The sequence below is a fragment of the Quercus robur genome, chromosome 1, assembly GCF_932294415.1.
Source record: "Quercus robur chromosome 1, dhQueRobu3.1, whole genome shotgun sequence".
Taxonomy (NCBI): domain Eukaryota; kingdom Viridiplantae; phylum Streptophyta; class Magnoliopsida; order Fagales; family Fagaceae; genus Quercus; species Quercus robur.
The window spans coordinates 941,974-1,064,093 of record NC_065534.1 but is presented as its reverse complement, the minus strand read 5'-3'; the positions used below and the strand labels follow the sequence as shown (position 1 = coordinate 1,064,093).

The following is a 122,120-nucleotide window of genomic DNA, read 5'->3' as shown; positions in this document are numbered from 1 at the left end:
ATTAAGTTCTTATTATCCAATTTTTCTTTAGATGTAAAAATAGTGAAATAGTAGATTGATAAACAAATCTGATTAAATAATTTGCGTATTTAATGCTTTGATTTCTCATATTTTTATAGTTGCTCCCAGTTTTAAACTACATATCATTTTATGATCATGTTTTTCATGTTTCAGTCAATAGTTAACTAATTAGCTTTTTAGAATGGGTAAACAATATTAAGATAGATGCTATAGTTTTTCCTTTGCCCCGAGAGGGGTGGCCTGGTGGTTGGGATCTGTGAATCAGCCTTGAGGTCCCTCATTCGAGCTTGGGCAAGTATCTGGGGCGGAATGTGGGTATTCTCTATTGAGAAGCCCTTGATTACTAGCTCTCTTTGCCCTTATGGTCACACTCAGGGGGGTGAGTCACAATGGTTGCCCCCGCCCTACCTTTTTTCTCATAAAAAAAAGAAGAAAATAGATGTTATAGTCATGATTTCCTTAAACTTTTAAATGGTTCACTTTCACATATATAAAACATTTTTTCATTAGCTATGATATCATTCTATGTTCATGTCTCTTTATTAACATTTAAATGGTTCATAAGCATCTCTATTCTCTAACAAGAATCATCATATTTAATTTCATGCAAGTCTAGAACAAGATCGCACACTACTTAATTAAGTAGACTTTTAATGGCCAAGGGTCCCTTATCATACACAAAGTACTTGGGGTTCTAGGGGAATAGGGTTCGACAACATTTTCTACAATATGATATATACAACTTATAAAAATAAATAAAATTCCTAACCTTTTATAAATAAAAAAAGTTTAATATAACCAACAAAAATTACAGATATCCACCAAATTTTTTTTAACTATCATCTATATTGCATGGATATGCAACTAGTTATAATTACTCAAATGGCCAAAGCAACACATGTAAGAAAGTATCAATTTATTTATTTATTTATTTTTTGAGCGAAGTAAGAAAGTATCAAGTTAACATCACACTGTGGCAACATATTTAAAATGTATTAACAAGTTAACGGTATCATATTCCAACATACATTGGACAGTGAGTACAGATCATTGCGGTTATTAAAATTCAAACAGGCGGTTAATGCCTAATGTTGATTCAATGACAAAGTGTTGAATGAAGGTCTTTATTGTCCAATTTGCAAGCTTGATCAAGATGACACCCTCCATGCACTTTGGTCCTGCCAAGAAAATTTCGAATGCCTTGTCACTGCTTCAGGGAATTATGCTTGCTTCCTAGATGTCTTTCAAGTTTCAACTCGCCCTTCATGACAAATCTTTTGTTGATTTCTTTGCTACGACAGTCTCTTTGATATGGATGAAAAGAAATAAAGTCGGGGTGGGGAAGACATTATATTACACCACTGAGAAAGCTCAGCTCCATGGCTTGGATTGCAACTCCGTCCCATCCACACAAAGATACCTTAACAACCAGATCAGTTTGATGGTGACCACCTCCAGTTGGTTGGGCAAAGGTTAACTTTGATGGTGTGCACTTTTCTTATAGGAGAACACTGCTGGACTCGCATTATAGGCCGTAGTGATCATGGATTAGTTATGGATACTCTTATCACAACAAATTCCACAGTTTGCTTGGATAGAGATGGTGGAGATGTTAGTAGCACGCCGAGCATTCGGATTTGCTCAGGAACTGGGTTTTAAAAGTGTGATTGTGGAAGGAGATTCAGAAATTATTTTCAACTCTATCAATGGTGACGATATGCTTTCCTCTAACTTTGGACATATCATTCAGAACATTAGGTTATGCTAGGTTCTTTTTTACATGTTCTTTTTTGCCATGTTAGAAGGCAAGGAAATAGTGTTGCTCATAGGCTTGCTAGAAGAGTTATTAGTGATATGTTCCTTATTTGGATAGAGACTATTACTCCTAATATATATCCTTGATGTTTACAATAAGAATCTTATTGTGATTGATTAATATTTCTCAAAAAAAAAAAAGTCTTTATTTTAGGACTTGCTGTAAAGTGTTAATGTAAGGGAGTAGTTGTAGTTTTCTTTATTATGTCTTGTAGTTGTTTTTACTTTTCCGTTGATGCAATAATATTGTTAGTTTGAATTTCATGGATCCATAACCTAAATGACTCCCAAATTTTGGAAAAAAAAAAAAACTTATATATGAGAAATAACTTTTAACAATTTTACTTAATAAAATTACACTTGGCTTCCCTAACAACATCACTTTCTTGCTCAAGCAAAAAGAAAACACCCATAAAAAAATTAGTTGATCTAAAATCCAACAAAAACAAATTAGCAAGCCCAAAAAAACTTAGCCCAATCACAAAATCACAGATAAAAAGCTAAAGAAAATTTACTAGGCCGTTATAATACCACAAGCCTTATTGGCCTTGGAGTTGGGCCTATATCTGTAACATGTCTGCCTTTGTTGATTTTATTCCAGATCTTCTATTTCTAACTGACCTTACATGCTATCCATTATTTGTCATTGCGTACAGAGTTTAACGTTTCTACATTTATTTTATTTTGCACATGGTATAGATTCTTGTTAGAGTCAATGTTTATGTATGATAGAGACCTTAAACCTCTTACTTGTGCGCTTATTCCTATCTGACATCATTCTTTTTTAGTTGTAATATATATACTTCTTTAATTACAATGCAAGTAGCATGATGATCGGGTCACCCAAAGGAAAGTGATACTAACTTTATTTGATGATAATATTAAGAAAATCTAAGCAAAAGTGTGTTTGATCTTCCTATACTACTAATCTTTTCAAAACCATGTCGATTGATTACTGAATCTCACAAGCAAATTTTTTTTTTTTTAAAGCCCCCAGATCCTTCGCTTGTTTGTTAATTTAAAGAGTGTGTGTATATATATATATATATAGTGTTGGAAAATATGGCTAAATAAACAAGTTTTGATTCAACAATACAAACCCTAAAAAATTAGCAATGACAAAAATAAATAGATAGAGTTAAAAAGATCTCACAAACTATAAAATCACGCAAATGCGTTGTCTTTAAAGGTTGATTCGTGCCACCTTGAGTAGAACTTGGTGTGAATGGCTTTCTTGGCCGAACAACCCCCAAGATTAAACTATAGTAATTTCTTCAAGTTGATCACACACTCAAACAAGAAGAACTAGGAACAACCTTAATTTGCCTTTCCTTAAAACTAAAAATTGATGCTGAAATTTTTAGTGGAGATGAGCAAAAAAACAAAGGGAGAAGGTGGCTACTGTAGCTGAAAAACTTAAGAGCTATAGAGGGGAATATATGGTTTTATATACTAACTCATGTGAGGGCTGAAGGGCTACAGTAACAATCACTGTGCAAGCCAACGGGCTACACATTAAATGCCCCAACGGGCTGCTCATTTAATGCCCAACGGGCTGAACTAAGATGGGCTGAAAGCAAAAGAAAAGGAAATGGAATGAGGCTCAAGAGAGACAAGCTTAAGTCCAACCCAAGCTCAACTCCAACCCTTAACCCATTGTCTTACAAGCTATCACTTAAGAGGTGCAAAGGTTTATAAACATATATGCAAACTCATCTCTAACCAATGTGGGACACAAGCATAGTTTAAGAGTTTGAAACACACATACTCCAACATATAGTCCTATAAATTATTTGATATATTTCATCTTGATATGTAAAACTGTACTTTCAATTGGATTTGTTGGCCAACGTTAACGCTTTGCATATATAGTAATCAAAGTCTTTATTGTTTTTTTATTTTTTATTTTTTACCTTAGTAAATAAAGTACTGGGTATCCAAATGGTTAGAATTTTTTGAACACCTAATTATTTTCCATAATTTTTGTAGTCTCCCGTTTTATACACATCAAGTAATTACAAGAATAAATCTTTAGAGTTTATACAAGATTCTAGTTAAAAGTTTTGAACTTAGGACCTCATGAGACATTGAGAATCACTAAATACAACCTCTTGAGATAAATCAAATCTTTTTGTTTGTATGCACTATGCAATACTCTACATGAATATTAAAAACAAGAATAAGTACATTGCATATTTCATCATTACTATTATATGAATCCAAATTGTTTCATACTTTCTTTTTGTGACCTGTGTTAGGGTTTTAGTACATGTAACTCCAATTTTAAACATTCTTTTTGGAGAGTGTGTACAAGCATATGTGATGTGACAAGTATTAGAGAAGAAAATTAGCTAGTATTATCTAATTTATGAGTTTTGTTGAATAAAATATGAGAGAGAGAGAGAGAGAGATTCAAATTTAAAATCTCTTGTTGTAACATCTCTATAATCTATATCTCATTTCAAAATTCTACAAATAGGGGTAAAAAATTGTAGCACCTACCACATGCAGTTTTCCTAATGAACAACTCAACATTAATATTTAGGATGCAGAATATAAAGTTGTTGAACTAAAGTGCAAAAATAATCATAATGACCAGATTTTGCTGACGTAAATTGTGATTTGTGTCCTGCATAGTGTTGACTATATAACAAGTTATATCAAATTATTGTAACAGAATGGAAGAACTAAATTGTTAATCTATAAGAAGATACAAGCTTGGTGGAGCTGATCAAATTATTTTTTGAACAAAAACAAAAAGATAGACACACACACACCAAAATAAAAACAAACTCTTCACGAAAGCACCTAGAAGCTCACAGGGGGTCCATATTCTTCGTTCATATATGCGCACAGCTAGCTTTGCATTATTATGAGTTCTTTAATTCTCCTGATCTAGAGCGTCTCATGATAGTGCAAAAAGTGAAGGACTCTTATTTCAAAAATTGATATATATTGTACTTTGAAAACGATAAGGTTTATCTCCACTGAAACCAGTTGTCTCTCAACTAATTAAGCAACAAAAAAAAACACTATCTTGTGTCAAGAATGATCTCCTTAGACTTAAGAGGCGCGCTAGCTCTTGCTTCAGGTATGCAGGGCCCTACTTCTATTTATGACAGAAAAACCCATCAAAAACTAAAAGAAACTAAGAATAAAGTTTCCTAACTAATTGATTTAAATGGCATTTAATTTGTTTATGTCAAGGCTTAAATTTGTAGAACTAATAATGAAAGTTAGAATCATATCCAATGTTCTCTAGCTTACTGATGGCATAGACTTCCAATAAATCCTGTTCTGCAATTATGTTATACCATGCATTTGCATGTATTACATTACACGTATAATATTGAGAGAGGAGAGGGTGGAGGAAGTAAGTGGTGTTACTAAAAAATAAGGGCAACTTTTCGGTGCTAATAATGGTTCAATTATTGGGTATTCGTGCATATCTTATGTACTCCCAACTCCAATTTTCTATTATGTATGTGACTTTCCCACTTAGTATTCTTTTCTCTTTTTCTATCCTGTCATTTTCGATTGGTCTTGTCGTATTTCTGAGCATTAGCACAGTTGAAAAGCTAGCCTCCATTTCTTAATCTACTCCCCCACGACCTCAGATATTTTTTTCTTTACATGCAATGTCTACGTTTAATTATATTTAAAGGGACAAGAAGTAGGATTAGTGGAGACATGCATAAATATTCATTTATATTTTCATGATTTTCTTGTGGTACCTTTGGGACTGTCAAATATTAGCATTGATACACCATGTTGAATATGCTAGTATGGATGCGGAAGCGAAAGCATAAAGTATAAAACATAGTAACACATGAGAGTTACGTGGTTCAGCCGAACGGCCTACATCCACGGAGGAAACCCTAAAGGGCTACATCAATAATATATTAGAGTGTAATACAAATCCTGTGTTACAATGAATCATAACATGTGTATATATAGTAGACTAAACCCTAGACTAATAGACTTCTAGTACAAGTAGGAGACTTGACTTGCACACAAAGTAGAATTAGGCTTGGGCCTATGCTAATGGGCTAATATATCTCTAACACCCCCTCTCAAACTCAAGACGGAAGCTTGATGAAATCTTGAGATTTGATAAGGTTGAGAAGATCCCTTGAATGAAGTTTGGCTCTGTGACGGTAGTTTGAGGAAGGCAATGGTCTTGCAGTGTTGATGCGACTTCTAACGGTGGCTTGACTATACCGGAGAGTTTTGACGGCAGCAGTAGGAAGCCAAAGAAGATGAACGCAGCGAAAAATAACACCGAGGAAGACAAAGATTGCTCTTAAATATACCATAAGGACAGAAAACCATGGCCACAAGAAGGTGGCTCTGATACCATGTCAAATATTAGCATTGATACACCATGTTGAATATGCTAGTATGGATGCGGAAGCGAAAGCATAAAGTATAAAACATAGTAACACATGAGAGTTACGTGGTTCAGCCGAACGGCCTACATCCACGGAGGAAACCCTAAAGGGCTACATCAATAATATATTAGAGTGTAATACAAATCCTGTGTTACAATGAATCATAACATGTGTATATATAGTAGACTATACCCTAGACTAATAGACTTCTAGTACAAGTAGGAGACTTGACTTGCACACAAAGTAGAATTAGGCTTGGGCCTATGCTAATAGGCTAATATATCTCTAACAGGGACATATCTGAAGAGAGCTCACCATTCTAGCATTTGTAACATGGCAGTACATGGGTGATTGATCTTAACCATTTCATCAATCAGTCTTTTGTTTCAATGAGTCTTATGTAAAGATTGAACATATATATATATATATATTGAATTGGATCATCAAATTCATCAAGTGCTTTTAGGAATTCTATGATAGAGTTATATATTACTCTACTCTCTTAGAATTCTAAAAGATTCTAATCCCAGTTCATTTATGATCAGATGCTAGATATCTCCTATAAGCCTTGATTAACTTTTATACAAATCTTAGTCAGCTAATATTATTGTACTAGCGTGGTGCCAAAAGAATGAGCTCAGCCACCATTACGAGTTAAAACATCAGATTACAGGCAATATTTGCTTTTAAACTACCAATCCACTCACTAAGGGAGAAAAAGGCTGTCCAATCTTTGCAATTTTTTTTTTCTAGTTTATATTAGTATTATCTGTTACGTACCAAGCACGATGGAACTCGTGCTTCAATTACAAAAGATGAATAACTTTCTCTCATCCTCTGAAATGAGCCGCCCACATAAAATTAATAAAGAGTGAACTAGCTGGTCATTGCATTAATAATATTTTAATTATAAGTCTCTGATGTTTATTTATTCTTGCAGAGGTAAAACATAAAAACCCTGGACACACTTGTAGAAGAGAACCCAAAACCAGAAAAATGAAATAAAGTCTCATAGAAAAAAAAAAAAAAAAAAAATCATTTTTACTGCTTTTGACTTGAGGCCCCTAGAAATTCATTGTAATATTTAGGGAGATAAGGGGATTTTTTAAATTAATTCAATGATAATGTAGAATAAATTTGAAATTGACGCTAGTGAAAAGATGCCAAAATTAGAGCATATATGTTTGCTTCAAGAAAATAATTTAATAATCCTAGAATCAAGAAGCAGGAGAATTCCTAGAATTCACAAGAAAGAAAAAAAAAAACACTCTTTCAAATTTTATTAATGTAATCCTGAATTTCTCAGAAGGCTACAACTACAATATAGATACTAAAGAAGTTGTAGGGTGGTTAAGAAACCCTAGAAAACCTTAATTCATGTTAAACACGAAATTAGGCTAGAAGATATGAAAAGTCACTAAAAAATGACAAAATTGAGAAAATTGCATAATTAAATTGTATGGACTCTAGAAAATGTCCTAGAAAAAACGGTACCATATTTTGAATTTTAATTCGAAACTTATAACATAAAATAAAATTACTATAAATAGAAAAATTGAATAAATGGGAGCATAAATGAATGAATTTGATTATTTTGAACTTTAATTTAAATATTATAACATAACAGAAAATGACTATAAATAGAAAAATTGACTAAATGGGAGCCTAAAAAAATGAATTTGCTCGAAAAATGACATAACTCTATTAGCGTAATTAAGGTTTTTGAGATTTGGGATTTTTCTACACTATCAAACAATGTTGTTGTGCCTTCAATATGAAGCTGGTGATGGTCTTATTAAACGACGACTAACTTTGTAGCTCAGGGAAAAATAAAGAAGAACAAGGGTCCAGTTCTTCATATTTTGTAGTTAACTTCAACCCAGAAATTAATGGACCATAACCTTGTGGCTTGATGGTATATTTTTGGTTATCCAATGGAAGAGAATGGGTTCAAATCCCCACTCCACTTGTGGTAATCTGGCAAGTGCTTAGGTTGAATTCTTTAAACATAAAAGAAGGGGGGTAGGGTTTGACTTCAACCCTTTGATCTCTCTCTCTCTCTCTCTCTCTCTCTCTCAGAGTCAGAGCTTATTGCATTTCCAATTGAGAATGGGCATTATTGTGCTTATTGTGCTATGGAAAAGCGAATGGGCTAGTCCATGTAGTGCAATTATTATGTATGCTTGCTGCATGCATATATATATATATATATATGATGTCGTGGAACCATCTTGCATTAATAGTGCAACTTTATTAATTCATACTCATGCTCATGCATGTTCTTAATTTGCCCCACTGCCTCTCTGCGTGCAGCATCATATCACATCACGCGTGCAAGAGACTACTTAACAACGACACCTACATGATCAATTGTTTGTTTGGATCAATATGTATTCCTACACAAAATTTTCCCATTCATATATATGTGTTAAAATTAATTAAATTAATTAGATACGATCGCCCACCAACATTTCCCAATAACTACTGGATCTTTGTCAGTGGAATATTTGAGGCCAATAGGGCCTGTACGTTAATGATGTATTTAATTTATTCTGGTTCCACCTTTGCATACTCTTTCTCTTTTGTCCAAACTCTGAGCATGGTCCCAATCCCATTTTAATATTATCTTTTTTTTTTTTTTTTTTTTTTTTTTTTTTATGAACAATCCCAATTTATGATGATCACACCTTTGTAATGAAGTTATAAAATGAATATTAATTTGACTAAGGTCCGTTTAAAACTTTTTTTTTTTAAAAGAAAAAATATTTTTTAAAACCATTTTTTTCAGCTACAATATTTTCAATTACCTAAATTTTTGAAAAAAGAAAAAACAAGCTATACTATAACAGCCCTACAATTACAATATGAAGTTGTGAACCATGTATCCAGTCTGTCGAATTGAATGAAAACCAAGTATCATACACACACACACAAGTCATTTAGTGGTTTGATCTCTTGCACTTGGCTCAGAGCTTGATTTATGGTCCCCAACTAAGTGACTGCATGTAAGACAGTAATATTCATTTGTTACATCTGGCATCATTCTCTGTTTAAAGATTCATGACTGGTGTATTCTGTGACACTGTTTCTCTGTAGAAAGTTATATATATATATATATATATTCATTCCTGAAGACGACCTCGATCAATGGACATAGAGAGGTGTAACTAATTACAGCGTAATAATTTCATGATTGATTGGCGTTGGTGATACTGATAAGAGGTAACTTTAACATGGGAACAAATTTTTTTTTCCATTACAGAAACACATGCATATATGTGTACCACCTTTTCTGAATAAATTAACAAGTTATAACTTTGTAAAAAAGGCTATGAAGGTTATTCTATTGTCCATGTAAAAAGATGGTTCTTTGGGTTTGTATATATTAAATGAAAGAAAACAGGATTACTTTTGCTAACATCACAAGGTTAATATATTAATTATTGTTATTTTTTTCTGTACCTAAAGCTTTTCAAGGTTTTATTTTCGAAAGGCTAATACATAAAGTTCACCAATATATATATTTCAAATATAATTCAGTCTCTCTCACTTTTGAAGCTCCACTCAACTCAAGAAGCTAATTAGCTATATACATATATGTGGCGAGTCTTTGTCTTGAGTGTTTGCCATTCTCTCAGAATAAATTACATTTTTTTTTGGTTTCCCAGAATAAATTACATTTGTTTATTGGAAATGATTCAATGCCCAAACGAAGCATAGAAGCTCCTTCCTGCAAGACTAATAGAAGGATCCAACAATCATCTCCTGCCAAACCTTTGCAAGTATAATAAAGCGATGTGATAGATAGATACCGTGTATCATAAAATGCTCTTTATCTAGATTGAAAATTTTTCCTACATAGAGAGAAAAAGGTAATGTCACTAATAATGCACTGAAAAAAAGGAGTAATGTCACTAAGCTTAATAATTTGTAATTGTGGCCTATATATGCTCCACCAAAGAACCAATATGTATCCTATATAAAAAAAAAAGAACCAATATGTACGTAATTCCAAAAATGACTTAACCTACGGAAATGATGGTGAGAAACTATAATATCCCATAGGATGCTTATTAATTGATGTTTGTTGGGGGAAGTTAATTTGGTTTTCCCCATAATTAATATCCCAAAGTATGCTTTGTGGTCTGGCTGGTTATTCACTTAAGCTAACCATGCATAGTGAAGCGAGATAAAAGATCACTTACTAATTTAAAAGCTTCAATGGTTAGAAAATAATAAATTTAGACACAAGCTAGTTGTTATAATTTCATGATAGATTATCATTGTTAATATAAGTATATAACTCAAAAGGTTAAATTGGTAGGAAACAATGAATTTAATGATTGTCTTGAAAGTTGAGGTTTTCAAGGTGACATATTAACCTTGTTCTTGTAAAAATAGACTTCAAACTAGGGATGATATCTATTTTTATTGTTCTTTTTATCTAAGAGGATTTGGTGGAATCTGCTTGTGTCTAAATAAGGTCTGTTTGTGATTGGAGTTTTGAGTTTGATTAGGCTATTAAAATTTTGACAAATGAAGGTTTTTAGACTCTTAATTATCATTTGTGGTTAAATTGAAATGTCAAATTGGACAATAGAAGAAAAAGATACGAGGATGCAATTTTCAAACTATTAATTTTGCAAAAAGTTTAGGCACGCATTTTGACATGTCAAGTGGTGATTGAACCTTTTTATTTTATCAAGAATCAATGGTGATCTTATGTATAAATGATGTATTAATCCAACCACAAGTAACATATTTATAAATTTTAACAAAGTATGTGTCAGAATGGTTGTTTTTTAGCGTGAGAGTAGGGGTAGCTAGATTGCATTGATATAAGAATACATGTCATTCCAGTCTTAACAAAGCTTCGTGATGTACGCGGAAGATTCCTTTTTTAGTTTTTAGTCAAGAGTTGGGCTTGCTTTACTGTCCCTCTTTGGTCTTTTATATTTTTTGTTTTTTGGTGTTTTAGCTAGCTTTCTGGTGTTTTGTTTTAGTTTTGATAAAATATCTCATTCATAAAAAATAAAAAAGGAATAAAATAGAAAAGAAAAGAATATATTTTTGACGGCTTTTTTTCTTCCTTTCTTTGGAACATGGAAATCTTCTTTGGATCCAAGAAGCATAAGAACTTTTTATCGACATAAAATGATTGTGGACTGGAGGAGTTTCATGTTGCACTTGAACACACGAGTCAATTTTCATCATTCATACCATGTTGTGAATGCAATTCATTAATAGTCAATGTCATGTTTACACTCATTACCAGCTTTAATCAGGGCTTTTTGTGTATTGTTGACTCATGTTGAGAACATCGAAGGTCATACTTCATGTTTAGCTACTTAATAAATAAAAGAGGTTTCATCTTGCTTTTCTCAAGTAGGCCTAGGTTGAGATCAATTCCGATGTTTCTACACATGTTATGAGCAAGTTTGACTTCCTGTTATGCAAGAGCTCAATCAACGTTTACTCAGGAAACCAGTCGTAGCTCCTTCACAAGGGATCCAATGGTCACATTCTGAAGTCACATGATGGTTTCACACAACCAAGCATAAGTAAAGTAGTTAGCATAATTATAATCAACCCCACCACCTTTTTCATTCAGGACGACCGGCCCGGCCCGGCCCTTCTCTCCAAATAATTTCCTTCTTAATTTCAAATAGTAATATGGAAGATCAGTTTATGTATAAAATATAACAGATGATTTAAAAGGACATCACATCCAAAATTATATTGAATCGTCATACCACCATGCTTGGCATTAAAATAGGAGAAAGAGACAAAAGATGGCCTATAGATAAAAGTTAATTGTCCTTTGCCAGCTGCATTTATGATTTTTATTTTTTTTTGTTGATGTGATCTGCATTTATGATTAATACATACAAATGGGTCTCCTTCACCTTGAATTTCCTTTCCTAAAATCCTATCTTTATGTGCCAGCAAGTTGTATTAATTCCATGCACCCTATGGTCAAGATATCCTTACTCTGAAAAGGGAGAAAAAAGATATACTACAATTAAAGTAGGAGAAGCACGAGACATTTCCCTCTCAAATTCTCAATCAATCCAAAAACTAGAATACAAAACCAAACAGAAACACCCCATATATCACTCAATTATTCCACACAGCCACACCTGCCTTTTTTTTCCTCTCCACAATCCCAAAGCCCAAACCAAATAAATCCCCAGATCCCACTCCCACTCCCACACCACTCTACCCAACCAAAACTTTAAGTCCAAGTGCGAGCAGCAAAAAGCCTTTCCCACAGCCAAAAACCATGGTACCCGTACGGGTTCTACTCATGGTGTTGGTGTTGGTGTTGTTGAACCTCCTAACTAGTATCACCGCCACAACTAACTCAAACTCCACCCACACCACTTCCTCATCAAGCCATGCAAACGCAATATCCTACCCTGATTTTCAACACCTGAATATAAAAGAAACCATAGCCGAGACTAAAATCAAGCCTATAATAAATTCCCAAAACCATCAACCCCTTGATACCCACGATGATGATGATGATACCAAGTCCAAGAGTACCGAGAAAAAGTCATGGAAGCTGAAGCTAGTTCACAGAGATGGGATATCCAAAGACAACTCCCACGATCATTATCGCCACCGCTTTCTTCAGCGCATGAAACGCGACAGTAGAAGGGTCACTAGCCTTATACGCCGCCTAAGTGTCGGCGGAGTGAGTCATAAGGTGGAGGATTTTGGGTCAGAGGTGGTTTCTGGAATGGAACAAGGAAGTGGAGAATATTTCATAAGGATAGGGGTTGGTAGCCCTCCAAGGAGTCAGTATGTGGTTATTGATTCCGGTAGTGATATTGTATGGGTCCAATGTCAACCTTGTAACCAGTGCTACCACCAATCCGACCCGGTATTTGACCCGGCTGATTCAGCCTCCTATACTGGGGTGTCTTGTAACTCTGCTGTTTGTGACCGAGTGGAGAACCGGGGGTGTCATGCCGGTCGATGTCGGTACGAGGTCGCATATGGTGATGGGTCGTACACCAAGGGCACGCTTGCACTCGAAACGCTGACGTTTGGGCAAACCGCAATTCGAAACGTCGCCATAGGATGCGGCCACATCAACAAAGGCATGTTTGTTGGAGCAGCTGGGTTATTGGGTCTTGGAAGTGGGTCCATGTCATTTGTGGGTCAGCTTGGCGGTCAGGCTGGTGGTGCATTTAGTTACTGTTTGGTGAGTCGGGGTACTGGGTCATCGGGGTCACTAGAATTCGGGCGTGGAGCAATGCCTGTGGGTGCTGCATGGGTCCCCTTGATTCGAAACCCACAAGCCCCAAGTTTTTACTACGTTGGGCTATCAGGTCTTGGAGTCGGAGGCATGCAAATACCTGTTTCTGAAGATGTTTTTCGTCTAACTGATATGGGTAAAGGAGGTGTGGTTATGGATACGGGCACGGCCGTAACTAGGTTCCCGACATTGGCTTATGAAGCGTTTCGAGATGCTTTTATCTCGCAAACCTCAAACCTCCCTCGAGCCTCTGGAGTATCCATCTTCGACACTTGTTATAACTTACTTGGGTTTGTATCGGTTCGGGTACCAACTGTGTCATTTTATTTCTCGGATGGGCCAATCCTAACCCTTCCAGCAAGGAATTTTCTTATTCCGGTGGATGATGTGGGAACTTTCTGTTTTGCATTTGCTCCATCCCCTTCTTCTGGACCTTCTATTATTGGGAACATTCAACAAGAGGGGATCCAGATTTCCTTTGATGGGGCTAATGGATTTGTGGGATTTGGCCCAAACGTGTGCTAAGTGAAGGCTATATGAATTTTGCTAGTCAAAGTTATATTCGTATTAGAAGTATGTATAGAAGAATCATTTAAGGCATTAATATTAATAATGTAATGTGGGTTTTGTAGAATGTAATTATAGAATGTGATTTCCTTTTCACCTAGTGAGAAAGTAACGTATAAAAACAATCTAATTTATAATGTTTCTTTAGCGAAAGGTAGTTTGATTAAACAAAGGGAAAATATAATAGAGTCAAACATTCCCAAGGGAAAATCTACAATACAGTCAAAAGAATCGCAAAAAATATTATTTACTTGGGTATAGAGCACCCTTTATGTGCCATGAGATGATCCAATAGATCCCTTTTACCCCATGTATAGTAGAACCAAAGCAATCTTTTACTGATGGGTACATGACCCTGACACAAAACAAAGCCATTGCCTTTTGCCCCCACCTTTTTTTTTTCTTATCATCCAAACAGTGAGATTCCTATCTCTCTCTCTCTCTCTCTCAAGGCCGCTATAGTGTTTGAATCATGAGACAAGGGAGCCACCACCACGGTGGACATGTGAAGCCATCACTAGGGTTTTTGCGTTTTGGTCGACCTTTGGTGTGACCCAAGTTGAAGTGCAATCAAGCAATGACTTTCACAAAAGCAATTTTTTGCTTTTGCCTCTTTTGAAAGATTTAAGAAATATTACTTTTTTAGATTGAGAAGACTAGGAAAAAAAACATAACTGACGCATCCCATTCAGATCTCTCAAATAGTAAGGTAAATATAGCTCTTTTCTTTTGTTCATCAAAAAAAAAAAATATAGCTCTTTTCTTTTAATGGTGAAAGGCTGTTATACTCAATTTACCTCCCTAGGGTTGAGTAATCACTTTAGACTTTAGAGGCCCACAAAAGTCGGAATTTGTTGGTGAAATCAGTGAAAGTAAGGGAATCAATAAAAGAAATGTTAGCTTTGGTCAGAAATAAGCATCACTTGGGATATACTTTCAAATTTCTTACAAGACTCGAATTATACCCACAACTATTGTTCTCAACATTACTTTTCAAAGATTCTCAAAAAAAAAAAAAAAAAAAAAAAATCTTTTCATACCACCTGGACAAAATTAATTATTATCACTCAGACACTTTTTTCTCAAGCCCTTTGAGCTAGAGTGCTATTGTCCTAGAGCACCATCTCAATTATTTCCAATTAAGAGAGTAAAATGAGAATAATAATTAAATAGAATACTAGGATAAATATCATCTCAGAATTATCTGATTGTTTATGTCTATATAGCATGACCACTTGATGAAAATTGAATGTACGCATAACAAAAGGCTAGCTTCAAAGAGAAAATAACGTGATTACTCACATCTCATTTGATGGTCAAAGGCAAATTGACAATTGAAGACTAAGAAATTGTAATTTTAAAGAAAAAATCATGCATATTATCATCAATAAATTTGTGATAATAAATACTAAAACAAAGCACATCCAGCCAGGTTTACAGCAATCTCCTATATCTTTAAACAGTAGTTTGTTAGCTTAATAATTCATAATGACTTTAAGATGGCTTTATTACTGATACCCTCGTGACAAAAAGAAAATATGATATAGAATGACTAGGAAAAAACAAAAGAAAACAAACAAACAAAAAGCATTCCAGAATATTTTTCACAGTTGGACAGGATAGGCACCAAATTTCGGGATAGGTGTTGAAATCTTTAACCGTATTGTCCTTGCACCCAGAGTCAATGTCCAGTATTTATATACAAGACTGGTTCAATGATATCTGGGCCAAGTTCAACATGCTAGTCCATTGGGAGAAAACAAATTGTTTTTTTTCTGGGCCTTCAGCTGGTGGCTTTGAATAAAAACCACATGTCCTAGGCTGGGTTGGGTTGATAAAAATACCCCATGACCCTTCTTCATAAAATGTCCAAAAAGCCCAAAGCCCAGAAATAAGACAAAACGAAGATGCAATTACTAAGCCCGCTCCAAAGACAAGAAGAGGAGTTATCAGATCTCCCCTTTTTGGGCCTTTCGGCGCAGCAAACGACAGATCTCTAAATCGTTTTTGTGAGTTTGCGGTTTATAATGTTTCTTGTCCTGTTAAGGTTGTGAACTTGTGATTTTGCATTTTTCTATAACCATAGGAAATTATTTGCTTATCAAACACTAGAAGTTAGAACCAGAAGAGTTTCTTTATGGAGTGGAGTACACTGTGAAACAGACTAAGATAGAGATAGGATAAAATTGGGTCATCACCAGCTTGGTTGTTTTCTTCTTTACCCAATCCAACTTGGCCCAAGAATATCACTTAAGTTTGTCTTCAACTTCTCTCTCTTTAATGTTGTGTAATCAATTTTTGGCTATTCTAATAAATATGGTCATTTGGGTTTTGAACACTTGTTTCTTAATTTGTTATAAATTTATCTTTTACATTTTTTGTGATCACTAAGAACCCAATGGATTTTGATTCAATAGTTACACTGCTCATGACAGAGATTCTGCATATGTTCTACCAGGCATTTTATAACTTATATTTAATAATTTAAATTATTAAATATAATTTTGTTAGAATTGTAAAATTTTGAAATTCTAAATTGTGTAACATAACTTATATTTAAAATTCTAGAACATAGCTTATATCATCAACTTATATGTTCTAACATATTATGTTCTAACATTTTATAACATGACATGTTATAAAATGATAACAAATTCTAAATTGCATTATGTTCTAACATTCTAACAAAATTATAAATATGGTCTAAAATACTAACATATGCATTTTAAATATATAGCCAAAAATTGTTAGAATTTTGTTACACTGCTCTTCATTCTAACAAAGAACAATTTTGTTAGAATTGCTTGGTTATTATCATCAACTCTTCTTTTTCCTTTTTCCAGCTTGGTTACACTGAGAAGCAGCACAAATTGTTGAAAATCTCAAAACCCCCACGGGTATATGCACTGTCAAGAAGGTGTCCCCCTACCCAATTGTAAGTTGTTTTTTACTCATTCCAACGTTTTCCTTGTCGATCATTTTTCTATTAGCTTTCTAGGGGCCCTTCAAGTAAGTGTCACCTAACATGTGTTTTAATTCATATTTCTAGTTTGGCTTAATGTGTCTGTTTGGAATGAATTAATTTTGCTAATTTATTTTACTATTCAGCTTATTTTTGCTACTATTTATGGGTTCCACTGCATTTTTTACTACTATTATTGGATCTCACTGTACTATTTCAACTAACTTTTATCTTTATCTACGGTACTTTCAGTAAAAAGTTTTTAATTTTAGCAAAATAAATAGATTCCAAATGGACACTTACTGAAAGATAACTTATAATTGTACAAATTTTTGCCTCTAGTAGATTACTAATTGTTTTCCTTTTCTTTTTATTATGCAAGTGATATGGCGATTCAAGTTCTTTTTCTTCTACTGGCTTGTATCACCATCACCACCACCACCACTACCAACTTCACCTCCTCCCATACCTCCACCTCCACCATTGCCTTTAATGCTAAAATAGGACTAGTTGAGACACAAACCAATCCTGCTAATGAGAGAAAATCATGGAAGTTAGAAGTGGTACATAGAGATAGGATTCACCCTAGTAGCTTTCAACAGTGTATGAAACGCAATGCCAAAAGGGTGGCAAATCTTATTCACCAATTAGATGAAGATGGAGTTTACTATCCTAAGGTGAAACGTTTTAAGAAAGATGTGGGTTCAGACTTAGGGAGTGGAGAGTATTTCATTCCAATAGGGCTTGGTACACCTCCAACGCCTCAATATTTAGTTATAGACACTAGAAGTGACATTGGTGGGGTACAATGTCAACCATGTGTCCTATGTCCCCAGCTTTCCCAACATTTATTTGACCTAACTCATTCTTCATCGTTTTTGGAGATACCCTGCAACTCTTATGTCTGCAACTTGCTTTAGAAGAAGAATTGCCAAGCAAGTCATTGTATATTTGATGTTATTTATGGTGATAGAAGCTATAGTCAGGGAAACCTTGCTTTCGAAAACATGGTATTTGGGGAAGTTCTTATAAAAAATTTTGCAATAAAAGTTTTAATACATTACTGCACTAGAGAAATTTGTTGCAAAAACTTAAAATGAAGAAATCGTTATAATAACTTGATATTAATTATTTTTGCAATCTATTGCAACGAAAATTTTGAAATAATAGCTTATTGCAACGAATATATTATTGCAATAACTTGATATGAATTATTTTTAAATCTATTGCAATGACAAATATTAACATACTATAGCAATAACTTGATATAAATTATTTTACAATTTATTGCAATGAAAATTATTGAGATAGTATTGCAATAATCTGATATCAATTATTTTACAATTTATTGCAACAACAAATATTAAGATAGCATTGCAATAACATAATATCAATTATTTTACAATCTATTGCAATGAAAAATATGAAATAATTATCTATTACAACTTCTTGTCTTTTCCCTTTATCTATATAGTCATTTTTAGTCCAGTGTTAAAGTAATAAATATTGTATTAATATTATAGTATCATCATAATACCAAATAAAATAGAACTCCACACTTGTACATATGCATATTGAAAGAGTAAAAATTTCTTGTCCAATTTATCTCTTACTACCAAATAAATGAAATTTAATCAAGACAATTTTAAAATTCAATCGCACCAGAGATATGTTCATAATCCTCAACAAAAAAAATTTTCTCTTAATTATTATTTTAATATAAAAAATAGAATTGTATTAAGAATTAAAATAAATGTATAAATTGAGGGCTCGAAGGAGAAATTCTTCTTGAAGAATCTCAATGGTGGTGAGTCCGGTTATTTGGAATTGGGTTAGATCTTGAACTTCATCATATTCAGCATCGCTCAAGATATGACAATGAGTGAAGTTGGGGTGTTGAAGAAAGACAAAAGTGGATGGGTTATTGCGTGAAAGCCTTTCATGGGTTAATCCCACGTCCCACGTAGTAACATTATCTAGAACAACCATGGCCATGGTTCCCTACACTACACTGTCACTGCAATAAGAAAAAGAGAGAGAGAGTCTTATAATTTTGCAAGGGCTATATCTACAGAGTTCTTGACTCTAACAATTAAATAAACTAGTAAAAGTTAAAACCACCTATATATTAAAGTTGATAGCCCTTGGTAAAGCATTAAAGGAAAATTTTTTATTGAAAATTTTCCAATATCTTGTTTATTAAAATGAATACAGTAAACACAATTAAATTTACCAATCCTTAAATTAAAAAAGAAAAAGAAAAAGTTAAGCAAAAATGTATAACAAGAAAGAGAGATGGGACATTAGATAGGAGCGAAAGACTATGCAATGTGTTAATCACAGATTATCATCTGAACTATGCGTGTTAATCATCACATGACCCATATAAGATACATGAAAAAAAAAAAAAAAAACCAATAAAAAAAAGGCATACCTCAGAAGGAAGGAAGTAGGTAAATGTAATCACAATTGCATGGTTTGTTTGGACCTGGAGAAACTTAGAGCATTGACATTATGCATTATGTGGTCAAATGATAAATTCAAGCAAGTGAGAGATTTCGAGTGGGATGGTAGACCACTAGTGAAATTTTAGTAGAATGGTAGAATACTAGATAAAAGTGATAGTAAGAACCATGTAATTTCTCTAGAGTCTAAAGCCTTTATTTTCCAAATTTAAACTCACATCCTTAAAAGCATAATAAATTATCTCTCACTCGCTCTTCTTTTTACACACTCTTTTAGGAAAGTTCAACAAACAAAACCATCATAAGCCCCATTAGACATATCATAATCAACCTCGACATGTGCAAGTTCATCTGCGGTTGATCCCACTGCATTGCCTGAAGGGGAATTAGAAGTCATTGGATGAAGCCATGTCCCAAATATCCTCCACCATTATAATTTCCACTAAAAATTTCACCATTATTAATCACAAAAATATAATATACATATACAACCGGGACATGTTTGAATAATTTGTCATGGATATTAAGTTTTTGTAATAACTTAAAATGAAGAAATCATTGTAATAAATTGATATAAATTATTTTTGCAATCTATTGCAATGAAGATTTCGAACTAATAGATTATTGCAACGAAATTATCATTGCAATAATTTGATATTATTCTTTTGCAATCTATTGCAATAACAAACACGAAACTGCAATGAATATATCATTGCAATAATATGGTTTCAATTATTTCATAATCTACTGTAATGACAAAATGAAATAATTAGCAAGCACGCCACGACATTACTTTATCATACAACTCACCTGGTTAGAGACTATGATCAAGAAAATCAGCAAGTTTCATTTCAAAAAAACTAACATTAGAGACTTAATAGTTAATACCTATTATAAACTTTTTATAATTATCAGCAATAATTAGTCACAAAGTTATCTAGGGCTCTAATCAAGCTCAGTGATTAAACAAGCCCAACCCTTACTAACAAAGCATAAATATGTGCTTTTCTAAATTTTACTAAGTTGCTAAAATACCCTTTATTGACTAAAAATAGAAAACTAAATTTCTAAATCTCAGAATTATCGATAACTAATTACATCCTCCTTGTTGCACCTATATCAAACCCATTATTTGAAGTGCTTCCCATGATAGGATGTCATTAAAATTTATCCAACTAGCTTGTACTTAATTTAGTTGATGAAAGCATCCCGATATAAAAACAAAAGAGTAATTGCAAAAGTACAACTTTTGGCCCTTAAAATTTAGGGTGGTTTTCATATTGGTCCTTCAAATTTCAAAATTTTCATCCTTCATGTTGGCCTTTTAAGTTTCCAAATTTTCATTTTGGCCTTGATGATTCATCCAATTCTCTGCTTTGGCCCTTTACGTTTCAAAATTTTCATTTCCATGAAATGCTAAAATGAAGGGTCAAAATAAATGTCAAGAGCCAAATAGAAAACCAAGTCAAAAAGGCCAAAATGAAAGCTATCCCAAACTTAAAAGGCAAAAAGTGTATTTTAGTCAATACAAATTTAGAGCACCCTCATATATCTAATTATTTATATGCTCTCGGAAGTAAACTTGTACAAACCATATCAATTGTGACAACATTTAGACTGTGTTTCCTATGTAAAGAGTTATATCAACAAGCTCTTACAAGCTGCATTCCAAAATTGCAGGAAACCGGGGAAAAAAACAAAGTATCCTATTTTAAGAAAACTCACATTACATACACGACAGATGGCAAAGGAAGTTTCCAAGCAATTCAATAAATTAATCAGCATATCCCAAGGTAGTCTCTTAGCCATTTCAATAGAAACTTTTCCAATAGAGTCAAAATTATAATCTAACAAGGAATGGGCGGTCACAAGCCTGATGGAGGTGCAAAAATATCAATAGAAGATTTGCATATTTTTGATTCACTGTCCTAGGCGCATAGCAGCTGCATATGCCTGCAAATACAAACTCATAATTCCAAGCTACATGCAAATTCGACATACAGTATCACATAAACGACAATTTAGTCTTTACACAATCATATGCAACCATTAGGCCTTGAACCCACAAGCATCGATTGTTTCAATTTAGTTCTTGAAGTTTTAAAAACACCATAATGTCAATGTCACCCTTACTCACAACCAAAAATGTTTGCAATTGCTTTCTATAAAAATAAAATAAAAAAGTAAAAGTAACTAATTCACACATATGTTAATATTTTACCTTATTAGTTATACTAGTTCTGTTTATGGTGCCTGGTAGTGAAGAGTTCCCTCCAACCTTACTTTGCAACTTCTTTTATTATGACCTAATTTACCACAGGCCTTACACTGCTTAAAAATACGAGGTTTATAACTTTTTGGTTCATTAGGTTCCCTTGCTCTCTTCTTCTTAGACCTACCATGTGGTCTTCTTTTGATGAGAGACTATACAAGTTGGACACCATTGGGTCTCCACATATTTTGCCCATTAATAGGTACTATGATTAGCTCATAGCAGGCCTTATATGTAGAGACCTGGAAACACTTATTAACACACTGCTCAGTATCTTGTTTATTGAAAAATATGCATGCAATTGCATGGGAACAGGGTATGCCAGTTATATCCCACATCCTACAACTGTAGTGTGATACAGCTAAGTACATATTGAAGCTTTATAGACCATTTTTTACTTCAAACTTTGTTTATCCTGCCCAACAAGGAAGCCATCTATTGCATGCCATCTTTTCTTTATGCAACCTTTTCATAACTTTGGGTCATATCTTTGATTCAACTTTCATAATCTTCTCTCTATTTTCTTGAAACCTAGTCATTAGATATAACTTGATGCATTCAAGCTCCAATTACATACAAATACAATCAAATAATGAATTGAATTCACCTAAACAATTGAATCTAACTAAATGTAGGTAAATAAAAAGATTCATACCATGCTAATTATAAGCTTAGATCTGAATTTCAATATTCTATGCATACCTCAGAAGGAAGGAAGTAGGTAAATGTAATCACAATTGCATGGTTTGTTTGGACCTGGAGAAACTTAGAGCATTGACGTTATGCATTACGTGGTCAAATGATAAATTCAAGCAAGTGAGAGATTTTGAGTGGGATGGTGGACCACTAGTGAAATTTTAGTGGAATGGTAGAATAGTAGATAAAAGTGATAGTAAGAACCATGTAATTTCTCTAGAGTCTAAAGTCTTTATTTTCCAAATTTAAACTCACATCCTTAAAAGCATAATAAATTATCTCTCACTCGCTCTTCTTTTTACACACTCTTTTTGGAAAGTTCAACAAACAAAACCATCATAAGCCCCATAAGACATATCATAATCAACCTCGACATGTGCAAGTTCATCTGCGGCTGATCCCACTGCATTGCCTGAAGGGGAATTAGAAGTCAATACATGAAGCCCATTTCCCAAATATCCTCCACCACTATAATTTCCACTAAAAATTTCACCATTATTAATCACAGAAATATAATATACATATACAATCGGGACATGTTTGAATAAGTTGTCATGGATATTAAGTTTTTGTAATAAATTAAAATGAAGAAATCGTTGCAATAAATTGATATAAATTATTTTTGCAATCTATTGCAATGTAGATATCGAACTAATAGATTATTGCAACGAAGTTATCATTGCAATAATTTGATATTATTCTTTTGCAATCTATTACAATAACAAACACGAACCTACAACGAATATATCATTGCAATAACATGGTTTCAATTATTTCATAATCTACTGTAATGACAAAATGAAATAATTAGCAAGCACGCCACGACATTACTTTATCATACAACTCACCCTCCCTATCCCATTCAAACTTGATCCTAAAGTCACCGTTTGTTCAATTCTTCTTTCCTATTGGTCCTTTTGATTCGCCTCTGGGTTCCCACCCCCACACCCCTCTCTGAAAAAAACTAAAAAAGAATCCTGTTGCAACCACATGCCCCAAATGTTAATAAACTAATATTTCATTCCTTACATATTATATTAGCTCAATTATGTCTTTCCCATTAAAATACAAAATTGTGTGAAAGACGTTGTCATTATCCTAACAACTAAATCTTCCTTTTTTTTAATAGTAATGTTAGTGTGTCAATCATAGACATATATAATTATCATTCACAACTTGGAATGGGTGACGATTTCTGATGGAGTAACTTCATTTTCCTATATATTTGCTAGTTACACAGCATTTTTGGGGGGGGGGGGGGGGGGTGTGGACTTAGGGCCAAAAAGACTACCGAAATAAGAACTCAGTCCAAATCCCAACATCAAAAAGCCCAAGCCCATGAGATGATGCTGATCTAGATTGGCTACCAAAGTAATCCAAGGAACACCCAACCGAGAAGAGATCAATGGATCTATTAAGGATGCAACTTCGGTCCCCATTCCCAACGAACACAAAGAAAACGACGCAGAGCCCAAAGTAACAATCATTTTCGCATTAATTAGGTATTCCTACTTAATGTTTACCCCATTAAATGATGAATGACTGGCCTGAATAGTAAAGACAAACCAAAAGTCTTATTTCATGATCAAAAGACCGCAAGAAAGGTCTCTAATGGGACAAGCATCTCCTATCATTCAGCCGAGAAATGCACAGCTAGAAAGGTGGAAGGAGGGGGATAAAAGGAAGAGTTAGCCCACAAGGTGAGGGATCTAGAAAAATTGAGAAAGAAGAGCAAGAAAGACTAGAGAGAGAAAAGAGAGAGAGAGAGCTAAAATTTGTATCCATTTGTTTACACTTTGTACCTCAGGATGTAGTTTCTCTCAATCAAAGAGTCTTATTCCACCATCTTTGTTCTTCAATTGTTTCTCTAATCTTCCCATTATGGACTTTTTCACCCTTTCTTATAAATTAATTGTATTGATCAAAGGCTTATTCTATGATTTGAGTTTTTTGACCCCCATTATAACTTTCCACAATAACTTTTATATATATATATATATATATATATATAAGTTGTGTATGTAGCAAATATATATATGAAAAGATTTGAACTCTTGACATCATGATAATTATTACATCAATATATATATATATATATATATATATATATATTAAAAAAAAAAACCAACCCTAGCTAATTTCATTCCTAATGTTATTGTTCTCTTGAAATTTAATTAATTAACCTTTGTCGGGGACGTTTTGTGACAAGGGCAAAAAAATGCAAGAATTGCCCAAATCAACCCTTTGGTTCTTAATTTAGAAGTGATTATTTCTAGAGAGTATCAAGTCCAAAATTCCAATATTTAGTGAATAGAGGCTAATAGTGCTTTAACAAGAGAGAAATCAAAATGCCAAAAACAAAAATGTAAAGAAATACATAAAAACACAACCGGTTTGAAACTCTGACCCACAGTTACCAATAAGAGAAAATTGAGAAAGGTTGTAAAGAAAAGATGGAAGGTTTCCCTATTACCCATATTTCCACCCCCCTCCCCCACTCCCCCCCCCCCCCCCCCCCCCCCCGCCCTCCAAGTTTCGGAATTGTCAAAATGTTTGCTGGTTGAATGAGTTTTTGCTTTAAAGTTTCAGATTAATGGGTAAAACGTGGCTAGTCTATTGTTTTTAACTACTTCTTTCTCATAGGTAAGTATCTTTTAGTGATTTGTGATCATGCAGTTATGATATTTTATATTTGGATGCAATGTTCGCCACTAGTTGATCCCAAAAAGGTTTGTTGTTGTCATTTGCCATGTTGCCCCTTGCAAAACAATGTGCTTTTGTGGAGCCAATGCATTGAGACAATAACAGGTGCAAACATTTTGACATGGTCGCATTTGGTGAGTCTTCTTATCTTGGTTCTAGATCTTATTTATTTATGGTCTATTTTTTCAAACTTTATATATATATATATATATATGTATGTATGTATGTATGTATCCTGTAATACAATCCCAATATTAGTGTTGCAAGAGGCTTGCAGTTAGAATCCATGTGCTGAAGTGACAAAAAGATTGAAAGTCATATGAAATACTTGAACTCTTTCAAAAGCAATATGGTCACTAAAGTTTGTTGTAGTGCATATAATATAGACATGCACAAAGGTAGATAAACACGTAAAGGTACATAAAGATGTCTTCATAGAATCACTATCAAGTTTACTTCACATATGCAAGCAAGAGAGAAGAAAATCATAGTCTACAAGGCTTTGGTTAGAGACTATAATCAAGAAAATCAGCAAGTTTCATTTCAAAAAAACTAACATTAGAGACTTAATAGTTAATATCTATTATAAAATTTTTATAATTATCAGCAATAATCAGTCATAAAATTATCTAAGGCTCTGATCAAGCCCAGTGATTAAACAAGCCCAACCCTTGTTGCTAAACAAAGCATAAATATGTGCTTTTCTAAATTTTACTAGGTTGCTAAAATACCCTTTACTGACTAAAAATAGAAAACTAAATTTCTAAATCTCAGAATTATCGATAACTAATTACATCCTCCTTGTTGCACCTATATCAAACCCATTACTTGAAGTGCTTCCCATGATAGGATGTCATTAAAAGTTATCCAACTAACTCGTACTTAGTTTAGTTGATGAAAGCATCCCGATATAAAAACAAAAGAGTAATTGCAAAAGTACAACTTTTGGCCCTTAAAGTTTAGGGTTGTTTTCATATTGGTCCTTCAAATTTCAAAATTTTCATCCTTCATGTTGGCCTTTTAAGTTTCCAAATTTTCATTTTGGCCTTGATGATTCATCTAGTTCTCTGCTTTGGCCCTGTACGTTTCAAAATTTTCATTTCCATGAAATGCTAAAATGAAGGGTCAAAATAAATGTCAAGGGCCAAATAGAAAACCAAGTCAAAAGGGCCAAAATGAAAACTATCCCAAACTTAAAGGACAAAAAGTGTATTTTAGTCAATACAAATTTCGAGCACCCTCATATATCTAATTATTTATATGCTCTTGGAAGTAAACTTGTACAAACCATATCAATAATGACAACATTTAGACTATGTTTCCCGTGTAAAGAGTTACATCAACAAGCTCTTACAAGCTGCATTCCAAAATTGCAGGAAATCGGGGAAAAAAACAAAGTATCCTATTTTAAGAAAACTCACATTACATACACGACAGATGGCAAAGGAAGTTTCCAAGCAATTCAATAAATTAATCAGCATATCCCAAGGTAGTCTCTTAGCCATTTCAATAGAAACTCTTCCAATAGAGTCAGAATTATAATCTGACAAGGAATGGGTGGTCACAAGCCTGATGGAGGCGTAAAAACATCAATAGAAGATTTGCATATTTCTGATTCACTGCCCTAGGCTCCTAGCAATTGCATATGCTTGCAAATACAAACTCATAATTCCAAGCTACATGCAAATTCGACATACAGTATCACATAAACGATAATTTAGTCTTTACACAATTAGATGCAACCATTAGGCCGTAAACCCATAGGCATCGATTGTTTCAATTTAGTTCTTGAAGTTTTAAAAACACCACAAAAATGTTTGCAATTGCTTTCTATAAAAATAAAATAAAAAAGTAAATGCAACTAATTCACACATATGTTAATATTTTACCTTATTAGTTATACTAGTTCTGTTTATGGTGCTTGGTAGTGAAGAATTCCCTTCAACCTTACTTTGCAACTTCTTTTATTATGACCTAATTTACCACAAGCCTTGCACTGCTTGGAAATACCAGGTTTACAACTTTTTGGTTCATTAGGTTCCCTTGCTCTCTTTTTCTTAGACCTACCATGTGGTCTTTTTTTGATGGGAGGCTATACAAGTTGGACACTGAAGATGATAAAATATAAAGCTTGATGGGCCTATCTTAGTGGGCCTGACGGATCGGAACTGGTGGGCCTGTATAAAGATGATCCCCTGCGCTTCGAAGGCCCATTGCTGACAGACATAGTAAGGGCCCATGATCCGAAGTCCATATCGCCTAGAAAAGCCTTAAGATCTAAAAATGGAAATCCTTGCTCACCACGCTCAGAGGAATTTGTATTAGAGTCCCATATGGGAAAGATTTGGAAACCAAGAAGAAAAGTCAACCCTTTGTCACTATAAAAAGGCCTACCACCCTCAGAAATCGAAGTACGCTTTAATTGACCCTCTCTAACGCTCTAAGTAAAACAGAAGAATTCTAACTTGACCGTCGGAGAGCTTTTGGCCGGCACCACACCGGTGCTCTCTGAAGGACTTCTTTTGATTGCTTCTGTCGTGCATGTTCGTTTCGAGTTGCGAGTACGGTGTGACCCATTGGTGACAATTTTCGACGTCATCAGTTGGCGCCATCTGTGGGAAAGGATCGTCGTAGCACATTATCACTTCCTAGACAAAAGAGTTACATGGTACTCACACGCTCGATGGCAACCACTAACGACGCTCAAGAAGAGGAAGCCCCTACGACTGCCCTTGAGAGACAGGTCAGGACGCTCGCCGCAGCCGTGGAGCGCCTCACCAAACAAAACCACGACCTAGAAGAGCAGCTGAACCAAAAGAGTGCGGCGGTCAATAACCAAGGAGCGGATCAAGAAGGAACCAGCGCTGAAAGGAGGAATCATGACGGACCACAGGAGAGTAACGCCCCGAGCAAACAAGTGCGACGGGACGCTAGCATCCCTTCAGTGACGGATACCGCTCCACAACCCATCATCGCGGAGATGCAGGCGATGAAGGAACAGATGGAAGTACTGATGAACGCTCTCAAGGGGCGAGTGTCCAATGATCTTGACGACCTTGTCAACCGGACTGACTCGCCATTTACGGCAACCGTCAATTCCTTCCCCCTGCCAAGTAAATTCCGCATGCCAAGTATGGATAGTTATGACGGAATCAAGGACCCCCTCGATCACCTAGAGACCTTCAAGACCCTGATGCACCTTCAGGGAGTGGCAGACGCGATTATGTGCAGGGCGTTCCCTACAACCCTAAAGGGCGCAACAAGGATTTGGTTCAGCCGGTTAGCACCAAACTCCATCGGCACCTTCAAGGAGCTGAGCGCTCAATTCACTACGCACTTCATCGGAGGACATCGGTATAAGAAATCCACGGCTTGTTTAATGAATATCAAGCAGAGAGAGGAGGAGACGTTACGGGCCTACATATCACGCTTCAATAAAGAAGCGCTCTCGATCGACGAAGCCGACGACAAGATACTAGTGGCAGCGTTCACGAACAGGCTGAAGGGGGGTAAGTTTTTGTTCTCCATATACAAAAACGACCCAAAGACCATGTCGGAGGTGCTTTACAGGGCCACCAAGTATATGAACGCTGAAGACGCACTATTAGCCCGAGAAGATAGACCCAGGAAAAGAGACAGACAAGAGGATCCCCGACAGGACCAAGGGCGGAAAAAAGGAAGGATGGGAGATCGAAGGGAGGAGAGACGTCCAAAACCCATGGGCGCAAGGTTCACAAGTTTCACCCCGTTGACCGCTCCGATAGACCAAGTCCTAATGCAGATTAAGGACGAAGGATCCCTGACGTTTCCGGGAAAGCTGAAGAGTGATCCCAACAAAAGGTCCAGAGACAAATATTGCCGCTTCCATCGCGACCATGGTCACGACACGGCCGATTGCTACGACTTGAAGCAACAAATCGAAGCCCTTATCCGACAAGGGAAACTGAAGAAGTTCATCAGCAAGGAGAGAACGGATCAACCCACACAAGAACAACACCCCCGTCGAGAAAACGAGCGACCAAGACCCCCATTAGGGGACATAAGGATGATAATTGGAGGAACATCCGCGGCCGGATCGTCGAAAAAGGCTCGCAAAACATACCTTCGGATGGTACAGAATGTCCAGTTGGCAGGTACAGTGCCAAAGATGGCAAGAAGGGAAGGCCCCATTATCGGGTTCTCGGAAGAGGATGCAAGACGCCTACACCATCCACACGACGATGCCCTCGTCGTCAGCTTGTGGGCAGGCGACTACAATATGCACCGAGTGTTGGTCGACAACGGTAGTTCAGCCGACATCTTGTACTATCCGGCGTTCCAACAAATGAGGATTGACAGGGAGCAGCTAATACCGACAAACGCCCCGCTCGTTGGTTTCGGAGGGAGTAGAATATTCCCTTTGGGCGCCGTCACGTTATCGGTGACAGTAGGAGATTACCCCCAACAAGTCACCAAGGACGTAACATTCTTGGTGGTCGATTGCTCGTCAGCCTACAATGCTATTATTGGACGACCCACGCTCAACTCGTGGAAAGCGGCAACATCAACTTACCACCTAATGATTAAGTTCCCAACGGAGTACGGGGTAGGAGAGCTACGCGGAAATCAAATTGCCGCACGAGAATGCTACGTAGCTATGATGGAGGTGGAAGACCAGATCCAGGCCTTGAACATAGAAGAACACCGAACGACGGCAGAACCTACAGAGAAGCTAGAGGAGATAACTCTCGACAGTTCCAATCCAGACCGAACCACCAAGATCGGAACGCTTGCCAAACCCGCAATCCGTCAAGAGCTCGTAGCTTTCTTGAGAAGCAATAAGGATGTGTTCGCCTGGAGCCATGACGATATGCCAGGAATCGATCCCTCGGTCATGGTACATAAGTTGAATGTGTTGCCCTCGTTTCCACCCGTCCGACAAAAGAAGAGAGTATTCGCCCCGGAACGAGACCAAGCAATAGCGGAAGAGGTCCGCAAACTCCAAGAGGCAAGCTTCATCAGGGAAGTCTACTACCCCGATTGGCTGGCGAATGTGGTAATGGTGAAGAAAACGAGCGGCAAATGGCGGATGTGCGTGGACTTCACCGATCTTAACAAAGCATGCCCCAAAGATAGCTATCCCCTTCCAAGGGTCGACATCCTAGTAGACTCGACGGCTTAACACCAATTGCTAAGCTTCATGGATGCTTTCTCGGGTTATAACCAGATCCGCATGCACGAGGACGATCAGGAGAAGACTTCGTTTGTAACCAGTCAAGGACTCTTCTGTTATAAAGTAATGCCATTCGGCCTGAAGAATGCAGGGGCAACATACCAGAGACTAATGAACAAGATGTTCGCACAGCAAATCGGGAGGAATGTCCAAGTCTATGTCGACGACATGCTGGTGAAGAGCTGGAAGGAGGAAGACCACTTGGAAGATCTCAAGGAAACATTCGGCACACTTCGATCCTACAACATGAAACTCAATCCGGGAAAGTGCGCATTCGGTGTAACAGCAGGCAAATTCCTAGGATTCATGGTATCTCAAAGGGGGATTGAAGCTAACCCGGACAAAATCCGAGCCATAATGGAGATGGCCCCCCCGAGAAACGTGAAGGAAGTACAGAGCCTTAACGGCAAGGTAGCGGCATTGAATAGATTTGTGTCGAGAGCGACGGACAAGTGTTTACCCTTCTTTCGAACATTGAAAAAGTCATTCGAGTGGACGGACAAGTGTCAGCGAGCCTTCGAGGAGTTAAAAACCTATCTATCTTCACCACCTCTACTGAGCCCCTCGCAACCAGGTGAAGAACTCTTCCTCTATTTGGCTGTCTCCCTGGTGGCCGTCAGCGCGGCCTTAATCAGAGAGGAGGACAGGGCACAGAAGCCCGTGTACTACGCCAGCCGGGCGCTCCGCGGTGCCAAGGAAAGATACCAACCTATGGAGAAACTCGCTTTTGCGTTGGTCACGGTGGCTCACAAGCTCAAGCCCTACTTTCAAGCCCATACCGTGAACGTAATGACCGACAAGCCCTTGCGCAGGGCACTGAGTAATCCTGAAGCCGCGGGTCGACTGACGCTGTGGGCTATAGAATTGAGTGAGTTTGACATCAAGTACCGTCCACGTGTGGCCATTAAAGGACAAGCTGTAGCCGACTTCATAGCAGAGTTTACGCGTGACGAGGACAAGGGGGCAGAAGAACCCCCCCAGTGGAACATCTACACCGACGGATCATCCAATAAGCGAGTTGGAGGAGCCGGCATAGTATTGCTGTCACCTGAAGGAGACAAGATTGAATGTATGGTCCGTCTCGACTTCCCCATTACCAACAATGAAGCAGAATACGAAGCGGTGGCAGCAGGACTCGACCTAGCCAAAGCCGCCGGAGCTGAAAGTGTGGTCGTGTATTGCGACTCTCAGGTCGTGACCAATCAAGTAAACGGAGATTATGAATGCAAAGGGGAAAGGTTGAAGAGATATCTTGATCAAGTAAGGGCGAGAGTCGACGGGCTAAAAGCAATGTTCGTCCAGATCCCCAGGGGAGAAAATGAGCTCGCCGATCGGCTAGCCAAAGCCGCTTCAGCAGAACATATGATGACACCGGGTAATGTACTTTCCTTTGCTCAAATCTTTTCACTAATAGACCCCGACAACGTGCAGGAGATACGCTCCGAAAGAAACTGGACTACGCAGATAACTTCGTACTTAAAGGACGGGATATTGCCAGAAGAGAAGGAGGCAGCGAGAAAGCTAAAAGTCCAAGCGGCAAGGTTCGTCTTGATAAAAGGCATTCTTTATAAGAGAGGTTTCTCCCGTCCTTATCTAAGATGTCTCGGGGTTGAAGAGGCAGACTACGTAATGAGGGAAGTACACGAAGGAATATGCAGGAACCATTCCGGATCGCGCTCGTTAGTGCACAAACTAGTACGAGCTGGGTATTACTGGCCAACCATGCAGAAGGATGCCGAGTCTTACGTTAAAAGCTGCGACAAATGCCAAAAGTTCAGCAATTTCATCGGACAACCAGCTGAGGAGCTAACCCCTATAACGGCTCCATGGCCGTTCGCTCAGTGGGGACTAGATATCATGGGACCTTTCCCAACGGCGGTAAGGCAGCTGAAGTTCTTGGTAGTGGGTATTGACTACTTCACAAAATGGGTAGAGGTGGAAGCCTTGGCCACCATTACAGAAAAAAACATTAGAAGTTTTGTCTGGCGGTGCATCGTATGCAGGTTCGGTATTCCAAGAGTTCTTGTCTCAGATAACGGGAGGCAATTCGACAACGGCCACTTCCGGGATTTCTGCACTCAGCTAGGAATAAAAAACCACTATTTATCACCCGCCCATCCTCAGGCTAATGGCCAGGTTGAAGTCACGAACCGATCCCTGTTAAAGATTATCAAGACTCGGCTCGAGGGGGCAAAGGGCATATGGCCCGAAGAATTGCCGAGCATACTATGGGCATACAGGACAACGGCGAGGACTCCGACAGGAGAGACGCCATTTCGACTGACATACGGGAGCAAGGCGGTCATCCCAGCAGAAATTGGACTCACAAGTTACAGGGTTCAATCCATGACGAATGCAGGAATGACGAATCCCTGAGGCTACAGCTGGACCTGATAGATGAGGTTAGGTCGGTGGCGGAGCAAAGGATCGCTAGGTACAAGGATCGCATGTCCAGACATTACAACACCCGGGTCCGACACAGAAACTTCCAAGTTGGGAGACCTCGTACTCAGGAAGGTCATGGGTGCAACTAAAGACCCTGCACAGGGAAAACTCGGCCCCAACTGGGAAGGACCTTATAGAGTTACATCATGGAAAAGGAATGGAACGTACCACCTGGAGACAACAGATGGAGAGAAGCTGCCACATCCATGGAATGCCGAGCATTTGAGGAAATACTACCAGTAGTAGTGACACGGCAACCAGTTTTTGTTTGAGCTTTTTATAAGTTTCTCTTTTAACTGTCCTTTTGCTACAATTTTGTTGTGCCCTTTTTAAGCCCAAAGGGGGCAGGCACTTTTTCCTTTACGCATTTCTATAATCAGATATTACTTTGATCTTCTACTTGGATGTCATTATAATTGTCTACAAAATTAACGGAAAATAAAATAAAGTCCATAAGATGGACGGATACAAATGCAGTCCACAAGATGGACGGATCATTCTACGGGGATGATAAGATACTACAGGAGTAATCGTTCAAGTCCACAAGATGGACGGATATAAATGCAGTCCACAAGATGGACGGATCGCCCTACAAGGACGATCGCCCTCAATCCACAAAATTGACGGACACAAAATTTCCACAAGATGGACGGATCACCCTAAAAGGACGATCACTGTCAGTCCATAAAATGGACAGACCCAAAATAAAGTCCACAAGATGGACGGATCATCCTATAAGGATAGTAGCCAAAGTCCACAAGATGGACGGACCATCCCACAGGGATGATGACTCAAGTCCACAAGGTGGACGGATACAATCGAAAGTCCACAAGACGGACGGATCGTCCCACAAGGACGATCACTGTGAGTCCTTAAATGGACGGACATAAAATAAAGTCCACAAGGACGACGGGCCATCCCACAGGGATGATGACGTCCTACAGGGATGATAACTCAAGTCCACAAGGTGGACGGAAATAATGGAAGAACATGCCAGCGAAGTGGACGGACCACTGACTACGTTAAAATGTTTTACAAGTCCATTAAATAGGCATTACATTTAAAAAGTGATGTACAACGCCACAAAGTGGACGGGTCCTCATAATGAACCTCTAAAAATAAACGGAGAAGGAAAATCCTCACGGATGTAAATTCTCAATCAACACAAGATAACAAGTCTGCAATGTGGACGGAGTATCACAGATAAACAAATATTCTCACAAAAATCCTTCCTCAAAAAGGAGGACGGACCTTTAAACAAAGTACCAAACAATGATAGAAAGCATATATGAACATTAAGCCAAAAGCCCCAAAGGCAAGTGTTTAATACAATTAAAGAGGACGGATTGTTCTGAAATGTAAATAAAAAAAAAAAAAAAAAAGGACGGATTGTTCTCAAAATAAATTACATAGACATTAATCTTTCTTTTGTTCAGCAACTTGGACATCCTTCGACGGGACAGACTCTCCGTCTCCTTGAGCAGCGTCTTCGCCAAAGAGGTCCTCCGTATTTTCGGAGGCGACGGGGAGGGCAGAAGTCTGGGCTTGGTCCTCAAGTTTGACCATTGACAAATCCAGCTCTGGATAGGCCTTCTTGACCTGACGGAGAGAATCATCGAAGCCTTGAAGGAAAGAATCTGACAGCTCGCCCAAGCATGACTCTGAGCTTCGGTACTCCTCGACGGCTACCTCTTTCACATGACGGATCTCTTCCTTGAGTTCTTTGATCTCCGCCTCCTTTTTCTCTATGACCGTCAACGCAGGGACCCTCTTCTCCTCCAGCTCCTTCCTTGCCTTCTCAGAAAGCTCCAGCTTCTTCTCCATCTTGGACCTCCATTTATGGAGTTGTCCGAGCTCTTCCTCCGTCTGCTCCGCCTTCGCGTGCACCCGGTCCAAGGTACTCTCACAGTTGAGACACCGGTCCAGTAGTCCCTTCATCATGACCAAGGACTGCGAATAGAAAAGAGCCCGTCACATAATGTAAATGACAACGAAAAAGAAAAACAAACTTATTTGACGGACATAACCAACCTGAGCAACGGCAAAGAGGCCCGTCTCCCCCATGGCTTCCGTTGAGTGGTTTCCAAGATCTTCATAGTCTTCCGCCGTGATGATGGACGACAGCTTCTCCAATGCATACTTGGAGTCGTCGCGGAGAAGGGAAGGAGGTCTCTCTTGCTTACCGTCTGGGGCCGTCATCAATCCTTTACCCGTCCCCTGCTTAGCTGGGGTGACGGTCTTGTTACCCTCAGCCATTAAACCGACCACAGGTTCAAGAGAGACCTTTGGTTGCTTAAATGGACGGTCGGATTTTGATGTCGGTTTCCTCTTAGGGGCTGAAGCCGACACCTTAGGTACCACCTCGCCGGATTCCCTCTTCTTGACGGCTTGGGATTTGATCAAAGCTCTCCTTTTTGCGTCTTCCATCTCTGCAAATTACGACGGATGTAATTAAAACTAAGTGAATTCAGTTAAATGGCAAAGTAAAGTTGACGGGCTTACGTCTGTGAACTCGCTCGTCGTATCTAATCGCCTCTTGGGTGGGCTCAGGACCGTCGCAGTACCAATGTATGGTCCTCGGGTTCATTAACTTAGCCCAAGTCCTTTCCTCCGGCGTAGTTTTTCTGCAAATCTTTTCAAGGAAACTAAATTCCTCAAGGCTGACTTGTGGGCGCCGTCGACCTGCAGAGAAAGACGATCAAGATATACACATAAAGATGGACGGATACGAAAAGCATTACAAAATTAAGACGGATGCATACACGATTGATTTATCACTGCCCAGGTTGTGTCGACGGGCATGTACTCCGTCTCCCCTGGACGGCTCATCCATCTGTCACCCTCTAGGAAGAAATAGCGACTCTTCCAGTCTCTATTTGAGTCTGGGGTCTCAAAGATCACCTTCAACAAGGGGCTCCGACTAGCAAAACTATACATCCCCCTTGATCCAGAAATCTCGTCTGGACGGTAACAGTGAAGAAATTCACGGACCATCAGTTTCCTTTCTCCATCCGACATTGCACCGTAAAGAATCTCCATGGCTATGAAGACCCTCCAGGCGTTAGAGGATATCTGGGTGACGGACAACCCCAGATATTGCAAAAGTTCCCTATGAAGTGTAGAAAGCGGGAATCGAAGTCCAGCCTTCAATGCCTGCTCGTACACTCCGACACCGTCTACCCCTTCATAGTAACACTTCTCCGACGCATATGGCAGACGGATAGAAACGTAATCCGGGATTTGGAAGTTGGTTCTGAAAGTGCTGAAATGTTTCTCCCGGATGACGGATGTAAACCTATGCACCGTCCACTCTGGCAACATGATGAACTGCCTTAGTCCATCAGCACCTACAACGGACTCCAGTGCTTGATCCCCGTCGTCCTTAGAACCCTCTATTTCAACTATCTCCACATCCTCATTTGTTGAGGAGGAAGAAGAGGCAGACGGACTCCTATCTTCGCCGGGGCTCTCTTGGTCTTTATGACCGGACGGGTATACATCCTCGTATTCCGTCCCATCACGAACCACCGACTGGTTACTTGACGCACTAGACATTTCCTACAATTGACGGTAAAACCTAAGACCGACGGGTTTGAAAGTATTGACGGGTATGGAAAGCCTAACAACAATGCATGGACGGAAATGTAACTTAATTATAGTATATTAGAAGTACTTACCACACTTAGCAGAGGAGAGGTGACAGTTGGGTTAATCAGTAGATGCTCTTCCTCGACGGATTGCTCTGACAAGGTTGACGGCTTCGCTCTGACAAACGATTTCTGATTGAAAATTGAAAAATGAGAGAGTGAGGCGCCTTATATATATAGGAGATGCACGGAAGACGAAGCGACGCTTCGATCCTATACAACGGCCATTCAGAGTGTGACACGTGGCATGCTTAATAAATGCTGACAACCTGTCAGTACGCACCAACAGATTTGTACCCATCATGTAACCGTCAACTTGATGAATCTTCCTCTGACGGGTTGATCCATCTGGAGCCGTCATCCTATCTTGCATGAATCCGTTATAAGATGCCCGTCATACCCATACGTAAGGATCGTCACCCCATTGATCCTTTGACCTAAAAGGTGACGGACCATTGGGGTGAAGGGGGCAACTGAAGATGATAAAATATAAAACTTGATGGGCCTATCTTAGTGGGCCTGACGGATCGGAACTGGTGGGCCTGTATAAAGATGATCCCCTGCGCTTCGAAGGCCCATTGCTGACAGACATAGTAAGGGCCCATGATCCGAAGTCCATATCGCCTAGAAAAGCCTTAAGATCTAAAAATGGAAATCCTTGCTCACCACGCTCAGAGGAATTTGTATTAGAGTCCCATATGGGAAAGATTTGGAAACCAAGAAGAAAAGTCAACCCTTTGTCACTATAAAAAGGCCTACCACCCTCAGAAATCGAAGTACGCTTTAATTGACCCTCTCTAACGCTCTAAGTAAAACAGAAGAATTCTAACTTGACCGTCGGAGAGCTTTTGGCCGGCACCACACCGGTGCTCTCTGAAGGACTTCTTTCGATTGCTTCTGTCGTGCAGGTTCGTTTCGAGTCGCGAGTACGATGTGACCCATTGGTGACAATTTTCGACGTCATCAGACACCATTGGGTTTCCACGTATTTTGCCCGATAATAGGTGCTATGATTAGCTCATAGCAGGCCTTGTATGTAGAGACCTGGAAACACTTATTAACACACTGCTCAGGATCTTGTTTATTGAAAATATGCATGCAATTGCATGGAAACAGGGTGTGCTAGCTATATCGCACATCCTACAACTGTAGTGTGATACAGCTAAGTACATAGTGAAGCTTTATAGACCATTTTTTACTTCAAACTTTGCTTATCCTTCTCAATAAGGAAGTCACCTACTGCATGCCATCTTTTCTTTATGCAACCTTTTCATAACTTTGGGTCGTATCTCTGATTCAACTTTCATAATCTTCCCTCTATTTTCTTAAACTTATTTATTAGATATAACTTGATGCACTCAAGCTCCAATTACATACAAATACAATCAAATAATGAATTGAATTCACCTAAACAATTGAATCTAACTAAATGTAGGTAAATAAAAAGATTCATACCATGCTAATTATAAGCTTAGATCTGCCAATTATCAATGAAAGTTTGCACCAACCCCTATCAATATTAGTCAAATATGTAAAGTTAGTAACTGACCGTCCAATATGTAAATGTACTTTAAAATATGATAATGCAACTACATACCTTCTGCTAGTCTAATATAAATGCCCATCTTGTATTCTAACCTATGTTTGCAACCAACAAATTTATAAACTAAATCCAAGATTCTTTGGTTTCAACCTCTACTACTGCATATGCAAGAGGGAAATATTCTTCATTAGAATCTCTAGCAACTGCAGTAATTAACTGGCCACCTAACTTAGCCTTCAAATGGCAAGCATCCAAACCAATGATTAGCCTACATCCAACCAGAAACCCTATCTTGCAACTCTCCACGCATATATATAACCTCTCAAAATAAGGCACCCCACAAATAACAACTTAAATAAGCCTTGTTTTCAAATAGAACTTTAGGTTTGAACCTTTACGGGCTTAATTAGCAGCTCTACTTAACAAAAAAAGAAAAGGGTTGTTCATTTACATGGCCCAAATAGTGCCCGATGGTTGGTACATAGCTAAAATTTGTAATGAAACAATTTATTATTATTATTGGTAATTACATATGCCTTCAGTGAACCTTGAATTTATGACCTCACCATTCACCTTGCAAAGGAAAGAGGTGCCATTTGAGCTAGAGCTCATTGGCGAAATATGTAATGAAACCATGTTGAGTATTCACGATTGGAATGTAGTTTGAAGACAAAATATTCCATGATGCTAATGATTAGATGATACGTGCACTCTATCTACTTAATGGTCCTTCAAAGAACCGTTTCTTTTTCTTTGTTAATTAATTTTAATATGCATCAAAATTTTGAGAATAATAAATGGATGCTGTTTAGTTATGGTTGCTTGAACAAGACAATAAACAGATTGTGCACAAGGCTCCTGCTTTTGTGGAGAATTAGGAGAGAGAATAGTTTGGCATCCTTACTTATTGATTTTGGAGAGGCTTAACATATGACTTAAAAAAATAGCAACATACCAGAAAATGTTTATTGTAGATTTCATCATATCTTTACCATGCACAAGTTTGGTGATATTACAGTGTGAAGTCACTTTCTCTACTTCTAAAGACTTGGCTTACTTCATAAATGTTGATATGGCGGTTGGCTCTTCTAGGTTCTATATACTTGAACATGCATTCTGGGGTTTCATGCATATAACAAGGTAAATTAAGAGGTTTAGCCTTCTATATTAGCTTAGATTCTTAAATTTGTAATGGTTAATCTTACAAATTCTAAATGGTCAAGCTCACTTTGCTTGACTTGAAAAATAATTTGAAATAATTAGCATTTCATGTTTAATGTAATCTAACTGTGCTATTTGAACTCGTTTAAGTAAATTTCCCTCTATTATCAATAGTAGTTTTTGTTCCAATCTTCCCTATTGACCTAGGAAGTTTGGTCTCTGACGAGTGACCTGGTAAGAAATTCTGTTTTTGGGTTAAATTGGGCATGACTTATAGCAATAAATAATTGAATAAAATGGGCTAAAATAGAATGGTGTATATATAAATTCACTAGAAAACAAAATTCAACTATGATCTAGCATGATCTCCAAATGTTCACTTGTCTAAAGTTTTGTTTCATCGACTAAGATGTTTTCCACTCTAGATTTTATTTGACATTATTTTTGGTTGCTTGCCACTGTTATCACTCTTGAAATCCCTTTCTCGGTTTCTCCCATATTCAGTGTGTATGCACATTTCCTTGTGTTTAATCTTTGAATCTTAGAACAACTTTTAATTTGGATACAATTGCAAGTAGGAAGTGGGGGGTATGGCTTTATAAATGGATTTTTTGTCCATTATACTGCTCTCTTAAATTTCAGATGTTTGCATCCTCAGGTGGGCAACATAAGCCGGTCTATGAACAAAGACCTTTGCTTCATCTTATCTAATGTTAAAACTTAAAAGATGTTCTAAAAATGCAAGTAAGCTCCTTCTACTCTTCTTCCAGTAGTAGTGAAAGTGAAAGTTGTCTCTCTCTCTCCAAATTCTAAAACCCTTTCCTTTCTCTCCTCCCTCTTCTCTTAGAAGAAGCCAGAAATGCTGCTCGATAATACTAGCTCCTTACCCCGCCAAATGACAATCGGTGAGTCTTCCTTCTTTTCATTTCCATTCTATTCTATTCTTTATTACATTCAATTAAGTCACCTGGCTTCAGATGATGAGCCCAATGTTCCAATCCAAAGCAAGCGAAAGTAGAGCAAGAGTAAAATTACCACTATAAATGTTTTTTTTTTTTTTGAAAGAATTACCACTATAAATGTTAGTAACCATTTATCTTTTTTTTTTTTTTAAAAAAAATTTTGTGAATACGGTAGTAATTTGTTGCTAATGCTGTGTCAAAAGCAAATTAACTTGTAATTGTTGCTAAGAATGAGTAATTCTTTGTCCAGTTGGTAAATATACTTAACAATGTTTATGTATGTTAGAGTTTGTTAGATGTGATGGCAAATTCTAGTGTCAAAACATAACTAATTTGGATTGTAATGAAATTATGAAACTAGTTTTGTAACTTGTAAGGGTTGATCATTTTTTGTTTTCTTTGTTTTTGTCAGATTTAATTTCAGTGTCCTGAAGTATATACTTTGTGGCTACTTTGGATAATAGTAGAATCAACTATTTAGAAGATTCAATGTGCAGATCTCTGACCATCTCTACTTCCAAGGGTCGCAATCGTTGGAAGACCAAACTTTGGTAAATCAGCAATGTTTGATAGTCTTGCGGGGTATTTTATCAATAATTCTGGCTTTAGATCTCTGATTAGTATTGATTTTTCCCTATACTGTGGGAATAAAAATTGAAAGTTCCACGTGTGTTTTCACATAGTGAAAGTTGACTATTTTATGCAATGGTTTGAGGATTTTAAGTAACTCATGGTGTACGTTTGAATGTGATGAGAAGAAATGAATCATAGAAGAGCATATTGAATGACATTGTGGATTTTTTGGAAAGCTGAAAAATCGAAGTAATAGGGTGATGTTACCCACTTAATTTAAAGGTCATTAGCAAATTTTCCATGATTCTCTCATGAATATTTGGGTATTATTGTAGTGGTAGAACCGTCAATTCATTGTAATTGTCTACGTCTAGGCATAGAGCAGAGTTCACATGAATATAACTGGGTGAGTTATTAACTAAAAGTGATATTATTATCCTTTGTTCACAAACTTAGATCTCGAATGGATCTCTTGGAAGTTTTTGGGGGTAATTTGTTGATTTAGGTCTCAAATTGTGCTCTTGCTATTGGCCAATGAGCTCTAATTCATATGGCATCTCCTACCCACATAAAAATGCAATGGGAGTGTGAGTTTATGAAGATGACCAGATAAATAACGACTAAAAAGAGAGAGAAAGAGGCTGTAGGCTTGCAACTGTATTTTGTTGACTACAAGCCTTGGCAACATGAACATATATATATGGCTATATTTTTTGGGGGAAGGGCAGGGGTTTGAGTGGAAACGACAGATTTTATTAAGCATGAAATGGATTGAACACACGGGGAGAGAACCAAGGCTTGGAGATGGAAGTGGAGGATCAGGGCCCTAATAGTCTCACATAGCACCTGCATGATCACAAATCACCACACCCATCACGCTAACACTGTGCACCAGCCGTATTGTCACCAGATTGACTCCCTCTGGACCTTAACTCTCTCAAGCACAATCTGGGTATTGCTTTTGTATAGAGGTGAAATTTGATCACTCACGGATGCACGGGCACAAGTGACCCCAACCGAGCTCACCTAGCATTCAAAAGAAACACCAATTAAGTCTCTGATACAATGTAAATTTTCCATAGGTATTAGTAGTATCAACGAGTGTCTTTGCAACAACTGACTTGAGTTTTTGGCAGTGTTTGAGTGGCTTTGCAACAACTGACTTGATTAGTAATGGAAAATTAATAAATAAATTTTTTTTTACTTCGCCCCCCTTCGATTGAACTTCTGGCTCCATCCCTGTACTCAAGAACCATAAAAACACTCAAAACAGTCATAAGAATTCTAAATTTTAGGGTATTTACACCGTTATAAGTCAGTAGACGATTCTTGTATTTGCAAAATTTGAGAAGTTTACCAAGCCAGTTAAAGCAAACATCACACCATGAAAGGGATGTGAACTTTCATATTTTAAAACCAAGGATTCATTGTCAACAACTTCACAATCTCCCTGAGCCATAAATAGGCATTGCTAAGGGAAATTTCTAAAACCGGCTATAGCAAATATGTGTCAATAACTTCATTGTCTTACAGCCTGTAAGTTACAGGGTACATTATAAAAATAATTTCAACATCAAAACGAACACCAACTTTTGTAATAATGTCTTCTTCTTTTTTTTTTTAATGATAATGCATAACTAATGTAGAAGCCTAATGTTTCGGCTGGAACGTTCAAGTTGCAAAACAATTAAATAAATAAAAGAAGAATCTTGGTAAGGAGCATCAGCTATAAATAGCAAAAGGTCTTACAAGTCCTGCTGCTTCAACAATGGCCTTCATTCGATCTGTTGGAGTAGTGGGTGAAGTGAGCAGTACCTTAACCACACCATGCAGACATATCAGACCAACAAGATCCATTTACCAGCTATCAACAACATAAATTTTAAAGAAGGAATTGCATAGCACATCTGAAGGGAAAAAGGTTTAACAATTTTGTATATAAGGTTAATGAAAATTAATGACTTGGCAATTTGAGCAAAGTGTTTGTTCAGTCCACATCTGCCTTGACAAATATTTATCTTTAGAAAGGAAAGCAACAAGCCTTTTAAAAAATTGTTTAACGTAATTTTTAAAGATTAGCCTCTTTTTTTTTTCTTTTTTTTTTTCCTTTTTTAATGACATGGACCATCACCAAGGCATGGCCCTTTAAACCCATCCTTTGGGAGTAAACCACAAATACACAATCAACCTACCAAAACCGTGTATAAGGTAATCTAGGATAACTCCTAATAAGGATCGAACCTAGAATGTCTAGGTCTACATCTCATCTCAAGCTTTCAACCACTAGGTTAAACCCTGACAGATATCCATCTTCAACTATTTAAAAAGTAGTAATTTTTATAAAAACAAAAAATTCATACCATTATTTAAATTAGTGTGTAACTCTGTGCATATACACATATACAATTAAAAACAATCACAATTATATGATTCAAATTATAACTTTTTTTGAAAAGAGGTTCAAATTATATATAGTATTAATTCACATTTTCTTTAAACCATATATTTGAGAGTTGAGGTGTTGCATCTAGACAACTGTCTAGATGCAACCCCTCAACTCTCAAATAAAAAAGAGTTCAAGAACTTGGAGTTGCAACTCCAAGTTCTTAAACTCTTTTCTACATTTGTTTGAATTCAAAATTTGCTGTTTGTTCTAAATAAGTGTGACCAAAAGATGTTGTACATTTTTTAGTGAATTTGGAGAAATAAAGCACACGATTAGCACATAAGTCTTAATAAAGATATATCTACGTTGTTCTCAAACCCTAAATTCGACAATGGACGAGTTCACATGGTGCAGAAGATGATATGTGATCAATGATTCTCTCCTATATGAAAGTCATGATCATGACAAATGACCACCCTTTTATCTTTTTAAAAATACTGGAAGATTGTATTGTATTTCATGAATAAAAGAATATACATCACTGCCTTTATATAGGAGGCATATGTGTGCAGTACAAGTAGAATGTAGTACAAGTACAAGTGTACTATACAAGTAACCTAATTGGGCCTAAAGCCCATAATATACATCAACAGCCCCCCTCAAACTCAAGGTGGATGTGAGACCAACTTGAGGTTGTCAACCAAATCACGAGTGCGTCCCTTAGGAACTGACTTGGTGAAGATATCTGCAAGTTGATCTTTGGAGGAGACGGAGAAAAGCTTAAGAGCACCATGGACAAGATGATAACGGATAAAATGACAATCAATCTCGATGTGTTTAGTCCGTTCATGAAAGACATCATTATGAGCAATATGAATGGCACTCTGGTTGTCACAATAGAGGGGAGTAGCAGAGGAGGTGGACACACCCAAATCCTTAAGGAGCCATCGTAACCAAAGGAGCTCAGATGTGGTGTCAGCAAGAGCACGATACTCTGCTTCAGTACTGGAGCGGGCCACAAAAGTTTGTTTCTTACTTCGCCAAGAAATCAAAGAAGAACCAAGGAGAAAACAGTAACCTGTAGTAGACCTGCGATCAGTAGGATCTCCTGCCCAATCTGCATCAGAGAATGCACGGAGTACAAGAGGAGACTGAGCTGAGTAGAAAAGGCTATGAAAGAGGGTGCCCTTCAAGTATCGAAGAATGCGCAGAACAGCAGCATAGTGAGTTGATCGTGGAGCAGACAGATACTGGCTCACCTGATGAACAGCATAGGAGATGTCTGGACGAGTAACTGTGAGATAAACTAGGCTGCCAACCAATCGTCTGTAAAGAGAGGGATTAGACAATGGTTTCCCCCCTGAGGGAGTCAGATGCGCATTAAGCTCAACTGGAGTGTCAACAGTCTTACTATCAGTGAGTCCAGCTTGAGACAAGAGTTCAGAAGCATATTTAGCTTGAGTAAGATAAAGTCCATCAGTAGAATGAGTGATTTCAAGACCCAAGAAGTAGCTGAGATGTCCAAGATCTTTCATCTCAAATTGCTGACTGAGAAAATTCTTGAGTTCTTGAATGCCACTGAGGTCATCACCAGTTATGATCATATCATCCACATACAGGAGAAGTAAAATAGTGCCTTTGTCAGTGCGACGAAGAAATAAGGCAGAATCATAATGACTGGCCATGTAACCCAAATGAGAGATGGTGGAGCTGAATTTGGCAAACCAAGCTCGTGGAGCTTGTTTAAGGCCATAAAGTGCACGTCGAAGGTAACAAACCTTATTTGAGTCAACAGAGAGACCAGGAGGAGGTTGCATATAAACTTCTTCATGTAAATCCCCATTAAGGAATGCATTTTTGACATCCATCTGAAAAAGATCCCATTTACGGGCAGCAGCAACAGCTAAGAGAGCACGGACAGATGAGATACGAGCAACCGGAGCAAAGGTCTCTTCATAATCAATCCCATACTCCTGTGTAAAACCTTTTGCAACAAGACGAGCTTTGTAGCGCTCAATGGACCCATTAGAGCGAGTCTTAATCTTGTAGATCCACTTACAACCAACCACAGATTTCCCGGGAGGGAGTGTCACCAAATCCCAAGTATGGTTTTTAGATAATGCATCAAGTTCCTCTTTCATTGCAATCTGCCATAAAGGGTCAGTGGAAGCCTCACGATAGGTGTGAGGCTCATGTAATGTAGCAAGAGCAGTGTAACAATGATAGTCAAGTAAATGTGTAGGAATAGATCTTACTCGAGTTGAGTGACGAGGTGGAATGTCTTGTGCAAGATCTTCAGGCGGAGCAGGAGCAGGGGACCCAAGCTCAGGGTTGGGGTTGGGTAGCTCGTCTTCAACCTGTTCATCTTCCACCTGTTCATTAAAGGGTGAACTAGGAAAGGGATCAGTGATATCTGGTGGTTGGACAGAGAAGTCTACAAGAGAATCAGGAGCAACTACAAGAGGATCAGGAGCAGCTACAGAAGGAATATGTGCCTCATCTGGAAAAAGATCTAAAACAGAGGAGGAAGATAGGGAGGCACGAAAGTGAGAGAGCTCGACAAAGAGGCGATGTTCCCAAAAGACAACATTGCGGGAAACACGAAGACGATGAGAGACAGGGTCATAACACCGATACCCCTTTTGAGTTTCGCCATAGCCAAGAAAACAACAAAGCCTTGACCGAGGCTCAAGTTTGTTATGCTCATGTGGCTGAAGAAGAACGAAACAAGCAGAACCAAAGGAGCGAAGGTGGTGATAGTCTGGAGATGACCCAAAAAGGCGCTCATATGGAGTTTGATTTTGGATAACCGGACTCAGAATGCGATTAATAGTATGAACAGCATGAAGAGCAGCTTCGCCCCAAAAAGGGGCAGGAACTTTGGCAGAGAGAAGAAGAGCACGAACAGTGTCAAGAATATGACGAAGTTTCCGTTCGGCTCTACCATTTTGCTGAGAGGTACCTGGACAAGTTAGTTGATGAACAGTGCCATAGGAATGCAAAACAGCTTGGAAAGCATATTGAGTATATTCAAGAGCATTATCAGATCGAAAAATTTTGATGCGTTTGGAAAATTGAGTTTCAACCATTTTTGCAAAATTAGAATATACTTGCAATAATTCAGAACGATGTTTCATATTAAAAATCCAGCTATAGCGAGAGTAATCATCAACAAAGACAACAAAATATCGAGACCCACCAATACTAGAGACAGAAGAAGGGCCCCAAACATCAGAATGAATAAGGTCAAAGATATCAGTGGATATTGATTCACTAGTATTGAAGGGCAAAGCTGGTTGTTTTCCTAATTGGCACGAAACACAATCAAAATTTTTTGTAGACACTGAACCTAACAAACCTCTAGAAGCTAATTGTTGTACCCGAGAGGAGGATGCATGACCAAGTCGAGCATGCCAAAGTGCAAGGGAAGGAATTGAAGAAGCTGTAGCAGCTGCAGCAACAGAAACAGGAGCAACAAGTGGAAGACGAAGGTTGTCCACGGGAAACATACGCCCAACTCTGGGACCAGTCCCAAGCTCCTGTCCCGTCCTCGGATCCTGCACAATACACCCAGAATAATCAAAGATAATGCGATAACCCAACTCAGCTAATTGTCCAACAGAAAATAAATTATAAGAAAGGTCAGGAATATTAAAGACTCCAGGAACCGAGAGATTGGAGGTCATAACGGAACCTATATTATGACCAGACATTGTGGAACCATTTGCTGTGCGAATATTAAGAGGGTGCGGTGCAGGTTTAAGCTCAGAAAATAAGGACGAGTGAGGTGTCATGTGATTGCAACAAGCAGAATCCATAAGCCAAGAGGTAGGAGACATACCAGATAAAGCTGAGAGAGAAGAGGAATAAGATGCATTACCAACCGTACGAATGACATTGGCGATGATATTTATAAGGTCATCTCTGGAAATGGTGAAAGTGGATCCAGAAGACTGAGACTTTGCAGAGACGGGAGCCATAGGTTGGACACTCTCAGTGTTAGCAACAGTAGCAGCAGAAATGGAAACAGCTGATTTGTTGCGTTGATAGCAAGTCTCAATATTATGGCCAAAACGTTTGCAAAAATTGCAAAAACGTTTGTTGGATTGTCGGCGACGATTGTTGCAAGAGGTAGAAGACTTGTCCTTATTCTTCATTTTGAAGCAAAATATGCAAAAATGGAGCGCAAAAATGAAATCTACGCGAAAAACTGGGTAAGGAGAACCTGGACTGAAAAAGTCAACCCTGGAAAAGTCAACGGTCAACGGTCAACGGCCAGTCAAAGTCAACAGTCAACCTGAAGTCAACGGTCAAATCCAGATTCAGAAGGTGACGTCAGCGGATGACGCAAGCAGTGACGTCAGCAAGCTGTTAGGGCTGACGTCAGCGATGACGTCAGCGAGGCTGTTGTGGCGCGTGGAGGCGCGTGACGGCGCGTGGAGGCGCGTGAAAAGAAGCTGTGGCGCGTGGTGGCGCGTGATCGGCGGAACAGCAACTTTGAACGGCGCGTGGGGGCGCGTGCAGTCTCCGATGGCGACGAGGCTTCCACGAATGTGTAGATCGGCGCTGGACGATCTCAGTGGTACCTTCAAAATCGTAATCGGAGCAATAATTGCAGCGGAGCAGTGGTCTGTGCAGTGTGAAACTCCTTAACGACGGCGGCTGCAGGTCCGGAACCCAAGGACGACGGCTGGATGACGTCGGAAGTTCAACGGCGAGAGGCTGCGGCGGCAGTGTGATGGCGGAAGCGTTGTTAAAAGGAAGCCACACTAATGAAGACAAGACTGCTAAGAAAAGGTCAGAGCAGTGGCTCTGATACCATGTTAAAAATACTGGAAGATTGTATTGTATTTCATGAATAAAAGAATATACATCACTGCCTTTATATAGGAGGCATATGTGTGCAGTACAAGTAGAATGTAGTACAAGTACAAGTGTACTATACAAGTAACCTAATTGGGCCTAAAGCCCATAATATACATCAACAAACACCAACTCAGGAGGGCATATGGACCTTAATTTGAACCGATGGTGTCTATTGCTTTTCTAGAGACCCCACCGACCGTTGTGAATTTGAATGAGTCCGGAAACCACAATATATATTGTACCACAACCACAAAGTTGGATTCTTCTGGGCTTTGAATTTTGAAAACAAAAATATATAGCTAAATAATCGATCCATAAAAAGTGCAACATCAGCAACAATTAAAACAAAAAGCATAGTCTCAGTTCCTAAAATTTTACTTTTATTTATATATATATATATATATATATATATATATATATATAGTTATTTTGGTGATGACATGACAAAAAAGACGTCTTTAAATCAGGTCACCGATTAGCTCAACTGTAATCTCAAAGTCTAATAGTAAAAAAATAACTAAGACGAACTTCACGCTGAAGAAAGCAGGAGTAATATATGTGTTTTGGTGGTTGATATTTTAAGTGCCGAAACCAAGTTATTAATTAGTTGGTTGGTTTCTGTAATTGTTGAAACATTTTGTTGCGAGTACTAAATAGCAATAGTGACCGCAAATTTTACAAGATATAATCTTATAAACTCATGTGTCAACTTTTAAAATACAAAACATAAAAGTAACTTAAAATTTATTTATTATGTTGTTAATCACATTCATTCTTATGTGAGACTTATGTAAAAAAATTGGTAATATAGTTTTAATATTTTCTTTTTGTTACTATAAATAATGGAGATATGCTTAAATGCTCCCCCATGAGATTCTTAGAATTGGGTTTGATAACCCTACAATAAATACTTTTTTAGGTTTTCGGCCTAGGTGACCCAAGGCTTAAGGTCCCTATCACAAAAATATTTAACCCTTAGGGTTCGTTTGGTTAGAGGAGTGGAAAAATGGGAGGATGGAAAATTAGTGAGAGGATAGAAAATATTTAGTTTCCCTTCGTGTGTGTTTGGTTAGAGGGATGAAAAAGTGGGAAGGTGGAAAACTCTTTTGTTTGGTTGAAAAGAAAAGTGAGAGGATAGAAAATGTAGTTTATATAAATTGACTATTATACCCTTGTTACATAATAGGTAAGAAATAGATTTATTTGTACTCATTAAATAATATAAAATTTACCAACAATTATATTTTTCAATAAGAAATGTTACGTGCACAACATTTTTCATAATACTTTCACAATAAATTATATGTGGTAAGTCATTATTGATTTTAATTTGAACACATCACTTAAATATTTCTTTTCATCCGTATTAGTTAGTAACAACCCACCACTTAAGAATTATTGTAAAAATATTGTAGTGGCATTTCTCAATTTCTTATCCGTTATTTTATTTTTCCCTTATCTCTTTCTCTTTATTTTATTTTTCCTCTTATCTTCACTTTTCTTTTTTCTTTTCTTCTCTTGCACTACGTCTACTCCAGAGCATTCAAGAAGCACCACTGCATATCCTCTTCCCACTAAGGCTCAGATGGGTCAGTTTTTCTCTTTTTTTTTTTTTTTTTTTTGTTCTAATGTGATTAGTTTTAAAATTTTGATTTGAGTTTGTATTTTAATTTAATCAAAATACAAACTTAAATCAAAATTTTAAAACTAATCAAATTAGAACCAAAAAAAAAAAAAAAAAAAGGAGCAAAACTGACCCATCTGAGCCTCAGTGGGAAGAGGACATGCAGTGATGCTTCTTGAATACTCTGGAGTAGACGTAGTGCTAGAGAAGAAAAGGAAAAAGAAAAGTGAAGATTGAAGATACAGCTCTAGACGAAGAGCTAGAGAAGAAAAGAAAAATGAAAAGTGAAGATAAGAGGAAAAGCTCCAGACAAGTGAAGATAAAAAGAAAAAAAGAAAAGTAAAGATAGAGACAAGGGAAAGGTGTGGAGGAGAAAAAAAGAGGAAAAAAAAAAAAGAGATAAGGGAAAAATAAAATAAAAGATAAGAAATTGAGAAATGCTACTACAATATTTTTACAATAATTCTTAAGTGGTGGGTTGTTACTAACTAATACGGATGCAAAGAAATATTTAAGTAATGTGTTCAAATTAAAATTAGTAATAACTTACCACATATAATTTATTGTGAAAGTATTATGAAAAATGTTGTGGACGGAACATTTCTCATTGAAAAATATAGTTGTTGGTAAATTTTATATTATTTAATGAGTACAAATAAATCTATTTCTTACCTATTATGTAAGAAGAGTATAATAGTCAATTTATGTAAACTACGTTTTCTATCCTTTCACTTTTCTTTTCAACCAAACAAAAGAGTTTTCCACCCTCCCACTTTTCCATTCCTCCAACCAAACACACACGAGGGAAAACTAAATATTTTCTATCCTCCCACTAATTTTCCATCCTCCCACTTTTCCACTCCTCCAACCAAACGGACCCTTAATCAAAATACAAACTCAAATCAAAATTTTAAAACTAATCAAATTAGAACAAAAAAAAAAAGAGCAAAACTGACCCATCTGAGCCTCAGTGGGAAGAGGACATGCAGTGGTGCTTCTTGAATGCTCTGGAGTAGACATAGTGCTAGAAAATAAAAGGAAAAAGAAAAGTGAAGATGGAAAATACAGCTCTAGACGAAGTGCTAGAGAAGAAAAGAAAAAAGAAAAGTGAAGATAAGAGGAAAAGTTCCAGACAAGTGAAGATAAAAAGATAAAAAGAAAAGTGAAGATAGAGACAAGGAAAAGGTGTGGAGGAGAAAAAAAGAGGAAAAAAAAAAAAAGGCACTTGCGGATGAAAAAAAAAAAAAAAAAAGATAAGGGAAAAATAAAATAAAGGATAAGAAATTGAGAAATGCTACTACAATATTTTTACAATAATTCTTAAGTGGTGGGTTGTTACTAACTAATATGGATGAAAATAAATATTTAAGTGAAGTGTTCAAATTAAAATCAGTAATAACTTACCACATATAATTTATTGTGAAAGTATTATGAAAAATGTTGTGGACGTAACATTTCTCGTTGAAAAATAATTGTTGGTAAATTTTATATTATTTAATGAATACAAATAAATCTATTTCTTATCTATTATGTAACAACAGTATAATAGTCAATTTATATAAACTACATTTTCTATCTTCTCACTTTTCTTTTCAACCAAACAAAAGAGTTTTCCACCCTCCCACTTTTCCATCCCTCCAACCAAACACACACGAGAGAAAACTAAATATTTTCCATCCTTCCACTAATTTTCCATCCTTCCACTTTTTCACTCCTCCAACCAAACAGACCCTTATAGATTCCGTAGAGCATTGCAAATAATTCTTGAAGAAAAAGGTTTGTAACATGCTTTCTCTTGCTGAAAGGCCAAATGTTGTTCAAAGGCTCAAGAGAAATGTTAAGAACACTAATTTTGACAAAATTTTGTGCCACAACTCGCTACACGGCTTGTTGTGATTGGTAAAGGTGTGTCCCTATATGGCCTACTAACACATCTTTACCGATTACAACTCGCCATGTGACAAGTTATGATACAAATTATGTCAAAATTGTCACATGGCAAGTTGTAACACAAATTATGTCAAAATTGGTGTCCTTAGCATTTCTCAATGCTCAATATTAAACTGCATTCTTTGTTGTAGATGGGACATTAATTCTGACTTGCTATGCGTGGGTTCCAGCCTGAGGTCCACCCGTCATGTGAGAAAAGTAGCATTATTCCTGGAGCATATGAAAATTACCCTAAGGCCCAACTCTTTGTCGTAGATGTAGTTAGCTTTCCATAAATGGATAATGTATAGAGTACGTGTTGAGCTTGAACTTCTGAAATGTTTTACCTGTATCAGAATGAAAGAGATGCCTTGCGTGCTTATCAAAAAAAAAGAGATGCCTCGCGTCAAGAAAAACCCACTAGATTATAAAAAGCAACATCGCATGGGTAAAACTTTAATCAACCCACTAGAAAACCCAACCCATTTGTGTGTGTTTTTTAATCAACTCACGCCTGGGACTTCAAGTTGTCAACATAAAACCAAGGTATTAGAAGGTGTGTGAAGAGAGAGAGAGAGAGAGAATAGAATAGAAATAGAAATAGAAATAGAATAGAAGTTTGTTTTCGTTATCCTGGGATCTCCAAAGCTTTGGAAATGGTGAGAGCGTGAATTGGGTTCTCCTAGAATAGTCATTTTAGCCTTGGATGGATTTGCTGGGAGGTGTGTCTTCATGGAGAAAATCTAGGAGTAAATGGCATCATTTTGAACACAGAAGAAGACAACACCAATGTGCACAAACACAAAAGGAAATTGCAAAAGGAACGACAGCACGAGGAAATTTCTCAAACATGGCATCTAGTTGGTGTAGGATCTCCCCAATCATTCCCATTTTTGTTTGGTTTCTTCTTGTTTTTTCTTTGGTTTGTCCGGTTCATTTATTTGAAACCATTGAAGGCCGTGCATCCAGCCAAACTTTCCGGCCAAACGAAGAGTTGAAAAAGCCCAAAATAATAGCTTCTCGTCTCAGCAAGATCAACAAGCGAAGACAATTCAGGCATGTATTTTACACTTCTCTATTAATGCTGTTTTTTTTTTTTTTTTTTTTTTTTTTTTTTTTTTTTTTTTTTTATGTAGGACTAAACCTTCACTTCCTCTGTTTTTTCTTGCACTTGTTTTGGACTTAATGTTCTTGTTTTTTGTTGCTGCAGAGCCATGATGATGATATAAAAGATTGCGCTGTGTCTCATCTACAACCAGCTTTTGATCACACTCAACTCAAAGGTCAAAAACCATTGGTAAGTTTAACATCACTTTCGGCAATTTATTTGAAGGTTTTCATAACTCATATTTTGGAGCCAAGCTAGTGATTTCAAAGTAATCAGAGTGTGAATTTCTTTGCTTAAATTTATAGGATCCGACGGATAGACCAAAGGCCATAGCCCATCAGGCATTTTAGAAGAAAACGTTCAGTTATGGAGTCTTTCTGGGGAGTCATGTCCAGAAGGAACAGTTCCAATCAGAAGAACTACAGAAGAAGATATGTTAAGAGCTAGTTCTGTCAGAAGATTTGGAAGGAAACCAAGAAGACATGTTAGAAGAGACTCCAGCAGCAATGTATTAAGAAACATGATCAAAAGAATAAGAATGGAGCAGTGATGAAGAAAGTCAGCAAGGCTCGTGTAAAGAAGACTAAAGAATAGAAGAAAGTTATAAGACTAAACGACAATAGTATTGGTGTTTTGCTAAGAAAGCTACTCGTAGTATTAAAAGGATAAGTGGAGCACGTGACATGCATGTGGGAGAGTTGGCTGAGTCATTAGACAGATGGCTAATGATTATTGGTAGCTTGTAAATAGGAAAATCTGTTAGGAATCTGTTAGAGGCGGTTAGTGATCTTCCCGCTCTTTCTTCTTCTGGTAGAGCAGTAGTCGTAGTATAAATATAAAGCAGTGCATTGTAATTCATTCACTTCTTGTAATACAGAAATTAAGCAATAAGAATTTTCTCTCTTACTCAGAAAATTCTCTCTCTGATTCTTGAAGTCTCTCGCACTTTCTTCAATTTCTTTTGCTTGATTTTGAATACTCTGTTTTAGTTTCTGATTTTAACATGGTATCAGAGCACTAAACAAATCAGATCAGAAAGTTTTTCTTTGATTTCCGATTCGAATTTCCAAAATTCATCTTGTTTTCTCCAAGATTCTAAGCTCCGTTAATGGCGTCCACAGAAGAAGCATCCAATAATCAAACTTCTTCTAACAATCAATCTTCTTCTACTGTGAATGAAGATTCAGTCAATCCATTTCTTCTTAGCAGCAGTGACAGTAACACAGTCCATCTTGTTTCTGAAAAATTGGTTGGTGGAAGGAACTATTTTCCATGGGCTAGATCGATGATCATTTCCCTCACTGTGAGACATAAAATTGGATTTATCGATGGTACAATACCAATTCCAGATCCAGAATCTCCACAATTCATTTTGTGGACTCGATGCAACATGGCTGTTTTGAGTTGGATCATCAACTCAGTTTCACCTGGAATTGGTTCTAGTATCATGTACACAGATAATGCTAGAGCAATCTGGCTTGATTTGCGCCACAGATTTTCTCAGAAAAGTGGACCAAGAATCTTTGAGCTTCAAAAGGAGTCTGCCTATCTTGTGCAAGGCCAATTCTCAGTGGAGGATTATTATACAAAGTTCAAAGCCTTAGTTGATGAGTTGGCCAATTATCAAACCATTCCTCTTTGCAAGTGTCTCTGTACTTGTGGATCTCAAAGGATTGGTTCAGATCTCAGTGAACGTGATCAGGTGATGAGATTCTTAATGGGATTAAATGATTCCTATTCAGCAATTAGAGGCCAAATTTTGCTTTATGAGCCCTTACCAGACATCAACAAAGTTCTTTCCTTAATCTTGCAAGAAGAAAAACAAAGAAGCTTCAAGAATGGTGATTTCTCAGGAGCAGTCACAACTCATCCAATTGAAGCCACAGCATTCTATTCTGATGCAAGATCTGGTCCAAAACACAATGGCAGAGGAAATTTCAAGAAGGAAGGACCAATCTGCACTCATTGTGGGAAATCAGGGCATACTGTGGAGAAGTGCTATAGGCTACACGGGTTTCCACCAGGATTTAAATTCAGAAATAAGTCTATGGCAAATCAAGTTACTCATAATCAAGTACCAGGATTTGGGAATCAGGTGCCAACTTTTGGGAATGTCACTCATGCTCAAACCAGTGAAGGTTTAAGCTCTTCATTTCCACAGTTTCCAATCTCCAAGTCACAATGTGAGCAGCTCTTGGCTTTCTTGAATTCACAGTCTGTTGGTGATACTCAGCATTCAACCTCTCAGCAGTCAGCTAGCTTACCTTCTGGAGGAGCAGGCACTTCACAGCAGCCATTGGCATTAAGTGCCTCTACCTCAAACTATCTGAATAACTTTTCAGGTAAAGTCTTTTGTCCTTCAACCATTCCCATACCAAATTCCACTGTTTTTAATGCCAAGCTAGTTAATAGATCAGCTTTTCACAATAGCAGTTGGATCATTGACACAGGAGCCACTGATCATATGGTGCACTCCATATCAGTTTTTAGCTCTGTCACTTGTGTCTCTAACTCTTTTGTTCACTTACCTAATGGTGAAAAGGCTTTAGTAACTCACATTGGAACTGTACATCTCACAGAAACTCTAATCCTCACTGATGTGTTGTGTGTTCCTTCTTTCACTTTCAATTTAATTTCAGTCAGTCAATTGAACAAAACACAAGCTTACTGCCTTATTTTTCTTGGTTCATTTTGCTTCATTCAGGATCTTGCTCCTTGGAGCACGATTGGTCTGGGTAGAGAGCAAAATGGATTGTACCTGCTGGATACCAAATTCACTAACAAGGATTTGACTCATGTTCCAGCTTTGCCTTTCTGTCATTCTGTTTGTACTCAGCTTGATCTTTGGCATTTCAGGCTAGGGCACCCTTCAAGTGGTAAACTTGAGCTTTTAAATAAAATTGTGCCTTTTGTACAGCGTAATAAGAATGCTCATTGTGATGTATGTCCAATAGCAAAACAGAAAAGATTGCCCTTTCCTTCTAGCAATAATATTTCTATTTTTCCATTTGATCTTGTTCATTGTGATTTGTGGGGTCCTTTCTCTATTCCCACCGTAGATGGTTACAAATATTTCCTTACAATAGTTGATGATTTCTCTAGATGCACTTGGATATATTTGTTGAAGTCTAAGTCAGAAACACAAGTCCTATTACCACATTTCTATGTTTTTGTTGAAACTCAATTCAATAGAAAGATTAAGTGCATTAGGACAGATAATGGTACAGAGTTTCTGTTGAAAGATTTTTTCAAGTCCAAAGGCATACTTCATCATTTAAGTTGTGTTGAAACCCCTCAACAAAACTCCATTGTAGAAAGGAAACATCAACATATTCTCAATGTAGCTAGAGCACTTAAATTTCAATCAAATGTGCCTTTAGCATATTGGGGAGAATGTGTACTCACTGCTGTATACCTCATAAACAGACTCCCCTCTTCTGTCCTTGAGAACAAAACACCTTATGAGGTTTTATTTGGTCAAGTTCCATCCTTTTCCCATCTCAAAGTCTTTGGTTGCCTTTGTTATGCTTCCACACTTGCACATCACAGGCACAAATTCTCACCAAGGGCAGTAAAGTGTGTGTTTTTGGGTTACCCCCTTGGAATTAAAGGATATAAAGTGATGGACCTTGCTACACATTCAGTTTTTGTTTCAAGAGATGTACATTTCCATGAGACTATTTTTCCTTTTCAATCAGATTTATTTTCTCAGCACATTGATCCTTTTCACTCAATTTCTCCACTTGTCATACCTATTCCTACTCCCACAGATTCAATTCCCTTACCAAATGAACCTAGTCCTTTTCAATCTAGACAACTTGGCACATGTGTTACAGATGTTGTCTCTGCCCAACCTGCTGCATCCTTAGACCCTATTCCTACTCCTGTTTTGGACTCCCAAATTCCTGATACTTCATCTATTCAACTTAGAAAATCTACTAGGCCACATAGACTTCCATCTTATTTGCAAGATTACTCCTGCAACTCCATTTCTCACAAGCCCCCTTCAGGAAGTCCATATGATATTGCTGACCATCTTTCTTATGCTAACATTGGACTCTCCCATCATTCCTTTGCCCTTGCTGTACATGCTGAGGTTGAACCTGAGTTTTTCCATCAAGCTGTGAAGTCTAAGGCCTGGCAAGCTACAATGGACAAGGAGATTTCAGCATTGGAGATGAATCACACTTGGGACATTGTACCTTTGCCTTTTGGTAAATGTCCAATTGGTTGTAAGTGGGTTTATAGAATCAAATACAATCCTGATGGTTCAGTGGAGAGATACAAGGCTCGGTTGGTGGCAAAGGGCTATACTCAACAGGAAGGCTTGGATTATTCTGAGACTTTTTCTCCTGTTGCTAAATCAGTCTCTGTCAGGGTCTTGTTGAGCATTGCTGCTGTCAAAGGGTGGCCTTTACATCAATTAGATGTAAATAATGCTTTCTTACATGGGGATTTAGATGAGGAAGTGTACATGTCTTTGCCCCAGGGATTTCACAGCAAGGGGGACTATTCTGTTAATGGTTCAGTTGCTGGTTCAGTTGCTGGTTCAGATGCTTTAGTTGCTGGTTCTGGTTGTAGACCCCTTGTGTGTAAGTTGAGAAAGTCCCTTTATGGTTTGAAGCAAGCAAGCAGACAATGGCATGCAAAATTATCAGCCACAATTAGTGAACTTGGTTTTGTACAATCCAAGTCAGATTATGCTCTTTTTGTGCACTTAAAGGGTTCAAGTTTCACAGCCCTTTTGGTATATGTAGATGACATTTTGATCACTGGTAATGATGCCCAATGTGTGACAAACCTGAAAAATATCTTGGATACTAAGTTTGGTATAAAAGATCTAGGTGGTTTGAAATATTTCTTGGGGTTAGAAGTGGCTAGAAATGAGAAAGGGATAAGCCTTAACCAACGAAAATATGCTTTAGAGGTGCTGACTGATGCAGGAATGCTTGGTTGCAAGCCTATGAAAACCCCTATGGAGCAACATGTTAAGTTGTCCAAGGGTGAAGGCAGCTTGATTGATGATCCATCCCAATATAGAAGGCTGATTGGTAGATTGATGTATCTAACCTTGACTAGACCTGACATATGCTTTGCTGTAAATAGGCTAAGTCAGTTCTTAAGTGCACCAAGGCAGCCCCATTTACTAGCAGCATACAGGGTTCTACAGTATGTTAAAGGTACTCCAGGGCAGGGCATCTTCTTCTCAGCTCAATCAGATTTCCAGTTGAAAGCATTCTGTGATTCAGATTGGGCAGGTTGCCCAGATACAAGAAAGTCAGTTACAGGATATTGTGTATTTCTTGGAGACAATTTGATTTCATGGAGATCCAAGAAGCAAAGTGTTGTTTCAAGATCCTCAGCTGAGGCTGAGTACAGATCCATGGCATCAACTTGCTGTGAAATCACTTGGCTTTTCTTTTTACTTGAGGATTTCAGAATTCAACATTCAAAAGCTGCATTTTTATATTGTGACAATAAGGCTGCCTTACACATAGCTGCGAACCCCGTGTTTCATGAGAGAACAAAGCACATTGAAGTTGACTGTCATTTGATAAGGGAGAAGATTCAATCAGGCATGATCAAGACTTTCCATGTCAAGACAGATATGCAGTTAGCAGATGTGTTTACAAAGGCTTTAGGTGTATCAGCTTTCATGAATTTGATAAGTAGATTGGGTTTGCTGAACATATTCAGTAATTGTATCATTTATCCAAAGCCTTTCCAAGACACAGTAGCTGTTTCCACTTCAGAGGCAGCTCTGGTCTTGAGGGGGACTATTAAGAAACATGATCAAAAGAATAAGAATGGAGCAGTGATGAAGAAAGTCAGCAAGGCTCGTGTAAAGAAGACTAAAGAACAGAAGAAAGTTATAAGACTAAACGACAGTAGTATTGGTGTTTTGCTAAGAAAGCTACTCGTAGTATTAAAAGGATAAGTGGAGCACGTGACATGCATGTGGGAGAGTTGGCTGAGTTATTAGACAGATGGCTAATGATTATTGGTAGCTTGTAAATAGGAAAATCTGTTAGGAATCTGTTAGAGGCGGTTAGTGATCTTCCCGCTCTTTCTTCTTCTGGTAGAGCAGTAGTCGTAGTATAAATATAAAGCAGTGCATTGTAATTCATTCACTTCTTGTAATACAGAAATTAAGCAATAAGAATTTTCTCTCTTACTCAGAAAATTCTCTCTCTGATTCTTGAAGTCTCTCGCACTTTCTTCAATTTCTTTTGCTTGATTTTGAATACTCTGTTTTAGTTTCTGATTTTAACACAATGGCCATGAGGTAAAGTGCAATTTTTAGCAATTACACAAATTGATAAGAGGGAAGTATCACAAAATTATGATCAAACTGGAACAAATATTCTTCATATTGCAACTTTATTTTTCTTTTTTTCTCTTTTTCTTATCCTTGTTCTTAAAGATACAGCTTTATTAAAAAACTAGTTGAACAAAGAATAAAGTGGGACAAAAATCTGCTTTTTTGTTTTTTTAATTTGTTCTTTTTTATATGAAATTGAAGTCACTGATAAACCTATTTTATTCCCTCTGTTCTCTTTACAACAAATTCGTCCGGAGAATTTTGAACAAACATAATCCAGATCATGACAATAATGTGTCTGATCACTGATAAGATGCTTTTCTATGTAAGCAGAATAAACCAAAAAATATATATATGTGATAGTGGGGCTTCCTTCATTTCACTCATCAAACATAAATGGGGTTTGGATTTTCTTTTTTCCGTATCTTATTAGCTTATTTGCTTAAATACGATTATTTTAGAGTCTCACTTTTTAAGTTATAATCTTGAATTTATTAACTTGCAACAAATAATTGAGAAATAAATTTGTGTATGAAGATTAAATATTGAATTTATTCGAACAGAATAAGAATTTTTTCTTTCAAAAAAGGGTTAAAAGAAGACGTATGCACTGTACCATCAAGAATAAGTCAACAAACTTAAAGGTTTCAGAAACCATGAAAATGAAGCAACATAAAGTAATAAATTGGTTTTAAAATTATGGCATTAAGTGGCGACTCCAGAAAATTTTTTTAGGGTGTTTCTTAGACAATTTAATAAAAAAAAAAAAAGAAATTCATATATTAACACCAACAACAACCAAAAAACACAAATTCATATTTGAATGAAGATTTTCTAAGTTAATACAAATCCGCTTAGAAGATGAAGATGAATCTTTCACAAAAAATAAATCTTAGGTACATGGTTTTTTTATCAAATATTTGTCAATAATAACTAGCAAAATAATAAACAATAAATTATAAATCCATTTGAAATATTAATAAAATTATTAATTATTTTTATTTAATTGTTTAATTATTTTTCTTCACTAACCACTAGCAATCTAGCACACACCTCACTATTTAATTGATTTTGCACAATGTAAAGAATACAAATACACTGCATCATCCTCCTAATTCAACCCACCGTCTAACATAGTTCATTTTTTATTTTTTTATTTTTGTCTTTTAATAATGTGTTGTATTGGGTGTTGCTTTTAAGTGGACCAGGACCACTACCTCAATCCAATGCCACGGCCCCACTCCCATCCCCCACACAAGAGACAATACCCAATCAATAGTTAACAGAAATGCACAATTACATATTTAAATATATACACTTACACAAAAAGCCAATTTAGCCAAAAGAGAACTAGAGGAAAGCGTAAGTCTAGGTCAGAGCAAAGAAAAAGAGAGATTTCAAAAGGCAAAAAAAGAGTCACAAGGACAAGGCAGAGCAGAGATGAGATAAAAGAACAAGAGAGAGAGAACACCGCTCTCAGTGAGGCTCAGAGCAGAGATGAGATAAAGAAAAAGAGAGAGAGCTGAAATACCTTGATGTTGCCTGAGGTTCTTATCCCGATCTCGCCGTCACGGTGTCGCCAATCTCCGATCTGGGCAAGGGAATCTCTGATCTCGCTGTCGACTGCTCTGGGTGTGGCTGTTGCAGCGTTGCTAAGTCGCTTTTGCAGAGGACCTGAGGTTTCCGTTGCCGTTGGTTGTTGTCGTTGAGCTGTTCTGGTTTTGCTTTTTCTTTTTTTTTATTTTTGATAAATGGTTTTGCTTTACTTGATGAATCTGTTGCTCATGCTCTGGTTTCTTTAGAACAAATGATTTTTTTCTTTCTTTCTGAGGGTATTCCTAATTTTTTATTTAAGGGTAAACAAATAAAAAAAATTTAATTATTATATATAAATTTTTTTTTTCAGGTCAGGGTGTTCGCCTAAACGTGGCGTCGCCACTGGCATTGTTACTGTCCCTTTCTCATTTAAACTTGTGGGTTTCAGCATGCCGCATGCGGTTGGGTATGTGAGTGGAGATCAATATTATGAAGCAAAAGCTAGCATAAATGTGTGGGCACCTCGTGTGGCTAATCAATATGAATTCAGTTTGTCTCAAATGTGGGTCATCTCTGGTTCATTTGGCGATGACCTTAACACCATTGAAGCTGGTTGGCAGGTATGTATATATGCTTCTATTTCCTCATATCATCTTCTTTCGGAGAAGTTTAATTCCTAACCATTAATAGACAAATGTTACCCATTTTACTATACTTGTCTTAGCTGGATGCTACTCACACGTCACAATCACAATAGAATGGATATTTTGTAAGGTTTGACTAATAAATAAATTAAAAAAAAAAAAAAAAAACTGCTTATTTTTAGTCATTGAAGTATAATATAAAGTTTGCTGATTGGAAAACCTCTTATGAGGTGTGTGTGTATATTCAATCCTACTAGTAGAACTTGTTTTGAAACTTTTTAATAGATAAGGAAAATGCTAAAATTATTATCAGTTTTACTACCGTAGAATATTTACAAATAAATACGATAATAAATGTAACAGCAATCATATAAAAAATAAAATTTTAAATTAATTTACTGTGTTGTATTTAAAAGCTAATACATCAATTTTTAAAAAGTTATTAAATAAAATTAGTAATATCTCTATCATATTAATATCTATAGTCATATCAAAAAATATATATCTATAGATTTTTTTTTTTTTTTTTTTTTTTGAGAATGAATTAATATCTATAGATTTGTTAGTAGAAGGCATCATATATTTAATTCAAAAGGCTACACTCAGACAAGCAATATTATTATTATTATTATTTTGAGAAACCAGACAAGCAATATCATGTTTGCAAAAAATTTCAACATATTAAATACCAATATTTGCTTTCACATTATTGTGGTTATCACTGCTCAACTACCTATCATTTTCTTAATTCATTTAATTTTGTGCAGTTTAGCCCAGAGCTGTACGGGGACAACTATCCTAGGTTCTTTACTTATTGGACTGTAAGTAATAAAATTTCCTTCAATCAAGAAAAAAATTGCAATATATATCTGATGCTTTGCAATAATAATAGGATTTTACTAATATATGTCCTTAATTTCTATTTTTGGAAAAAAATTTCTCGAAAATTGAAAAAGTAATGACAGTTTTTCAATTTCTGAGAAAATATTTCTAAAAATAGAAAACTTAATGTGTGCCCTGAGGGCACACATTAACCGAACCCATAACAATAAGGTACTTATTAATTTATCAATTTACAGACTGATGATTATCAAGCAACGGGGTGTTACAATTTATTATGCTCCGGCTTTGTTCAGACTAACAATAGAATTGCAATTGGGGCTGCAATCTGTCCCATTTCCTCATACAATGGTGGATAATTTGATATTAGCTTATTGGTTTGGAAGGTAAATTAAACTTCACCGCAAAATATATATATATATATATATATATATATATATAAACCTAGATTTGGTTGCCAAAATCAATTTTTTATTTCTTTGTTTCAGCGCTTTTTTTTTTTTTTTTTTTGCTCATGAGAAAACAATCAAACACAAAAGGAATGGCATGAATAGGTTGTACGTTAGTTTTAAAATAAAAATAGGATAAATAAAATGGAAATAGATATAGCAACTTTTGTTTTTAATTTTATGTTTTTCATAGTTGAGGTCATGGCCGGTTTGGCCATTATTTGTTTTAAGGTAAAACTTGCAATGATATGGCCTACATACGACAAATCAAGAAGAGTCTAAAGAGAATTTGGTGTGTAGAATGACAAAGCATCCACGGCCTTGGATCTCTAGGCCCCACCAAAATATAAAAATATTTAATGATAGATTTGCGTTGGACCATTTGATCTAAGTACTTTCCTAGCCCAAAAAAGTCCTTAGGTTTGATAGTCAATCACCTCTAGTACAGATTTTTGCCTCTAATAGATTACGAATTGTTTTCCTTTTCTTTTTATTATTCAAGTGAAATGGCAATTCGAGTTCTTTTTCTTCAACTGGCTTGCGTCACCATCACCACCACCACCACTACCAACTTCACCTCCTCCCATACCTCCACCTCCACCATTGCCTTCAATGCTAAAATAGGACTAGTTGAGACATAAACCAACCATGCTGATGAGAGAAAATCATGGAAGTTAGAAGTGGTACATAGAGATAGGATTCACCCTAGTAGTTTTTAACAGCGTATGAAACGCAATGTCAAAAGGGTGGCAAATCTTATCCACCAATTAGATGAACATGGAGTTTACTATCCTGAGGTGGAACATTTTAAGGAAGTTGTAAGTTCAGACTTGGGGAGTGGAGAGTCTTTCATTCCAATAGGGCTTGGTACACCTCCAACGCCTCAATATTTAGTTATAAACACTGGAACTGACATTGTATAAACACTGGAACTGACATTGTACCCAACCAATGTCACTTCCCGTGTCTATAACTAAATATTGAGGCGTTGGAGGTGTACCAAACCCTACTGGAATGAAATACTCTCCACTCCCCAAGTCTGAACTTACATCTTCCTTAAAACGCTCCACCTCAGGATTGTAAATACCTTCTTCATCTAGTTGGTGGATAAGATTTGCCACCCTTTTGGCATTGCGTTTCATATGCTGTTGAAAGCTACTAGGGTGAATCCTATCTCTATGTATCACTTCTAACTTCGATGATTTTCTCTCATCAGTAGGGTTGGTTTATGTCTCAACTAGTGGGATATTTGGCTCATTGATACTTGGGAGTGAAGGAATTCCTAAACATGCTGCATAGGCCTCCTTGCTTAGCAACAAACGAGCCCCTAGTTTTTATTACATCAAGTTAGTGGGTCTTAGAGCAGAAAGTATTCAGCTACAAATTCGTGAAGATGTTTTTCAAATACCAAAATCTGGTCATGGAGGGGTGATTATGGATACGAGCACCACCGTGAGTAGCTTCCCGTAGGTGGCTTACGAAGCATTACGTGACGCTTTTGTTGTGAAAACCACGAATATCCCTCGGCTACCTAGAGTAGAAATGTTCGACACGTTATAATTTGTCTGGGTTTGTATATCGTATACCGATCATATCGTTCTATTTCTCAAGTGGGACAGTCGTGAACATCCCACCAAATAACTTTTTAATTGTTCTAGATGGGGGAATTTATTGTCTTGCATTTACTTCATCCTCTTTTGATTTATCTATTTTTGGAAACGTCCAGCAAGAACAAATACAGATTACAATTGATATGGCTTCTATCTCAGCGGGATTTGGTCCCAACAATTGCTGAATTTATTCTTAGCTTTTGCCAATTTTTGTATTTAGTATAGCCTGTTAAATATGTAGTATCAAAACCATGGTACTGTAATTTATAACAAAAGAAGAAGAGGACGGTACCACTGTTTTAATACTACATATTCAACAGGCTATACTAAATACAAAAACCGACAGAAGTTAAGAATAAATTCAGCAATTGTTGGGACCAAATCCTGCAGAGACAGAAGCCGTATCAATTGTAATCTGTATTTGTTTTTGTTGGACGTTTCCAATAATAGATAAATCAGAAAAGGATGAAGCAAATGCAAGACAAGAAATTCCCCCATCTGCAACAATTAAAAAGTTATTTGGTGGGATGTTCACAACTGTCCCACTTGAGAAATAGAACAATATGATCGGTATACGATATACAAACCCAGACAAATTATAACATGTGTCGAACATTTCTACTCCAGGTAGCCGAGGGACATTCGTGGTTTTCGCAACAAAAGCGTCACGTAACGCTTCATAAGCCACCTTCCGAAAGCTACTCATGGTGCCCGTATCCATAATCACCCCTCTATGACCAGATTTTGGTATTTGAAAAACATCTTCATGAATTGGCAGCTGAATACTTTCTGCTCCAAGACCCACTAACTTGATGTAATAAAAACTAGAGGCTCGTTTGTTGCTAAGCAAGGAGGCCTATGCAGCACGTGTAGGAATTCCTTCACTCCCAAGTATCAATAAGCCAAATGTCCCACTAGTTGTGACATAAACCAACCCTACTGATGAGAGAAAATCATGGAAGTTAAAAGTGGTACATAAAGATAGGATTCACCCTAGTAGCTTTCAACAACGTATGAAACGTAGTGCCAAAAGGGTGGCAAATCTTATCCACCAATTAGGTGAAGATGGAGTTTACTATCCTGAGGTGGAGCGTTTTAAGGAAGATGTAAGTTCAGACTTGGGGAGTGGAGAGTCCTTCATTCCAGTAGGGCTTGGTACACCTCCACCACCTCAATATTTAGTTATAGACACTGGAAGTGACATTGTACCCAACCAATATCACTTCCAGTGTCTATAACTAAATATTGAGGCATTGGAGGTGTACCAAGCCCTACTGGAATGAAATACTCTCCACTCCTCAAATATGAACTTACATCTTCCTTAAAACGCTCCACCTCTGGATAGTAAACTCCATCTTCATCTAGTTGGTGGATAAGATTTGCCACCCTTTTGGCATTGCGTTTCATATGCTGTTGAAAGCTACTAGGGTGAATCCTATCTCTATGTACCACTACTAACTTCCATGATTTTCTCTCATTAGTAGGGTTGGTTTATGTCTCAACTAGTGGGACATTTGGCTCATTGATACTTGGGAGTGAAGGAATTCCTACACGTGCTGCATAGGCCTCCTTGCTTAGTAACAAACGAGCCCCTAGTTTTTATTACATCAAGTTAGTGGGTCTTGGAGCAGAAAGTATTCAGCTACCAATTCGTGAAGATGTTTTTCAAATACCAAAATCTGGTCATGGAGGGGTGATTATGGATACGGGCACCACCGCGAGTAGCTTCCCGAAGGTGGCTTATGAAGCGTTACGTGACGCTTTTGTTGTGAAAACCACGAATGTCCCTCGGCTAGCTAGAGTAGAAATGTTCTAAACTTGTTATAATTTGTCTGGGTTTGTATATCGTATACCAATCATATCATTCTATTTCTCAAGTGGGACAGTCGTGAACATCCCACCAAATTACTTTTTAATTGTTCTAGATGGGGGAATTTCTTGTCTTGCATTTACTTCATCCTCTTCTGATTTATCTATTATTGGAAACGTCCAGCAAGAACAAATACATATTACAATTGATATGGCTTCTATCTCTACAGGATTTGGTCCCAACAATTGCTGAATTTATTCTTAGCTTCTATCGGTTTTTGTATTTAGTATAGTCTGTTGAATATGTAGTATCAAAACAGTGGTACCGTCCTCTTCTTCTTTTGTTATAAATTATAGTACCATGGTTTTGATACTACATATTCAACAGGCTATACTAAATACAAAAACTGGCAAAAGCTGAGAATAAATTCAGCAATTGTTGGGACCAAATCCTGTAGAGATAGAAGCCATATCAATTGTAATATGTATTTGTTCTTGCTGGACGTTTCCAATAATAGATAAATCAGAAGAGGATGAAGTAAATGCAAGACAAGAAATTCCCCCATCTAGAACAATTAAAAAGTAATTTGGTGGGATGTTCACGACTGTCCCACTTGAGAAATAGAATGATATGATTGGTATACGATATACAAACCCAGACAAATTATAACAAGTGTAGAACATTTCTACTCTAGCTAGCCGAGGGACATTTGTGGTTTTCACAACAAAAGCGTCACGTAACGCTTCATAAGCCACCTTCGGGAAGCTACTCGCGGTGGTGCCCGTATCCATAATCACCCCTCCATGACCAGATTTTGGTATTTGAAAAACATCTTCACGAATTCGTAGCTGAATACTTTCTGCTCCAACACCCACTAACTTGATGTAATAAAAACTAGGGGCTCATTTGTTGCTAAGCAAGGAGGCCCATGCAGCACGTGTAGGAATTCCTTCACGCCCAAGTACCAATGAGCCAAATGTCCCACTAGTTGACACATAAACCTACCCTACTAATGAGAAGAAATCATGGAAGTTATAAGTGGTACATAAGGATAGGATTCACCCTAGTAGCTTTCAATAGTGTATGAAACGCAATGCCAAAAGGGTGGCAAATCTTATCAACCAATTAGATGAAGATGGAGTTTACTATCCTGAGGTGGAGCGTTTTAAGGAAGATGTAAGTTTTGATTTGGGGAATGGATAGTATTTCCTTCGAGTAGGGCTTGGTACACCTCCAACGCCTCAATATTTAGTTATAAACACTGGAAGTGACATTGGTTGGGTACAATGTCACTTCCAGTGTCTATAACTAAATATTGAGGCGTTGGAGGTGTACCTAGCCCTATTGGAATGAAAGACTCTCCACTCAACAAGTCTGAACTTACATCTTCCTTAAAACATTTCACCTCAGGATTTTAAGCTCCATCTTCATCTAGTTGGTGGATAAGATTTGCCACCCTTTTGGCATTGTGTTTCATACGCTGTTAAAAACTACTAGGGTGAATCCTATCTCTATGTAGCACTTCTAACTTTCCTGATTTTCTCTCATCATCAGGGTTGGTTTATGTCTCAACTAGTCCTATTTTAGCATTGAAGGCAATGGTGGTGGTGGAGGTATGGGAGGAGGTGAAGTTGGTGGTGGTGGTGATGGTGACACAAGCCAGTAGAAGAAAAAGAACTCGAATTGCCATATCACTTGAATAATAAAAAGAAAAGGAAAACAATTTGTAATCGACTAGAGGCAAAAGTCTGTACAATTATAAGTTATCTTTCAATAAGAATATCCACACTAAACGAGCAAAACTAATTCATATAACATGTAAAATATATCCATTACTCGTAATCCACCACTCAATTTTGCAGTAAAATTGATGTATTCCTAGATTTCTTCTTCTTGTAAGTTTATGTATGAAATTAACCTTGGTCCCTTGCACTATCTTCATCGGACAAGTTGGGATGTCGAAAGTTCTAGAGGTGATTGACCATCAAATCTAAGGACTTTTTTGGGCTAGGAAAGTACTTGGATCAAATGGTCCAACGCAAATCTATCATTAAATATTTTTATATTTTGGTGGGGCCAAGAGATCCAACGCCGTGGATGCTTTGTCATCCTACACACCAAATTCTCTTTAGACTCTTCTTGGTTTGTCGTATGTAGGTCATATGATTGCAAGTTTTACCCTAAAACAAATAACGGCCAAACCGGCCATGACCTCAACTATGAAAAACATACAATTAAAAAAAAAAAGTTGCTATATCTATTTCCATTTTATTTATCCTATTTTTATTTTAAAACTAATGTACAACCTATTCATGCCATTCCTTTTGTGTTTGATTGATTTCTCATGAGCAAAAAAAAAAAGCTAAAACAAAGAAATAAAAAATTGATTTTGGCAACCAAATCTAGGTTTATATATATATATATATATATATATATATATATTTTTTTTTTTTTTTTTTTTTTTGTGGTGAAGTTTAATTTACCTTCCAAACCAATAGGCTAATATCGAATTGTCCACCATTGTATGAGGAAATGGGAGAGATTGCAGCCCAAATTGCAATTCTATTGTTAGTCTGAACAAAGCCGGAGCATAATAAATTGTAACACCCAGTTGCTTGATAAACATCAGTCTGTAAATTGATAAATTAATATGTACCTTATTATTATTGCAAAGCATTAGATATATATTGCAATTTTTTTCTTGATTGAAGGAAATTTTATTACTTACAGTCCAATACGTAAAGAACCTAGGATAGTTGTCCCCATACATCTCTGGGCTAACCTGCACAAAATTAAATGAATTAAAGAAAATGATAGGCGGTTGAGCAGTGATAACCACTATAATGTGAAAGCAAATATCGGTATTTAATATGTTGAAATTCTTTGCAAACATGATATTGCTTGTCTGAGTGTAGCCTTTTGAATTAAATATATGATGCCTTCTAATAACAAATCTATAGATATTAATTCATTCTAAAAAAAAAAAAAAATCTATAGTTATATATTTTTTGATATGACTATAGATATTAATATGATAGAGATATTACTAATTTTATTTAATGACTTTTTAAAAATTGATGTATTAGCTTTTAAATACAACACAGTAAATTAATTTAAAATTTTATTTTTTATATGATTGCTGTTACATTTATTATCGTATTTATTTGTAAATATTCTACTGTAGTAAAACTGATAATAATTTTAGCATTTTCCTTATCTATTAAAAGGTTTCAAAACAAGTTCTACTAGTAGGATTGAATATGCACACCTCATAAGAGATTTTCCAATCAGCAAACTTTATATTATACTTCAATGACTAAAAATAAGCAGTTTTTTTTTTTTTAATTTATTTATTAGTCAAACCTTACAAAATATCCATTCTATTGTGATTGTGACGTGTGAGCAACATCCAGCTAAGACAAGTATAGTAAAGAGGGTAACATTTGTCTATTAATGGTTAGGAATTAAACTTCTCTGAGAGAAGATGATATGAGGAAATAGAAGCATATATATATATATATATATATATACCTGCCAACCAGCTTCAATGGTGTTAACTGTTAAGGTCATCGCCAAATGAACCAGAGATGACCCACATTTGAGACAAACTGAATTCATATTGATTAGCCACACGAGGTGCCCACACATTTATGCTAGCTTTTGCTCCATAATATTGATCTCCACTCACATACCCAACCGCATGCTGAAACCCGCAAGTTTTAATGAGAAAGGGACAGTAACAATGCCATAATTTTAAAACCAATTTATTACTTTATGTTGCTTCATTTTCATGGTTTCTGAAAATGAGACTCTAAAAAAATCGTATTTAAGCAAATAAGCTAATAAGATACGGAAAAAAGATAATCCAAACCCCATTTATGTTTGAGAACACATCTTTACCGATCACAACTCACCATGTGGCGAGTTGTGACACAAAATTGTGTCAAAATTGATGTCCTTAACATTTCTCTTGAGCCTTTGAACAACATTTGGCCTTCCAGCAAGGGAAAGCATGTTTACAAACCTTTTTCTTCAAGAATTATTTGCAATGCTCTACGGAATCTATAAACATATAACACAAACCCATTGGCCACTAAACTCACGTACCCACTAAAGCTTCAGTTCAAAACCTACTGCTCGACAGATATCACAAACCTTGAAAACCCCATAAAAATACTCATAATCATTCAGAAACTCACAGCCAAAAAAAAAAAACCAAAAAATACCGTAAGAACCCATAGAGCTTTCATAGAAATTTACCCAAAAAACACTACAACAGAACCCAACAAACCTTAACAGAAAAATTAAGTCCTTTTTGGTCATTTTATCACTAAAAAAAGACTAATTTTAGGTCAATTATCCAAAAACTCAATTGACAGTAACAATACCTTTAAAAAGTTTTACCAAATACTTAATTGTGATCTTAACAATAAAATTTTCAAAAACACACTTTTACAAATAGCTAACTCCTAAAACCCTAAATAAAACAATCTATAGTTGGTTTCACAAATTTTTCCTTCTACAATTTATATTGCAAGGGTTCATAATAATTACAATATTTTTTAACAAGAATTTTTTTTTTTTAGAGGAATTTTAACAAGAATTTATTAGAGGGTGTTAACATATGCCAAAAGAGATGGTAGAATTTGACTGAAGTTTATACCATCTCTGGTTTACTCGATGTGTGATGGGTCTCGTTCTTGGCCAAAATATCTCTGCCGTAAGCTAGGCTATGAGATACCCCTAGAGCTAGGACTTTTGCACATGCACTACTTCCCAATTTACACTTCTTTTTTTTTTTTTTTTTTGGTGAAAGGAAGACTTCATTAAAACAAACTAACCAGGAACAGGGCAACGCCTGTTGAAATACAGCCCAGATTTATCTTGCTTAACAAGGTCAGAAATGTCCATCGACGGACTTTCAAAGGATCTAAAATCTAAAACTTGGTCAGCCCCTACTCTAGCAAGAGCATCCGCACAACGATTTGATTGCCGAAACACATGATTGACTTGAATCTGCTGGAAATTGTTGATAAGCATTCTGCGGTCATCCAAAATAGGAGAAATCACTTCATTAACATAGCCATTTCTGCAGAAAATATCCACTATGGATTTAGCATCCATTTCGACTATAAGAGCAGGAATGTTCAAATTGCTGCACAACATTAACCCATACCTTAAACCCCATAACTCAGCCACAAAGCTGTTAGTGATCCCTATGTGCCTTGAAAACCCAGCGACCCAATCCCCATGGCTATCTCGCACTACACCACCACAACCAGCAAGCCCCGGACTACCAGCAACGCACCTATCAGAATTTAGCTTCATCCAGCCCTCTGGACGCTTCTCCCAACGGCACTCAAGAACCACTATAGGCACGAGACACCTCGGAGAGCTAACACAATACATGAATTCAGTTACATGATTCTCAATTTTAGCCAAATGATTCAAGTTCTGAGCTTTACCCGTAAAGACCACCTGGTTCCTACTTTTCCATAACATCCAAATGGCAAAGGAGAATAACATGTTCCACTGGGATTTACCGTGCATGGTCCTACTACCCAGACTCCCATTCGAAGCAAACCACTCTTGAAGCTCGCTCCTCCAAAAGTCTTGGTTCATATTCCTAACTCCCAGCTGCAACCAAATCGCCCTAGCCCAGGGACAATCACGAAGAGCATGTAACACCGTTTCCTTTTCTTCTTGGCAAATTGGGCAAAACTCATCTGTCCCAACTCCCCTCCTAACCAAGCAGCCCTTCACCCCAATACTATCATGGACACATCTTCAAATAAACGTTTTAATCCTACAAAGCGTATTAATTTTCCAGATCCACCCCACCGGCAAGGGGGGCATTTTGTTTGAATCTATAGCTACCATGTACGCACTTTTGACATCAAACCCGCCTCTAGCACTGCCTGCCCAAACTAATCTATCAGCCTTCTATTAGTGAGCGGCACCGGAGTGGCTAGAATCAAATCTTTAATATCTGTAGGCAGAACAAAAGGAATACAACTCCAATCCCAACCCATATCAGTCAACACATCCTTCACCATTAATTGATCAGCTTTGTGGGGACAATTTTTGCCTAGACCAAGTGTTGCACTTGTAGTCATTTTTGGCTTTGGAGAGTCCCACATTAGAAGGAAAGCCTTCCTCTTCATGCCATATAAGGGATGACCAATGGTGATAGAGTACCACTAGTTTGGTTAACCATACTAGTGGTACTCTATCACCATTGGTCATCCCTTATATGGCATGAAGAGGAAGGCTTTCCTTCCAATGTGGGACTCTCCAAAGCCAAAAATGACTACAAGTGCAACACTTGGTCTAGGTAAAAATTGTCCCCACAAGCTTCACGAGTCAAAGGCCCCTAAATCAAGTGACAAATGGGCCCCCCTTTGATCTAATTCCTAAACCAAAAATTCTGAGTACTGTCCCTGCCTACCAGCCACATACTACCTTTATTGAAGACCTCCCTACCTCTCTTCATAGCAAACCAAACCTGAGAACACGGAAGCCGATTTGCATTTATAGCATTAGCTCTCCTCCCAGAGCAATATTTCTGCTTTAAAACCTTGGCCCAAAGGGAATCCTTCTCAGAGTGAAATCTCCAGTTCAATTTGGCCAGGGGAACAGTGTTTCTTCCTTTAGCCGTTTGAAGGCCCAGGCCTCCTTCCTCCTTCGTCTTAGTCACTTTTTGCCACTCAACCCAGTGCAACTTCCTCTGATTTTCCGTAGTACCCCACAGAAAATTACGGTTGACCTGATCTATACCATCTAACACTCTACCCGAAAGAGAAGCACACTGCATTACATAGGAAGGAATTACTGCTGAGGAAGCTTGGATGAGAACCGCACGCCCTGCCAGAGAGAGCAAATTTGCTTTCCAACCTGCTAACTTCTGTTTCTCTCTATCAAGAATGAAGTTGTACTCACGAGAAGACCTACCCGACTGCCTAATGGGAATACCCAAGTATTTTCCTAAGCATGGCGTGGAGGAAAATCCAAGGATATCACAAAAGGCTTCCCTATCATCCATATCAACATTGGGAGAGAAGAACACCCTTGACTTAGATTCACTAACTGTTTGCCCTGACATTTTGCAAAACTCATCCAACACATCTCTAATGGCACAACAATTAATATTATCTGCTTTGGCAAAGAGAACCAAATCATCCGCGAACATCAAATGGGAAACTGAGGGCCCACTTTGGGAGACCTTAATCGGCTTCCAAAGATTAACACTACATTTTTCCTCAATAAGCTGACCAAGGAAATCAATGCAAAGGATGAAGAGGTAGGGAGAAAGAGGGTCCCCTTGCCTTAACCCTCTTGATGGAAAAATCGGATCCAGAGCTTCCCCATTAAAAACAATTGACGTGGAGACCGTCATTACACAACTTATAATAGTTTCAATCAGATCAGTAGGCAAATTGATCCTAATAAGCATATCTCAGATGAAACTCCACTCCAATTTATCATACGCCTTCTCAAGATCAATCTTCAAAGCCATGTAACCCACTTTCCCCTTCTTTTTGCTAAGGGAATGGATAACCTCCTGCGCTATAATAGCATTATCAATACCCTTTCTACCTAGCACGAAGGCTGATTGACAAGGAGAGATAAGCTTATCCAAATACGGTCTCAATCTAGTGACAATAATCTTCGACACTCACTGTATTACACAAGCTGATAGGTCTATAATTACTGAACGTCTCCAGACCTTGGATCTTCAGAATAAGAGCAATAAGAGTTGTGTTGAGATACTCCGGGACTCTCCTCTCAGCAAAAACTTTTTTAACTTCGGAGAGGCTAGGTTGTCGGAGGAGGAAAACTGTAGTATTAGTGGGGAGGTGTTGGAGGAGGAAATAAAAGCCGCATTATGGTCTCTGAAAGCTTTTAAGGCTCCCGGCCTGGATGGCCTGCCAGGAAGTAATACGAGGATGAAGAAAGGAATCATAGCAGAAAGAAGTAGTATAAATATCCCTATGCCCATTCATCACAAAATCTTTGACCCCCTCCTCCTTATATAACCACTCACCCACTGTGTTTTTGATAGCCAAAATCTTATTCCTCTTCCTTCTCACCAAGGTAGACACATGATAGAAAGCCGTATTCCTATCCCCTTGAATCATCCAATTAACTCTCGATTTTAATGCCCACAGCTCCTCTTCCTGGTTCAACACAGAATCAAGATCCTTTAGAAGTTCATTTTCAAGGTTAAGGAGAAAAGCTGAAGGATTAACTGATGTTGTGTAATTTTAAAATACTCGCAAGTGTACGAACCGTACCGAAGTATAGTTGGACAAGAACGAGATCGAACCCACAGGGACTTGTATGAATGTAGGAAAATTAATTAAACCTTAACCAAATTAATCCTAATCTAGTTTAAATAAAAATTGGTTGGTTGCAATAAAATAAACTAAGCAAATAATAAAATTAAGCAAATAGTTAAACTAAGCAAAGATATAAAGCAATAAAAAGATATAAACAATTAAGAGAAAGGAATTAAGGTTTTGAAATCCGCCTTGTAAGTCATATCAGCATATATTTATGATCATTAATTTTTCCCAACTCACTACATGATAATCTAGAAGTCAATCGTGCTATCATGGAAAATATCATCATTAAAACTTATGTTTAAAAATCTAAAGCATGTTCTTCTTCGCTTCCTAAGTATAAAACCAAATCATCAATTGTATCTGTAGCCAAACAAATCACAAGATATATCCAATTCTAAAAATCAAATCATAAATTGTATCCATTGACAGACAAATCACAAAAGATATCTAATTTTATAATCAAGAATTAATAAACCAAGCATTCAATTAATTAAGACAAATCCTAAATCATGAGAAAAACATGATTGAACTCATATCTAGAATTTCATCTTAGTCAATTGATATGAAGCAAGAACAATTTAAATCATTAAAGAACAACTATTGTGGGAAAAATCAAATCACATAAATATTATTGATAATCGTTAACAAGGTTTCATCCTCAATCCTAATTATAAATTTAGCTACTCATAGTAATTGAAAGAAAACTCAAAAATAAAGTACTAAACATTAAATTTGACAAATAAAATAAAACTAACTGTCATAGAAGAAAACCAAAGAAGTAGCCGCACTCTCTATACATTCAGCCCTCAGCCCTAGCACTAGCCTTCGCCTCCGCCTCCGCCTCCCTGAATTTTGCCCTAAAAAGCCCTTAAATAGTTCAAGGAATCCTATTACAAGTTGAATTCTCGTTTGGAGAAAATCCCAGATTTTTAGGCTTCACTTAACCGACTATTTTGGACCATTTAAAGTCAGAATTTGGACTTTTGGTAAACTACAAAGTTGTAGCCCTTTAAGTTATCGTTCCAGCCCAACTTGAATCATCTCGATTGGACATCTGAACCGAAAGTTATGCCAAAAATACTAACTGATGTGCAGTCTGAAATCCTAATCCGAATTGGACTTGGATTTGGTGCAAATTTCCTTTGATTCCTTGCTCCAATCGGACTTAAATTCAATTGGGTTGGTCTTTTCTTGAATTCATGCCTGGCTGAATGTAAGTTGGCTTGATTCGATTGGCCTAGCCCCACTTTGCATGTAAAGCCCTTGTTACCTACAACACAAAGATATTATATAATCAGTCACAAAATAACACAAAAATAAGGCTAAATATGTAGATATGTGAGTACTTTATTATATATATTTCATGCACATCAACTGACATAGCTCTCTGAATACCATTTAACCTTGCCAAAATTGTCTTTTTCCTAAAGAAGATATTACCGAAATGCTCCTTATTCCACCTGATAGCCTCATTAGTGAAAAGCTCAATAGCCAGTGCTAGACCCAGGCTATGACTCCAGGCCTGAGTAACAATGGAAGGAAAGTTGGAATTAGACAACCAACATGTTTGAAACTTAAATAATTTCCTCATATTCTCCTGACTTCTCGGTTGCAGTTCCAACAAAACGGGACAATGATCGGAATGGCACCTAGTGAGATGGGCCACATGGGCCTCCGGGTACATCAGACACCATTGGGAATTGACAAAGAATCTATCTATCCTCTCCTGAATAAGAGCTTGAATATCCCTCCTATTAGTCCAGGTAAACTGTGGACCCGAAAAACCTATATCAATCATACTATAAGCATCTAGACATTCCTTGAACTGGAGAGTTCTATTAACACTCACCCCCCTTCCTCCAAATTTATCACCCTCTGTCAGTGGCTCATTAAAGTCGCCCGCCATTACCTATGGCAAATCATGAAGGTCCACCATTATTTTAAGATTACTCCATAACACCTGCCTTTCAGCACACCTTGGGCTAGCATAGATTGCAAATAATAACCAGTTAAGGTTAGAAGAGAGTACCTTAACAGCCACATGAATTTCTTGTTCAGTAATTGCTAATTGGTTGATCTCCACTCTATCTCCATTCCACAGCAGCCATAACCCACCCGCATAGTCCATGGTATTGGTGTGGATAGCTCCATCAAACGGCAAATCATCCGTAATCGCCTTCGCCCTATCTCCACCAACACGAGTCTCCATCACTATTAAAATAGCTGGATCATGGATGCAAACTAATTCTCTAACATGACTTCTAAACACGGCTTTCCGTGCACCTCTACAATTCCAAGCAATAATATTCATGGGAAAAATTTTAGGCAGGGACACAAATCAACATGAGGTAGCGGCTTTACCTCCACCCTTAATATCCATTCCAGCCGCTTCAAGGCTACCCTCGGCATCACATAAATTTTCGGTATGGCTGACCACACTAGGTGCCGAACCTCCTTCAGCCTCCACAGCTCTGATAGCCACTCCCCCTACAGTAAAATCACACCCATCCACAGAAGGATCAACACACTTATAGCGATTCTTGGATAGATCATCATCCATGCTCTCCGCTTCCCGTTGACTAACCAGCCCCAAATCTGAATCAAACCTACCCAATCTCTGGTGATCTCTATCTCCAATCGCAACAGCACCGTTTCTTCTACCGTGCTTGCCCATAACATCCCCTTCATTGTTGGTTTCGCAATCTTTGAAGATGACTTCCAGCTCAAAGCTTCCAATGGCAGTAGCACAGTAAGGAGATGTGAAAAGGAAAGGTTCAGTGGCGGCTTGGTGATTAGAGGAACTCACCCTATTACCCTTTTCATTAGTCAAAACCTTAGACCGGGCTAGAGCTTTCTTCCCCTTAATAGAAGCATGCGGACTGGGCTTAGAACCCGATTTGGCCAAATTCAACTTTGAATCCATTGCAGACATTCTTGGGCTTAAGCCCGCAAGCCTTAGGCCTTTCAACTCCTTAAAACTGTCTAAGCCCATATTTCTGCCTTCCCCCAAAGCTTCATCTGTCACCTTAGTTGGGACCATTTTCCTTTTTGTCTCTCTCAAGGGCCCAGCGACTTGCTCATCCCATGTAGACCCTACACTAGCCCACTTATCCTTCACAAAATTACTACGAGTGCTCCTACTCCTACTCTGATCATTCTCCTGCCCAGGTGGTCCCCTGTTACTCCTTTGGCTTCTTGCTCCACTCACCTTGCGTGAGACCATAATCCACGGACCATACGTACTATCATGTACATTCTCACCCACATTTTGTTGTCCATTCTCAGGCACGATCTCGCTAGACCCCACACTTCCCTTGTCAACACATGCCTCATGGGAATTGCATGACCTTGTGCATTCCTTTCCCGACTCCATGGCCGCTGTCTCCGTCAACATTGCCTCTTTCCGGATAGAATATGGACAATTTTCTTGCCTATGTCCCATTCGACGACAATCAAAACACAGTGACTGTATACCTTCATAGCTCACAGGTTGCTCATTTTTCCCAATCAAAATAGTTGTTACAAAAGGCTTAGTAACGTCTACTTGAATACACATCCTAGCGAACCTACCTCTAGCCTCTACCGTAGTATGGGAATCCACCCTTAAAACATTTCCGATGGCTTTCCCAATCAAGTAGAGAGTTTCAGCATTGTAGTACTCTATCGGCAACTCATTAAGTCTAATCCATACCACAATCGATGACACATTTGCCAACGCCGGTTCGAAATCCGGTTCCCATGGACGTATGGAAAGGAAGTGGCCACCTATAAACCATGGCCCCCTCTTCAACACAGTCTCAAAATCCTCTTTGAGAGACAGCCGCATAAGGAAGAATCCGTGGCCTAAATCCACATAGTCAAGTCTGCCTGCTGGTTTCCATAAAGACAAAAGCCTACTTTGGAGGAAGCTTAAACCAACTAACCTCCCATACACCTTAACTATCAAGGCCCTTGCCCAAGGATTCCTAATTTTCTGCTTGAGATCATTCGAGAACTTAACAGCAACGAGTCCTTCCCTAAGAGCCTCCACATCATCATCCGACTTTGCGTCATCCTCCATGAGATCTCCAAAATTGAATGCTTGAGTAAAGGCACCAGGAATCTCACCCGCTACCTTATCTTTAAACGAAACTTCTCGACTCCACAGGCCCTGAGGCTGACTTGGAGATGGTGGTCTTGAGTCACTGCTCTCACTAAATCCTGCATGATTCACATTCTTAACCTTCTTGTTACTACGAGCTAGCTCCGCCTATCCTTCCTGCGAAAGGGAAAGAGAGAGAGAGTCATATCTTGGTTTGTTTATTGGCCTTTCCAATTTACACTTTACTTACTGGTTTAACCGCCCAAAAAAAGTAAACTATAAAAGGCAAGAACTTAAGAAATACGTCTCATGAACTAGAGCCTATTAATTTAAAGGATTTTACTAATGTGTGCCCTTAGGGCACACACTAATTTCCATTTTTGGAAAAAAATTTCTCGAGAATTGAAAAAGTAATGACAGCTTTTTCAATTCCCGAGAAAATGTTTCCAAAAAAAAAAAAACCTTAATGTATGCCCTAAGAGCACACACTAACCAGACCCTAATTTAAATTTCACAAAAAAAAAAAAATTTCCTAAGATTTAAATTTACACAACTTATATATATATATAAATAAATATATATATATATATATATATATATATTTTTTTTTTTTTTTTTTTTTAAGCCCTTGACGTCATGATGATTACATAAGAAAATCTTAAAATTTGAAAAGAAAAAAAGAAGACAACCCTAGCTAATTTCATTCATAAGTTCTTGTTCTCTTGAAATTTACTTAATTAAAATTTAAATAGATGAAGAAATCTTAATACAAGTAATTGCATTCATGAACATACTAAAGTAACTAAACCAACTCTATCCATCCACCTAAGGAAAATAAGAACGCCAAGAAATATGTATATATCTGGAACAAATCAAATAATTCCAGAGATGACTAGTGCATCACTGACTTTTTCAAATGGGAAGTTAATAAAGCATCACAATAATCAAAGCCAGAACACTAGATCATATTATCACTTTAAATCACAAAGACTTCACTAAAGGCCACTCCATTGACAAAAAGAGCTATACAAGAATATATTACTTGACAATCTGCCGCAACAACGGCCACCAACAACCATTACCGCAACAACACCGATAGCCACTACTGGCACAAACCCACATCCACCAACACCACTTTATATATATATATATATATAATAAAAAATAAAAATCCACAACAACCCAAAAAATAACTCCACCACCACCCATAATGGCAACGGTCTAGGCGGAGAAAAAAAAAGAAAGAGAGAGAGAATGACCAAAAAAAAAAAAAAAGACAGAGAGGCGCAGAGAAAGTGAAGGAAAAAAAAAGTGAAGCTTCTGGAGAAGGAAGAAGAAAAGAGGAAAAGGGAGTGACAGAGATGAAGGAGTGGCGGAGAAAGAAAAAGAAAAAGAAAGACAGAGAAGCACGCAAGGCATCTCTTTTTTTTAAAAAAGCACACAAGGCATCTCTTTCATTCTGATACAGGTAAAACATTTCATAAGTTCAAGCCCAACATGTACTCTATACATTATCCATTTATGGAAAGCTAACTACATCTACATCAAAGAGTTGGGCCTTAGGGTAATTTTTATATGCTCCGGGAATAATGCCACTTTTCTCACATAATGGGTGTACCTCATGGTGGGACCCACGCATAGCAAGTCAGAATTAATGTCCCATCTATGACAAAGAACGCAGTTTAAGATTGAGCATTGACCAATCACAACTCATCATGTGGCGAGTTGTGGCACAAAATTGTGTCAAAATTGTGTCAAAATTGGTGTCCTTAATATTTATCTTGAGCCTTTGAACAACATTTGGCCTTCCAGCAAGAGAAAGCATGTTAGAGCATTTGCAACAGTATAGCTATATTGCTATATTTTAGCTACACTAATACTAAAATGATGCCCCAGCAGTGGAGCTAAATCTATTTTTTTTAGCTCCACTACTACAGTGCACATCTATAGATAGATGTGCACTGTTCATGAGAGCTAAAAAAAACTATTATTTTATTCCACCAGGTTTATTAAAATAATTCCACTACACCTTTTTTTTTCATTCTTTTTTTTCTCATTCACTCTCATCTCATCTAACTCTGAAGCTCATCTCTCTCGGACCGACGTCGTCCCAGCCGCTCATCTCTCTCAGACCAACACCGTCCCAACTGCCCATCTCTCTCAATTCACTCTCTCAACTCTGATCTCTCAACTCCCACCGAACCTCGACCCACCAGCCGTCCCAGCAGCCTATCTCTCTCAAACCGACGCCGTCCCAGCTGCCCATCTCTCTCAATTCATTCTCTCAACTCCAGTCTCTCAACTCCCACCGAAGCTCAACCCACCAGCCGTCCCAGCCCCCGATCGCTTCAGACCCATGCCGTCCCAGCCACCCATCGCTCTCAAACCGACGCCATCCCAACCGCCCATCTCTCTCAATTCATTCTCTCAACTCCAGTCTCTCAACTCCCACTGAAGCTCGACCCACCAGACGTCCCAGCCGCCGATCGCCTTAGACCCACACTGTCCCAGCCGATCCACTTTAGATAAGTTGTCTCTGTCATTTTGTAATGGATGCTTATGATTTTTGATTTGGGTATAACATCAAAGAATGGGTATATGATCAAAGAATGTGGGATTTTTATTTGGGTATAATATCAAAAAATGTGTTCAATGATTTCTTTTTCTTGTTCTTTCAGTTTATTATTTTAGATGCAATAATTTTTTTGCTATTCTTGCTTAATGAAAAGTTCTGTCATTTGATCTCAGAGCATCCATTCATTTTGATTTAGAGCTTCCATGAATGGACAGAATGTATTTGTATTGGAATGTATTGAGAATTTTCTATTTGCAGGAATTTGTTGTGTGGTTTTCTTGCAATAGAAGTTCTTGTGGTCTCTGTAATTTGTGCAAGGAAGTTTACATTTTTTGTTGTCTTTGTAATTTGTTGTGTTGCACAAAACCATAAACAGAAGCACACAAAAAGGATTTCTTGTGGTCATTTTAATGAGATTAAGCTACATGTCAAATTAAGTATTTATGCATAATCATGTACTATTGTTATAATTCTAAGTGTTTTAAGTTTTGATATAAATGTTAGTTTGGGAATTTTCTGTGTACAAGGAAGTTTATATATTTTTTTTCTAATTTTATGGAGTCACATAAAGACACAGAGTTATGTAGACACCTAACATATTTCACAGGTATCATAAATGGGGATAGAGAAATTGACTCACAATTTTTGGGAACATCTCAAAATACTTCTGCGCCAGTTTCTGATTCTCCACCTCCACCTCCACCTCAAGTTGAAAATGCCTCTTCTTCAAAAGGAAAATAGGGCTCTAACTTTAGTGTAGAGGAAGATAAACTCCTAGTGGCAGCATGACTCAATACTAGTGTTAATGCCATAAACAGTAATGAACAAACACAAAATACCTTTCTTCAAAAAGTTTGGGAATACTTCATGCAATACAATACATCCGATACCACACATACTGTTATCTCCTTGCTAAGTCGTTAGGGAGCAATTAGTGAGAAGACAAATAAGTTTGCCGGATGTATGGCTCAAACTAACGCACATCATCAAAGTGGTATAATCGAAGAAGATAAGGTATAAATTATATTGCAATAGTGTTAACATGTCCATTCACCAATAGTTTGAAGATATTAATCATGTTATATTTCTTTTAATTTTTTTTAGATTACCAATGCAAAGGCTTTGTATTTAGAGAAGCACAAGAAACCTTTTCTTCTTGACCATTGCTAGGTCATGTTAAAGGACCAACCAAAGTTTGTCGATCCTAACAATGCTAAATCGAGATCATTCGTGCCTCCAACTCCGGAGTCAATATCTATTGGCGAAGGGGATTATAGGTCCAGACTTGGTGACACTTCCAATTTTAAGAGACCTATTGGTAGGAATGCCGAAAAGGCCATCCGGAAGAACAAAGCCACCGGAAAAGACGTAAGAAAAAATGTTTATTAAGAGGGAAAAACTTGCGATTGAGAAGGAAAGAAGTGACAAAATTCTTAAGATTGTGAAGGAAAGAATCATGATTGAGAAGAAAAAATTTGAGAAGACAGAAAGGTTAGAGGAGGAGAGAATCATGATGATAGATACAAGCGGCTTGACCGGAGCACAAAAAGTTTTTTATGAACTACTCCAAGAGGAAATCATGGCAAGACGAAGTTCACGTAATTAATGGGTTTGATTGTATTTTGGATGTAGCTTAGGCTTTTATGTATTTTGCAGTGGCTTATGTAGGCCTTTATGTATTTTTGTAGTAACTTATGTATTTTGTAGTGGCTTATGTCACTTGACTTTAATCTTAAACTAAATGTGTTATGACTTGAAGTGCAATCTAACAAAGACATTGAAGTGCAATCTTTTTTTATCTTTTGTTAAGTTCCATTCGGTCTTGTGACAGGCATTGATATAATTCTTTGATCTAATGAAACTATTATTTGATCCACTATGAGTGTGTGAGAGTGCCCTTTTCGTGACACTCAGGCCCAAGGATCCCGAGCCTAAATGAAAATGAGGATTTGGTGGACTGGGCCTTGACTCACCGCAGCTAACGAGCTGTTTAAGAATCAAGTGAAATGCAGAGAATACTCCTGACAATATAAAGAAAATGACAAACAAGGATATCGAAGAGTGCCAAAAATTAACAAGGTAAATTCAGAAGGAAAGAAACAGGATTAGCAAAGCGATAAAAATTAGTGCTGTGGGGATCCTGGGAAATATGAAGCAATGTTCCATTAATACATTATCTGTTTGATTACAAAAAGCTCACTAGGACGTGATATAAGGTTCAATCAAGCTCAAAAATTGCAGTCTTGAATGACTATTTCAGCCTTCAAAACTTGCAAAGTTTGATTCTCGTTGAATCCGAGTATGTGCAATAGTGGCTTTTACAGGATACCGGGAAGCAATATTCATTTTTCCCTTAATATTTTCTCTTCACTCTCGATTTTTCTGATAGTTTTTCTAGAGAATTTCTTCTTTCTTATGTTTCTCACTTTTTCGCTGCCCTCTTCTTCACAACCCATCCCCTCCTTTTATAATGGAGTTTTCTGGGCTTCCCGGGGAACCATTGGTTCCCCTGTTTTGCTCTTTTGCAAACAGAGCATGTCCTGTCCCCATCGTCTCAATAAGTCCCTTTTCCGTTTCTTCTCATTCTTTCCTTCTCTCAATTCTGATTCTTTTGAAAGCTTCCGGTTGGCCATCTTCTTTGGGACGTGCTGAGGTATGCCCTTCTCCGCATCCCCATTTCTGGCGTCTTCCACTTTTCCTTTTCTTTCCTATTTGGGCGGAATCCTGTTCTGCCATTTTTGAAAGTCGTTTGTTATCATTCTTCTTCCCTGTCTTGGTTCCCCGAGGCCTTTTTTGTCTGTGCCATGAGAGGTCGCTCGCGTTTTGCTTTTTATTTCTTGTTTTCTTCTTCTGTCTTCTTTCTATCGATCTGTCCCATTCTTCCTTTTTCTTTGTGCCTGAAGGGATCCGTGCTTATTGATGGTTCCTGAGGATCCTTGCTTCTTATACTTTGCCGTGGTCCTCTTTTTTTTTTTTTTCTGGATGCTTCTTTTTTCTGGGCTTCGGGATCCTCTGGGCCTTTCTTTTATTCCCTCATGGGTTTCCCGTATCTATTTCTTTGGGCTCAGCTTGAATTTTCCTTTTGGGCTGGACTTGTTCTTTTTTGGGCTTATTTCACTATGACCCCTTTTTTTTAGACCTCAACAGAGTGTTACAACCACTATGAGTTATAGCCACTATGAGTGTCTATTATATATCTTGCTGTTACAGTCACTATGAGTGTCTTTGATCCAATTATTTCTATTCATTGAACATTCTTTGATCCAATTATTTCTATTCGAACATTCCTGGTATCATATGCTTGGTTTTGAGATGACAGGTCTTAGAATAAATCTATGAACAATGAGCATTCATACTATTTCCAAGTTTTTTTTTTTTTTTTTTTTTTTAGATGTATGTGTTTGTGTTGTGACTTGTGCATGAATTGGTTATATTCATTTTGTTGTGGCTTATGTCACTTTACTTTAATCTTGCATCTATAGTAATAATTGCTTTCCAATTGTTTTGAAGGTTGCATCTATGAATCACTATTTGTTTCGCAAGTTCCTTCTTGATGACTCAGATGAAGTTGAGATAATCAAAAAACTTGTTATGGAAACATCACAACCTAAATGTCGTCGTTCTATCCGACGTAATCATTTGGTTGGCCATGAGAGGTTTTTTCTTGATTATTTTACTTTCACACCAATATATCTACCCGCTTTATTTTGTAGGAGATTTTGGATGAAGCATTCTATTTTTCTCCGTATTCAATCTAAGGTAGAAGCTCATGACTCTTACTTTATCCAAAAAATAAATAGTGCCAAAAAACTTGGTTTATCTTCATTACAAAAGATAACTGCTGCACTTAGAATGCTTGCGTATGGAATATCGGGTGATTTGATAGATGAATATGTGCAGATTAGAAAAACTACTGCATTAGAAAGTTTGAAAAAAATTTGTTACTGTGGTAATTGGTGTTTTCTCCGAGGAATACTTGAAAAAGCCAAACAATGAAGACATTGCTAGACTGTTAGCTCATGGCGAACGCCGAGATTTTCCAGGTATGTTAGGTTCAATTGATTGAATGCATTGGAAGTGGAAAAATTATTCATCTGCATGAAAATGTCAATATTGTGGTCATATTCGTGAGCCTACTATTATTTTGGAGGCAGTAGCATCATTGGAAGTGATAAAACCCAAACTCAACCCAGACCAGACCCGCTTCGGGTTTTTTTTTTTCTTTTAAAAAAAAAAAACTCATATCAGACCCTATTCCTAATCAAACCGGGTAAAACATGACCCATTAAAGTCGGGCCAGACTAGGTACCCGCAGGTCGGGCAAAAATTGTCATCCTTAGTTATATTATATATTGAGCAATTTGATTCTCAGCTTTCAGCCCTTCAAAAATTTTTGGTAATGTGGAGTCATTCTCATGTAATCCCCATATATTTATTAAACATTTACTATATAACTTACAACTGAGGTGTCTTAACTTTTGAACCAAAAAAAACCTGATTAAAGTAATTCATTTTTAATGTGATACCAATTGTGTTCATAATCACGTGAGTTTGTAATAAAATTGAAAATAAAATATGGCATTTTTCATGATATTAGGTGCATCCACGTGAATCACCGCACCCTCCAAGGAGAGAAATATGACATACAAAGTATTGAAACTGTAACATACTCCACGACGAGACAGTGAGAATACACTAGGGCTAAATCTGAACTTTAACCTGAGGAGTAATTACATTACACTTGGATTAAAAAATGTATAGACATGCAATGCTGTGAGTACCATGAATTCGATGCATACATTACAACGTCAAGAAGATAATGTACTATTAACATTAATAAACAGAAAAAGGTCAACTACAAATTCTAGATCTTTGGCATCCAAATAAAGTAATTAGAATATTTACATATGACTTCGGCTCTCTAAGTTTGCCATTGATGAGAACAAAAAATGCCTTTCATGGGCCTCAAAACTCCTATATAAGTTACCTCGAGATGCACTAACTCAATAGGCCAGTTGAGCAAAAGGGTCAGCAGGCACCGTAAGTGCGACCACATAAAATCTTGCTGTCACATTCACTTAAATTCAAAATTGACCCTCTTGATATATATTTTTTTTTCTAGACAATATCAAGAGAGCAGAGTTACCAAAATCTGAAAGAACAAGTGAACTGGAACATGATGTTTAGACCATAAAAAGATATCTAAGATCTTCCACCGTCAAGCGAGTTGCAGTTCCCCCACCTTGGTCTTCACCAAAAGCAGATGCAACCATTTTTCTCTTCTCTTCCTGCAAAAATGGTCATATACAAACACAACTTAAGAGAATAATCATTTCATCTCCGTGCTGTGCTTGTATTGCTGCAAATGTTTAACCTTCTAACACCTACAAACTTTGCCTCTGACCTCAACACTTGGGGGAAGGAAGAAAACCAGTATAATGCGAAGAAAAAAAAAATTACCTGGAGTGCTAATATCCTGTCTTCCACTGTGTCCTTGATGGTGATTCGTGTTACAGTAACTGGACGAGTCTGCCCGATCCTATGTGCTCGATCAACCGCCTGGTCTTCAGTGGTTGGATTCCACCAAAGATCCAAAAGAATAACATGGCATGCAGCAACCATGTTTAACCCAAGGTTTCCTGCTTTTAAAGACATCAGCATGACAGTTACCTGCAACAAATTTTAGTCATTCAAATACTGGAAACAAACACGTCACTACAAAATAGTTTTCACAGATCCACAGGGTAGGCAGCAAACCTCAGGATCAGCGTTAAAATCTTTAACAGCCCTGTCCCTCGCACTCAGAGTCATTGTGCCATCAAGCCTCCTGTATTGTATACAAGAGTCATTCAATGACGTCTCAACCAAGTCCAACATGCTAGTCCATTGGGAGAAAATAATTGTTTTTATTGGCCCTTCAACTGGTGTCTCTGAATAAACTATTGTGTGCTTTGTAGCACTAAAACCTGAGCAATTCTCTGCATATTCCTTTTCAGAAGACAAAGAACTTCCATTGCATTCCATGGAACTATGGATTTTACAATTTGTCTCCAGAATCTCAAGAACAGCTCTGATTTTAGATGAACTGTACTCATTCTGCAGAATCATTGAATTCTCTGTGAACTGAGAATTCATGGAACTACCATCAACATCCGCAGAAAGACAACTACTCAAAGTAGCTTTGGAAAAAACAACATCAGAACCAAGTTGTTCTTTACATGCATGTGCAGGACACGTATTATCATCTCCCGTCAAATATTCTGATACACACTGATAGCAGAAAACATGGCCACACATGGTAACAACAGGGTCCTCAGGTGGATCCTGTAAAAGATCATATACTAGAGGAATCAGATAAATATGTCATGTGCCAGCACATTATTCTTTTCTGTAGTTAGATATTGTTGATTTTCTAAGAGATAAAATATGAACAACAAAGATGACCAGATTAAGTAGTCCGTGAATAGAAACAGTTGATTAATTTAACATAAAAAAATAGACAAAGCATATAATATAGACATGCACAAAGGTAGATAAACACATAAAGGTACATAAAGATGTCTTCACAGCATCACTATCAATTTTACTCCACATATGCAAGCAAGAGAGAAGAAAATCATAGCCTACAAGGCTTTGGTTAGAAACTATAATCAAGAAAATCAGCAAATTTCATTTCAAAAAAAAACCAACATTAGAGACTTAATACCTATTATAAACTTTTTATAATTATCAGCAATAATCAGTCACCAAGTTATCTAGGGCTCTAATCAAGCCCAGTGATTAAACAAGCCCGGCCCTTACTAACAAAGCATAAATATGTGCTTTTCTAAATTTTACTAAATTGCTAAAATACCCTTTATTGACTAAAAATAGAAAACTAAAATTTCTAAATCTCAGAATCATCAATAATTAATTACATCCTCCTTGTTGCTCCTGCATCAAACCCATAACTTAAGTGCTTCCCATGATAGGATGTGATAAACAATTATCCAACTAGCTCTTACGTAGTTTTGTTGAGGAAAACATCCAAATATAAAAACAAAAGAGTAAGTGAAAAAGTACAACTTTTGGCCCTTAAAGTTTAGGGTTGTTTTCATATTGGTCCTTCAAATTTCAAAATTTTCATCCTTCATGTTTGATTCATTTTCATGTTGGCCTTTTAAGTTTCCAAATTTTCATTTTGGCCTTGATGATTCATCCAGTTCTCTGCTTTGGCCCTTTATGTTTCAAAATTTTCATTTCCATGAAATGCTAAAATGAAGGGTCAAAATAAATGTCAAAAGCCAAACAGAACACCAAGTCAAAAGGGCCAAAATGAAAATTACCCCAAACTTTAAGGGCAAAAAGTGTATTTTAGTCAATACAAATTTAGAGCACCCTCATATATCTAATTATTTATATGCTCTTGGAAGTAAACTTGTACAAACCATATCAATAATGACAACATTTAGACTGTGTTTCCAGTGCAAAGAGTTACATCAACAAGCTCTTACAAGCTGCATTCCAAAATTGCAGGAAACTGGGGAAAAAAAACAAAGTATCTCATTTTAAGAAAACTCACATTGCATACACGACAGATGGCGAAGGAAGTTTCCAAGCAATTCAATAAATTAATCAGCATATCCCTAGGTAGTCTCTTAGCCATTTCAACAGAAACTTTTCCAACAGAGTCAGAATTATAATCTTTGACAAGGAATGGGTGGTCACAAGCCTGACGGAGGCGCAACAGCATCAATAGAATATTTGCATAATTCTGATTCACTGTCCCAGCTGCAGCATATGCCTGCAAATACAAACTCATAATTCCAAGGTACATGCAAATTTGACATACAGTATCACAGAAACCATAATTTAGTCTTTACACAATCAGATGCAACCATTAGGCCTTGAACCCACAAGTATCGATTGTTTCAATTTAGTTCTTGAAGTTTTAAAAACACCACAATGTCAATGTCACCCTTACAACCAAAAATGTCTGCAATTGCTGTACAAAGTATGGGTAACACATTCAGGGGCTAAATTAAAACAATGAACAGCTCAAGACAAAATTGGGATCTAACATATTGTTCAGGAAACAAAATCATATTGTGACCAACTTTGATTTGGGGGGACGGGTTTGCACCAAATTGTTGTGTAATAACCCTATACTTAAAATAGAATCATCATAAAATTTGATGGTATTACAATCACATTTTATAAAATGGCACCTCCATCCCTCATAAGAGTTAGGTAGAGGGTGTTGTAATGAGTTCAAGACCCACAGGGTACATTTATAACTTATAATAAGAAAATGTGGCATATATTTTTTCTATATGTCCTTATAATGTTAAGGTTGCATGTTATGCCATACATTAGTCTCACAAAACTAGAACATATGGAGCATGTGAATTTAATAATTAAAAAATAGTAAAACACAAAAAAAAATATTTGAAGTCCCTAACATGCATGTTGTGTCTTCATATGTTTTGATTTTGTAAAACTAGGGTGTGACCAATGTTCCATGCTAGCATTATTAAGACAGGTACAAAAAATTACTGGTACTTTAGCAATTGCTGCTCAAAGTGAGGGTAACACATTTTTTTGATTAAGTAAAAATTTTATGAAAAAAGAAAGAAAGACACAAAAATGGATGTGTACTAGCCCTTTAAAAGAATACAACTCAAATTCTCAAAAGGAAAGAATGTCAATAAAATCAACAAAAGACATGGAGGGGGTGCCACCAAGAGAATGCATCCAATCAAACAATATCTGCAAAATATGCTCTTTATATTATCTAGGCACGACGTTTGATTCCATCAAAGACCCCTTTCATACAACATATTCCAATTTAAATACAAGGGCATGGCTTGCCACATTCAAGGACTAAAACAATCAACAGTTCAAGAAAAATCTAATGTGTAGTTCAAGAACCAAAAAGTTATTTTTACCAACTTTCATTTGGGGGGAAGGGTTTACACCAAATTGATGTGAACTACTCTTTACTTAAAATAGAATCATCATAACATTTGACGGTATTGCAATCGCATTTTATATATCTTACAATGACCGCTATTATTTCCTAAGTTTCCACAGGCACGACATATCATAATGAAAGAAAGCATGGTACTATTGCAATGTTGCAAACTTAAAGTTCCAAGATTAAAATAAAAACCTATTGCATAATACAAGATGATTCTAATTTGCTTCCGCATGCCACCATAGCACCATTTACTAGGCTTATTAGCTTATTAGATATAGCATACTTGGTAGGTGCTAGTATTTAAAAGTAAATTTAAAACAAGTCCAACACAACCATAATCAACTCTCTGAAGTGGGCATAAGTAAAATGGAAGGAGTAGAACCTTGAATCGAGATCGTGAATCCGCTTCTAGATTGGTATAGAAGGCCCGCTCCTCAGTTGAGAAGTCCACCTTAGACATGCGTATTGTTTTTGGTGGTAACTTAATTATAGGCTCCCCATCAAGCAATGTTCCTAGACAATAAAAACTAATGACAATCAGCAACAACCAACAAAAGTTGTTCAAAGTTCAAAATCATACGAGATATCAGCAACAAAGAATGTCGAGTATCTGTAAACGTAAAACAAAATCCAATAAACATATTCCTAGATGAAGATTCTTTTTTCAAAGATAAACAGCAATAGTTGGCTAGTGATTGGATGAAAACGGGGCATTGCCAGCTCTCCTAATCCCCTTCCATCATTGATTAAACAAAAGACCTCCCCCCTTATTAAAGGAGTACAGGTAATACTTCAAAAGTAACTGTTTGAATGAAGATAATAGAGGGCAAATATAATAAATTTATTAAAATGAAGCAACAACAACAAAAGGATGCACTATATTTACAGGAGTAGCTGCACTTGAAATACAAATTAGCTGGATTGTGTTAACATTCATCATTATTCTATTAAGTGGACTTCAAAAATGGAACAAAGAGGCTAAATCAATCACCATAGAATCATTTGATGCTCGTATTAACATGGCGGGGGGGGGGGGGGCGGGGGGTGTGTGTCATAGATACTTCGATAATTAAATACCCAACTTAGGTATGCATGAACTCCATGATACAGGAGTACTCTAATGAAATGCATCAATTGCATATTTCAGTATCATCATTCTTCTCACAACAGGTGGTGACAAAAAAAAGGCTGTATCCATTGTACAAGGCTTCCACTTTTGAGGGGTCTAGGAGGTCACGGTAGGCAGCCTTATCACCCTTTTCTTTTGAGGAGGGTCTGATTCCCAAACTCGAACCCACAAACAATTGCTTGGTGGAAGGTGCTTGACATTGCACTAAGGCCCGAAAGGGGCACAGTCCTCACCTTACAATATCAACCTTTAAAGAAAACCATCCAGTCCAGCATTATTCTTCTTCTTATTAGAGGAGGTTGCTTACACAATGCACTCACTTTCCTCACAAGTCCCTGCCTATTCTCTTATTCACCCTCTCAAAATCTCTAAAGAATACGGCAGTAGAGGGAATGGTTGATATGTTGGCACTTTCCAAATAATTAATTATGAGAAGAAGTAACAAGGACATATAAATACTTAAAAGAAGGCAGGCAACCTCAGGTAAAGAGTTTTCAAGTACATAATTGACGACTCCTAAATAATCATTTTATTTGGTTTTCCTCTAGTCAATTTAAACTCTTGTTTTCTTTTTTGATAGGTAATTTAAATTCTTGTTTTCTAATTTTCATATACAAGAAGAAACAAAAAAAATTGCAAATGACTAAAGCAATCTACTCAAAAACCACACAACAACATATGCACGAATGCGCATGCAGAAAGATAACTATGTGAAAAATGAATATTTTAATGGTAAATCCTTCTATCAACTTCCTCCATTAACTTTTATCCAATGTGTCCTAACAGGATGCCGAGGTGTTAGATTTTTTTAATTAAATAATCTGACATGGACCTGTTCATTAGAAAAAAGGGAAGTGTGGCACCAAACAATTGGCCATTAGTTATTTTCTCATGGTTTCTCACCAGCCAAACACAAAAATAAAGAAATTTTAAAAAGAGAAGGTACGATGCTTATAATTTTCATCTGTGTGTACTTTTACAGATGAAAATCTTATTTGATTGAAGATTTACTTTTGGATTTCTATAAACCGTTCAATACAGATATTCCAGAGTGGTAAATGGTCAGATCTAGCGAAAGTACCAACTCATAAGCAGGATATCTGTGGATTAAATGAGAAATTAATGAATTTGTTTGAAAATACTAATATCTCATCACCCAATACCCGCATTGACTGCATTAACCTGGAAGTGAAAAAGAAAGCACAATGCCAGAGAAACTTTCTGTTTTGTATTTGTTTTAACTTTTAAACAAATTTAATATCAAAGCACCACCCAAAAAGGGTTATAAGTTTAATAAAACCTCTGAAATTGAAAATTGTCACAGACAATGTAACCTCTGAAATTGAAACAACAACAACAATAAAATCTCATTCTCTACCACGGCAACATTTTAAAGTTTTGGGGACAAAAAACGAACATTCTAAAGTTTAGGGACAAGAAACAAATTCGTCCAAAGTTTGGGGGCGAAAACAATGTTTTAAGCCTTCAGAAAAATACTCAATCATTATAATCCCTTCCAGGTGGACAGTTACACATTTCAAGGGATTAAAAGAGAGAAGAGAAGTAGGGAGGGTTGGAGTTAGGCAAGGGATAAACCCTCCATTTAGTAGGGGAAAATAGAGGGCAAAAGCCTCCAGTGGCCACCAAACTCAATCTGCCCAAAAGTGGGTGGATTGGAGGCAGAGTTGCTCCCCAAAAAAAATGTATGAAATATCAATTTTGTCTAGACTTTAATCCATTTAAACTGGGGATAATGGTAAAATCATACCTTTATCTTTTCCTTCCTTTCTTTTCCTTCCCTCCTACCAAACATGGGGGAAATAGACTCCCCTTACTTCTCCCTCCTTCCCTACCCGTGTGTGTCACTGTGTATGTGTGCATGCATGTGCTTTATAATATTGTGCCTTTCATGAAAAAAAATTTAGGGCCATCATATTCAGTTTCCCGATCAGTCAAAGAAAATTAGAATCATCTCTTAAGTGTATTTATTACGTGACCCACCATCACATAATAATGGCTCTAAACATCGTATCCTCTTACAAAATCCTCATATCCTTCTCCACTATTGTATACTTTGTAGCTGCTTGCTTTAACACATTTGTCAGCTTCTTCATTGGGATTTTTGGGGAGGTTTGAAAGGAGTCTATTTTCTGCCTAATGTACCATTGAATGAAGGCAAGTTTTCTAACCCTGGCTTGAGTCCATATTAATTTCTCTAATTCTGCGAGGAAACTGCTTTCTAATGAAGATAACCTCATCTAAGATGAATTAAGACACGCATGGGTAGTGAATTAAAGCAAGCAAGAGAGAGAACCGTCCATACATCAGCACGGATCACATTGTGGCACTTCCACAGCTGTGAATTAAAAATTAAAACATACAGAAACAAAACATTTAAATCCGCCGCCACCCCCCCCCCCCCAAAAAAAAAAAAACACTCAAAAAATAAAAGAGAAAGCATTCACCTTTTGTACGGCGCAGCATTATAGCCCTCAAAACTGCTTGAAGCTTCTTGTAGCCATGTAATGCATTTTTGGATATCGGCACCTTTATTGTATTATAAAATGATTTGTATACAGCATATGGATCATACTTTAGGAACCTGAAGTAACTGTATAAGTCATCAATTGCATTTTGAATAGGTGTTCCAGATAAGCACCATCTTCTTTTGGCTCGAAGGCTGCAGCATGCTCTAGCCACTTGAGTTCGGTGATTTTTTATTGTCTGAGCTTCATCTAGTATCACCCTAAACCAACCTACTCTTGCTAGTGCACCACTACCATAATCAATTGAAGAACTATCAATTCCTTTTCTACCCTTTTTTCCCCTCTTACTAACATTAGATGTCTTTTTCCTCTTTTTACTGATAGAAAATTCAGAAGATAACCCATATATTTCCCCATTTTTTTCATCGGCATCTTCCTCATCAACTAAAGGCTGTTTTGGAACTTCATTAGTTACAATAGCATATGTAGTGAGAACCACATCATATTTTGCCAGTTCAACGGGATCCTTCGTCCTATTACCTCCATGATAAATTAGGACAGAAAGCTTAGCTTCATCTGCAACTTTTTCATCCAGCTCCCTGGCCCACTGTCGAAGAACACTCGCTGGGCACACAACTAATGTACCAGCTGCTGGCCTCTGCCTCCTAAATTCCCGTGTAGAACTACTCACTTTTAGATCATCAAATTCTTCAGACTTCTTGACTTTATCCACGCCATTATCATCATCATCGTCCAGATTCACTGCTTCCTTGGCTTTGTCCACACCACCACTGCCATTATCATCATCTTCATCCAGATTCAGTGCCTCAGTTTTGTGACATAGATCATCTGATTTTGATTTTGACTGCAAAGACCTTTGCATTTGTATAAGGGCAATCATTGAAACAGTCTTACCAAGGCCCTGTAAAATACAAGTACAATGAGTCCAAGTAGAAAATTCAAAAAGAATCTCCCAGTGTAGTGTCATGCAGAAGCCAGGCCAACTAGACTTTTATCTAACCTGATCATCAGCTAATATTCCACCTAAACAATGGAAAATTCTAGTTTCCTTTTGAAGCATCCAATGCAATGCAATTTTCTGTAAAATACAATGATTTAAGATTAAAACAATACAGATTACACCTAAAATAGAACCAATGATAAAATATAGAAAGAAAAACCTGATGTCTTAGAAGAGAAACAGACAAAAGACCATCAGGTAAATTAGCTTCAACTTTAGGCTGATTCAGATCCTGCAAGAACCAAGGTCCATGAAATTTAAACTTTTGAACACATATTGATTCATTTTCCACAAACAGAAACATAAGCAAGACCAATCCTATGGACCTATTCTGTTCTTTTATGCTTCAACCCCATACATGCTGCACTAGCAATCAGTATAAACAACAATTCCCTTAAGGTGCACAATAGAAACTCAAATGTGTCTTAAGCACAAGGTGTGTAATCTCTGATCTGTCTGTTCCCTTAGCCACTAGGATATGGAGTTGCAGTAAATTTTATAGTGTTCCAATTTATTTTGAAATACAAAAAGGCCCTTGGGAAAAATTGTGTAGAACCATCATTAGTATCAAAGCATTGATTTAGCTGGTAAAATTATTTAAGAATCTCAAATTGCAGCTTAAAAGTAGAAAATCAGTACTGTTTCTTTACCAACAGTCATTGAGCACGTGATCAATTTGAGCTACTACTTTCTAGAAGCACTATTGGTATAATTTAAGTTCAAGTCTGCAAAACGAAGTATACTATCCAGCACATCCAGTCTGTTATAAATCATTTCAATCACAGTGAACTTTTCTTTCATAAGTTACTCCAAGAGGGATAGTATGTCATTAATGTTTCTTGGACCTTAATGAAAGTTAAGCTTGTCACTTTTGTCTCCTAATGAATTAAGCTCATCACCCTTACAGTTTGTTAGTTAAAAACATAAATATGGACCATTCTTACCCATGAACTCTAGTTCAAATGGTATCTCCTCACCTTGTAAGAACAAGTAGGCGGGTGAGGTCATGAGCTCATGACCTACTGGATAAGTGTGTAATTACCCAAGAAAATATTTTAAAAATAAATAAAAAGGAACCATTATTGTTATCAAATTAAAGAACACCCCTCCTTGCATTAACATCTCAGGTCGGAAACTGTTTGCAATAGTTTCTACCAGAGCCAGTATAGCAGTCCCGTTTTTTTAGACCCAGTCCATTTTTTCTCTTTCTGATAAGTTGTAAATTCATTGAGACAAGACAAAAAACATTTAAATATTTAAGAGGATCACCAAATGTTATAAAAATTTTGCAAGATCAATAAAATAGAAAAACAAAGAGCACTGGCTACTGCCTGAAAAATTGTCCCAGACATAAAACAATCTTAAGAACGTGCATGTGTATATATAAGTATAGGATCAATGATAAGAACATTAACTTAAGGGAGGGAGCTCAAGAATCTTCAATGTCCCTTTTAACAAGCCAAGTTAGACTCATACAATTTCAAACTCCTTAAATACAATTAAATTAAAATCAGGAAAAGTATTAATCAAACTTAAAACTGAATAATACGGTAGTAAATAGTTGCAGATACCTCCAATGCTGCTTGATAAACCAGTCTCTCATCATTTCCAGCATTCCTGTCTTCACCTACCATGGAACGGTATAAGGGATCGCTTGTACTAGCAAACTGGTTGGAGGAAATAGCTTTTCCATGCATGAGAGATGGAGGTAGAATCCTACTCCCACTGTTTTCATACATCATAACTTCATCATTCTTGCCCCAGCTAAACTGGTCTCGAAGATGGCCCTTGCTGTTGGATACACTAGGCCCTGCTGAATGGTAAGAATTCCCATAAGCGTCACGAACTTGACTGCTGCCCACATTCTCTACTAAATTGTTTAATCTAGTACTGGGTGCAGATGGCTGGAGAGATGGTGGAAGGGTCCTCTTCAGAGCCTGTTGAGATGAAATTTTCTCATACTCAGCACCAGAAAGGTTAGCAATTCGGGAATTAACGGTCCAAGAATCACTCTCATTCCCATTAACTGTAGCATACTCAGAACCATCCACTTCAGCAATATGCTGATTTGGGGCCCTATTATTGTCACTAGAACCAGGTACTAAATAAGTATCAATATTTGAAGAGCTTCCATTTGAAGCATATGCTCTTTTAGGAGAAGCAACCTTTTGAGACTGTACACTGTAACCTGCAAATTTAAAAAATGACTGATTGATATATAGAATTAAGTAAGAAACCCAAAAATTTTCAGAATTTACAGGATTGGTCTGACTTGTACTGCTTGAATTTGGACCACGTGTAGAAGCCCATTGAGGAAGAATCCTTGGATTGGCAGATCCCCTACCGTCTGTTTCCCAACTTTCCAAATCATCATCAGATGAACTGATATCTATATAATCCATCACAGGCATGGACTTTTAATGGTGACTTTCCTTTTCCTCAACCAATTTTGAAAGAAAATTATTAAAAGATTTGCCAATCTGCAATTCAGAAGCATACTCAACATCTCATGATACTGCAAGATAAATAACTAGTCTAACTAGAGCAATATCTTTTACCAATTTATTAGAAAGTATCTTTTAACTCACCAGTTCTGCAGTGTCTTGAAATTCAACAGGAAACCCAACCACCTAAAAGAAAGAAACGTCTCCATGCTGAACAAATGAAATCACAAAGATGATCCACATGATCAGGCATCCGAATGAATCACACCCCCACTTCCATAAAAATAAAAATAAAAAAATGGATTAATGAGCAAGCCAGTTCTAGAACAAATAAATATACCCAGAAACAAACAAAAAGAATCTAATAAAAAATAAACTACAAATATTAATGCATGGTTCGGATTTCATTCTGAAAGTCCATTACACTCTATCCAAATGGTAAGGTTTCATAGCACAAAAGAAAGGGTGCAACATTAACCTTGTTAAATAATGCCTAATCACAAAAAGTGGTTATAAATTCCGTGTATTCATATACCAATGAATACTGCATATGCAAAAAGAACCACTGTTCGTAAAATTGCACTTAAAGTATGAAACTCAAAGCTCCACAGCTGAAGCGTTTTAGACAGATAATACAAAGTGCATTTTCAAAAGTGCACTTTTGCCCTTTTTATTTTGTGTTTAGAGAGATATATAACTTACTAAAATATATAGTTAGATCTTAATACAATTAATATGTACCCCTGATTGGTTATGTAAAAACCAATGCTATGGTGTGATACAGTACACATAAGCCAATTTCTCATTACTTATCAATGATTCAACATAATAAGTTCTAAAAGAAGAGCCCCCCCCAAAAAAATATATATATCTACAGGACCACACAGCACCATTCCCAACTCATCTACTATGTTTAAATTTTATATGATTAGTTAATCACTTGATTGTCATATTATTCCTTAATACTTTTCTTTCAAATTAACTACAGAGAATTTTTTAAGAAATTGAACTAGCCTATGTAGGATTTAAATCAACAAACTTTATGCAATTGTATAAGACTAACCATTTGAGTTAATAGGCCAAATATAGTAATCTTTTTATTTCTTAAACTTACTTATATTACATATTATAGATCCTTTTATTAGAAATTATTATACAGTATTTTTCAAAAATGTCTTTTGCTTCAATCAAGCACACGGTTGCAATTTGGTAAATTGGTGTTGTTTGTGCCAAGGTAATGGGGGAACAATGGAACATCTTTTAATCCATTGTGATGTTGCTTATGCTTAATGGGTAGATGTTTTTTAGATGTTTGGGATACAGTGGGTCTTGACAGGGAATGTTGCTTCTTTGCTATTCAGCCGGAGAAATTGGTTCTGCAAATAGGGTTCAGATATTAGGAACATGGTGCCAGCTTGTTTGATGCGGTTTGTTTGGAAGAAGTGGATTCATACTTTTGAAGATAGGGACAGCATCTTGGATCAATCAAAAGATTTGTTTGTTCGTACTCTGATTGATCTCTGATTTGGGTTTTCACACATTGTTCATCTATTTTAGAGTTTCAAGTTTCTCTTAGATTTTTATTTTGAGTTATCTGTACTTTTTGTCACTTTATGTTCTTTATCATGAACATAAAGTTTTTTTCGATCACTAATAATACTACTTTACTCATCAAACACATGCTTGCAATTTACGCCTAGGCTCTATAGGCCTTTGCAAAGTGCACCTCACACTTTCACCAACGCTCGTCAATACATTACTGTGCATGAAACCTAAAATATGATTCAAACTACAAGTTAGACAATACACTACTATGCATAGATTAAGAAAGGATTCAACTGGTCATTGCCATTTAACGGACTAAACTGCTAACAATTGGAGACCCATTCTCGTAAACCCAACCATAGTCTAATTGAAAAACTCGAATCCCCTGAGTTTCCTAGACATCATAATCCACATCATGATGGGTAATTTTAATAAAATTGAGTAATCAAGCACACACATCCAAACACAAAAATCACCACAAACTTGCAAGCGAGCTCTTATACATTCAAGAAAGTGGCACCATCTTAGTCAACGAAAAATTGGAAAATACAAATCAAATTTAACCTCCCCTAAAAAAAGGCAGCAAATTTCGTAGACAAAGCGACCAAGGGCTAAAGAAAGAGTGCTAAGGACCATCATTCTAGCTCTACACAAGATTACAGCGAAACCCAGAAGAAAAAAACGAAAACCCACAAGAAAAAATTCAAAAAATTTAAAACTTTGAGACGGACATTTAGGTATTACTAAGTGATAAAGAGTGTAATTGTATAAAAAGGCAGAGAAAAAAAGAGAAACATGAAGTGATTAAGTAGTAATTGAAAATTGAAGGAAGTGAAAGAGGAGAGTCAAAACCCTACCTGTAAATTGAAATAGCCGATCCTCATTTGGCCTTGTCAACTGCTCATAGGGTTTGCAGAGTCAGCGAATCAGAGACGCGGAGTCACTCAACGGTAGCGTTCGAAACAAGGAAAGGAAGAAGAAGTAAGGAAGGAGGAGGAGAGATCTCCTATAATTCAATTCTGAGGTTACCAAAAAATAATTAAATCAAAGTTTAAAGGGTCTATTCATAAATAAATACCATAATAATAATATTCGAATATTTAATTTATTTAAAACGATGACTTTTTTTCTTTTTCTTTTTTTGTTTTTGCCAATCGACAACAAGTTACAACTTACATTAGAATTTCAAGACTTTTAAGGTTAGTAGTTTGGTCTGCAGTTAAATGGTACCACACTGCCACTGCATGATTCCCATTCTCTCGTGGATATTGGGCCTGAGAAAACGACGCAATTTAATTTTAGACCCAGATAATCATAATTGAGTCCAACCCAAGTAACTCTTGTTTTGCTTGAGTTTCCTTGTTCAAGCTACAACTCATTGGACGTAATGTACAATGCCTAGCATATTTTTCATAGAGTTTTGCCCAATGGCTACAGTTAACTCTGATACAAAAACTAGCTGTAACATCATGTCTATTCTTGAAATACACTTACAAATAAGCATATAGTTAAATGAGTATTCAAATTTTATTTAATGTTTGTATATTTTAAAATATAAAATAACCACTAATAAAATAAATATAGGTTTATTTGAAACAAATGAAAGAAAAAAAAATTATTTAAATTGTTATCCATGAAATTCTCAATTTTAGTTTGTTCAATCGTTGTTTGTATTATAATAATAATATAAGAAAAATTAATCAATGATGGTGATTTTTTTAAAGATTTATTAATTTTGATTCTATAATTTTCTCACCTTTTTTTTTTAATACAAGATAGAATTTTTACTCTAACCTAATCTAAGTGTATATATGTGTGAAACTCCCTCCTAGAGACTTGAACCCTGACCCTTACCCCCCACTCCCTTAGTGACCATCGCAATAAGGGTGTGCGATGGTATAATTAATAAAATTAAACACACAGAATAATTAAGAAAATTAAATTATAAATAGTTGCACCATCATTCTCTTATCTTGGATTATGTATTTTGATAGCTCGCCTGTGGACTTATATTTGCTTTTATTTTATGATTTTATGATTCTATGAGTTTGTATTGTGAGAGGCGTGGTCCTCTAAATTTTGACATTATTGATTTTGTTCGTTAATTCTGTCTAGAATTACCAAAAAATAATAATAATAGTTGCATCAAAATTAATAAAATTGGATATTTAATTGAATTTTCTCTAAACTTCGACTATATATATATATATATATATATATTGGGGAAGTGGATTTAAAATTATAAATAGTATTGGGCCTACCAAAGGGGTCAGCCCAATGCCTGGAGGAAATGAAGGATCACAAGCCCAATAAGCTGAAGTCATTATCTTGGGTGATAATTCGGTGCTCACTGACCGAGACCCGTGAAGCACTTCTCCCCGAATAAAAATTATCAGAGATCTCATTATTCTCGGCACATCCGTAGAAGATTCATGATCATCGGACTTCCGAGGATCTGAAAGTAAGCTTTTGGATAAGATAACGGTCACCTTCACATTAATTAGGATCCACCTGCTTGGCATAATCACATTAATTGTTGAATGATTGGCCTAAATAGTGCTTTAAGCGCCAAAAGTTCATCTTCACCATTAAAAGAAGGGTATAAATGTTTGATGGAACAAATATCTCACCCGTTGGAGGAGACAACACATTCTAGAAAAGAGAGAAAATGTAGAGTATAAAGGGAGACATCATACATGATTAGGGGGGTAGAAAATTTCGGGTGAAAAGAAAGAGCATAGGACTAGAGAGTGTCTGTATGCTTGTTCTTGGGCACCTTTTTCCCTAAGCAAGTTCTTAATTTTGTGTTCTCAATCAGTATTCTATTGGTATTTCAAATTCAATATTCTTGTTCAAATCTCCTGTTGTAGAATTATCGTAACCCATCCTATATAAATTATTTGTTACGTAAGAAACTGAAATCTGAGCCTCGCATGTATAAGTTTTGCTCATTATATGGGCTACATTTAACAATGCTTGTAATAGTTTTTTACAGTCAAATAACAAATTTGGTTTGGCCTCTACAAAAAGGAAACTCACTAATGTCTTTGGTTTGGATTTGGTGATAAACAACCATCATCATAAAACATATCTCATTAATTTCAAATCCAATAATATCTATAAAAAAATTACATATTAATAATCAGCTCAACATTTATACCCATATAATTATGGATTCTAAAAAAAAATTAATGTATATAATTATATATTGTAATACATATGCAATTAGTTAACAATACTCAGTACTCAGATTCTCTAAAAACAAAAAAGTTAGATGACTCAAACGATAACATTACCTCTTAGGGGATGGTATAAATTGAACACTGATGGATCTTCCTTAGGAAATCCGGGTGCTGCTGGAGGTGGGGGAGTAATCAGAGATGCTTCAAGTGCTTGGATTCGAGCCTTTTCTATAAATATAGGCTCAACTACCAGCTTTCTTGCTGAATTATGGGCTCTAAGAGATGAGCTTATCATGTATAAAGAATTGCAATTGCATGCAGTTGAAGTAGAATTAGATGCTCGTGTAGTTTCTGACTTGATGAATCATAATGGAGGCTCTAATGAAGTAAACTCCTCCCTTGTGGCTGATTGCAAGCTTCTCATTGCTCAGATGCCCCAGGTGAAGGTGAATCATTGCTATAGGGAAGCTAATAGCTGTGCAGATGGTTTGGCTAGGCTAGGAACTAAATGATGATATATTGTATTATAACTCTCCTCCCCTAGTATTTTGAATATTTTTCTTTCAGACATGTATGGCCATGAGTCTGTTAGGTTGTGCCCTGCCACTAATGGTTCTGGTTCTCCTTTCTAGTTGAATGAAATTATCCAGTTTACCAAAAAAAAAAAAAAAAAAAAGCAACACCAAATCAAGCAAAACGATGTCGTGCTACTAAGTGACAAGGGAAACGATGCCGTATAAAAAACAACACAATAAGCTTTGGATTCTTTCCTTTATGGTGTTGTTTACATAAGTGAAGATATATAAAATTAATGGACCATGTGTTCAATGGTTATTGGTCATCGTATTAAGTGGAGTTAGTTATTACTGTAACAAAATTTTCCAACAATTATAGTTATAGTACTAAGTCAGTTGAGGCTTAATTCTTCACTATATATGTATTTGTGATAGAGTAATCATAAATCAATGAAATTCAGTCTACCTTTCCTATTTTAGAATTACTCTAAAATCTCTCCTATATTTTCTCACATTTTCCCTCTCGTTCTTGCCCTAATTTCACTTTTCACACTATGTGGGAAATTTATTATTAAAGTTTTCATTGTCACTATTTTTTGTTTGCAACAATTAAAACTAACATAGACACTAGGTATCACATTAGTGTAACACAATCCATTTCAATCTAACCCATAAAAATTTTAGTGACACATTATATACACAAGATTCTCTTTAATAGGTCCAACTTTACTTCCTTTAAAAAAAATAAAATACACGTATTTCTCTTTTGTTTTTCAAGATGCTTTATCCATTGCATAATAAAATACACGTATTTCTCATTAAAAAAAAAAAAAAAAAAGACTAAAAATATCAAGTCATGGTAGTTTGACCCTCATAATTGAGTAATGCTAGAAATAATACAACTTTAAATACATAGGGTTTACAAATATGTGTCATTAATTACAAAAAATAATTTAGATAAGAAAATATTAGAAATACTATAAATTTTACTTCAAATCCTTTACAAATTTATGTGACAATTAATATGATTTGTGGACGTTAACAACCTATTAACTGCATTTTTAAATTACTTTTTGTGATTGGTGATACATTTTTATATGCCTCATGTTGTAAAATTTATAATATCTCTAATATCATTCATTCAAATACTTGTTTATTATCTTCTTGAAGTGTCACTAATCAGATTCATTGCCATATCGTTTGTAAGTTTTTTGTAGTAATTTTTTTTTTTTATAACTTTAGCATTTCTTCAACCAAAAAAAGAAAAGGAAAAAGACAAGCTTTCCTAAGTCATCTCTGCCCACTATTGCAACAGAAATTTCCTCTTCCCTTATTGCTGCATCAAAGTTTAACTTTATTCAATTGTTTGAAGGAAGCTGCCAAATATCAATTTTTGGTCGTCTTCTTGGTAATTCACTCCAAGCTTGTTTATGCTCCTCAAAGACACACCTTATTTGTCTAACAAGCTCAATTGGATTGCTTTTAGATCCCTCCACTTAGCTTTGTTCCTGGGAAACCATATCTGATCACAAATAAGTAAGGCACATGGTTGAAAGTCTTTGGCAGATTCATCATCCAGCCCCAAATTAGTTTTTGGGTTGAGAATAATCTTAACCCAATCGAGAATATATATATTTGACAAATTAGTCAAGTTTATAGGCCATGGGGCCATCATCCAGATTTGTGCAACCCAGTCACACTGAAGAACAAATGCTCTAAAGATTCTGGAGCATAATCTTTACCCTTATTGACTTGCTAATCGGAATATTGACCAGAATTATTCACATGCACCTTAATCTTGCTTTCACATTGGCCAAATATGCTTTGGCACTACATGTGGAATTTACATGTTACAAGTGTGATTAAAAAGGCACTTAATGCGTGCACATGTTTTGTTTGATAATTAAAAAAAAAAAAAGGAGAAAGCAGATAATAAATGGTAGTTAATGTACCAATTCCAAATTTTGAAACAAGTGTTACATAGCTCTGTGATACAATCATGCAATTGAAAAAATGAAAAGAAAAGTTATACAGACAAAACAAAGTTTGTATACAAATCACAATGTACAGTGTACAAGTGAACACAAGACATGAAGACATGAGCTAATCACAAAGTAGACAGTGTGAAACATAGGTCCCTCAATCTTGAGTAACGGGTAATGACTAGCAGTAGCACTGAGTTGCGCATCCTTATCAGTGGTATTTTTTGCTAGCTTCATAGTTGAACCATACCTGTTTCATCATGCATGGCCATGTCCTCTTCTACTAGGAGTTAAAATGTACTTCTTTCGAACAAAGCTGCCGATAGAAGCAAACAAATGTGGCTGATCCGTAAGTTTGTTTTTGCTTCTAACAACCAAAGAACACTTATGAGTTACAGGACTGCTATGAACAAGAATTCACTAAAAGAAAAAAGTGAGACTGTAAAGAAATTATCTCTTAGATGACAATACTTAATGCCAAATTGTGATTAATGACGTATAGAGTAGAATATAAAAAATATGATAAAATTTAACAATGTACAAAAATACCACATTATTTAAAATTTTATATAACATTATATTCGATACTCATTAGATTTAATTTTAATTTGCATAGTGAAATATATCTATTTTAAATGAGAAATGCCTTAAAAGTTAAAACTGTAAAACATTTTAATATGACATTAAAAAAAATGCTAGAAACTCAAGCTCGTTTGATAAAAGATTTCTAGTAACGTTGTTTGTATTTTTTGAAAATATATGGATGAAAAAGTGTGTAAAAATACGTATAATGTTATTTAAACATTAAAAACCGTTATTTAAATAACGATAACTGTGTTTTTAACACCAAACATAATATGTATGTAATTGTAAAAAAGAACATGAAAATCAGAGAAAATGACTATGTCTTTAGTGTATTACCCATTTGGTAACAGTGTTTAAACACTATAACATGTATTTTCATACATTTTTTCACCTACACGCATTTCCATAAAATTTAAGGGCATGTTTGTTACATATGTTTAAACACATATTTTTAGTTTTTAAACAACATTATACGTATTTTCACACATTTTTTCACCCACATATATTTCGAAAAAATATAAACAACGTTACTAGAACAACATTACCAAACGGGAAATAACCAAAAAATACAAATAACATTACTAGAATAACATTACCATATAGAGTCTAAATAACATTACTAGAACAATTTAAATAACGTATATCCTAAGTTTTTCTTATTTGAAAAAAAAAAATTATAAAAAATGGAGGTAGAAAAAAAACAAAGAAGCCAAAGAAGAGAAGTAGTGCAGGCAACACATGTATCATCTCATCTGTCCGTCAAACTCAAAAGCTAATCCATCTATCCAATCAATGCATGTTTGATGGTATCTAATAGTGCTTTCAAAGTTCTCCTAATAATCTTCTTGTTTTTTTGACTTGTTAAAACAAACTTCTTCAACAAGGAGAATAAGAAAGAACAGAGAAAAAGTCCTTGGCAATATCTTTGTCCAGTTAATAGTAGGAGCAGTAACGTGGTACTATTCTTCTCAATTTCTCTCTCTCTCTCTCTCTCTCTCTCTCTGTGTTACCCATGTGGCCATGTGACAGTTGTGAGTTGTGACCCCCCCTTCCCTTCCCTCGTATACCCTTTGAGACAGACAGCGCCGTAGACTTCTCAAGAGCGACAACACAATACATGGAGAGAGGAAATATATATAAAAAAGTCTGTCTCAATTGCTGCCACACGCTCACACAAACACACGCTCTCAGCTTTCAGTTTCAACTTCACCAACCCCCATAAAAAAAAGGCACACTTTTTAACTTTTAAACCCTTGCTCTCCAAGCTATTACCATACTCACTCACTGCATGATAAGACCACCCTCACTGTACTCATCCAGCGCTTTGGTTGCTTTTCTTGCATTGTGCATTTGGGTCAAAGGGAGTAGTGTGAAAGGAAAAAAAAATGTGTGTGATTGAGTTTTGCTTTGATCCACATGTGGTGGTTCTGCGCGGGAAGAGGAAACTGAGAAGCTTGTTTTGGAGGGTTAGAGCTGAAGTCAGGAGACAAGTGAAGAGCCGGGCCAAGAAGCAGAAGAAGTTCAGCTTCAACTATGACCCCTTTAGTTATGCTCTCAACTTTGATAATGGCAATTTTGGGTTTTTCTGTTAATCATCAATGTCTACTAGAAATTAGTACTACTAGATTAATGAACTAGCAGTAGCAAAATGATGTTTAAGAAGAAGAAAAAAGGATTTTGCTCTTTTCTTCTTCGTCTTTTTGTTTTGTTTTTGTTTTTGTTTTTGTTCCCCTTCTGTTGAGATCTTAGTCCACCATTTGATGTCATAGACTCACAGCCAGACAATATATGCAACTAGAGCTCAAATTTCAAGTTGGAAGAATTTCATAGGTTTTTCTTTCTTTTTCAAACTAACATATGAAAGTCTGTTATTCTCTTCTTTATACAACGGTGAACTTCTAATAATCCTTAAAACTTTAGAGTTAATACTCTCAAGTCTCATTCTTTTCAAGTCTACAGCAGCAAATTAACCATGTGAAGAGGAAAGCTTGTAACTTGTTGGTTGAATTTGCACTTATAAAAATAAGAAGCAACATTTGTGATCGTTTTGCTCTTGTATGATGCTCCATGGTTTGTACTCTGTAGTTTCCCTCCCCATGTATTGATCTTTCCAACATTGTTCAATACGCATATCATGGAAGATGTTATTCTTTCTGCTAATTATAGTCAAGGAAGACAAGGTTCAGAACTCGGTCCATACTTGTGGTGCTATTATTTCATAATTGCTGGAATTTTATTGTTTCTTCATTTTCTGTTTGATTTTGTTTTCTTTCATTCTTTCTGCTGCTTCTTTCTGTTCAAGAATGGCAGTGTTATGGTGGTCTAGTCCAAACTGAGTCACTGACCTTTATGCTCGTGAGAATAATTTCAAGCAATCTCATAAAACAATATCGCATAAAAATATGAACTTTTTTAAAATATGAACTTGGTAGAAAAGTAAAAACCTTTTTAAGATTTTTTTTTGAGAAAGAAGAAACCCACATGACAATATGGAAAAATTCATTATAATAAAATAGTTTAAAACTTTCTTCTCAAGATTATGCTCAATGCTTTATACATCATAATTTTTACAGTTTTCTCACCATACCAATTGCATTTTAATTTTTAAAAATTATGCATTTTTTTAGTAGTTTCATATTATCATAGGGTTTACTGTTTAGGCCCTACGCCCCAACATTCTGCACAAAAAAGAAAAAAAAAAATTGACCAGATTTATCCCAATTCCTAACTATTTATTTATTTTTGACCCAAATGGTTGAACAGTGTTTAGCTTCGCTTCCTACTGCACGTGGCCGAAAGAACACCTTGAAACACTGAAACCTCTGTCCACACCATGCTCAAGACTCTGCCATTAGATTTTCTGGCAGATCCGATAATCGAACTATTTTAAGCCTCTGTTTGGCCCGCCTCTCCCGCCCGTCTCTTTATTGAGCCCAGCCCAGAGACCCTTTTTCTTTTTGTTGGCATTATTTTAATAAAATATGTGACCTTGAAAATGCAACCAAAGAATTCATTTTCTTTTGTTTGGCCGAATATCTCAATGTTTTCGGTCTTAAAAATTTTAAGCGTTCTATCTTTAATCTCAAAAAAAAAAAAAAAAAAAAAAAAAAATTATGTGAGTGTTATTGGTCATTTAAAGTTTCTAGAATAGGTACTAGTAGGCCAAAATAGTTTCTCAATGTTTTTGCCTTTATGGTCTTAAAAAGTTTCAAGGAAATGTTATTGAACATGCCTGTTTGGATTTTTTTGTTTCATTACTCATCACCCATCACTCATCACTTAAAATACCCCAACTCCCTACACCACACCTGTTTGGATATTGTTTTAAGTTTTCATCACTCAAGTATTTCAACCTTTTTGTGAGACCCATACCTGAGCTAAGTGTCAGACCCTTTTATTTTTTCTAATTTTTTATTCTTTCTTTCTTTTTGACTCTGCACAACGGTGTTTCTTCTCTCTTCTCTTATCAAGCTTCTTCTCTCTTCTTAGCCATTACTCCAACAACCTCCTTTATCCAAAACCGAGGCACTCTTTAGAAAAAACCTAACTCAAACCCATAAAAAACCAAACTCAGACCGAACTCAACACCGAACTCAGACCCAGAAAAAACCCAAACTCAAACCGGCAAGCAACCCAACTCCGCCCTTGAATCCCAGCTTCGCCACCTCAATCTCCAAAACGGCAATGTCGTCAAAACCTCCGCCCTCCCAAATCCAATCACAGCCGCCCATCACGATCTCACCCCGGAGATGATCCACCAGTACAACCGCCACCTCTTGCTCCCGTTGTTCGGAGTCAAAGCCCAGTCAAACCTCATCAACTCCTCCATCCTAGTTAACGAAGCCAACAGATAGGCTCCCCAGCCCTCCTCTACCTCGCCACTTGCAGCGTTGGCCGATTAGGCATTGAGGACCACGACATCGTCGAGCCCAACAATATGCACAAGGTTCTGTGATTAAGAAAAAAAAAAAAAAAAAAAAAGCGCCTGAGACCATCAAAGAAAAAAAAAAGAATTGAAGGCAGTGAAGACTAGAGGAAGGAGAGAAAAAAGAAAAAAAAGTGGAGAAGAAAGCAGCGCCTGAGACCATCAAAAGCAACGCTCACGTGTGTTGCTTTGTTAGTGGGTCCCTCTATGTAGTGTTATTTACAGAAATGCTATTGAAAATAGAGATATGGAAACTGAAAACAGCCAAAATGTGTTTTTAGTTTCCATAACTCATCATTCAAAAATCAGAGAATTGAGTGATGGAAACAAAAACTGAAAACAAAATCCAAACAACCTTCATAACTTGTTTCTATCATGGGTCCCACTATTTTTGAGTTATGAGTTATGGAAACAGAGTTATGAGTTATGAAAATCAGAAATCCAAACACCCCCTAAAATTTATAAAATAAGTACTAGTAGTCTAGTAGTCCTCTTAATTTTTATTTTTTATTTTTATTAAAAATCACATTTTACAATTTACATGCTAGAACTAGGAAGACTTGTATTTATTTTTGGTAGAAGATTTGTATTTATTTTGATAATTCCCAAATCAAACATGCTTGTAACAGGTCTTTGCCAAATCAATTTATCCCTAAGTTGAAATATGAAAGAAAGACAGAATACGTCTAAGCTTTGACCCCCACGCAATGACTTCCTCATTCCCACGCGACGTTATCTTCCTTTTGTCGTCCTCTCGTGTGCATCAATAAGAGAATAATCACAATATCCTAATGTTTTGGATTTGTTTTTGTAAAAAGAAGTAATGTTATGGATTGTATGATTCTGAAATCAAATCCTAAGAGGTCCACAGAGTCAATTGTTTATTAGCTCTAAGAAAATAAGAAGAGATTTATTACAACTTTCCAACACATAGCGTATATTATTAATGTTTTTTTTTTTTTGTAGAGGTAAAGTTTCAATTTATGGTGTCTGCTTTTGATGTTGTCCTTCATCATCAGACTAAGACACCAATTGGTTTTTTATGTAGACAATAATAAAATCTTAGATCTCTTATTTGAGGATAAGAGATTTTACTAATTGAGTTAATTATAATTGATATTATTAATACATATTACTTAAGAGTTTATTTTCCTCCAATGAAGGTATGTTATCTTTATGTTTGAGTAAGAAAGAAGTTATACAAATATTAGAGGTCTAAACCACAAAATACAAAGAGAGGATCCCTAAACTTAAGGGGGTGTTTGGTTTGTGTTTTCAAACAACCATTTTCAGTTTTTAAACAACATTATACGTATTTCTATATATTTTTTTACTCACACTTATTTCTATAAATGTTCTCAAACAACAATTTTTAGTTTTAAAATACATGTACCAAACGGGCTCTAAGCAGTTGGACTTTTTTTTTTTTTTTGAGAGATAGAAGCAGCTGGACTTCATTTAAAAAAAGAAAAAGAAGAAAAAACTCAAAAAAGAAAAGAAAAAAGAAGGCATCATTGTCTTCTAGTGACGTGTTAATTAGGCCTCCTCGTGCTTGAGTTGTACCATGTCCATCATCCAACACAACAACCGCCTTTGCCTTCTTTGGTTGGGTGGGTTAGGAGTTAGGAGGCAAGATTTTTTAAGGACAGGGTATCCATAATTTGAAGGGCTTAGGTTATGAACTTACGATAGAAGTTAGAAGATGCAATCATGCAAAGACTGTTGCTATGTTGCGCTTAATGGATTTTGCCTTTGATGTGGGAGTCCAGTCTTCATTGTTGTAGGTGACTCTATTATAAGTTATAACTATATTTGTTGCTTTATCAACCTCGATTAGAAATTGTTCCATCTGATTAAAGAGGCAAAGGTGAAACGTAAACGGGTTTAGGAACATTGCATCGCTTCTTCTTCTTAAAAAAATGTCTCATTTTGATAATATTAGTGGGCGTGTTGTAAATAGAGCTCTTTAAAAAAAAAAATAATAATAATAATAAATAGAGCCCATTTTGATAACATTGAGTCCAAAAATCCCCTTTGATATGATCAGACAATAACATTCATATAATCACGACTCATATATGCGTTTTCGACTTGGGTCAAAAAGTCCAAGTGTTGCCCGTCACTGAATTTGTGGTCTATAACGTCTTGGGCTAACATTTTATGGGCTTTGTCTTTGTATTATTATGGATTATAGATACTGTTGTTCCCAAATGTTGGTTTAATAAAGATGAAAGGGCCCATTCCATCAAAAAAAAAAAAAAAAAAGAAAAAGATGAAAGGCCCCTTAATATGCAAATCAACTCACAAAGAATTAAATTATTTATTAGAATGGGGGGGATAGGGGATAGCTCTTAAAGTCTCGAGTAACACAATTAAGTTCACTATTTACTAATAGTTTAAACTTATTTGGTAATTTATTATAGTATCAAAATAAGAGATTTTAAGTTCAATTCCATATCTTCACATTTCCTCCAATTCAAAAAATTTCCACATAGGTTGAAATTCTCTAAAAAATAAAAATTTCACATATTATATCCCACTTAATAAAAGCAGCTCTGGGCTTTTAGCAACCCACGTGTGAAATAACTTTAATTTTTGCGATAATTAGTAATTTGGTTAGATGCCCATATGATTGTCCCCCCTTGGCTTAAAATATTTTTGATTGCAAAGGTCTTTTTTTTTTCCTTCATATTTTGGAATTTAATATTTTATTTCATCATTTTTATATATTTTTAATAGTTTTCCTAGTCAAATTGTAGTAATTTAGTGACATCGTATTTGTAAGTGTAAGGAATTTGGTAAAAATAAATGTGGGGATTGGAAGCTATTAGTTAAATACTTAACTTGAGTTATCTAGTTCCTTGCACAAAATACAAAGCATGATACTATGCTAAGTGATAGTGCTCACTCCAAAACTCAAGTTAGTGAGAGAGGGAAGAAGACTTGTGGTATGTTTGGATGCCGCTTATTTTACTGAAAACATAAAAATTATTGCTGAAAACACTGTAACAAAATAATTTTTAAATCTAAAAACTCTGTGTATAACACTTGCTACGTTTTTCCCTAGGTTGCTAGTCCATGAACAGTGCGTGGGACTCGGGTTCCAAGATGCCAAACGCAGCATTTACTCTACAAATGCCCAATCCAAACGCACGTTTAGTAAAAATTTGAGTTATAGGGTGTGTAAGCATACCCCTAAGTGAATGGGGAGGGGGTATTTATACTACCTTTAAGTCTTTGACATATATAGATCTTGGTAATCATCATGATTGCCACACTGTTTTTGTTAGTTTTGGTGGGTTATTCATGCTCTGATGTAGGGGTGTCAATATTCGACCCAACTTGCGAACACGACATGAACCCGACATAGGTTATTTCGAGTTAGAGTTAGACCTTAATGGGTTTGGGTCATAAACGGGTCGACCCAAAAGCGACACGATAAGAAACGTGTCATAAGCCGGTTAACCAGCATAACTCACAATAGACACATTTGATACGCCAATTTATTTATGTCAATTCGAAATGGCTCACTTAACACAACCTGTTTAACTCGTATAACAAATAAATATTTATTTTATTTTAGATTTGTCAAATACCTTTTATATCCAACATATATTTTAAATTTAAAAAGAAAAGTGAGTAATTACAAAAATTGACAAGGGATATAATTGAAAATTGAAATTTTATAGACCCTAGAACTAATAATACCTTTTTTTTTTTTTTTTTTTGGCATAGAACTGGCACAAATGAAATTGGATGAGCTTGTGGAAGATGTTATGAATTTGGACATCAACAAAGAATCTATGGATGATAATCGTGGTCATAGTCAGGATTAGTCTACTGTTTGCTCAAATTTTTTCAATATTGATACTTAGCATTTGGCGAGTTCCAAGGATATTATATTTTTATTGAACTGCGTTATTTTATTTTTGTTAAACTTTGTTATTTTGAATTTGGGTTGAAGTGTATGCACTTCTTTTGGAGTGTAAAGAACTTATTTTCTAGATGAATGTTATATTTTTGTTGAGCTATATTATTTTGAATGTGGGACTTGAAGTGTATGTACTATTTTTTGGGATGTAAAAAAATTATTTCTAAATGCGTAAAGTTGAATTTACTCAACCATTTTGTTGGCTTTATTCTGTGCCAATTTGCTTGTAATTCAGCACTTAGAAATCTTGTATTTAGGTAGGAATCATGTAAGGGTAGTGTGTGAGAGAGTATGAAGAAAAGTTTAAGATTGTGCACTCAGCAAGGGACTCACGACTGGATCTTGCGGCTTGCAAGTCGCCAAAGAATGCACACGAGTGAAGTATGTAGAAGAGCTGAACAGTCACACTAGCTAAAGTATTACAGGACAAAAAGTTCAGTCTGACCATTCAGTTAGCTCGCGGCTTGGACACGCGACTCAGTCAAGTCGCAAGGCCAAGTCGCTAGTCCACTTTATTTGGGAAAAACTGACTCTTTGCATTCCATACACATACCAATATAAATATCCCTTATACCCATGAAATGTAAAGAGCTTCTAGAGAGAATTTTGAGAGAAAAACCCTAGAGAAAAACAAGATTGACTCATCCACAATCTTCATCATTTTATTCTCCAAATTCCTCTACTCTCACCCTCTCCATTGTTAAATCCTTAAGAGGTACGTTAGCCAAAACATTTTCTTACCATACCCATATATGTGAGAAGGCTATTTGGTGCTTGGGAAGTAGTTAGGAATGGACTTATTGATATTGGTTGATGCTATGGGTTATAGCGGAATTTATAACGGAATCTGGTAAGCTAAAGAAGACAAAAGTTCGATGTAACCTCGTTGGAGTAAGAAGTTTGGAGAACTTAGGTACACTGGGTAGATTAGGCTTGGAGGGTTTTCTGCTCTTCATGTATCCAAACTATATTCTTTAGTGGATTATTGACCACTTGGAAGGCGATAGAGAGGTTTTATGCCGAGAACTTTGGTTTTCTTTTCGATAACACATCGCTGTATTGTTATTGTATTTGCATCTCTCTTCCCTTAATCTTTGCCATTTAATTTCTGTTGTGGTTATGATTTTATTTTGTTTAGATTGTTTTATCAATTCTGTTTTAGCTTATGTTAATGTTCCGCATATATGTTGTTTGATAATAAACTTGAATTGGTAATTTCTGAATTGGAGGTCTAAATGTTCAAGGTGTTTTATACACTAATTGAACATTCAAAATAGATGTTATATTTAATATTATGCAGGTTGAAATGGGTTGTGTTACATTCGTGTTTATCTAACACGACTCGTTTATTAAGCGTGTTAAATGGGTTGGGTTAGGTCAACCCGCCTTATTAACAGATCGGGTTAGGGTCGAAGGATTATGATACGATTATTAAATGGGTCGGGTTAGGGTTGAGTCATTTAGTCGAATACCTTTACTTCGACACGACACGAATTTGACACGCTAACTCGAATTGACACCCCTACTCTGATGGCCTACGCGCTCCTCCCAATTGGTTAAGAACTAAGTTTGGGATTGGTTACATGCATTTAATGCAGAAGGAATGGAGATGGTGGTAGATGGAGAAATGAATGCAAAAAATAAGTTGAAATGGGCTCTAGTATAGCTTTTGTTTTTTGGGACACAAAAAAAAAAAAAAAAAAATTTATAAGGCCTTTAAATTGGGCCTGAAGCTTGTAAATGAAACGACAATCTGATGGAAACAAAGTGCGCCTGGATCAAACTTAAAATGAAAGAAAAAAAGAAAAAAAACAAAGAAGAAGAATGAAACAAAATTTGGGCCCATACTATACTATACTGTTATAAATGTTTTCGGAGGCAGCCCAGGTTTAAAGGAGTCTTTGCGGAGCCCAACTAAAATTGAAATCTAAAAAGCCGAGACGGACGGTGGAGATTGAAATCTGTGTGAAAATAATAAAATAGAGGAGGCGCGCGCGGGGTATGTGAAAGTGAAAAACAAAACTCAAAACTCAAAACTGAAAAAAAGAATAAAATTGAAAATGGCGGGGGGCACTAAAAAATGTTCCCTCCCCTTTGCTCTTTTTAATTCTATAATATATAGTTTCGATCTAAGTAAGAGTAACACATTCATACCACTTACTTGCTTTTCTTCCCAATTTAAAATCAAATCAAAACTCTACCACTTTGCTTTCTCTCTCTCTCTCTCTCTCTCTTTCTGTTTGTGTTTGTGTTTGTGTGAAAGAAGGAAATGGCGGGTGGAGGAGTGAAGGGGAGGAAGAGAGTGGAGGCGTCATCGGAGGATGCCGCTTCTACTACTTCTCTCCTTAGAGCCAGAGACGGCAGCGCTTTTGCTCGTTGGTACTGTTTTTTACGTCTTTACTCTTACTCTTACTCTTTTAGGGTTTGTAATTCTAATGCTAATTATTACTCATTTTGTTATCCATCTCCATCTTTAATTTGCTAATTAAATCGTTTCTGTTAATAGACAGACGTTTTTTGTGTGTGTTTGTTTTACAGTTAATTTTTAATTTTAATTATGGTGCTTGTAAATCTGATTGATGGAAAATGAAATGAAATATTAATATTAATGGAATTGCAGTGAAGAGTGCAAGAAGGATGTTCCAGTGGCACTGATTAGCATGCACTGTTGCAGCCTTGATGCTAGAATCAAACTGAATCTCGGTCCGTTTCTTTCTCTTTTCTTAATCAATGTATTCCATTTTACAATTCTTCTGAAGAAGATAGTTAGTTTTTCTTAATTACTCCTATTATTTTTGGATTCAGAGGCTCAGATTGTGGAGAAGCCCAGTGACCCCCCCAAGAAGAAGCCTACTACTACTACTACAGACAGGTACTCTTCTTCTCTTCCCTTTCTCTGTCAATGCAATCATTTCTGGGTATAACACTTTTTTTTTTTTTTTTTTGGTTTGGCAGGAAGAAATCAAGTTCAACAGAGCCAAAGGCAAAGAAAGCAAAAACTGACAAGAAGTCTAAGGATCCAAATGCCCCCAAGCGCCCACAAACTGCCTTCTTTCTCTTCATGTATACTATCTCTCACTCTCTCTCTTGCACGTTTGGATTATCTTTCTACGTGTGTGTGTGCTGAAATGTTTTCAATTTGTGTCAGGGATGACTTTAGGAAGACTTATAAAGAAGAAAATCCCGATTCTAAGGGTGGTAAAGAGGTACAAGTATTTATTAATTACTACCCTTGCTCTTTATTTTTTATTTTTTGTTAGGTGATTAAACTTTGGACAGCTTGTTCTAATCTTCTTGTTTGACTTACAATGAATTGTAGGTAGCAAAGGAGGGTGGTGAGAAGTGGAAATCTATGACTGATGAAGTAAGTTTCTTAAATTGCTCTTGTTTTGAAGGTTGCTGGGTTATTTTGGATGTGGTTTCATGAATTTTTTCTTACTGGGCCCTTTTGGTTTTTAGGAGAAGAAGCCTTATATGGATAAGGCTGCTGAGTTGAAGGCAGAGTATGGCAAGGCCAAATTGGAGGCTAACAATGCTGAAGAAGATGAAGATGTAAGATATTTTCTTCTTTAGCTCTGTGTGTGTGTGTGTCCGGTTTTTACTTATTTTTACATGTTTATATTGTTCTTAATTTAATTTTGGGTTCTTTGGCTAATTATTTTGGTTTTCTTTTGATACATTGTGGTTTCTTTGTAATTTTTTAGGGTAATGGAGGTTCAGAGAAGGAAGTTGAAGAAATATCTGATGGAGAGTAGTGCATATTGCTTCAAATTTTCATGTCTTATGCTTGAGGAAAAAGTTTTCTGCTAAATGCGTCTTGTAAAGTTTGGATGTAGTTACTACTTGGTTGTTTTGGATTTAGATGTTAGGTGTTGAGTTTCTTATGAGCAATATACAACTTCTTTGTAGAATTTTGAAATGTTGGTTACTAGCTTATGATTAGGCTTAATTCTCACTATTATGACTAATAATAGTTGTTTTGATGCCTCCTCCCCACCCCACTCTTTGATTTGTCTATTGATCTGTTTCATTGAGCAAAACGTTTATGGTTGGGGTGTGCTTGGAATTTTATTGAATGTGCATGACATAAATTTGATATGCACTGATGTATTTGTAGTAAATTCCCTAGAATGGGTGAGAGTTATGATTATTGGTAGAGCTAATTTGAACAAAAGTTTATTTTGAAATGGGAAAGAACAACCTAGTGTTTGTAATACATGGAAATGTTTCCTGATACATGGAAACAATGTTTGCTTCATTAATACTAATAAGTAATGGTAAATTATTATTTCTATTAAGTGATAGTTACAATCAAATCTAAGAAGACTGACTGTTGCAGAAAGTAGAACCTATTCTGTTTTTTCTCTTGAATGATGATGCTCATATGGTATGAGCATGTCACTGGGCAGCAGAGTCAGCATCTCTCTGGCCCATCTAACCTTATTTCTTTCCCCTACAAGGAGGCAGGGGCTTGCCACATAAGCACAGATTGTGGGCATAAGCAACTGCAGGGAAGATGTTAAATGGCCTCCGTTGTGGTATCTCACCACACAATCTGTTTGCTCTGAAGTTTGCATGCTTTAGACTCTCAATCCCCAACAAGCTATTTGGGATTTTTCCTGTAAGCCCATTAATGGACAGATCGAGCCATTGAAGCTTTACCAATAAGCCTAAACCTGTAGGGATGGTGCCTGTAATATGGTTCCTGGAAATATCGAACTTTTCAAGTTCAACAAGGTTTGAAATTGAACTGGGGATTTGGCCTGCAATCTTGTTGCTTGCTACAATGAGTGCTTTCAACTTCAATCCCTCACTAAATTCAGGAATGCTGCCTGTAATCTGATTGCCTGATACATCTATGACCTCCAAAAAGCTGCCCGTTGGGTTATTTAGAATCCTTGAGAGAGACCCAGTTAGCTGATTTGAGCGTAGGTCTATAGAAGAGAGTCCATCTGGCAATCTGATTTCTGAAAGATCTGACCTCAAGTGGTTGTTTGAGAGATTGACATTCTGCAAAGTAGACATGTTTGCAAAGAAACTTTGAAGCCCATCTGTGAAATCATTGTCAGATAGGTCGATGGAGTTTAGGGCATCAGGTTTTGTAAATCTTGGAAGGGTTCCACTGAGTTTACAACCTGCTAGATGGACATCTGAAAGTGGTTTGCTTCTGATCCAATCAGGAACTGCCCCTAAACTGAGGTTGTTGTAAGACAGATCTATTGACAACAAAGAAGGAATGCCTCTGCTAAGAGTAAATGGCAAAGGATCTGAGAATCCATTCTGAGATATATTTAGGTACCAAAGGTTCTGTAGTCTTGAAATGGATATTGGAATATGACCTGTAAACCGATTAGCACTCAAATGAAGACGTCTAAGAGATTTTAGCTCCTCTATCTGGTCTGGGATTTTTCCAGTGAGTTGGTTATGGCTCAAGGACAAATCCTCCATATTGGCCAAGTTGAAAAAGGAAATGGGTATCTGCCCTGAGAATTGGTTATTGGATAGGTCGATGAAAGTAAAGTTTGGGTATTGGCCTTCATAATCTGGGATTAGCCCAGAAAGCAAATTGAAGCTAAGGTCCAAAGACTGCAGAGTATGTAAGTTTTTGAAAGTGGTGGGGATTGGACCAGTAAGAAAATTTCTAGCTAAATTTAATTGTTGAAGATTCCTGAGATTCCCTAAGTTTGGGGGAATCTGCCCCTTCAAACGGTTCCCACCAAGTGAGAGGGTCTGGAGTAAAGACAAATGACCTAAACTTGAAGGCATGTTCCCTTCAAGGTAATTGTCATCCAGGACCAGCTGGGTGAGGTGGGCTAGATTTGAGAAGGTCTCAGGAATTGAACCTCTAATTTGTTTCATCCCACTTATAACCATTACCTCCAAGAATTGTAAACTGGCCAGCGAAGGAGAGAGAGTGCCCTTCATGTAAACGCTACTGTCCCTATCCGGTCTCTGCAACACCAATCCAGTAACCCTCCCTGTAGCTGGATTGCATTGTACGCCCTCCCAGCCACCGTCACAGCAGTCGCTTCCTGTCCATGAAGAGAGACTATCAGTGGTGTCCTTCAAGATTCTGGCTTTGAAGCTGAGAAGAGCTGCTCTATCTGCTTCTGAGCAAACTGGGGTTTGTGATTGTGAGGTTGTTTGAGGTAGGGACTCCGAGAACATATCAAAGAATGAAAGTACCAGCAAGATACAGAAAACCCATCCCAGGCTTTGCATTTTGGAAGGTGGGTCTTTGTGTTTGATTAGATCAGGAAATTGCTGAAAAATATACACTTAAACTTGGGATCTGACTGGGAGACACTGAAGGGGAAAAAAATTGTATTCTATAATGAAAAAAGTGATAAAAGTTGTAAAGCAGACATGAGTTTATTCTATTCCTTCACGTAGAAAGGAAGGTATAATGATGAAAAAGATAGTAGAAAACCTGAAAGTGTGACTGACAATTATAATTTGGTTGGAGCTCTGCAAAGACTGAACAATGTCCCTCTTATTTATAGGAAACAAAAAAGAAAAATGCTTTTTTTACGAAAGGAAATACATTTTTTTGTTGGGGGTGGGTGGTAAAATCAATTTAAAGACAGTCACATGGAATTTTGTGACCGTTGGATGGCTCACGAGGGTCCTAAAAACATTTGAACGTTGGAGCGCACTAGATTCAAATTCTACTTTCCTTTTAGAAATCAACCTCATTTTGCTACTCAACAAGTTTCACGCTTTAGCCATATCCTCAATTCTTATAGCTTGGATGGGAGAGCAATGCTGCACCTTAAATGATGCTGCCAAGTTCTTCATTTTCTTTGAAAAGGCCTTGGACTTGAAAAGTGCAAACATGTAAAGCTAAGCAATTCCAATGGCTAACTTGTTGGAAGATAAACACTAAACATCACCTTGTCAACAAATGTAACCGTTTATTCTGCTTTTTAAATTATGCAATTAAACCTGTGTGATGACCAAAGGAATGGTTTAGATTGATTGGCAGTACAACTGTGCTAAATGGTGAAACCACCACCTTATATTTTCCTCCATCTCCAGGAGTGGATATATATATGATTAAGGACTTTTTCCTAATTTGGAAGCTAGCTTGCTTTTCTGATTTTTCTGGTTAAAAGTGGATTCATTTGTCTTAAATTGCAGAACGTTACTTGACTTTATAGTAATTTTCAGCTTCCACTTTTTCTTCCTTGGTTGCTATGGTCGAATGTAAACGTATCAAAACATAATTCAGAAAGTGCGGTTGTGTGGTCCTTTGCTAATACTGCCTCTGGTGCTGGACAAACATTAAGCTATGCAAAAACAAAATATAGTGAACTACTTGGTAAAAAAACAAGGAGATACATTCTCCAATTAAAAAAAAAAAAGGAAATACATCCATTTATTTATATTTTTTTATGTTAACATATTTAAATGCCATATGATTTAAATCTGTGATATCATTCCTTATTGGACAAAGTACTTTACTATTAAGTTTGATTAAATCGAATTAAATTTCAACTAATAAACGAATTTCACAGTGATATGATGAAGGTAAAAGCTACAAAATTTAAAGCAAAACTAAGGCTATATATATATTAAACAAAAAGATTTCAAGGTAATTTTATAGGATATGTATCAATTTAAATTGGTTTGACATATTCTGTGTGATTGGTTAGTCTTTAGAAGCTGACAAAATTACACAGAAGCTTAGATATTCTGTGTAATTTTATAGGATATGTCGTTTCTATATTATTTTGGAGCTTAGTAGGAAAAGACATAATTTAAGGAAATATTAATGTCAGTATGTCACATAAGAAAATAGAATAAATGAATGAATGGTCCGAAGTAGTTAATCAGTTTAATAGTCTTGATAGTTGGGCATTTTCATTTCATTTGTAGGCTGTAGTTAGCAATAGCAATAGCAATATAGCATAGCAGCATATAGATAAATAAAGTTGTCAATCTCCAATCTTATTCACTAATGACTGCTTAATAACAAGAAAAGATTGTCTTATTCTCTGTTTAATCACATTCTAAACTCCTCTTTCTTCCATCAATTAACAATTACAATGAACAACTTGGTGTGGGTCCACTCCTGCCTGCCGACTTGTGTGGGCCTCAGAGAGGTGGTGGAACTGTGGGACCATCTAATCCAATATTTGGCCGTTTGAGTTTTTTTGTACTTTTGATTTTTTAATTTTAATGAGCTGGAGGGAAATACCCAAATGTGGGCTTCAAAATTCAATCGGCTAGTAAAGCAGCTCCATCTCCACTCTCACGCAGAGCCCGTGGAGACACTCTCTCGCTCACATGCCCACTATTTAACACGATTTCCTCCGAATTTTGTGCTCTATAATTGCATCATGGCTATATTAATAGTACAGTGACCATTATGCCATTGTCAAAATGAGAAAAATAAATAATCTAAATCAGTAAAAATTTTAAGAGCATGAAAACTTGCAAGAACCTATAGTAAGGCTTATTCCTTCCCTAAATATAATCTATATCTATATTATATATTATATATTATATATATATATATAAATAGAGATTATTTTCTTTCAACTACATTTTTATGTAGTTCAAAAATACTCTCATTAATGAATGACAACTTCATTTAGAAATAGGGTTATAAATGTCAAATAAATTTTTTTTATTTTGAATTCAAAAAGGGAATTCCTAAAATTTAGGATTTTTTTGAGAGGTGCTACGTTCACAATATTTTTACAACAAATCATAGGTGTTTAGTTGTTGTTGGTTCAAATTTGAATCTAACACTAAGATTATTTTTTTTGCCCCAACAATAACAACCAATAACAACCTGTCACTTGGGATTTGTTGTAAAAATGTTGTGAAAATGTTATGGACATATCATTTCTCAAATTTTTTTTTTCATTCACGTTCAAAAAAGAAAGAATAATACTAGAAATATAAACTATTTTACAAAAAAAAATTACAGATTGCTGATGTGGTAAGTGATTATTGGTAAATGAAAAAAAATGATATTAATGGTGGGCCTAGATGAAAACTAATAAGAGGTTTGCCACATTAACATTTTGTAAAAATATTGTAAAATAGTTTGTGGCTGTAGTTTTACTCAAAAAGAAATTACAATTACTGCTTATCTCTAAAATTTATCATTTTTATTTGTTTGAAAAATAAAAATATATATTTCTAAATTATAATAGATGTAAATTATTAACATATACCCAAAAAAATAGAAGAAACTCATGTGCGTGCTCAGAGGCTAGTACTATCTATAAGAGGATTCTCTTCTTTGAACTGAATTTTTATGTGATTCAAAAATTCCCCTAGACCCTACATTTAATAAGGACAAAACTTGAGAACATTCTGGTAAAAATATATCTCAAACTCTACGTAAAATGCCTACAAAATAGGAAACTCTCCTACTATTCCATTTCTTCAAAATAAATTTATCCAAATATTAAAAAAGAAAAAGAGAAAAAACATCTTAATCCACTTTGATATTTATCTCAAGGCCACGTATACTAGACCATAGAAAAAAAAGGAGTCTCATTGCACTCGTGTATGTGATGAGGCTAGTTGGAATATAAGTCTTTAGTGTCATTTTTTGTTTTCAAAACTAAATTAT

The 122,120-nt window shown here is 36.5% G+C and overlaps 9 protein-coding genes, 1 long non-coding RNA gene and 1 other non-coding gene across 16 annotated transcripts; 5 read left to right on the top strand and 6 right to left on the bottom strand.

Moving 5' to 3' along the window:
• The first annotated feature begins 12,278 nt into the window (after positions 1–12,278).
• LOC126714763 (protein ASPARTIC PROTEASE IN GUARD CELL 2) lies at positions 12,279–14,158 on the top strand. Its single transcript, XM_050415057.1, has one exon. It carries the CDS (start codon positions 12,511–12,513, stop codon positions 14,014–14,016), a length of 1,506 nt encoding a protein of 501 aa, XP_050271014.1. The 5' UTR covers positions 12,279–12,510; the 3' UTR covers positions 14,017–14,158.
• A 3,248-nt stretch (positions 14,159–17,406) lies between these two features.
• LOC126692342 (protein ASPARTIC PROTEASE IN GUARD CELL 2-like) lies at positions 17,407–17,940 on the top strand. Its single transcript, XM_050387920.1, has one exon. The coding sequence runs from the start codon at positions 17,407–17,409 to the stop codon at positions 17,938–17,940; it is 534 nt and encodes a 177-aa protein (XP_050243877.1).
• A 1,375-nt stretch (positions 17,941–19,315) lies between these two features.
• On the bottom strand, positions 19,316–19,405 carry LOC126693314 (small nucleolar RNA snR60/Z15/Z230/Z193/J17). Its single transcript, XR_007645303.1, has one exon. It is a non-coding gene; the product is annotated as a small nucleolar RNA snR60/Z15/Z230/Z193/J17 (small nucleolar RNA).
• Positions 19,406–34,153: 14,748 nt separating this feature from the next.
• On the bottom strand, positions 34,154–35,807 carry LOC126713420 (uncharacterized). Of its 2 annotated transcripts, none has more exons than XM_050413184.1 (2): positions 35,316–35,438; positions 34,154–35,242 (listed from the first exon to the last, which is right to left on the bottom strand). In XM_050413184.1, the coding sequence occupies exon 2, from the start codon at positions 34,752–34,754 to the stop codon at positions 34,230–34,232; it is 525 nt and encodes a 174-aa protein (XP_050269141.1). In that variant the 5' UTR covers positions 34,755–35,242; positions 35,316–35,438; the 3' UTR covers positions 34,154–34,229. The 2 variants fall into 2 exon arrangements, with proteins under 2 accessions (XP_050269141.1, XP_050269133.1); XM_050413176.1 differs by having other exon boundaries at positions 34,732–35,242; positions 35,316–35,807.
• A 16,904-nt stretch (positions 35,808–52,711) lies between these two features.
• LOC126714756 (uncharacterized) lies at positions 52,712–53,527 on the top strand. Its single transcript, XR_007651671.1, has 2 exons — positions 52,712–52,801; positions 52,918–53,527. It is a non-coding gene; the product is annotated as an uncharacterized LOC126714756 (long non-coding RNA).
• A 5,364-nt stretch (positions 53,528–58,891) lies between these two features.
• LOC126714743 (uncharacterized) lies at positions 58,892–63,311 on the top strand. Of its 2 annotated transcripts, none has more exons than XR_007651670.1 (4): positions 58,892–60,629; positions 60,919–61,090; positions 61,882–61,935; positions 62,194–63,311. XR_007651670.1 is itself a non-coding variant. In XM_050415034.1 (4 exons), exons 2-4 carry the CDS (start codon positions 60,920–60,922, stop codon positions 62,311–62,313), a joined length of 345 nt encoding a protein of 114 aa, XP_050270991.1. In that variant the 5' UTR covers positions 58,892–60,652; position 60,919; the 3' UTR covers positions 62,314–63,311. The 2 variants fall into 2 exon arrangements, 1 of the variants encoding a protein (XP_050270991.1); XM_050415034.1 differs by having other exon boundaries at positions 58,892–60,652.
• A 1,063-nt stretch (positions 63,312–64,374) lies between these two features.
• LOC126692331 (protein ASPARTIC PROTEASE IN GUARD CELL 2-like) lies at positions 64,375–65,420 on the bottom strand. Its single transcript, XM_050387906.1, has 2 exons — positions 65,223–65,420; positions 64,375–64,869 (listed from the first exon to the last, which is right to left on the bottom strand). Exons 1-2 carry the CDS (start codon positions 65,418–65,420, stop codon positions 64,375–64,377), a joined length of 693 nt encoding a protein of 230 aa, XP_050243863.1.
• Positions 65,421–66,251: 831 nt separating this feature from the next.
• Positions 66,252–69,837, bottom strand: LOC126692323 (protein ASPARTIC PROTEASE IN GUARD CELL 2-like). Its single transcript, XM_050387893.1, has 5 exons — positions 69,738–69,837; positions 69,355–69,431; positions 68,552–68,605; positions 68,307–68,453; positions 66,252–66,701 (listed from the first exon to the last, which is right to left on the bottom strand). The coding sequence occupies exons 1-5, from the start codon at positions 69,835–69,837 to the stop codon at positions 66,252–66,254; spliced, it is 828 nt and encodes a 275-aa protein (XP_050243850.1).
• A 15,795-nt stretch (positions 69,838–85,632) lies between these two features.
• Positions 85,633–99,533, bottom strand: LOC126714720 (helicase-like transcription factor CHR28). 4 transcript variants are annotated; one of them, XM_050415012.1, is made up of 12 exons: positions 99,266–99,519; positions 97,008–97,136; positions 96,698–96,899; positions 95,991–96,607; positions 94,580–94,651; positions 94,420–94,497; positions 93,378–94,320; positions 90,166–90,296; positions 88,386–88,607; positions 86,582–87,148; positions 86,285–86,494; positions 85,633–86,112 (listed from the first exon to the last, which is right to left on the bottom strand). In XM_050415012.1, exons 3-12 carry the CDS (start codon positions 96,828–96,830, stop codon positions 86,008–86,010), a joined length of 3,078 nt encoding a protein of 1,025 aa, XP_050270969.1. In that variant the 5' UTR covers positions 96,831–96,899; positions 97,008–97,136; positions 99,266–99,519; the 3' UTR covers positions 85,633–86,007. The 4 variants fall into 4 exon arrangements, with proteins under 4 accessions (XP_050270969.1, XP_050270956.1, XP_050270962.1 ...); XM_050414999.1 differs by having other exon boundaries at positions 96,692–96,899; positions 99,266–99,511; XM_050415005.1 differs by having other exon boundaries at positions 96,692–96,899; positions 97,008–97,073; positions 99,266–99,511.
• Positions 99,534–114,663: 15,130 nt separating this feature from the next.
• Positions 114,664–116,439, top strand: LOC126714712 (high mobility group B protein 7-like). Its single transcript, XM_050414989.1, has 8 exons — positions 114,664–114,907; positions 115,149–115,231; positions 115,334–115,400; positions 115,484–115,591; positions 115,677–115,734; positions 115,848–115,892; positions 115,988–116,080; positions 116,233–116,439. The coding sequence occupies exons 1-8, from the start codon at positions 114,798–114,800 to the stop codon at positions 116,281–116,283; spliced, it is 615 nt and encodes a 204-aa protein (XP_050270946.1). The 5' UTR covers positions 114,664–114,797; the 3' UTR covers positions 116,284–116,439.
• A 354-nt stretch (positions 116,440–116,793) lies between these two features.
• LOC126714703 (LRR receptor-like serine/threonine-protein kinase RGI5) lies at positions 116,794–119,019 on the bottom strand. Its single transcript, XM_050414977.1, has one exon. It carries the CDS (start codon positions 118,748–118,750, stop codon positions 116,969–116,971), a length of 1,782 nt encoding a protein of 593 aa, XP_050270934.1. The 5' UTR covers positions 118,751–119,019; the 3' UTR covers positions 116,794–116,968.
• Between the last annotated feature and the right edge of the window lie 3,101 nt (positions 119,020–122,120).

What these genes read in the sequence shown, in the direction of transcription:
- LOC126714763 (XM_050415057.1), top strand. Translation starts at nt 12,511, where the DNA reads ATGGTACCCGTACGGGTTCTACTCATGGTGTTGGTGTTGGTGTTGTTG.
- LOC126692342 (XM_050387920.1), top strand. Translation starts at nt 17,407, where the DNA reads ATGGCGATTCAAGTTCTTTTTCTTCTACTGGCTTGTATCACCATCACC.
- LOC126713420 (XM_050413176.1), bottom strand. Translation starts at nt 35,400, where the DNA reads ATGAACCCGAGGACCATACATTGGTACTGCGACGGTCCTGAGCCCACC. An exon ending in CGACGAGCGAGTTCACAGAC is followed by an intron (nt 35,243 to 35,315) that starts GTAAGCCCGTCA and finishes CGTAATTTGCAG; the next exon opens with AGATGGAAGACGCAAAAAGG.
- LOC126714743 (XM_050415034.1), top strand. Translation starts at nt 60,920, where the DNA reads ATGCCGCATGCGGTTGGGTATGTGAGTGGAGATCAATATTATGAAGCA. An exon ending in CCATTGAAGCTGGTTGGCAG is followed by an intron (nt 61,091 to 61,881) that starts GTATGTATATAT and finishes AATTTTGTGCAG; the next exon opens with TTTAGCCCAGAGCTGTACGG. An exon ending in GGTTCTTTACTTATTGGACT is followed by an intron (nt 61,936 to 62,193) that starts GTAAGTAATAAA and finishes ATCAATTTACAG; the next exon opens with ACTGATGATTATCAAGCAAC.
- LOC126692331 (XM_050387906.1), bottom strand. Translation starts at nt 65,420, where the DNA reads ATGAAACGCAATGCCAAAAGGGTGGCAAATCTTATCCACCAACTAGAT. An exon ending in CTGGAAGTGATATTGGTTGG is followed by an intron (nt 64,870 to 65,222) that starts GTACAATGTCAC and finishes CGTGCTGCATAG; the next exon opens with GCCTCCTTGCTTAGCAACAA.
- LOC126692323 (XM_050387893.1), bottom strand. Translation starts at nt 69,837, where the DNA reads ATGCTTTCCCTTGCTGGAAGGCCAAATGTTGTTCAAAGGCTCAAGAGA. An exon ending in GTGTCACAACTCGCCACATG is followed by an intron (nt 69,432 to 69,737) that starts GTGAGTTGTGAT and finishes ATATGAATTCAG; the next exon opens with TTTGTCTCAAATGTGGGTCA. An exon ending in CCATTGAAGCTGGTTGGCAG is followed by an intron (nt 68,606 to 69,354) that starts GTATATATATAT and finishes AATTTTGTGCAG; the next exon opens with GTTAGCCCAGAGATGTATGG.
- LOC126714720 (XM_050414999.1), bottom strand. Translation starts at nt 96,830, where the DNA reads ATGCCTGTGATGGATTATATAGATATCAGTTCATCTGATGATGATTTG. An exon ending in TTTATCAAGCAGCATTGGAG is followed by an intron (nt 94,652 to 95,990) that starts GTATCTGCAACT and finishes TGGTTCTTGCAG; the next exon opens with GATCTGAATCAGCCTAAAGT. An exon ending in ATTTTAACGCTGATCCTGAG is followed by an intron (nt 86,495 to 86,581) that starts GTTTGCTGCCTA and finishes AATTTGTTGCAG; the next exon opens with GTAACTGTCATGCTGATGTC.
- LOC126714712 (XM_050414989.1), top strand. Translation starts at nt 114,798, where the DNA reads ATGGCGGGTGGAGGAGTGAAGGGGAGGAAGAGAGTGGAGGCGTCATCG. An exon ending in GGCAGCGCTTTTGCTCGTTG is followed by an intron (nt 114,908 to 115,148) that starts GTACTGTTTTTT and finishes ATGGAATTGCAG; the next exon opens with TGAAGAGTGCAAGAAGGATG. An exon ending in ATGCTGAAGAAGATGAAGAT is followed by an intron (nt 116,081 to 116,232) that starts GTAAGATATTTT and finishes GTAATTTTTTAG; the next exon opens with GGTAATGGAGGTTCAGAGAA.
- LOC126714703 (XM_050414977.1), bottom strand. Translation starts at nt 118,750, where the DNA reads ATGCAAAGCCTGGGATGGGTTTTCTGTATCTTGCTGGTACTTTCATTC.